Source organism: Alnus glutinosa, chromosome 9 (genome assembly GCF_958979055.1).
Source record: "Alnus glutinosa chromosome 9, dhAlnGlut1.1, whole genome shotgun sequence".
Classification (NCBI taxonomy): Eukaryota; Viridiplantae; Streptophyta; class Magnoliopsida; order Fagales; family Betulaceae; genus Alnus; species Alnus glutinosa.
The window spans coordinates 7,774,046-7,918,224 of NC_084894.1; the positions used below are offsets into that span (position 1 = coordinate 7,774,046).

Below are 144,179 nucleotides of genomic sequence, written 5' to 3' on the forward strand. Positions count from 1 at the left end.
TTGTTATTTGTTTGATTTTGTGTTGTTTTAATGTTTTCAGGTTTTAAATAAAGACACAATTAATTCCATTAATTTTGGGCTTAAAGCACACTTTGAGAAGACCTAGAAGATATGTTTAAGCTTAACCAATCATAATAGAATACCTATATGATGTGGTTAGGTTTAATCAAATCAAGTGAAGGATTAAATCGGAATTTCTCCATTAAGAGTCAAAATCGGATTGGATTCAAATTTGGATTCTGCATATGTCTCAGTGTTTGGATCATAAATTTTGCTTCAGATATGGGATTGCAATGAAATTGGTGGCGTTGGAAAGTTAATAAAATATTAAACAAATATGTCAGAAATAGCTTTTCTCTGATTCGAACGTTTACTATGCTAAAATTGCCTCGCAATAAAAGACCGCAATTCTGGCCGAATTTGGAATCCTTTTCCTACTTGGATTAAAGTTTCAATCTTCCACTTGGACAAAAAGACTCAAGAGCGATTTTTATGGAATTCTAAGGGCTTCTAGGACTTGTGTGCTCCCTATAAATAGACCCTTAAGCTTCAAGAGAAGGTGTGTTTGGTGCTTGGGCTTGTGCTTAGATTTAGACAGAAAATACTTTTTGAAGGCTTGAAGAGTTGAAGAGAAGTAATCATGGCAAGAGGCCATTGCAGCAACTTCATGAGCGGCTAAAAACCTTTGTAGGGTATTGATGTAGCCCTATCCAAGCACAATGGTTTGATTGTATTTTAATTTAGAGAATTTTAGTTTATGCATGTTGGTTGTATATAGCATGAATTTATTTATAGCATGCATAGAATGAATTTTTATAATTAAATATGATTAACCATTGATGTGCGGATAGCGGTGAAGTCAATACTCTACTCTTTTTCTCTCTCTTATATTTCAATTCTCTTTTACGTTTATTTTTATGCACTTTAGTTAATTACAAATTCAACAATCTTTTCATTAGTTATTTTTAATCTTCATAAACTTGATAGCAATACCCATGTAGTCCTTGAGGTTCGACACCATCTCTATAGCCTTATCCTACAAGGATTCGTCCTATTGCGAGTGGTTATTTATTATTGATATATTTTGGTAAACAAAAGACCACATCAGTATGTCAATGCAAGATATCTACATTATATGTGGTTATTTAAAAGAGATAGATTGTTGCATTTGAAATAGGAAATAAAGTGCCAACAAACAACATGCTTAGAGATATCTCCATTACAAAACATAGAGTATATATGGTTAATTAGGTAGGTTTATATGCATATAAATATTCAATTTTAACACGTGGCAATTACAGTAACGAGATAAAACTACAAGTTACTATAATTGTAACATGATATATATACCCGTTACTATATATTGAGTAACGTGAACAATATCATGTTGCTATATCATATATTAACTAACGGGTTAATTTGCATGTTACTCTGGAGTAACCCGTAAATTTACCACGTTAGTATGTAGTAACATGTATATATTTACGTTACTGTCCAGTAACCCATAAAATGTTCACGTTTCAAAGGAGTTACGAAATAAATTTTACACATTACTATAGATTTCAGTAACGCATCAAATAATTATCATGTTACTTTAATCACTTACGAGTGAAATTCTACAGGTTAGTATTCCCATGTTTTTTTTTGTAGTGAGACTTGTAATGTTTGGACTCTTTCTCTATAAATAAAGTCTTGTATACAATCAAATAAATCAAGGAAAGATGTAGCCAATAAAAGACTGACGTGTGGATATATGTAGGTCATAGGCCGAACTACTTTAATTCTATCTCTCTTTCTTGTTCTCATCTCTTTCCTAAATTATATGTTCTTACATAAGATTAATTAGTAAGGGAGGGAGTTGGAAGGAGAGGCAGGTTTGTTTGGGTTCCTAAAGTGGGTATTGTAGCAATATTGGAAGAGGAGTCGTTTGCCATATATATATATATAGTATGGATTAAGGAAACGGTTTGTACTCCCTTGAGTTCTGTCGTGAGAACTGTCGTTGTTTATCTATGAGGTAACATCATCACCCAATCATCTACTGCATCAAAGGATTAGGAAGAGAAGCCTACAACTTCTCTGTCCCCCCTTTTTTGAATCTCTTGCCTCTTTTGAGTTATCTATCCTGCTATAGCTTTTTCTAGCAAAATTTATGTTTTTTTAGTACTTCTTTTTCTCAAAACAACTAATATAGGTTTGCTCCATCTTTCTCCACCGTGTTTTTGGTGATTTTTGGTTTGGTTGCTGGTTTGGTCTCTTCGGATCTAGATCTACGATCTTCCGTCAACTATTTCCAGACACGCGCCTCTTCAGTGGGATCACAGGCTTCTTCCGTGTCCGCCGATGGCCGCCATGACCTTAGCTGACATCCACGTACTGACGCGTGGCATGCACATGCTAGGGAGTTTGTCTCCTTTTCGGCACGTGATGGCCACATTTTTCCTTCCATCCCTTCCCCGGCCTGGTTTTAGGTGGTTTACGATGATTTCTTGTGATTTTTGCTGGAGGGAGGCTTCCCTTTGGTGGCGCGTGGTTTCCACGCGTCAGTGGCTCCCATTTCCCTCCACCATCCGGTTTTCTGTTGTTTTATTATCTGCTATTTTTTTATTTTTTTTATTTTTTATGTTATATGGGTTTTTGTTTCTCTTTATGGGAATCTACTGTATTTGAATTTGTGTTGGTTACTCTCTTTACTGCAATCCTATTTCTGGACTTTAATAGCATTGTTACTGTTCTAACCATCTTTTGGTGGTTGTTGCAGGTCTCAAGTGGAGGTGCAGTTGGGCTTGTCCTGATCTGTTTTCCTTTCACTTTTTTAACCGCCTTGAGCGGCCCCTTAAAAGGACCGGGTCATTTATTTATCACATTTTCTACTTTTTGTTCATATCTCTACACTGTTTTAGTTTGGTTTGTGTCTAATGTTGGGAAGCCCACCCTTTTTTTATTAATTGGATTAACCACTTTCTCTTCCGTTCGGATCAGAAGTGGGATGGATCCTCCCTTGTAACCCTTTCCCTTATTCAATTAGAAAAAAGAAAAAAGATATATATCTAATTGTTCTAACTATTAACCAAGAGTCAGAGTTTTCGGAGCAGAAGCCTAGTCTGACGAGATTGAGATGCAGAATGTTCCCAATGGTGCACACATTTCTCTCTCTCTCTCTCTCTCTCTCTCTCTCTCTCTCTCTCTCTCTCTCTCTCTCTCTCTCTCTCTCTCTCTCCGTTGCTTGGCCTCTCCAAGCGTTTCACTGCTACGGGAGTGGAGGAATCCAGGAACTCTCCCTGAAACACCGTCCCAAACCCACTGTGCCCGATCTTTTCTGAGAAACCCCGAGTCGCTAAATGGAGCTCTTTATAAGAAAAAACCTTGAGATTCAAGACTGGAAAACCACCAGCTTCGTCTATCGCAAACACTGAAGCTCCCGCACAGGCCGTATACGTGGCACATGCTCTCCAGTTGTGACCAGAACCTGTTCCTAGCTCTTAGTCTATGGCGACCACATGGACTGCTGCAATTGGCCCATGTAGGCCATCTTGAACCAGGACAGCGGTGGGGCCGACCTGGTGTCCAAAGGCATCAAGGTGAGCCCAAACGACGCCGTCGGAGTTAACGGGTCCTCAAACTGCCAAAAGTGATAAATGTACGATACGGTCATCTGCGGTACGTTAGAGAATGCCTTGCCGGTCCACTTCCCAGAGCTTTTTTTAGCAACTTCCATGATCTTAGAGTGCTCTGTTTTGGTTGGTTGAAGATTATGATCTTCAAATGATGCATACAATTTCATGATGCCTTATCTTTCCTATACATGCTGTGTTGGATTCGGATTTTTTTAAGAGTTTGAACGACACGGTCGGCCCTTTATCAATTTCATCAACTCTGTGGCTCTTTATAGTAAGGCCGCCAATCTATTGCACGCACAAGCCTACGAGCCATGAGATAGCCACTATAAAAAGTGCTTTAATTGAAGAAACATCCGTCTCAATGTTTCATGGCCATTTCCTTTCTCTCATATGAGATATCCTACAACTTTAGACCCAAATTCTTCCAAAAGGGAGTCAATTTTTTTTTTAAATTTTTTTTTAAGTACAGTGAAAAGAGAGAACAACAAACAAGCTTAAGAACGAAAATAAACTAACTATTAGCCAGAAAGCTAACAACTAGTTAACCTAAAAGGAGGTGGATCCCACTTACAATGGGAATAGAGGAGGGAAAAGGGGGAACAGTGGGAGTGCAGCAAAAAAAAAATCTAGCTGCGACCCAATGTGCTGCTGAGTGGGTACAGAAGTTTGCACTTATATTGACTTTTCTAACACTCCAAGAGAAAGAGGCTAAAAAAGAGTCAATGATATCTAATATAACGGATGAGATGCGCCAATCAAGCATCGAATTGATCCCAATCATTTAGGCCCCAAGACGTGCGATTATAACTCTCTCACTAGAGATAATTGTTTGTGTTTGGGTATTCGGTTCAGGCCGTGTTGAAAGAGTTAGACTCTTAATCCTAACTCTATAATTTTGTATTGAGTTCGTGTTAGATTTGCAGGTCGTATAAAAAATTGTCAGTCCTAAATGTTATTCGTCGGGTTCAAGTTGTGCCGAGGCATAGGTATTAATTTATATAGGTCAACTTTAATCCAACTCATTTTATTAAATAGATCAGACCCCTCAATCCTAACCCACTAATTTCGTGTTGAGTTCGTATCAAATTTGCAGATCGTGTAAAAAATTGTTTATTAGAAGAAATGATTAATAATCATGTCATGCCATAATCAGATATTGGGAATAGGGAATTCTGGATATATAATTTTAGATCACATAAAGTCTGCATTAATTTGCTTTAGTATATGAAGAAGAAACTTCTCAACCATTGAGCTTAATTCTATTAAATTAAGAAGTCTTTCACTTGGCAAGGGACTGGCTAGCGAGCTCATTGATGAAATCATCATTGTGGTTTATTTTCGAATGCAAGAAGTATCATTAATTAGCATATAACAAAAATTGGTCAAGATTTATTTGTATTCGAGTAGCTATTTTAGCAAAAAAACAATAAAAAAAAGGCTCGCTGATAAAGTGCGTAACAAATTTTGTTGAGCATTGTACACTCAACAAACCAATAAAAAAAATTATATGTTGCCGATCTAGGAAAAAGCGCATCTGCGCCATTACCCTAAAATGATTAGTCAATTTGGAGTTTTCATATAGTTCATTATAAAGTTCAGTTTTATCTAATAACTAGACAATGTGGATTTAACACTCATAATTATCTTTAGGGGTAATTACCTTTTCCCCCCATGAACTATCGGCCTGTGTCATTTTGCTCCCACGAACTACCACTTCGACCAAAATAGAGCATCAAACTACCATTTTTACACACTTTGCCTCCTTTTATCAGTCTAATTCATGCAAAGACTTAAATGCCCTAACTCAATTTCAAAAATGACCTAAATACCCTCATCTTAAAAAAAAACAAAAAACAAAAACTGAAGGAAAATGGGTGGCTCCGGCCACCTCTGGGGTGGCTCGTGGCCCACCCGGCCACCTCAGGGGTGGCGGCAGCCACCCCTTTTCCTTCAGGTTTTTGTTTTTTTTTTTTAATATATTAATTTTAATATTTTTTATTAATTACTATAGAGGGTATTTTGGTCTTTAAATCAAAATTAACGGTAAAAAATGGCATATTCCATCCAAATTAACGGAATTCTTGGCGGAATGGGCCAAAGTGTGTAAAAATGGTAGTTTGATGCTCTCTTTTGGTCGAAGTGGTAGTTCATGGGCGGAAAAGGTAATTACTCCTTATCTTTATAAACCATCTACTCTATGTAGACTATTCATCTTTCTAATATGAGACTAGAATGGTGCACCTGCATTGGAGGAGTTCTCCATTTACAAAAAGTAAAAATGTTTCTTTATATGAACTATAGGTATAAGAATGAAGGCATCTTCAATTCTCAGGAATAGTAGTGGAGAAAATGGAGTTATGCTGGAAAGCCCATTTGAATGACTTTATCAAGGTCAATTGGGATGCAGCTGTGGATAAAACAAGGAAGAAGATGGGTATTGGAGTTTTTATCAGAGATTGCAAGGGTGATGTATGGGCAACTTTGGCTTAGTCTAAGGACCATATAATTGCACATGATGTTGCGGAAGCCTTGGCGGCTTTAAGGGCAGTAAAATTTAGTCACGAGTCGAGATATTCTCATATTACTTTGGAAGGTGATGTTCACAAAATAGTGGAGGCTTTGGACAAATGTGGTAGTAATTGGAGCATCTATGGCTATATTATTGAAGAAACACAGAGTGTAATGAACAATTTGCAGAATTGGAAGGTTCACCATGTTCGGCGCAATCTAAATGGTACGGCTCACCGACTTGCAAGGGAAGCTTTATCTTTGAGGGAGGATCATTGTTCTCTTTAGAAAATTCTATTTTGTATCATTGATATTATTGATGTTGAGTGATGTACTTAAGTTGCTTATTTGTAAAATGAGCTTAATTCTACAAAAATAAAAAATAAAAAATGAAAAAGGAAAAATGAAGGCATCTCTTATCATTAGAAAACGACAACTACTTAAATTTCCAACGTAATAAATCAGTGCACTCATGTCCTTAGATTATGACAAGTGGATCCCAAATCTTGTTTTTTGTTTTGGGCTATGATACCAAATCTTGTTGGGTCCGCATAGTGTTTAACCTTATTTAGGTTAATTGGCTTATTGGAACTGCCGCTAAAGGCGCATGCCGTGCGCACGTGCGCACGAGCCCACAGTCCAAGTAAGTGACGTGGCCGGTGGCCCCACGATCCCATTATGATCTTATACATCCAGAAGTATTTATGTTATTGTACGTCCCTCAAAACTCCAATAGATAATTATACATGTGTCCTAAAACAAAATGTTCATCTTTAGTACTTCTATACATTTTGGCACCACCAAAATTTTTCCTTTTCTTTTTATTGGAATCGATGCATTTTATAAATAAAAAAATTAATTAATTACATGGGTTTTTTTCAAGAAAATGCTGCTCATCGCTTGGGTATAATGCTTGCTTAGCAAGTCGGTAAGCCGCCCTATTTAAATTAGATTAACATATCAACTTATTACCTTTGTAGACTATTCAATGTTCTTCGAGTGTTCTTAATAAAATGTTCATATTTATTCCAATTGTGGATGGCTTTTCTTTTGGGTAAATTAGAGATGCTGGAAACAAATTGGGACCAGCTTGGTGAGTAGTTAGCATATCAATTCAGTGGCAAGTTTTGTTGGAATTAAATTCGGACGTGACCCTGATGATGAATCAATTATCATTAACAGCGACGCTCTGAAGCTGATTAATAATGAACTTTTAAATCAGTTTTAATTCCGTGTATTATTGCTGTTAATTATTTTGAATAAACTTTTAAGAATTGCATTTATATTTTATAGTCATCCGAAGAGGATTAGCAACTACCCATCAAGTTAAAACAGTGACCCTCCGGTTGAGGTCTTGCTTAATTAAGTAAAAAAGTCACACTTGGCCCGTTCCCGTCTATCATTTTTTAATATATATATATATATATATATAAATAAAAAATAAATAAAAAATAAAAAACAAAAAAGAAGTAAAGACTTGTCATTTGCAACTATTTTTTTAATCTTAAATATATGGGATAGAAAACATGAAGCTAGATATGAAAAACTTAAAATTATATGCAAAAATAAATAAATTTAAACCTAAAATTGATTACATATTATTTATAATCGACTATGTGGTTGCAAGAAAGATTACATTTACATCTCAAAAAATAGGAGGAATGATTTTAAAATATAAATATTTTATATTTAATATAAAAATCCATTGAATTGTTAAATTAAAACTAACAATATCACATTAGACTTTTCGCCTTAAATCTTGATTTATATTGTTTCTGAACTCAAACTCAAACTCTTATCGAAAATAAATCTTTGTTTATTTATTGGAGTCATCCTTTTTCCAACCTGGAATTAAAAAGAAAAAAGAAAAAGAAAAAGAAGAGAGAGATAAACAGCCTAAACCTAGCCTTGTTGGTTAAAGTGACAGCAGTATGATGGCCAAAACTGTCTGCACTCAATTGTCTTGAATCTACCCTCTGCTTTCGGTCCAAATGGAGCAGTGGTGGGTACTGAAGAGATACATGGAATATGGTACCATTCGCTCATTTCATCCACGAGGGGATGCTGATTTTGTCGGTAAGGTAATCGGCGTAGGATGAGAAAGAGAAATTATATAAATATATTTACATTTTTTATTTTTAAATTTATTATTAAATTTATAAAATTTATATTTGAATTCTACAAATTTAAAAGTAGATTTGAATCTCACTAATTTAATAGTAAATATGAAATATGATTGCATGAATATGCGTAAAAAAATGTATCGAAAATGTATGTATATTATTTGTCGGGTGAAAATTTTGGATGAGAAAAGTTTCATCCCAATATCCCCCAGCTACGTACTTAGTAAAATTATTATGTTTGTGAAAGTGGCACAAATCATATATGATTATCATTCTTATCAGATGATTGAGATGAGGTCTATAAATTGCAGCTAAATCAGTTGAATTAAGATTTGAACAGGCACTTCAAATCCAACAAAAAAAAAAATCAATATGGGTAACCTTTTTTTTGGTGAATTAATGTAATCAACTTTGGTATAAAATTTAGTGTGAAGATCGATAGCTGTAAAAACATGTAGTATAAATATGTTTTAGAGTTTTGGCAAGCGTTTGGGTTGATTAGTGTTATTCTAGAAGGCCGCTTGACTAGAAATTTTTGTGATGATTTTAGATGCTTGAGTCGAAGCAAATTAATTAGGATGGCAAATTGATTTTGGCTAATATTGTTCAAGCGAATTATTGTTAAAGTATTAATTAATTAATTAAATTTATTATTATTTTTTTTTATCATTTTAAGCTTTTGGGATATAGTTGTTGCATGAAAACACTATTATCGGATGATTTATTACTTAGAAAAAAAAAAAAAAAAAAAAAAACCAAAAAAACCAAAAAAATTGTTTTAGTATCATACTAAAGAATAGATTAAGGATTCCTACAAATGGCTTTAGTCACTATTCCCCTTTCTCATAAAGGAATAAAACTTACTTATATGTTCATGATTAAAGTTCGTTTGAATTTATGATTTCAAAAAGTGTTATTTTAAAATATGCGATTTGAAAAACATAATTTTTAAAAACGCAGTTAAACGTTTGGCAAAATCGCGATTTAACCTTTAAAATTGTGTGTTTTAAAAAAAGCACGCACTTACTAGCGATTTGGTTTACAATCGTACTTTTTGTCTACCAAATTACTATGTCAAATGCACCATAAATAATGATTTTATTCTCTAGCCTTCACTTAAGGGAAGAAGATGAGTGTGTTCAATAACTTAGGAGGGGGTTTTTGTGTTTTAATTAAAAAAGTGTTTTGAAGCAATATAAAAGTGAAAATTGTCTTAAATTTTGGATAACTTCACAAAGGGTATCAAACTATCGGCCATTTTGAGGAAAATGTACTAAACTATCAAACGTCTCAGTTAATGGTATTCCGTTAGGATTTGCTGTTAAATCCTGCCAAAATTTTTAAAATATCCCCTATTTTTTTTTTTAGGAAAAAAAATGTTAGAATTTAGATGTTGGTAAGAATTTAACGGAATTTGAAAAAACATCCATACCTGAATATTTGAAAATTTTGATAATTTTTTTTACAACAATAAACACGAGTATTTTAAGAATTTTGGCAGGATTTAACAGCAAATCCTAACGGTCTTAACGAAGTAATCTTAAGTGAGACGTTTAGAAACTTAGATACACTAGCTTGAGACATTTGATAATTCAGTTCCCTTTTTTTTAAACAGCCGATAGTTCGATACCCTTTTATAAAATTATCCTTTTCAAAAAAAAATTGTTAGCGTTTTGCTTTACTTGTTAATATTTTGACTTTTTTAATAAAACTAAAGAGAGAGAGAGAGATCTTTTGGTGTATGTAGTAGAAAAGTAAGTATTTTATTTATAGACATGTCAATATCAAAAAGACAAAAACTTCTGAAGGAATTGTCCAAACAGACCGTATGAATACTTTCAAAATAGTAGTCAACAAAATTCAAACAGAAGCCTTATCTGAAAACGTACGTGCATCGATCATAAGGTGTAGAACTAAGCTGTCCTGTCTTAAACTATTACAAAGAGATACATATAACCCTACAACATTCTATAATAATCCCACGTCGGAAGAGCAGGAGGCCATAATTAAAGATTCCTTAAAGATAAGTAGCGAAATGGCATCGATGATTACGGTCCAATAATATATGTTGGAGCACATGGGAATTGAAGGACATGGAGAAAAATCCAGCAGTATAAGCATTGTTGCATTCTGGATTTCAGAGGAGAAAAAAGGAAAAAACTTTCTGTCATGTCATTATATGATAATGCTGATTTAAATAAGGCCAACAGAAAGCTTGAAGTAGAAGAAAAGAATTGCATCAAGGACCCCATTCATGTGCAAAAGCTAAGGCTAAGACAATGGAGCAAAGAAGTTGGCTGAATAGTGGGGTTTATAGCCCCATGGGCTTTGTACCTTTCAAAATATTGTTCTGCAGATACTGTCCGGGAAAGGAGTGGCTTTACTCTTTGGTTGATTGATTGCTTGCTGCCAACAAGAGCGGTGAAATGGGTCATGGGGGTGTGACAGTACTAGACAGATAGATGGGACTGTGGAAGTTGACACATAAATAATGTGGCACTTGATGTGTATATAAACTGGACTTTTGTGCCAAACCTTTGTTCAGGGGTGGGTGCAGCAGCTAGCAGAGGCCATGGGGGACTTCAAGCATTTGGTGATTGTAAAGTTCAAGGAAGATGTCGCGGTGGAGGAGATTTTGAAAGGGATGGAGAAGTTGGTTTCTGATATCGATGCTGTCAAGTCCTTTGAATGGTAAACCCTTCATTACCTTTTTATTTTTATTTTTTTAACAATTGCAAGGAAATTGGATAATGGGAGAAACGGGACTTAGAGCTGAATATGAGAGAATGATTTATAAGCCAGATTTACAAAGGTATCCCGTTCAAGTAATTAATGAATGATAGAAGATTCTTGATGCTTATAAACTCATAAATCTCCTGCTTTTTATAAAACAAGCATTTTTTTTTTCTTTTAACCAAGAGAATCATAGCATTTTCAGCATACCCTTTATATAAATTATATGCCTTATAATAACTACACTTTACCCCTCTCACTGGAAGCTGCAATATACTTGTCAGACAGACTCAAAAAATAGAAAAAAAAAAAAAAAAAATTGTTCTACAAGCCTATTTTTAAACATTCATAATCCCTCTCCCCTTTCCTCCCTTTCCCTTATTTTCACATCTTCCAAAAAAACATTAACTTCAAAACATTCTTAACCTTTTTTATTTTTTATATCATATTAATAATTTTTTTTATTATTATTTAAATAAAAAAACTTACTATAACACAAAAAATTTTCACTTTTTCATTTAAATTCTTTTTACTTTATATTACACTAACTACTTTTTACTTTTATTCAACAAAAAAATTTCTCCCACAAAGGAGGGGAGGGAAATTATTAAATGGGCCTCTATTTGATTTTCTGTTCATGTTATATACAGTGATGTCACTGATGTGATTACAATCACAAGAAAATGTCATATATGGTGTGTCTTCTGAACAGGGGGCAGGACATCGAAAGCCAAGAGATTCTTAGACAAGGCTTCACTCATGCGTTCTTGATGACATTTCACAAGAAGGAAGACTTCACTGCATTTCTGGGTCATCCTAATCATGTCGAATTCTCTGCAACATTTTCAGCAGCTATTGAGAAAATTGTGCTTCTTGATTTCCCAGCTGTTCTTGCCAAGGGACCAGCATGATCTAGAAAAACTGAAAAACCTTTAAAACAATTAAAAAAAAAAAAAAGAAGGCCCCCCAATTAAGTATCTGTGTCTTATTATTGTGTGCATGATCTATGTGTGTTTGCTACTACTCTTTGTGGAAATTTATTTACAAGAGATGATGAACTTGAAAAAGCTTGTACTGTGGATTTATGTTACAGTTGTTTTACATTTCCATAAGCAGACAGCTGGCCTGATTGGTGGGATTTGCTAATCTTGATTTGGGGAACTCAAAAAGAGATAAACTTACTTTTTGACTTTTTTGCTTCACCTTGTGGAATGTTACCGTTAATTGAAGAACAGCTGCTTAGTCAAATCGAGGTCCCATGATAACTATTTTGTCTGCCACAATAGTTTTTCTCCAGACTGGAGGAAAGGAAAAGGAAAAGATTGACAATTTTAAGATAAGAAAGGGGAGGAAAGCACGAGAACAAAAACAAAAAAAATTATCGCTGGATTTCTATGATTGAGAGGAAATATATATAATGGGTGCAATTTTTATTTATAAATTTTGAGAATATCTTGGGTTACGATCCCTGTGTTTTCCATGAATTAAATCTAATTTTAATCATGTGTATATAAAATTTTTGGTACTCTTCTTTTGCAAACTGGTTTTCAATGATGAGTTTTACCCAAGATTATCAATCATTTGCAATTAAAAGCAAACACCATTTCATGGGTTCGAGTTACGGAAGAGACGACCTATGAGTTAGATTAAAATACTGATAGATGAGTGGAGTCATCAAAAGATAAATGATTTACCAACCATCAGGCCAGTGTCAATAAAATGGGTCGCCGTAAACATCGATTGTAAAAGCGTGATTATATGTTACGATCTTTAAGTCCCACATGAGTGAAGTCTATTATTAACTATCTATATGAGCTATTGAGCACCCTTATCTTGTAAGCCGATTTTTAAAGATGCGTTGTATCTAAAATTTGTATCATCTAGATTGGGGGGGGGGGGGAGTGAGACCACTAATTTGAATCAATTAAAGACCAAAGTGAGAATCCAAATAAAAGGTAAGAAAAAGAAGTTTTCAGGGTAAAGGGGAATATCAAAAGAAAACACATTTTGTCTTTCTGAACATGCTTGGTTTTCCACCTTTATCTATACCATTTCATCCGGGCTGTATTCTTCACCAATTGAAAGATCAATCATGCAGACTAGCAAGATCATCCATCTTCTAAAACCTCTCCTTTTCATGCTCAATTTATTCTTCACTACTTCTTCTTCTATAGCTCAAGATGGTCGTCCGACAAGCTTTTGCGGCAAAATCCGAATCCAAGCACCCTTTTTGAATCCAAGTTCAAATGAGTCATCATCTCTATTACACCGCATGATCCAATGCAAATCCCAGAAGCTTTACTTTAGAACCTCTCTTGGTCTTTTTCCTGTCTCTTCCATCAATTACGCCAGAAAGTTCCTAACAATCTCTCACCGTCGATCCTGTTCTTCTTCACTCCACTATGTCTCTCCTCTGCTTCTCTCAGCTGGTTTTCCTTCTCCTCCACTGCCCAACTCACTTCTTCTCTTCAACTGCTCAAACAAAAGGCATCCCATATCACCCTTTGTCGGAAACTGCTCTCTCTTCCATGCATGTGGAGCTTTTTCTTCTGAAGTTCAAGAACAGCAAGAACAACCGAAAGTTTCTCCTTCATGCTTACTTGTTGATGATCTTGAAAGGGTCGGCGTGGGTTTTGATCCAAAACATTTAAATTGCTCACATTACAGCCACATACACAGATCTTTGGCTGATGATCATCACAGCTATGAAGGGTATGAGCTGGGGACAAGGATTTCCTTTGACGTGCCTGATCACGTGCCAAATCCCTGTGATGAGTGTGAGAAGCCCAACGGAAATTGCGGAGTTGGATTGAGGTGCATGTGCCACCCAAAAGAGTGTAGTAAGCATCCTGTTCTCTTACAAGTTACAAGTTTTTTTTTTTTTTGGTTTTTTCAACCGGAGTATCTGGGGCTTAGCCCGATTAGATCTATGAGACATCGTGCTAAGCGTCCTCCCCTTCTACACGAGTCGGGTAAAGCTCGGGCTTCTGTCAGTGAGCGTGACCCCAAAAATTGTCTGCATTTAAGGGTGGTTGAACTTTAGATTTAATGCTTTACGAGGCATTAAGAACAAGTGACTTACCACATGAACTATCTCCTTTAACATTCAGTTTTTAGCTATATAAATTTAAAGAGAGATTCTGACAAATGTTAAATTTAACTTTTGATTGAGAGATTGTTAAATGATAGTTTTTATGTGTTTTGTTAAAAATTTAGAGAAAAACCAAATTTAAATACACATTGTGAGTGCTCTTTTGCTTCCCTTAATATTATTTTAATATAAAAATATTTTTTTCCTAGCATCTCTTTTCTCTAGCATTTATTTGAAAAAATATTTAAATAGTATAGGAAAATTACAAGAGAACCTATTTTAAAATTTATTTGAATAGAGAAGAAAAAGAAGTTTTGGTTAAAAAAAAAAAAAAAAATCTAAGGAAGCAGCTAAGGTAAAAGTTTCATTTGGTCTTTGCTATAATTTCTGTAGTATGTGATATTAATTGATCGAAATGGTGATTTTGCAGAAAATAAGGTCATTTCTGTGGGCGGATCCATGGACCCCTTTGGTAATGTCCTCTCTTTGCTTCCTTTGGTCCTTGTGATAGTTTCCCTCATTGATATATAAGGGGAAGTAATTAAGAAAAATATATGAAATGCAAAAGCCTATTATATATATCTTTTCCTCTTTTCTTTTCTAATGGTTATCAAGTGACAGTTTCAAGTTAACCATAGTTAATATATAGGGTGCTTCCCCTAGAATACTATCATTTCTATCACAGATCTATTCTAATCAAATAACTGTTTCCCCTAAGTTGAATTCATATCTGCATATACAACCAGAACTTAACAAACGACATTTAGTATTTTTTACAGAACTCGCGAACTTGACACAAATTCCAACATGAAATTAGGAGATTATGGTTAACTTATAGATTCATATACCAATGCCTCAATACAACTCAAATCTGACACGTGAACACGAATTGCAACTGTTAAGTATAAGGTGAAAATGTTTTCTGCTCGTGTTTTCACGCTGGCATTTTGCTAATTTCAGTCACTCCTTAAACAAAGAATCTTTGGTGCATTAACTGCCAAGAAGGTAAATAAGAACACAAGTAGCACAGACCAAATGCTAAGCAGAACTATTCCACGAGCCACTTCAGAACTGATTGTCCTTGAAGAACAGGAAAAACTACTTCAAGTATCCAATGCATTTATCTTGAAAGTTGTGCCTTAACATCTTGACTATAAATGTCATCTTAAGTATATATGGGCGAGTGTAAAAATGATTGAATCCCACGTTAGAAAAATATAAAAAGTGTGAGCGGTTAATATAGCATATATAGTTGGGTCCAAATTGATGGACTTAAACTTTTCAATTGTGTGGGGTCTCAATAAAAGACTCTCCAAAATATCTAGCTCTCTAACATACCAAGAAGCACAACAGCAAAGCCCATCCATCTATCCTCTTAAACCAACAGCATCCTTTGCATAACCTGCCATATGTCATGAGTTGGAGGAGCGTTAGAATATAAATTAAATGATTAAATTCATTCTCGAACGCCAAAAAATAAAAGGCACGCCCATATTTTGAGGTCCGACGAAATGAACAGCTTCACCGTGCTTATCATTTTGTAGTCCATTATCCATACATAAAACCATACCTATGTAAAAAGGGAACTCTGTTTTTGGTTTCAACAGCATACCAAAACAGAGCAATATATTTCGTATATATAGGATTACAATTGATTGAGTGCTTTTACAGTAGTGTATACACACAAGATGAGGTCTTACTCTATTCAAGCTTTGCAAACTGATAAGAAGACAATTCAAATAATCAAGCTGTACATACTGATAAGAAAATAATTCAAATCAACGAACAAATTCGAAAATAAAAGCAGTGTGCAGTCGGACTAGATCAGACAGGCTAGAACTCAATATTTAGGTGGCTAAACTGTTGACAACAGATAAAAAATCTTCATCTCTTCTTATCTGATCTTCATTCAAATTGATTCAAATAGTCCACCCTGTTCAAGTTTGCCATCGTGTTCCTCTTGTTGTCCAAACTAGCTGATATCATGAGTTTGTCACAATTCTCTTTGTTATTAACCTTCTGATGGACGAAGTGAAAATCAATCTCAATATACTTGGTACGGGCATGAAACTCCGGGTTTGAGGCTAAGGCAATAGCCAATAGCACTAACATTGTCAAACCATAATGTGGGTTGAGAATGTAAGGGAATACACAGCTCAACCAGTAGCAATCGAATCCAGCACAGCTCAGCAGTGGCAAGCGACATTGACTGATGCTCAGTCTGTGCTTGAGCAAGAAACAACGGTTTGTTTCTTATCTGTCCAAGAAAAAAAATACATAACCCACTTGTGGAGCATTGATCATCTGGATTCCCGGCTCAATCGGAATTACAAAAAAAGAAAGATTGGTACTCTTGCTATAATATAGCCCGCAGTCTCTCAAAGGAGTTGGAAAAATCCCAAAAGACCTCAGTCCTTCGATGCAAAAGGAAACATATAAAGATTTACGGATGGTTCGATGTTAGACGCCTACGTCTCCACTAAGAAAGAGCTCAAAAAAAGCTACATCAGCTCTTATTCTTTGATAATATTAATAGTACAAAAAATTTTTATTCATACGAGAATTGAGATAGGTGAAGATAAAGATAAATATGGTAATCAAATCATTACCATCAACCTTAATTACAATCGATCCTAAAAAGGCAGTTATCCTATAAAAAAATATATACCATATCGTATATTTTACCCGCACGGCCGCACCTACTCGTGAAACAAACAACACGAATAAATCATCACATAGCTGAAAAAAAAAAAAAAAAAAAAAAAAAACATAGAATGAGAGTTGATATACATGCAAATTATGTTAAAATAAATAAATTACATATAACCCCCTCAAATTGCCACCTCATTGTCAATGTCCCCTAAACTATCAATTGTGTCAATGTCTCCCCTCTAAACTACCAAAAAAATGCCAATGTCCCTCCTAATGACAAAAATACATTTCATAAAACTATTAATTTTTTTTTTTTAAAAAAAAAAAAACTAAAAAAATTATTAAAAAAAATCTAAAATAACAAAAAGTTATACAAAAATAAAATTAAAAATAAAAACATAATAAGAATAAAAATAAAAAACAAAAACTCGTTTTTCTTCATCTTTTTTTTTTTTGGTTAAAAAAATAGTTTTATAATTTTTTATTATTAACTTTTAATTTTTTTTTTCGTTTTTCTTTTTTTTTTTTAAAAAAAAAAAAAAAAAAAGAATTTGGTTTTATTTTTTTAATTTTTTTAGTTTTAGTTTTTTTTTTTCCAAATTTATAAAGACATTTTTGACTTATTGAAAAAATATTTATGGTCATTTTCATTTTTTTGTTGGTCTTAGGAGGGACATTAACATTTTCTAGTAGTTTGAGGAGGGACGTTGATACAATTGGTAGTTTAGAGAGACATTCACAATTGAGTGATAGTTTAGAGGAATATGTATATTTTTTTAAAAATATATCTATAAAGTATATATATAAAGAAAAAAGAAAAGTACATAATAAAAGACAAGGAGCTTGTTGTTAGCAATAATTTGTGTGGCTGCTTTATCTCTCTCTCATGACTTCGACGAAAAGAGGGAGAAACATCTGTGTTTGGGTTGCCGGGGGAGGGAGGTTCCAAGCCTCCCTCCTCCTAGATTTTGTTCCTCCCTGGGTTATTCCGGTAGAGGCTAGAGTCTCCCAACCACTAGGATTTGTGGAGTTTTGAGTCTCCCTGGACTTGTTCCAGAGGTGGTTTTAGTCCTCCTAGTCTTTTTGGACTATGGAGGGTGATTTGTTTCTTAGTTTTTTTAGGGTTTCTTTGTTTCTTGGCAGGAAAACTCTCCAGAGAGGAGCCGGAGGGGGTAGAATCCGTCGTACGTGTCGCCGGCGGAACGATTTGGGGAGTCTCAGTTTTACCATTTTCTAGTTCCAGATCTGTTCTGTTCCGCCAATCTCTAGTCGACACGCGCCTCCCAGCCTTGCTTACCGTCGTCCTCCGGTTCTGCCGCTGCTTGCTACGGCTGGAAAGCTCTCCGTTGCCCGACGCATGGTCATCACGCGCTAGGGGGTTTGTCACTCCTTGGGCCGCGTGTGATGACCACGTTTTCGCCTCTGTTGCCGTGCTTGATGGCGTTCGGCGGATTTGGGTTCGGTTGCTGCAGGGGATATGCCGGCGGCGGCGCGTGTGGTACACGCACCGTCTCCGGCGGTGCATTATTCCGACGACAGCTCTTTTTTGGGTGTCTTCTTGTTCTTGATTACAGATTGTATTTGATAGGTTGCTCTGTGTTAGATTTAGCTTGGTCTTTGCTTTTTAGCACAGATTTGTGACCGACTCCATAGTGCAAGTAGAGGTTCTTATGTCAACGCAGAGGCACATTTCTGTTGACTAGGTTTATTTGTAGCAACTATCGGTATAATCTGATATTTGGGGTAACTGTAATGGGACATTTGTATCGTTATGAGTCCCTTATTGGTCTGAGTTTGTTTCTGTCTGTATCTTTGTTACCCTTTGGGTGTATTAATGAAATGATTATATTTTTCCTTCAAAAAAAATTAAAAAAAGACAAGAGGTCAAATTACGAATTTACCATGATACTTTCCGTTGAAGCAAGACATTGGCATTGGATTCTATTACTGTAGAGTCTATGGCAGACAAAAGGACTATTTTTTTTCTCCAATTTTGGTTGGATTGGTGGGGACTGGGGGTGTTGTGATATTTAAGCCGGTGGAGAATTGCAACCGCTTGCGCCGGTTTTTGGACATCTTTTGCTATGGGCCAAGCCTTGTCAATGTTGTCTCAGGCTGGCCCTTTTTAATGTCCCTCTCTCTCTCTCTCTCTCTCTCAAAACTTTTTTTTTTTTTTTTTTTTTTTGAAGTCCTCTCTTAAAACTCTTTAAGAGACCTAATTCAACAATTAAAATAATATCCATCTAATATATGATATCTTTACGAGGACGTAATCTTACTCTTCGCACTTATTTATCACGTTTATTTTATTTCAACTCGCCTGATGTATTTGAAATGATTTTTTATGTCGGTCATTAAAAAGAAAAAAAAAAAAAAAAAAAAAAAAAACTTAAAATATAGGGTTAGGGTGCTATTCTATGATCATGAGAGATATATATATATATATATATTTTCTTTTTGAAAATACAATTTTAACCCCCCATGTAGTTGTTAAAATTCTAGAACATTGAATTTTTCTGTAGTTTGTTACACAATTTTTCTGGGATGGTTATATTTAAGTGTCAAAGTCAACTTGTTATGTACTATAAAATCGAATTTTTCTTTCTTTTATGAAAACATAAAACTATATATATATATATTACGAATGAGTAAATGATAGAAAGGGTGATATTTTTGAATAATCATTTATTTTATTGAATAAAATTCAATCACCTAGAGCCATAACACTCCTTAAAAATAATACCACAGATATAATTTAGAGTTTCTTCAATCCAAATCCTATTTATGACACACAAAATAGCTTTTTTGGCTATGGTGTGAGCGGCTGTATTCGCATTTTGCTTGACATGGTCAATACTTTAAGATCTCAACTGGCTCAAACCAACTTTAATTCTACCAACGAGATGTCCAAACTTTACTCTAATTGTTGTCTAGTGCTTTAACCGTGTTGACAATCTATAGAGTGTCTTCCTCGAATATAATATCAATAAAGCCCATTTCCTTTCACAAATCCACACCATAAAAAGCTGCCAAAATTTCAGCAACAACATGGTAGACTATAACATTCTTTGTAGTACTGCATGCAGCTAGAACGACACCCTCATGATCATGAACAACAATTCCAATTCCAATTCGCCCATTCTTTTGATCCATAGCTGTATCCCAATTAACTTTATATATACCTACGAGAAGGGTCAGCCATAAAAGGAAAGAACCTGTAGAGATATAATTGATGGCAACGAAATAATTTGCGATCGTCTCCAGAATTCATCAAGAGACAAACTTGCTTCTTGGAATACTTGTTGAGGGTGAATGAACGCTTCTCCATACACCACTTCCTTTCAACGAAACCATATTTTCTAAGACAACCACCCTGAGCTCTATTTTTAGCAAGTCCCAACGTTCCATGAGGTACTTAAAAAGTTGGATAAAGTTGTGCCCCCCTTCCATTGAAGCTTTTTGGGTCCGTATCCCCATATATCTTGAGCCGAAGAGTTCCAAAGAACTGAATAGAATGCTCTTCATTTCAAGTGAAATGGAGAGGAACTGGTCTCTTGTTTTACAAGGGGCAACACAACCCCTTGTAAAATAAGAGACCGGTTCATCTCCACTTCAAATTCCTCTCCATTTAACTTGAAATGGAGAGGATCCGTTTTCCCCAAAAACATGCTGGACAGCTTCATTTCTCTTGTGCAGATTACCTAACCACGATGACTAAAATGTGCTTAATTTCTACTCTTTTTGGTTCCTCCCTAATTTGACCTTTTTTTGGTTTTCCTTTGCCGTACGTGCAGCTTAATTAATAAATTAAATTGTAATCATTTATAGTGACCGTTACCAGCCCCAACGTGGTGACACACGATTAAATGATTTTTTTTTTCTTTTTTCGTCAAAATTCATTTAGATGAAGAAAAAAGAAGAAGAAGGGAGTGGGGTGGGAAGGGGGAAATTACATTTTATCGTCTCCAATTACCATCGATTTTGTAATAACTTCATTTTCAAATTAGAAAACAAATATGATCTGCTCTCTTCTCTTCTCTTTTTCTACTTCCCGCTCTAATCACCACCCTCTCATTCTGCTATTTTCTTTTCTTTTTTGTTGTTTTTTTTCTTTTGTTTGTAAGTGTTCTACGACCAGATCACCAATTTTAGCATTTATGTTATACATCCGTCTATCTACTTTCGTGTTGTGCTGTTCATTTCCTCCCTGGCCACTGCTGCTGTTTGCTGGTTGTGTTTTTACTTTGAATAAGAGTTTTCTTCTATTTAAATCTTTCCTCATGGCCGATCTATGAGATGAAGATTAGTCAGATGTGAGGGGTTATTTCTCACGGTCTGGATAGTTCGATGTGAGAGGTTATCTTCACGACTGATTTAAATAAATTTTTAAGATATTTGGCTACCATTGTCTTAAATCTAGGCTGCTCTTTAACTATTTTTGTATATGGGTTAGCGGAAAATGCAAGTTATAGATAACACTTTATTGTAAGAATTTTATTTGTATTTATGACTATATAACATCATAGCATGTGATAATGATTTTGCAAAACTTTATGCTCGTGATCTTTAATCAATGAAATACAAAATAATATTCACTGCAGCTTTCTCTTTTTTTGGGTTAATTTTCTAACTAAAAATACAATATAATATTCATTATCGATCTCTCTCTACACCCCCGATCTCAACCAATTATTGATGTATCACAATCTAAGACTAGTTAATGACAAAACTAAGTGATAAGGTTTGGAAATCCAAGATGCCACAAGAAGGGTTGAGAAAGAAAGCAACACTAATTTTTGTTTGTTTTTGTCAAACCAATCCAGCTTATTAATTCCTACAATGGTTGGTGAACTTCCACCTGTACGTGAAGAAATTCAAGTTGAAATATCATGAGCTTAGTATATTAGAAAGGACAAGAGGCTGCAAGAAGATTTGAAATAGCTGCTGCTTACGATCAATTTTGGTGGCCAATTGCAGCGGTCAGAGTCACGGCTAGTAATATTTTTATCTATTTATTTTCTATTTCTTCAATTCGAATAGTTAGCGGGAATGATCGACATTTCTATTAATTTGGATACCTTATTTATTATGTCTTTTAATTCTGTCTTTACTTTTTGTTAAGGCTTTAGTTTTGTAATTCCGATTTCAAGTGTCTAAAAAAAAAATTTAAAAAAAAATAATGATAAAAAAAAACTTTGGTGGCCAATTAGATAAATCTTGAAGAAATGGTATTTTGATAGGTAAAGGAGCACAGTTGACAAGATTGATTAGCGGACTACCCTTTCCTTCATTGCCTAATTGCTTTCAAAGTAATAAAGCACACACAATTTCACATTAAACGGCAGGCTTTAAGGTTTTACCTTTAGCCTTGCTCCCAAAAATTAGGCAAGTTCCCAATATATGGATTCGGATCTCCAATAATTTTATGTTGAGATCTCCAAAAATTAGGCAATTTCAACCATTTCAAAAAAAAATTACCAATTTTCTGATAGGATTGCAAGCAAATTTAGGTAAAATATATGAGAAAGAAAGTTCTTATGAGATTCATCTTAGGGTGTACATACATATGGATATTAACCGTTCGCATCCGCTATATATTATCCGTACATACGGATGCGGATAGCGGTTTTAGTAGATGCACTTAATAATAGCATCCGTATGCCCTTCATATATATATGTATATTTCACCAAAATGATGTCTTTTTGGATTAAATATATATTATGTTTATATTAGTTTGGTTAGATGTGTTTTTTTCTCGTGTAACACTTGGACAAAAAGGTAAAAGTAATATGAAATTAATATATTTTTAAAAAATTAGGACTTAAAAGAAAATTAAAACAAGTCCAAAAACTTAAAAATTGGATTAAATTATTTCTAAAATTGTTTAAATAGGCCTTAATAAATACCCTAAAAAAGCCTAAAAGACTAAATAGACTTATTATCCAATATGTGGATAATGGATAATAATTATACTTATACGAATAGTAAAAATAGGATACCGAAACGGATACGAATATGGATATGTAAAAGTAATATTCATATTTTGTAATTACGGATATTACAAATAATACTATTCACATATGTATCTTCATGTAAACCTTTATATCAATGCTTTAAAAATTCTCTCACGTTTAAAGCTGGGATCGCATTCAATATTTAATAGCAAAGTCATTATCCACCCTAAAGAAACAAATAAAGAAGAGAAGTTTTGAAAGCTAGGGTCTTAGGGTAGTTATAGTGGCCCTAGCAACACTCATAGTGGGGGCCCTGACTTCAAAGATCTAGGCCGTGATGTACAATCTGGAATCCCGAATACCATCAATTGACCATAATGCTCATAATAAATCATTGAAAACTTAAGCTCTAAAATCAAAATAGTCAAAACATGAACAACAGTAATGGTACTGAACCCAACATGATCATATTGCATGTCTTTAGTAGAGATTTTGTGCCAGAAGTATTAATCTTTTATCACAAAATGTGTACTAAAATGATGTGAAGTTTATTTATTGGTACCCATAACATCTTTGATGAATAAGCTTCAAATCATCTTGACACTCGTAAAAAATTGAGAAAAAATTTTGTATTGTAGTGAATTATTTTATTTAAATAATAATAAAAATTATTGATGTGATATAAAAAAATAAAAAAAAGTTTTATTTTCTTGAAGTTAATTGATTTTAGAAAAAGTAAAAATAAATGAAGATAATGGTATTTATGTTACCAAACACCCCACATTTTCGATCACTCTTACCCCCATAAATGCCATAAAAGACAAGACTGTCCATAAAACTGTTCCGCTCATGATGTTGCCTACTGCAATTATAGTTGTCTCACCACCTGATGGTTAGTTATGAGTGCTTTCAGGTCCATAAAACTGCAAATTTTTGAAGCAATGAGTTTGTTCCACTTTTATTATCCACACTATGATCTTCTTCTTTTTTTAAGTATCTACACTATAATGTTAGTTAGTGTATATTCAGATTTTTGGCAGGCATGCCTACTAATTAAATGATTCCAAAATAAACTTTATTTACATGCATTTTAAAGTTTGAATGGTCATATACACCTTTATATGTAGGGATATACATGCAAATGCAAATGTACAGTTAGATTTAGGGCAATATCCGCATTCTCATAATACGATTATCACTTTTAGGTGGTATCTGCATCATGTGAGTATTAACTACTATCCGTGTGATTATTGAATGCGGTTATTAACCGTTATCTGCATATTAGGTAATAGACATTTGAGCTTATTTTAGTATTTTGAACATTCTTTGGGCTTCTATTAGAACCTATTTTAAACGATTTTAAAAATAGTTTAGGCTTGTTTTTTTCTTTTCTTTTTTTTTAAGCCTTGGTGTTTTAGACGAAATTCATATTGTCACGAGATGAAGACGACAATGGCTCAATGAGAGTGTGGCATCATGGCGTGAGTGTGAGTAAGTGAGAACTGAGATTAAAAAAAAAAAAACTAGACATAACCCTATATCAAATTCAAAACAAAATCTTTGAATTTGTGGTTTTTTTTAATCGGGTTTGCATCTGCATATATGGATATCGGTTAGTTGCGATTAATGCCCGCAAGCATGTACTGCCCAATACACAAACTTTAAATACTCACGATGAAATGAATACTATCTATTTAATTTAAAATCGAGAGAAAAAGAAATGTAGCGGATCATTATTGGTCTATGAGGGACTAGGACATTAATCTCACTTTTTTCAGCAACATCCATATGTATCCGACCATTAGTCCCACCATATCACTTTTTTCAGCAACAATGTTGAAATATTTCGGACTTATTAGCCATGATCTTCTAGACCTTTTTGAGTTATTATCATAGCATGAAGACAAAATCTAAAGGAGCAAGAGTATTTGGGTGGAGTGGAGGTCACCATCCATGGCAAGGTGTGTTGGGGCGATTACAAGCACACTCATTGCATTTTGCTTGCAGGTTGGTCCTGGTTTTAAGACAAAGGGGACCATGGACGTGGAGGGAGCGAGGTCTATGTGTATTCAAGTGTCGAAGCATCTTTAGATGAACTATAACTGAGAATTTGAGAGGAGCTAGCCCTCACACCAACTTTTTATCCGCTTCGGAAGTGTTGCATTACCTTCCCCATGGACAAAGATTCAGTCCAACATGTGAGAGAGAGTATGGGCGGGTCTCGCTTGCTCCGTGCTAAGAGACACGTGGTTATTAGGTCACATCATGTCTAATAAAAAGAAGATAATACTATTTAGACCATCTTGCAAGTCAAGTTACATTACATGCATTGTAATTACATCCCGGTCCCATATCGAGAAGAGATCAGTAGCCCACATAGAGTATAACGACTCAGGAAAAAGTAGTAGTCAAATTTGCGTTATCACCCCAAAAAGACTAGTTAATTTGAAGCTTTCCCTATAATCACTTATAAAGTCCAATTTTACCTTGTAACTAGGTACTACAGGACTTAACACTCATCTATCTCTTATAAATCACCCATTCTATGTAAGTTATTTATCTATTCCCAATATGGGACTGGGGTATTACATAGAGTGTGTGGATGGTTTATAAAGATAGTTATGAATGCTAAGTCCCACATTGCCTAGTTACTAAGTGAAACCGGACTTTATAAGAGATTTTATGAAATTTCCAAATTAACTAATCCCTTTGAGTTGATAAAGCAAATATGGCTAGCATTTTTCTCTGAGTTGTTACAAATTATATTAAAGCCACCTAGTAGCGTTAAGCTATTTGGTATTAGAGCACTGCAACGAGGACATCAAGGATTTAAGGAAGGAAGTTTGTAACACTAATGTCCCACATTGGGAAGATAATCGAGAAGTAGCACACATAAAGTATGTGATTTATAAAGATAGTCATGAGTGTTAAGTCTCACATTGACATTATTGACATGGTAGAACTAGGATTTTAATGTGGAGGGACGAATGGGAGTAAAAAATTTATATTAAAATAATTATATGGGTAAGAAACCCCTATTCAATTAGGAGAGAGAGAGAGAGAGAGAGAGAGAGAGAGAGAGAGAGAGAGAGAATTATAGGGGTATATATATTTTTTTAATAAAAAAATCTGGGGAACATTTTAATTAAGGCTTGAGGGGAATGAAACCCCCTAAGCCTCTTAGTAGTAGTTCTACCCCTGAACCCGGATTTTAAAAATTGTTAAAGTTAGCAAGAGCAAAAAAATAAAATAAAATAAAAAGAAGAAAAGAAAGCGAAAGAAGTAAAGAACTCTTATGTGAAAGGGCCGTTTGCACGACCACTCTTTTGTTGTAGGAGAAGGTCTAGAAATTTGTCTTCTTCTTCTTCTTTTTTTATTGAACATGACTTGACCTGATGGCCACGTGTCACTCAATGCTGTTTAAATTCAACTGAGGAGAAGAAAATGAGTAATTTGATAACGGTGTGAACCTTAAAGAGCAATTTGATAACTTTGAAACCTTAGCAAGCAATTTGATAAAAAGTAAACCGGACCTCTAGAACATTTTTTCCCAAATATATAGAGACCTTACTTTTTCTTCGTATGCTTTCAAATGAGATATAATGACTTTGAAGTATTGCTCCCGTAAAAGTATATATTTTTGTGTTGTGTGCTTGTTACATTAACCTCTATCCGTTTATTTATTTATTTTGTTGCTGGGTTGGCTAAGATTAATCTAGCACACTACTTATAATACTTTATTATTACAAGACAGAAAGTGGGAAAAAAAAATGTCATGTAACGTATAGTATGACTAAAGTACTGCCCTTGAATGTTGATAAACATATATTTAATTAGGTGAAATACAAGTATTTGTTTTCCTTGAAATTAACTCAATTTAGTTACTAAACAAGTATATTTAAGTGCCATATTAGCAAGTGTCAATAATATAGACAAGATATGTGAGAAGTGATCTTTTATAATTGACATTTGAAAGTCAAAATTTTCACGTTTAATAGGGATTGAGATGTTCAAAGATCAAAGCCTAATGCAACTCAAGCTCGGCTTCCCTAGCAAAACTGCATAAGTATGAAACTTAAGGTTGAGTGGCTAAAGAAAATAAGTGCAAAAATTTTACATCTCAAATAAATTACTAATTATTTTAAAAGTTTAAGCAGAAATTGACGAGTGAATTTAATCATTGAGTAATGCTATATACTACACCCATATCCCACCACGGTGATTTTTTTTTTTTTAAAATAAAAATAAAGAACTGGTGGACACTACCACATCAACTAGTAGAATGAGAGTGTAGTATGTATCTCTACCACTTTATTTTACGTGTGAAACAAGCTTTCTCTTAGTAAATGATAAATGATAAAAAAAAAAAAATAATAAAAAAATAAAATAAAAAAGAGGATAATTTCACGTAAGAGCATCGAAGTATTGACTGTTTTGATTAAGGGTACTGAACTTGCAAACATCTCAAACTAAGGTATCCAATTTTTCAAATATCTCAATTATAGGTATTTCGTTAGGATTTGTTGTTAAATCCTGCCAAAATTTTCAAAATACCCATCTTTTTTGTTTTAGGAGAAAAAAAAAAAATTGCTTTATTTTAAGTGTGGAACAAGCTTTCCCTTAATAAATGAGTCGATTTGAAAAATATGCAACTGAAATGAGATAAATTGCATAAACATATTGCTTTAATACATATTAAATCACCCATTAAAAAAAAATAAAATAAAAAAAATTGATAAGGAGGTGAAATCAATCATATGTCGAATATTTTTGAAGCCAAAAAAATTGGGTAACCTTACCAGACACGACACTCTTCAGGGCAGGCTAAAAGCAGCAACAATGAAATCCTATATAAATTGTCTTGTCTTGAGTCAAAAATGTACCGATCATTGTCAAACACTCGAGAGATTCTCAATTTTATTTTTCCTCTTAAGGCTAAAAGCAACCTTCTCCCATAGCTACACATCTTTGAAAATCACTATTTGGCCTTTCACCAAATCTCCTTTGATATCTTTCAGAATCCCAAAAGTTCGTTTACCCATCTTCTTTTTACCTTTTTCATTATTTGAACAACATAGATAATTAATAATTAATAAATAAATAATAAATATAATCACCCCAATAAACATAGAAGCTTTTCTTACGGCCCAAGGTCCAAGCAGAGAGAAACAGAGAGAGAGAGAGAGAGAGAGATCAAAACAAGTCGCTCTATCTAAAATTCAAGAACTCCCAAGTTAATTTTTTCTTGTTTGATATAAAAGAAAAAGAGTGAGTGTCTATTAATTCCTTTCAAGCAGAAAAGAAAAAGAATATTGAAACGTAAAAATGGAAGAACACGAATGAAGAAGAAGGAAGAAACAAGAACAAGAACAAAAGAACTATTGGTTCTTACAGGCGTAGATCAACAAAGAGAATTCGACTCTCTCTTGGTCTTTTTGCACCAACTTCTCCTCCAACCAAAGCCTGCTATCCAACCCACTTCTAGTCCGGAACATGAACACCGCATATCCAGATGCAGGATTGAAGAACCAATCATGAACGTCCCACATCAGATCAACCAACAAATTGTCAACGAAAATCGTCTGGTTCCCTCTGAAGTTCCACTGCAGCCTCTTCACGCGAATCACCGTCTTCTTGTCGATGCACACCGATAAAACCGGCGATCTCAACCCTTCGGCTTCTCCTGTACACCTGATCAAAATGTCGTGCGCAATGCCGGCGTCGCAGAACTGAGCCTTGGTTGAATAAAGGGTGTTGCCTGAACAATGCTCCCGCCGCGAAATCAGAGAGACGGTTGCGGCAGAAGTCGTAGTTTTGAATTTCTTGGCGACAGTTTCTTCAGCCATGTCGCCTAAAATTAGGCCTATTTCTGAATCAACCATGACAAGCAGATGGAATCCCTCGACAGGTTCAGGTCCCGCGTCGTACTTGGCATTGGAGAGATCCCAGAAAACTTCGATGCTTGAACTGCCGGATTCCATCAACTTGCTTCCCTTCTTCTTCCTGAACAAGCGCGAATTCGTGTTGAGCCTGAAGGCTGCCGTCGACGGGTCGTCGCCGAAGTTTATGCTAAGGCCTTGAGCAGAATGGTTCTTGCACCAGGTAACTGTGATCAAGATTTTCTTCTGGGTGGAGAGGGTGACTCTGTAAACACAGGCGACTGAATTTCGGACGGAAGGGGCAAGGCTTGGATTGACACAAGCTGTGTTTGCATAGCTAGAACATGAAGGATTAGACACACTCACTGCGCTTTCGCTGAAACAAGAAACCATCCTGTCTCTCATTGTAAAGAAATGTGCGAAAAAGACAGAGACACACAGATCTGGAGCTGGAGGTTTAATTTGGAGAAATGAGTCTTTCTTTCTCAGAAAAAACAAAAAAGAAATGAACTGTCTTTGGGTTGTTTTTAGTTTTTCTTTCTCTAAAGAGGAAACCCAGAGATGGATATAAAATAGGTGGAAATGGAAGGGAAGGAAATCCAGGTTCCTGACAGACCCATATGTTATAAGTACGATTCCTTCAAAGTTTTTGAGGAGAGAGAGAGAGAGAGAGAGAGAGCTGAGACTTGAGAGCAGAAATTTTCTTTCTTTGTTTAATCAGCAGTGCCAGTTCATAGGGGAAATTAAAAAATGAAAAGAAACTGAAACGAGAAAAGGCATAAAGGGAAGGAAGTTAGAGACTTGGGGTCTGGTTTGTGATTGTGATTGTGATTGTGATGAGTCATGATTTATGTTCATAAAGGCTTTGTGGTTAGTAATTAGGCATAAAGATGTAATTAATGGGGGAAAAAAGGTTATGAATAAGTTTTTAATTGTGGTCTTAGATGTTCATTAAGTCTTCGAAACTGTGCAACCTTAAAAAATATCCCGGGGCAGGACTTTTCCGCGTCGTTTCACCACTACCCCGCATTTCTGACAGTTGACACCAACGATAAAAATATGCTCTGCCCTGCCCTGCCCTGCCTAGCTAGTACCTTGAGTTGGAAATAGGAATTACCCTACTTTCTTACTCTTTACGTTATTGGAAATAGAACAGAAAAGATTGCTAATTTGCTATGGGGAGTGGCCAGTGGGAGGGTGATAAACATGACTTTTTCCTTTTCTTTTCTTTTTTTTCCTTTTTTTTTTTTTTTTTTTTTTTTTTTTTTTTTTTTTTTTGGGTGGGGTTAAATGGCTTTGAAGGCCTAATATCAAAGGGTTGTCTCCCTTTTAAAAATATCATAGGCCTTTGTTTTGAGCTTAAAAATGGAGAGGGTCTTTTCGTCTATATCACGTCAAACAAATAAACAATTGACCCGTGTTTCATATATTTTATTAATATTATTTAAAAATTTTAATATATATATTCTTTGGTGGCTTCCCATATGGCCAACTACCTTAATAGGTTGGGGTTGGCCTGTGAACCACCTGATACTCTTAACCCCATAGGGATGGCCGGCAAGCTACCCCCAATCTTAGCAGTTGATTTTTTTTTAAGAAAAAAATCTGTTTTTTTTTTTGAAATATTTGATTTGTGGGGAAAATATTGAGGTGACATTAGCGGATGACGCAATTTTGAATAGAAAACCAATGGAACGAATAATTTTAAACTCGTGAAAGACTTCTGCAATTAAAATTGAAAGAAATAAAATAAAATCGAAATATTATCCATTTTAGCGTGATAAAGAATTTATCTAAAAAATACCACTTTTTTTTTTTAATCAAGGAGATAGGGGCAATGAGATGATTTGATGGTGAATGTTGGTCCCACGACTTAAATTTTTGTCCATAGAGCCCACAATTTGTACTCTCCAAACATAGTAACGACTTATGGGGAACATGTTTTATACGATTTTAAAAGTTTAAATCTATTAAAATTTGGAATAAAAGATACATAAATAGAAGCATATGTGGGTACATTATAGATTTGAATAAAAATTCAAAATACTTATTAAAAAAAAAAAAAGAATAACAATTAAAAAAAAAAAAGGTATATAATTTAAACTATTTTTTTAAAAAAAAAAAAAAAAAATCAATTTAATAGTTTGTTTATATTACCCTCATATAATTTCTTAATTAAGACGTTTTAAAACATCAACTAATGTAATATTGAAACAAATAATTAAATTTATTTTTCTCAATTTTTATTGTACATTCAAGAAAAGTAATATATAAAAGTACACACTATTTTATTTATCTTATTAATATTATTTAATACGTGTCAAAATTTAGAATCTATATATATACACACAAGTGTACATATATGTTGTGTTAGAATGCATATATTTGTTTTAGTTTAGATATATATTTGTTATTATGATCTAATCATCCAAATCATAGAAAAACTTTAATAACTCAGAAAAATTAATAATACAAATAAAATACTAATTACTGGTCTTTGATTAAAATAGTAAAACATGAAATTAAAAATATTAATTTTGATAATTGTGTTGTTAATTATGATGATAATTTTTTTAAAATAAATAACTATAGTGCCAATAAAAATAGTAATCCAAACAGATTAGAGTATTCTTATACAAATATAATACAAAAATATAAATATGTATTCTCTAGATTATTTGAATTTTGTAAGATAAATGAGAGCTTTTTTGAAAAATATACACAGTGGCAGAACCACGACGGTTTTGGTTCACCGAGAGCAAAATTAGAAAATAAATTTAAACAAAAATTATTTAAAAATTAATCAATGTAAAAATTTAATTACATACTTAAAATTTTTCAAGAAAGACGGGCTCAATTTGCAATGCCATTAGGTATTTTTTTTTTTCCTTTAACAAAAAAGTAAAAGCATTAACAAACAACTAAAAGCACAAAACATTAATAAAATACTCAAAACTGCTTTTACTTTTATGTCATATCACAACCAAAAAGTAAAAAGTGCATTCTAAAAAACATTATCAAACGAATATATATATATATATATATATATATATATATATATATATATATATATATATTTGCTTTTAATTCTATCCATAAGGCATGTTTCCAACTAGTGTTCAATAAAATAATAATATTAATAATAATAATAAGCCTTATTACTAAAATTCAAACTTCTAAACGAGCTACATAGAGATAACGGACTCAATGAAAATCAACCATAGAGACCCAGAGAAAGTGAAGAAGCAACACAATCCCAGAGATGATTGAGGTGCAGTCAAGCCTGACTGGCTAAGAGATTGTCGATTCGTCGAATAGCCTTTTAGTAAGTGAGTGATGGTGCGCAATTAGGATAATCAGGTCAAGTCGCCGCCTACTGGATCCGCCTCTACCTATATATGATAGAAATATTATAACGTAAAAAAAAAATGCTAAAAACCATATTTTTATCCCATAACAATTGTGTCATAACCAACTCTTTAAATAGTCATTTAAAAATAAAGTAAAAATTCAAGAGTAAATTAAGACTGCCACGTTAATATTATACATTTTTTAGATAAAAATATGATTTTTCGGATGACTCAATCCATTTAATATCGAACTAAGGATTCTTTTATATAAACAATCCATTTAATATCGAATTAAGGATTCTTTTATATAAACAATTCATTTAATATCGAATTAAGTATTCTTTTATGTAGTTAATAGGGCAAAGAAATTGTCATCTCTTTGATATTTGATGGGATAGAATATAGGATGACAGTCAAAGTGGAGCAATCTGAGATGGGGTACCTTGGATATATGTGATGGGGGATCATTTTAAAAAAAATATATATATAAAAAATGATGATGATAGGGGAGCAGTGTGATTATCATGATGGTGAGTGTTGGCCCACAACATAAATTTGGGGTGTAGACCCACCAACTCCAACTCCAACTCTCCAGCTCCACAACACACGTATGATTAAAAGCAAAAGGCAGATGTGAGCTGCTGGCTTTCCCTAATTTCTCCTTTTAATCCCCTCTTTTTCTGCTCTCAATACAAATAAAATGAAATTATTAAAAAGAATATATATATAACAACAAAGAAGCTAGCCTGCGTGACTATTTTAATTACTACTGCTCGACTTGTGACAACATCCTTTGATTCAAAAATCATGTGGTTGCAGTTGGGGAAGAAGGAAACATTAAAATCAATCTCTTCCCAAGTTTTGGGTCAAACCCTCCTCCCGGCCACCACCACTTAGCTTAGCCCCTCGTCCTCTCTCTATGAGAAATTCTGATTCTGTCCCTCCCAGACGGTCTTCTCAGAGGGCTTGCATGTTCCCCTTTGTGGTCATAAAGTATTCTTTTTCACAGAGTTGCTAGAAGAACTACTCGATAGGAATGTGAGATTATGATCATGATTGAGCAATAATCTCCATAAAAATGTGAGATTTTTTGGATCTTAATTGGTGATGGTTTAAAGGGTACAACTTTATTCTTCATTTGGTCGTTGAGAAGACAGATTGGAATCCAAACTTTTCCCCAACTTTTCCTTTATGAAAATATTAGTAAAGATAGATAAAGAAGCCATGTATATGTGCTCAAAAAGTGGCCCGCCAACCTAAACACAGCAGACGTGCGAGCAACAATGGCAGAAAAAAAAGGGAAAGAAAAAGAAAAAAACCTTCTCTTTTCGTCATAAATAATACCAAGAAATTCCCACCAACCAAACGGGTCCAAACACATACTAACAAAACTCACCATTAAATCTAATGGAATTGCTTCATATGCCCCAGCCGGCCAGTAGACTTTCTGAAACTTCAAGGAAATGATTGGCTGGAGAAGCCCACTTGGCCAATGGCCAGCTCATGAATCTCGTTTGGAGTACGTATTTACACTGTCTATACATTTATGCCAGTAAACTTTACTATTTCTTTTTTCTTTTTTCTCTCTAAATAAGAATGAAACATAGGATAATGGCATGTTTTCAGGACCCATCAAATGCCTGGTAGCCTTATTGATAAGAAAATATTCTTATACTTGTTACGAAGGCAACATTAAATCATGCATGTTACAAATTTACAAGTGGGGGATGTTACAAGAAGAAGAAGAAGAAGAAGAAGATAGAAGCTGCAAGCATTTCATAAAAAGGATAGAAAATGCCTATTTTTTTTAGAGAGAAAGAGAGAGAGTGAGTCCAACAAATAGATTTGGTTGTCATCTCAGTGAGTTCCATAAACAAACATAATTAGTTTTTTGCAGATCATCAAGGACTTCAAGAAATATGTGTATATATATATATATATTTGGAATTCATCAATTAGTGAGTTTAACTTTAACACATGTTAAACGATTTTCTGGGATCAAGACAGGGCACATGGTTTTTTGGGAGTAGGATTCATCTAGATGGACAGCATAGATGGGTAGATCAGAGAGTTTAATTATGATCTAGTTATAAGTCACTCTCACAAACATAGCTTTCAACTCAAACTTAGCATTCCATATATAAATATATAGTTGTTTGGAAAGCTAAACAATTTTCCAATATCAGCGAAGGATCAATTAATACATATAATAGGGTTTCTGCTCTCAGCTATTGAGCTTCAGTTACAAACATCGTCTTCTACAGTCATCAAGGGACATAAAAACTAGAGGCACATAGATTGTTTGAGAGAAGACTTTCAAGAATTTTAAGCCAATCTAAGCAGGTCATTTCGTGGTTGCTGATTTTCCATAGAGCCAAACGCAGTTGCGTCGAAACAAACGGAGCCTAAGAGTCCAATCTCCTTGTAAACAATTCGCTAACCAATCATGACAAGAAATTTACCCTAAAATCGATAATTATAGTGTGAAATTAATAGGAAGCAGCATTAACTACTTATCCTTTCAGTTGAGTGTCTTCTTCACACACCCATAAGCCTGTTGATGAACACACATTTTGAACCATTTCTCAAATCTAAAATGACATCTCATCAACCAATAGCATGTGCTATTTTAGTCTTCCAAGCTAATCTCTATATAATAATAATCCAGTGTCCCACACCCCACCATTAATTAATGAATCCGCCAAGTCAATGATATTATACAATAAACATGCAGCAACTGAAGATCAGTCCGATCGGTTTGTTGCTTCTTGGAAATTATCAACAGCTCATTTCCTTGTTAACAGAAAATCTCAGATTAGTTGATGAAAATGACACAATCAATTCCACAATTCTTTCTTATGTCATCCAGATCCTGGGGATATAAACATAAATATATATATATATATATATATATATATCTCCTGTCGGTGAATGTATACATTAACATTCTACGCACACGCGGGGCTACACAAATTATGTTTTACTGCATTTAACGGTGCGCATGATGTCATGTCATTTAAAAATTTTAAACGACGTGACGACGTATTCACTAAATGACAACATATTCGCAATTAAATCAATAAAATGGTTTTTCCTCTCCATTTTAAGGATCCTGATACCTACACAAACATTTTCTCTTAAAATAACCATTGGCAAACATTAATATATATATATATATATATATATGCTTTCAGTTCATTCATCATTCCACATGTAGGCAGCATGGGGAATTTTTCTGTGAAGGTCAAAACGTTCTGTAGTCACAGACGAATTAAATATTTTTTAAATTTCCATTTGAAATTATAGAAATTGAAAATGCATGATTAGGAATGGTTGAGAGACTAAACAAAGGATCGAGATAATGGGTCACTTTCCATCAGAATTGATCATACGTAGTTTATGGCCCACAAGCAAATACAACACTCGACAGTGTGCCTCTCAATCAAAAACTTGAAAATACAGAAAATGAAGAAGAAACATTCGATGCTGATTTGGATTTTATAAAAATAATAATATTTTTTGTCAGAAGTGGGAGAATCTGCTTTCGTTTTCCTTCACAAGATTTGCTTCTTCTTTGTAGTAATTCAACAAATTAAACCCAAGCAAATTGTTGTCTGTTTCTCTTTGCTGCCTGCAAAAGTAAACTTAAAGCAATTTTAGCAGATTTACACGGGATTGATTCCACGTGCCACATGCTGCTCGGGTCAAAGCATAAGCAGCTAATGAAGCTTTGTAATCCAATGAATTCGTTGCATTTTCATGGAAGCTTTGGCATAGGCTTCTGGAAGTAACATTTCTTAATTGTACAGAAAGGGCATGTTAAGCACCCAATCGCCCGCCCTCTTCTCCTTTTTAATTTCCTTTTTCTTTTCTTTTATGCTTCTTTTCGTTTAACTGGTGAAGGATCAGCCAAAGATGACTCTGTGCGTACAAGTCTACAGAAAAGCAGTGTCTCATCACAACCCAGCAAGTCGTATATATTGAACAAATTAAATGGGAGTCTCAGGCCACCGACAACGAAACGAATTAAGAGTCGTTCTGAAGCTATTCAGAGACACGGCCAAAACAGAGTATATCTCTCGTTTCATATTATCAATACTTAGGTTACCGACCGGTACACGAAAGGGCTATTTCATTAGAAAAAATAAATAGTTTTTATTAAGAATAATCATTATCTCATTTATCATGAAAATGACTATTTCAATGATATTTCATTCTAAATTCTTCTATTTTTTATTTTTTTTAAAAAAAAAAATCCCATGACTATTCCATTAAAAAAAATAATAACTTTTATTAGAAATATAAGAAAGTGAACTAAAATAGCACCGGTGTTAAAGTATATAATAAGAATCTAAAATTTGGAATATTTTGAAAGAAATAATTATTCATCAATTTAATGAATAGTCATTTCCCTCATAGGCAATGAGAATGGCTATTCTAAGGCTATTTCATTCCATATTATTTTATTTTCAATCAAAGCTATTCATTTTCTTAATGAAATAATCATCTTGCGTACCAAACGTAACCTTCCTTCTTAAAAGCAATAATAGATGCTTCTCATATTTCACTATCGTGAGCATCAACCACCCGATTTAACCTGGCATCCGATGGATATATAATACAGATTATCAAGGCCTCGGATAATTAATTAGATCTTACAAAGAAAGAACATCAAAGCCAAAATGCTTGGTACAGCTAAATTAAAACTTTTCTAGTACATTAGTAAATACTGTGCAGAAACTGTAAACCACCCCCACACACACCTTTCTTTCTTTTTCCCCCCCTCACTTTTGGCATGGAGAATTGGGTAATGAGATTGTAATTCAACAGAAAACCGAGTTATTTTTGTGATAAAATCAAACCTAAGTCCTTACACCTTAAACCTTCACGACTAAAATGCACAATATACCTGCTTTTTATGCTGCTACTACAGCAAAGTATCCAAAATCAAACATCAAGCAACCAAATCAAGCAATACCAAGAAAAATGATGTAACAAGCAGGTCCCCTTTACAGACAGACAGATCTCTCATTTGTTTAATTTTCTCTCAGATGATTCTATGGCAAGTATAGGACACATTGGTTCAAAAACACAAAACTAATCCAATGAATAAATCTTCGAATAATCACTACCATTAGAACTGTGTAAATCTGCACAACACCACCCATTGACAGGACAACTAAAATAATCTGGTAAGTAATTAACAATCTCTCACCCTAATACACCATAGCTATTCACAATTTCTGATGCTCAAGGTTTTCAAATCCTTATATATACATAAGTTACACAATCACCTATTGGGTTTTGAACTTGCAATCCCACACTTCACCCCAATTCTTTCAACGTACGGATGTGCCAACTAGAGCTGCAGGGTTAGCAACAGCTTAACTTCAACACATCTACATGGCCACAGAATTGCTTGTCCCAGCCACCAACTGACAACCTAAAATGTTCCCAAAGATTGTAATATTCTGTCCAATTTTCAGAATTTTTTCAAAGTTACTGCCAGGTTATTCATCAAGATCAAGCAAATAATGTTAAGTAGTCTGAATTATCCAATGTTCATTTCTGTTTCTAGACAAACTTCTCTTAAATGAATGGCAAGAGTTTTGTAAGTGTATGATAGAAAATATCCTCCCCTCAACTCTGGTATGCAATCTGGATCTAACGGCAACCAATTTTATCCCTACAAAGTGCATATTAGTGTTTTCTACATAAAACAATTCCAAAATTAGCTTCTAGAAACCAAAAGATGACTTTTTATTAATTTCCTTGCTGAAACTACACTGGAAAGAGATACATCATTTTTTTAATGGTTTGCTTAACTCAATCATTGCCAGCATAACCATTGTGCCTTGTTGTTACTGCTTCTACATCCAAATACTTTCGCAAATGATTCATGAGGCAATAACTGAAAAAAACAGGAAAACATAGATTGACTCAACAAAGTTAAATCAAATTTATCATATAGCAAAGTAGGAGAATTTCAGGAAATAGCCTAAGGCTTGCAACTTAGTAAGAGAAAGTCAAAAATCATGTTCAGCAATTAAGCCTGCAAGACCTGAACTCCAACTTCTTCCAAAAAGTACTAATCAGCCAATGACACAGAACAAACTCTTGATCTTGCCATCCACTCGGTACTAGATAGGACTCAGATAGTTCGCAAATCTACCTGTCATCAACAAAGGGCAGAAAACAAATGTTACAAATTTGCTTTTCAGAGTAACAACAATAACTTTTCAACAAACCTGAAAATATAAATATTTCAACAGAGAAAACAATTTTAATGCTACACATTCCTTTTTTCCATTTCAAGGGAGAGGGGGAATGAGGAAAAAATGAAAACCTCGGCTATGTTTGTTAACCTTCTCAAAAACACTTCTATGTTTTCAAAACCAAAAACGCACTTTTCTCAAAATGTTGAACAAACGATTCAGTTTCAAAACACAAAATACTTTTAAAAAAACAAAATACAAAACACTTTTCAAAAAATAAAACACAGCATACTTTTTAAATAACTTCTCACACCTTCTTATAGGAATATTTTGAAAATCATGCGCTTATTTTTTGAAGTGGGAAGGTTGATCTATTACTTCCAAAAAAATAAAAATAAAAATAGAGAGGGGTGGCCGCACTGACACACTTTTTTTACTTTTTATTATTAAGAAAGTCAGCTTCCACACCTGAAAAAATAAACTAGTGTTGCATGTGTAGTGTTTGTTTCTATGAAAGCACAAAACACTTTTCTAACAGCTTACCAAACAATTTTCTTAAATGGACCTCATAGGTTTCAAATGTAGACTACCGAAAATACTTTCAACTTTCTGTTGTATCAAAAACTTTTTCAAAACAAAAAACAGTTTTCAAAATGTTTAACAAACATAGCTCATTTCACTGAAAGCTTATACCCCGTTAAATTCCTGGGTTTCACCCTTTTCATCTTTGCTCCAGTTCAGACAATGTTTCACAGAAAGAATTCAGGCTCAATTTTTTTATGCCCCCTTAAATAAAGTCATTTAACTTCGTTTGTTTGTTTTTTTTTTTTTTTTTTTTTTTGGGCCTAAAAGACTACCACCCTTGTAACAATTTAGTAACTATTTGTTCAGACATGTTCTTTTATCATAGATTGTTCTAAAGATCACTGATACATGGTGTCATGCTGCATTCACTTTTCTGCTATCTGATTATAAAGTAACTATTTGTTCTGATATGTTCTTTTATCATAGATTGTTCTAAAGATCATTGATCCATGGTGTCATGTTGCATTAACTTTGTGCTATCTGATTATCAAGGCCTTTATTGATCATTTTTCGTACTTCACCAGCTTTCCATGACCCAATGGCTGTAGGCTCTTTTAAGTGTACAAGGAGAAGAGAAAAAGAAAATTGCACTGGCATCCTTCTTAACTCTTAAGATTTCAGTTCACATTTTAACATTATTCATTATTGTAATTGTCCTCTCACCGGCTGTGCCTATTCTCTAGTATGTCATTGTGCATCAATCTAGCTTCTACTAAGACCTAATTGTACGCTACAATACCCACCATCAAAATAGTTTTCAGCATTCTACCCACCGAAAGAAGTTGCAGAGCAGTCACAGATCTCAAAATGAAACAATTTGAGGACCGTGCGACAGAGTTTCGTACAATTTGCCAGAGGAAAAGCTCCAGCCGTCCGGCTTCCTCTGGACTCTACCAGTAATTGCAATATATGTATTAGAGAGAGAGAGAGAGGGAGATTGAGTTACCTATGGTGGAGGTACTGACTTCGCTGGGGAGCTTGGAAACAAGGCAAGCGGAAGCGATTGCGGCGTGGACGGGATGAAGAGAGCACAGTTCTCGTCGGACCAACCTTTTTAATCAAAATTCAAAACCGAAATAGATATAAGCATCGGATCACACACACACAGAGTTAACGTTCTAAGAAATGTGAATTGTTAACAAAGAAGAAGAAGAAAGTGTGGTACCTTAGAAGAGGAGGAGGGGAAATTGGAGACCGACGAAGCACGAAACTGGACGGACGCAATGGTACTGAGAATCTTCTGGTGGATGGAAAAGAAGAAGAATTCTTTGATGCTCTACACAAAGCAGGCATTAGTCTGGATCTTCCGGCCACCGAAGCTGCCATTTTTTCTTTCTTTCTTGCTCAGCCTCGCGTCGAATCGAACCCTAAAACCTCTGCAAAACCCACCACCAGATAGATTGCCCGCTGAAATGAAATGGTCTAACCGGAATCGACTGGGCTGACCGCGTTAATATTTAGGCCCATCTTATCGTCTGGGAATTGGGATGAATTCAATTGGGTCTTAGCTTTCTCGTAGGCTTCGTTTTAGATAGTTCAGACAAAACTCTGAACCCACCCCAAGAAAAATTAATAAATAAGGTACAACTTCGTTTATAATTTTTAATCTTTTATAAATTTTGAAATAAGGTATTTATTTTTAAAAAGTGTTAATTTAAAGTATTTTTTTTTCAATTTCAACCCTTCACTAAAAATTTTCATTAAATCTTGTCCAAATTTATAAAATACCCATCCTTTTTAAAAAAAGAAAAATTTGAAATGATTTAGGTACTGGTCAGAATTTAATGGGATCTACAAAAATATTCATTCCCGAATCTTTAAAAATAATTTATAATTTTTTTTAAAATAAAAAACAGATATTTTAATAATTTTGATAGAATTTAACGAAAAATTCTAATAGAGTGTTGAAATTGAAAAAAAAAATTTTGAAAAATAGATATCGTAAATTAACAATTTTTAAAGTTTGAGTACCTTATTTCAAATGTGATGAAAGATCAGGAGTTATGCCTGAAGTTTTCCCAAAAAAATAAAATAAAGTAATTTTTTAAAAAAATACTATACTTAGGGTCTGTTTGCGCTTGCGATTTTAAAAAGTGCAATTTAAAATAACGATTTTAAAATATGCGATTTGAAAAGAGAAATGCTTGGTTGTACACTCTCATCCCACTCCTATCCCACCCTTGTGTATTTGGACCAATAATGTGAGAGATAGTAGAGAGAGTATAGTGGGACCCTATTATTTTAACAACATTATTGGTCCATGTAGACAAAGGTGGGATAGGAGTGGGATAAGAGTGTACAACCAAGCATTTCTCTTTCAAAAAAAATCTTAACTACAATTTGAAAAAGTAGATTTTCTGCGTTTTTAAATCGCAATTTTTAAAAACGCAGTTCTCAAACGATTTATATTCTGCAATTTGAATTAAAATCGCACTTATTGTCTATAAAATCGCAATCTCAAATGCACTCTTGCAATGTCAACCTATCGCAGTACTTTCAGGTATCCTTCTATTAACATTTTCTATTAAGTTAGACGAAAATCATCTCACGTTGGTTGAGACTCAACCGACTCCATGGCCAGAGACCCACGATCTGGCCATGGGTCTTCACCAACTTGGCTGTGGCCTGTGGGTGTTCATGGCCAAGGAATGTTTTTTTCACCAAAAAATTAAAATATTAAAAAAATTAATAAAAAAAAAAAATCACACATTTGATAAATGTATAATGGACACTTTTCGGCACTTTTCGTCCAAATTAACAGAAAAATGCTGATAGAGAGGGGTAAAATGAAAGTGTGTTAGTTTGAAGATCTCAGATTATCACTCTTCAAATGCTAATAAATAGGGTAACTTGAAAGTTTTGCACAGTTTAAAGGAGTCGATTGTCACTTTCTAAAGTCTTAATGAGTAATTAATTAGAAAAAAAAAAAAAAAAAAAAGGTCAAGGAAAAAGAGTTCGTCTTTTGACTGGTCGTTTGGCCTTTGAAGCTTCAAAGAAGCTATGTTAAATTAAGAATGGAACTGACGTATCATTTCCTCTGATTTACATCACACAATCACAACCAACTTGATACTCCTATATTTGGGAATGGAAATATAACTTTTTCGAAGTTAATTTAACAAGTATATATACATATATACATTTACAGTTAAAAGTTTTCATCATCCACAATCGATCTCGTGATGGGTATTGACCATCTCCCCAAATGGGCAGTGTAATTTATGCACCGGATAACACCCCGTCCAGTAGGTCCATCAGGGAAGTCAAGGACACTGATGCTCCCTGCATCAAGATGAAATGATCCCATCCAATCTTTAGTCAAATTTAGGCAGTGTCCCATCAAGGCTATGTGAATTGCAGGGTGGCCGACTACGACAACTATTTTTTCCGGCTCGGCGTCATCGGATAGTCCACTCAATAGTGACTTCCAAGCCTTCTCAGACTGATGCCATATTGTTGATGTGATTCTATCATCATATTCATTTAACCAACCAGACTTAAGACCTGAAACCTCAGTTACATCCTGAGAATAACATACACAGAAGCATAGATGTGTTCATATATTGCATATGCATGTTAAAAACTGCAGTCCATTTCATAAAAGTTCATGCCATTAGTCACTTACTCATTTTTCATCTAAAAACTAGCATGAATATATATAAACAATGTAGTTTAGTCATAGTTTCCTAACATGATTTTTCATATTGTCTTAGTTTCCAATCTTCCACAACCAAACAAGAACTAGAGAACTTCAAGGTTAAGATCTCTTACTCTATTCGATTGCTGAAGGATGCTCTCAACATCAAGGTACTCAATCTGCTTCATCTCCACATATCGTGGCACACAGTCAGCACCCAAGCAATCTGCAGCTTCTTGTACCTACAATCAATAAGGCTACCTGGAGTAAAATCAGAAATGCCATCTTTCAAATACAATTTAATGAGAGAAAGAGAGCATTTTGCAACATCCTGACTCAATAGCATAAAGAATGAACTTACTCTGGAGATAGCCATGGCTGTCTCAGTACAAGCTTTCTTAGGACTGCTAATTAGAGAACTCACTTTCAAATCAAGGAGTAGCTCTGCAGTTTTCTGGGACTGTCATTTGCCACGGAAGAAAATCAAATAATGATTTTTTAACCTGTTGTACACATGGTATAGACGTTATACCTGTATAATCCCGAGCATGTTCATTGGTAGATCCCCAGAATTAGAGACACTAGCCTGTTGAACATCGAAAGCAATAATAATGTCTATTAATGAAATTCATAAAAGAAGATACAAAACCAAATGGATGCAGACTTATGTTGGAAACTGTCAGACAATTCAAGAATATCTAGTAGATGTTAGTAAAAGTCAATATCTCTAGTATATGTTGGTTAAAGTCATACTCTCAATTCAAACGCAAACTTCTAAACACCCCATGCTGCCCCGCCCCACTCCTCAAAGATTATTTAAAAACAAAAAAACAAATAAATAAAGATTTTTTTAAAAGTTATTAAATATCTGTGGGATTACCATGACAGCATTTTCTTGGGACATGTTACCTTGATTGTGATTGCAAACAAAGATTGGGAGACTTATTATTGTTAGTCAGATACAGCTAGCATATATTTGATTCAGCACATATATTTAGGCTTAATTATAGCTGTAGACATTCTGAAATGATAGTTGCCTTATTTGGTTTCCTAGAATCATGTAATTGCTGATATTCAACATTGTAATGATTGATTTATTTTCTATATAAGACAAGCAGTCTCACAAAGAGAGGCATTTTTTTTTTGATAAGTAAGAATTCATTAAAGAGCGCACAGGGGCGCAACCCTAGAGTCATTCAATCCAATTGACTGGTATCAGAGCCAAATTAGGGTTGTTCTAAGTCTTTTTTTTTCGGTCTTTTTCTGTGGGTAGCGGAAGAGGGTTGCTCTAGGGTTTTCGGGGTAGCAACAGTTTCTTTTGGTGGTGTTGACAATTCTGGTGGGTTCTAAACTGCTATTCGGCAGTTTCCTATAACTTGGGCTTGTAGAGTTGTAGGTGATCGGTGGTGCTGTCAGTGATTTCTGGTTCAGAGGTTATGTTCAGAGTTTGGCGTGATTCTGGTTCGGAGGTTATGTTCAGAGTTTGGTGTGATTCTGGTGCTGTCGGCGGCCGACTCTGGTGCGGTGAGCGTGGAGGTTTTGTGCTGAGTCTGGTTCGGAGGTTCTGTTCCGAATCTAGCCGAGTCTGATTCTATGCAATATTTTTATTTTCTGATTCAATTTTGTTTGGTTTCATCATGTCTTCTATTGATTCTTTTGGGGTGCGTTTTATTGGAAAAAATTACTTTGCTTGAGAATTCCAGTTTCGCTTATTTGTTACGGGGAAAGAACTATGGGGTCAGATTGATGGTAGTGATCCAGCTCCTATGAAGCCTAAGGAGTTGGCCAAGTGGAAGGTCAAGGATTCACATGGATTTTAGGGTCTGTTGATCCTCTTATTGTGCTCAATTTAAGGGCCTAATAAGACTGCGAAGTTTGTGGGAGTACTTGCTGAAGGTTTATCACCAAGATAATACCGCATGTTGATTTCAATAGGAATTTATTGTACTCAAGGCAATCTCTCCATTCAAGAGTATTTTTCTGGTTTTCAGAATTTATGGGGAGAATTTTCTAATGTGGTTTATGCGAAGGTACATGCTACATCTATTTCAGTTGTTCAGGATGTTCATAAACAGAGCAAAAGAGATCAATTTCTGATGAAATTACGCCCTGAATTTGAGGTTACTCACTCAAATTTAATGAATTGGGATCCTTCACCATCTTTGGATGTTTGTTTTGGAGAATTACTTCGCGAAGAGCATCGTCTTCTCACACAGGTTGCATTCCAGCAGGATGCCAACCCGAATCCCGTTGCCTATGTAGCCTACGGGAGTGGGAAGGGTAGGGATATGCGCAAGGTCCAATGTTTCAGCTGCAAGGAGTATGGTCATATTGCTGCTAACTGTGCAAAGAAAGTTTGCAACTACAATAAGAAACAAGGTCACTTTGTCAAAGAATGTCCCACTCGCCTCCAAATCGTCACGCTACCGCTTATCAGGCTACAGTGAACACTTCTTCTGCTCCAAGGTGTCCTCAGCTTCTTCGTCTGTAGCGGGATCCTCTAGCATTACCCCTAAGATGGTCCAACAGATGATTATGTGAGCATTTTCCGCCTTAAGGATTCAAGGTAATACTTCGCATAAGTCTTGGCTTATTGATTCTGTTGTATCCAATCATATGACCAAATCATCAAATACTTTGTACAATGTTCGTCCATATCATGTTTCATCCCAAATTCAAGTAGATAACGGGAGTCATTTAGCTATTAATGAAATAGGAGATATCAATCATTCATTCAAAGATGTTTATGTATCTCCTGGACTGTCTAATAATCTTATTTCAATTGGCTAGTTAATTGAGAAAAGTTGTGATGTCCATTTTTCTCGTGATGGTTGTCTTGTGCAGGATCAGGTGTCGGGAAAGATATTCGCAAAGGGGTCTAAAGTTGGCAGACTCTTTCTACTACAATTTTCTATTCATAGTAGTTTATCTTTGGCTTGTATGACAGTTAATACTCTGAGTGAAGTATGGCACAAACGTTTGGGCCATCCAAACTCTGTTATTCTGTCTCGTATGTTAAATTCTAGTTTGTTGGGCAATAAAGAACATGTTTCTAAACACTTGTCATTTGATTGTTCTGTATGCAAACTTGGTAGAGTAAGACTCTTTCGTTTCCTTCTCATGGTAGTCGTGCTGCAAAATGCTTTGATATTATGCATAGTGATGTGTGGGTCATTTCTCCTGTAATTTTTCATGCTCGATATAAATATTTTGTGACATTCATAGATGATTTCAGTCAATATACTTGGGTCTATTTTCTTCGGGCCAAATCTGAGGTCCTATTTGTTTTTCAAACCTTTGTCGCATATATTGGGAACCAATTTTCTATAAGTATTAAGATGTTGAGGTATGATTCTGGTGGAGAATACATGTCCCACGAGTTTCATGATTTCTTACATTCTAATGGAATTGTCTCTCAGCGTTCTTGTCCTTATACTCAGCAAAATGGGGTGGCAGAACGAAAAAACCGCCATCTCTTGGATGTTGTTCGCACCTTATTGCTTGAATCATCTGTTCCTTCTAAATTCTGAGTTGAAGCATTATCTACTGCAATTTACTTGATTAATAGACTGCCCTCTCAGGTCTTGAATTTTGATTCTCCTTATTATTGTTTGTACCATCAGCATCCTAGCTATCTTAATCTACATGCTTTTTGGATGTGTTTGCTTTGTTCATTTTACTTCCTCATGAACGTCACAAACTCTCTGCTTAGTCTGTTAAATGTGCCTTTATGGGTTATAGTATTTCCCACAAAGGTTATGGTTGCTATGATTCTTGTGCTGACAAATTTCGTATATCTCGTGATGTTGTTTCTTTGAGAATCAATGTTTGTTTTCTACATATGTTGAGTCGTTGCCTGAGATTAGTATTCTACCTTGTTTTGATGAATTGTCACCTCTTCCTGACCGGTTCAAATCCAGACTTGTGTATACTCAACGTCGACCAACTTTGCCCCTTCTCGAGACTGACCCTTCATCTAAAACTGTTCCGACCAGTTCTCCCATGGCTCCTGAGCCTCCTCAATGATCTACCTGGGTATCACGTCCACCTGATCGATATGGTGGTTACCACACTTCTTTTAACACTACTTTGTCGTCTATTTCCATTCTTACATGCTTTTCAAATGCTATTAAACATGAATGTTGGGGAAAAGCGATGGATGAGGAACTTCAAGCTCTCCAGAACAATCATACATGGGATGTGATTTCTCACCCCTCTACTTAAAGCCATTGGTTGTAAATGGGTTTTCTCGGTTAAGCTCCGCTTTGATGGGACTCTGAACAAATATAATAGCACTCACAGTGGATAATGTAAAATTCACTTTTGGCTAGAATAGATAATGAAAGTGCAAAAAATGTCCTCCATTGGCTTATCTATTCAAAAGCTAGAACAGATTTAGCCTCCAATGTAGAGTTGCACTGTTCACAGATCTATAATTATTTTATTGTTTTTTCTTTCACCTTTCAACTTATTAATAAAAAAGAATAAAGAAATAATATAGAGTTAATAATAGATAATCGGATGGATAGTGCCTTTTAAAATCCTTTAGATAAACTAGATAAAGTGGGTTTTGGTTAGTTATTTTAGATTGAGAAATAGACAAGACATTGGGAGTTGTCTAAGGCACATTTAGTTGCACTTGGGAACAGGCAAGAATATGGGATGGACTATGAGGAGACATTTGCTCCGGTGATGACTACAGTGCGTACAATTCTTTCTATTGCCGCCAACCAAGGCTGACCCTTTCGTCAGATGCATGTCAAAAATACTTTTCTTCATGGTGATCTCAAATAGGATATTTACATGACTCCTTCGGGATTGTTTTCTTCTCCGTCCTCCTCTGTGTGTAAGTTAAAGCAGTCTCTCTATGGCTTAAACCACGCTCCCCAAGCGTGGTTTGAAAAATTCAGGTCTACTTTGCTTCGCCTCTTCTTTGTTCAAAGCCAATATAACTCCTCTTTGTTTCTGTGCAAGACTCCGATTGGTCTCGTTCTTTTACTTGTATATGTGGATGATGTTGTCATTGTCAATGGACAACACATGCTGTCCATAATTGCTCTTTCCTTTGTCAGCTGTCCACAATCATGCACAGCAACACATGCTGTCCATAAAGTCAATGGACAACACATGCTGTCTCCATAATCATGCTGTCTCCATAATCATGTTGTCCATAATTGTTTATTATTTCATATTTTGTATAGTTGGTAGATAGAAGGCGTGAATGATGGGGGGGGACTTTATTTTTTGATGTATAGCATTCATGTAAAGTCTATATATATTAAACAGAACTCAAAGGCTAAGAACAGCCATTCACATGATATTTTGTCAATATTTTGTCATGGTATCAGAGCCCAATTACTAAATTTTTTTTGCTTCCTGATTTTTTTTTTTTCGGCTCTCGGCTTCTCGGTGTTTCTCGGTGGTTCTCGGTGATTCTCGGTGATTCTCGGTGGTTCTCGGCTTCTCGGTGGTTTCCTGGTGATTCTCGGTAGTTTCTTGGTTTCTCGGTGACTTCTTGGTTTCTCGGTGGTTCTCGGCCTCGATCTCTCGAAATCGTTTTCAACAGTGTGGGTTGTCCCTCTCAGTGGAGTTCTCGGCAGAATTTTTCATCTCGGCAGAGTCTCTGTTTCTCCTCTATGGATTCAGCTCCTGTGTGTGTTAAGTTTACCGGCCTCAACTATGCTACCTGGGCATTTCAGTTTGAGCTCTTTCTCAAGGGCAAGGCGCTTTGGGGTCATATTGATGGCACGGATGTTGAGTCATCGTCAACTTCTGAAAAATCTAAGGCTGACGGGTCTTCCCCGTCCTGGGCTGTACTTGATGCCCGTATCATGTCCTGGCTTCTTGGTTCAGTGGAGCCTCATATTGTTACTCACTTGCGGCCTCATCACACTGCTCAAGCTATGTGGGCTTATTTGAAGCAGGTTTATCATCAAGTTAATGATGCTCGTCGTTTTCAGTTGGAACATGAAATTGCCATGTTTCAGCATCATAGCCTTTCCATCCGAGATTATTACTCGGGGTTTTTGACTCTTTGGCACGAATATGCGGCCTTGGTTACTGCGAACGTTCCTGCTGCCGCGCTTTCTGCTATTCAAACTCTTCACGCCTCTACACAGCGTGATCAGTTTCTTATGAAACTTCGCCCTGAATATGAACCTGTTCGGTCCTCTTTACTGAATCGTTCTCCGGTTCCCTCTCTTGATGCTTGTTTTGGCGAATTACTTCGTGAAGAACAACGTCTTAGTACTCAAGTTCTTTTGGAGCAATCTCATGGCAGTTCTGGGGCTGCCACTGTGGCCTTCTCTGCCCAAGGCCGTGGACCATCTATGCATTCTCGATCGGTGCAGTGTTATTGCTGCAAGGGGTCTGGGCATGTTGCTGCTAATTGTCCTAAGAAATTCTGCTCTTATTGCAAGAAGAAGGGTCACATTATCAAGGAATGTCGCATTCGTCCCTCAAATCGTCCAGCCCAAGCATTTTGGACTTCAGTTCCTGCCATCCCTACTGCTGCTCCTGCCGCTCCTCCTGCACCAGATTTTTGCACTCCAGAAATGGTCCAACAGATTCTGATCTCAGCCTTATCTGCAATGGGGTTTCAAGGTAAACCTTCCCCTAAACTATGGTATGTGGACTCGGCCGCTTCTAACCACATGACTCCTACTCACACCGCTTTGCGCCATGTTGGGCCCTATGCTGGTAACTCTGTTATTCTGAGTATTGGGATGGCCCAAACGACGATGACACACCATACTAAGATCGGAAACATTATTACAAGCGAAAGACTTAATAGAAGAAACTGGAGACGAAACTGGAACAGGTAAAATTAGTGGAAACAAGCGCCCCACTTTAGGTCCCTTCGCGATCTGCTCCCCCGTTACCTGGTCCTGCACAACACAACCATCACTAGAAAATTTAACATCACAATTGTTTTCAACTAATTGGCCAACCGAAATAAGATTTGTGGAAAGCTGAGGAGCAAGAAACACATCAGTGAGCGTAGAAGAGGCATCTCTGACAGCAGCTATTGGCAGAGAACTGCCATTGGCAGTCTGAATAATAGAGTTACCAGCATAGGGCCCAACATGGCGCAAAGCGGTGTGAGTAGGAGTCATGTGGTTAGAAGCGGCCGAGTCCACATACCATAGTTTAGGGGAAGGTTTACCTTGAAACCCCATTGCAGATAAGGCTGAGATCAGAATCTGTTGGACCATTTCTGGAGTGCAAAAATCTGGTGCAGGAGGAGCGGCAGGAGCAGCAGTAGGGATGGCAGGAACTGAAGTCCAAAATGCTTGGGCTGGACGATTTGAGGGACGAATGCGACATTCCTTGATAATGTGACCCTTCTTCTTGCAATAAGAGCAGAATTTCTTAGGACAATTAGCAGCAACATGCCCAGACCCCTTGCAGCAATAACACTGCACCGATCGAGAATGCATAGATGGTCCACGGCCTTGGGCAGAGAAGGCCACAGTGGCAGCCCCAGAACTGCCATGAGATTGCTCCAAAAGAACTTGAGTACTAAGACGTTGTTCTTCACGAAGTAATTCGCCAAAACAAGCATCAAGAGAGGGAACCGGAGAACGATTCAGTAAAGAGGACCGAACAGGTTCATATTCAGGGCGAAGTTTCATAAGAAACTGATCACGCTGTGTAGAGGCGTGAAGAGTTTGAATAGCAGAAAGCGCGGCAGCAGGAACGTTCGCAGTAACCAAGGCCGCATATTCGTGCCAAAGAGTCAAAAACCCCGAGTAATAATCTCGGATGGAAAGGCTATGATGCTGAAACATGGCAATTTCATGTTCCAACTGAAAACGACGAGCATCATTAACTTGATGATAAACCTGCTTCAAATAAGCCCACATAGCTTGAGCAGTGTGATGAGGCCGCAAGTGAGTAACAATATGAGGCTCCACTGAACCAAGAAGCCAGGACATGATACGGGCATCAAGTACAGCCCAGGACGGGGAAGACCCGTCGGCCTTAGATTTTTCAGAAGTTGACGATGACTCAACATCCGTGCCATCAATATGACCCCAAAGCGCCTTGCCCTTGAGAAAGAGCTCAAACTGAAATGCCCAGGTAGCATAGTTGAGGCCGGTAAACTTAACACACACAGGAGCTGAATCCATAGAGGAGAAACAGAGACTCTGCCGAGATGAAAAATTCTGCCGAGAACTCCACTGAGAGGGACAACCCACACTGTTGAAAACGATTTCGAGAGACCGAGGCCGAGAACCACCGAGACACCAAGAAGCCACCGAGAAACCAAGAAGTCACCGAGAAACCAAGAAACTACCGAGAATCACCAGGAAACCACCGAGAAGCCGAGAACCACCGAGAATCACCGAGAATCACCGAGAACCACTTAGAATCACCGAGAATCACCGAGAACCACCGAGAAACCACCGAGAAGCCGAGAGCCGAAAAAAAAAAAAAAAAATCAGGAAGCAAAAAAAATTTAATAATTGGGCTCTGATACCATGACAAAATATTGACAAAATATCATGTGAATGGCTGTTCTTAGCCTTTGAGTTCTGTTTAATATATATAGACTTTACATGAATGCTATACATCGAAAAATAAAGTCCTCCCCCATCATTCACGCCTTCTATCTACCAACTATACAAAATATGAAATAATAAACAATTATGGACAACATGATTATGGAGACAGCATGATTATGGAGACAGCATGTGTTGTCCATTGACTTTATGGACAGCATGTGTTGCTGTGCATGATTGTGGACAGCTGTGCTGTCCATTGACAAAGGAAAGAGCAATTATGGACAGCATGTGTTGTCCATTACATGGTATCAGAGCTAATAGGCTAACGCCAATTATTAGATTCTGGGTTAAGTCATTTTCTTCCTTTATATTTTTTTTTTTTTGTAATTTATTTACTTTTCTTTAGTTCTTTTATTTTTATTTTTCTTTTGTTTTGGTTCAGATTGTTTTACAATCATGAAACCCTCATTTTCTTTTATTTTTCTGTAATTTCTTTTATTTATTTCTTTTTTTGGATTTTTTTTTAGTACTGTATTGCCCATGTCTCTTTGAGTCATGGCTTCTTTCTCTCTCTTGCTGTCCTCTTATCTTTTCTCTCATTAAAAAAAAAAAAAAAAAAAAAAAAAAAATACAGAAGCCAGTCTCTGGTCTTTTCTTTTCTCTCTTCTGTGTCTTCTCTCTTTTCCTTGTTTTCTAAGCTGCCAGATCTCTTTTCCTTGTTTTCTATTCTTCTTTCCTCCTTTGTTACCTTCTTTCTTCATTATCTCATCTGCAGCAGCTACCGTCCTCATTCTCCTCCCCTGTGTTTCACGTCCTGCTGATGACCCAACCAGAAAAGTCCCTCCAAACTCTTCATCTCTTCTCTGTAAAGCAGTAAAAGCTGTAGTACTAAAACCCTCTCTCATTCTTCTCCTTCTCTCAAAATCTTAGGATTATCACACATCTTCTCCCTTTAGAAAAAAAAAAAAAAAAATCAAAATCAAAAGAGGCCAAGTTGCCCATATTATTCTTGCCCATAGTTGGCTCATTCTCTTTTGGCCCATAGTTGGCCCCATCTCTCTTTTCTTTTGGCATTTGAGGTACTCTTTAAAACCCATGCCTTATTTAGCCCATTGGTGGCTCACTTCTTTTTGGCCCATAGTTGGCCCCATCTTTCTTCTCCTTTCACTCTGTTGGCCCTTTGTTGGCCCATTATTTGTATTTGGCCTTTGCGGTATTGTTTCAAACCCAGGCTCATTTCAGCCCATTGTTGGCTTTCATAGTTGGCCCATAGTTGGCCTATTATTTGTAATTTGGCTTTCATGCTTGATGATATTGTGATCACTGGTTCCGATTCTATTTTACTTGACCAGCTCAAAACTCATCTCTCGGGGTCCTTTCATATGAAAGATCTTGGTTCTCTCACATATTTTCTTGGTCTTGAGGTGCATCGTGGTCTCTCCGGCATTTCTCTTAATCAACATAAGTATGCTAGTGACTTGGTGGCAACAGCTGGTCTTCAAGAGGCTCCTTCCGTCGATACTCCCATGGAATTAAATGTCAAGCTTCGCAAAGAGGAGGGTGACTTACTTGCTGATCCCAGCCTGTACCGGCAGTTGGTGGGAAGCCTTGTTTATCTCACCATTACTAGACCGGATATTTCCTTTGCTGTTCAGCAAGTCAGCCAGTTTCTTCAGGCTCCTCGTCATCTACATTTGACTGCTGTCCGAAGAATTATACGCTATGTTCGCGGTACTTCTACCCGTGGTTTATTCTTTCCAGCCGGCAATTCTCCTCGTCTTGCCGCTTATAGTGATGCTGATTGGGCTGGTTGTGCGGATACTCGTCGCTCTATCACTGGTTGGTGTGTGTTCTTAGGTGATGCCTTGATCTCCTGGAAAAGTAAGAAGCAAGACAGGGTCTCTAAGTCATCTACGGAATCTGAGTACCGCGCTATGTCTCTTGCTTGCTCAGAAATTATTTGGCTTCGTGGTTTGCTTGCTGAATTAGGTTTTATTGAAACTGACCCTACTCCACTACATGCCGATAATACCAGTGCTATTCAGATCACGGACAATCCTGTCTATCATGAGCGCACCAAGCATATTGAAGTGGACTGTCACTCTATCCAGGAAGCCTTTGAAGCTAAGATTATCACTCTTCCACATATTTCCACTGATCTCCAAATTGCGGATATTTTCACCAAGGCGCTCACTCGTCATCGACATGGCTTTCTAAGTGGCAAATTGATGCTTGTTGATCACCCTGCATCAATTTGAGGGGGGCTGTCAATGGACAACACATGCTGTCCATAATTGCTCTTTCCTTTGTCAATGGACAGCACAGCTGTCCACAATCATGCACAGCAACACATGCTGTCCATAAAGTCAATGGACAACACATGCTGTCTCCATAATCATGTTGTCCATAATTGTTTATTATTTCATATTTTGTATGGTTGGTAGATAGAAGGCGTGAATGATGGGGGGGGACTTTATTTTTCGATGTATGGCATTCATGTAAAGTCTATATATATTAAACAGAACTCAAAGGCTAAGAACAGCCATTCACATGATATTTTGTCAATATTTTGTCAGTCATTACTGGCACTAACTCCAACTTGATTGCCTCACCCTTAAGCAGAATCTTCAGGCTTTTTTTCATATGAAAGATATGTTCTTATGTATTTTTTGGGTTTGGAAGTGCACACAGATTCTTTAGGTATATTCTTGAATCAACACAAATATACCCAGGATTTGATTAGCCTGGCTGGTCTTCAGGATTCGCCTTCGGTGGATACTCCTATGGAGGTCAATGTGAAATATCGAAGTGAGGAGGGTGACCTACTTCCTGATCCCACTGTGTTCCGACAATTGGAAGGGAGCTTGAACTATTTAACTATATTACTCGGCCTGATATTGCCTTTAATCTCTTGGGAAAGTAAGAAACAAGCTCGCGTTTCTAAATCCTCTACTGCATCCGAATACCGGGCAATATCTGCTGCTTGTTCTGTGATTGTCTGGCTTCACGGGCTTCTGGCTGAGCTTAGTTTTTTTCAATCTGATTCTACTCCTCTTCATGCTGATAATACTAGTGTCATTCAAATAGTTGCATCCTGTTTACCATGAGCGTACCAAGCATATTGAAGTAGACTGTCATTCTATTCGAGAAGCCGTGGACACTCATGTTATCTCTCTTCCTCATGTTTCTTGTGGGCAAATTGATGCTTCTTGATTGACCAGCATCAATTTGATGGGGGGTCTTAGACAGATACAGCTAGCATATATTTGATTCAGCACATATATTTATTTAGCCTTAATTATAGTTGTAGATATTCGATAATTATAGTTGCCTTATTTGGTTTCCTATAATCATGTAATTGCTGATATTCAATATTGTAATGATTGATTTATATATAAGACGAGCACTTTCACAAAGAGAGACATTGACAATTATATTTGTTGGTAGGCAAAACATGCAAAAAAGAAGAAAAAAACAATATTCTTCAATTCATTTAAATCCGAAGAAATTAATGAAGTTGAATATTGTCTTTAACAAAACTGAGACTTCAACGTCTACTATGTAATCATGACAACTCTCATATTTTTTCTTAATACAATCATAATCACTTTTTTTCTTTTTCTTTTTCTTTTTTCTATTTTTTCCTTCTTTTTGTTAGGATTTTAGTGTTGGTTAATTTGGTGTCCAAAATGTTAGCAAAATTGACAATTGGATATGTGCTGGCCTAGTCTATTAAGGCAGCCTACCAACATGCAAAAAAGAAGAAAAAAATAATATTCTTCAATTCATTTAAATCCGATGAAATTAACGAAGTTGAATATTGTCTTTAACAAAACTAAGACTTCAACGTCTAGTATGTAATCATGACAACTCTCATATTTTTTCTTAATACAATCACAGTCACTTTTTTCCTTCCTTTTTTTTTTTTCTATTTTTTTCTTCTTTTTGTTAAGATTTTACTGTTGGCTAATTCGGTGTCCAAAATGTTAGCAGAATTGACAATTGGATATGTGTTGGCCTAGTCTATTAAGGCAACATATATTCTACCTTATTTAGTCTAGCTATATATAGAAGAATATATTGTATATAGGCATGTAATTGATAGGTGTTTACTTTTACCTTGCATAGTCCGATGTAATGGCTAATTTTCAGCCTTGTAATTAGCCCGACAGTTTCTATATAAAGTGAGAAACTCTCACAAGGAGAGACATTTAGAACAAAATCCTTTTTGACATGTCATACAATTTTATCCTTTTTTATTATATTTTTGTCGCAATTCTAGTTTGGGTTTGTGGCTGTCGGATTTTTTTTTTTTTTATTTGTCTCAATTCTAGTGTTGTTGGGCTGTCTCAATTTTGGTTTGGGTGTGTGATTGTCGGCATTTTTCTAGTGTTGTTGGGCTGTCGCAATTCTGGTCCAGTGCTGTTGTGATTTCTCTACTCTATCATTTTTTTTTTTTTTTTTGCGGTTATTGTGTGAGGAGAAAATTTTGTTGTTCGCTCTAATGGCAAGAACTATGCTAGTTGGGAATTCCAGTTCAGGATGTTTGTGAAAGGGAATGAGTTATGGGGTCATTTGGATGGGTCTTCTACGGCTCTAACTTAGTTCATGGGAAGCCAGGGATGCCAAAATTGCTTCCTGGCTACTCAGCTCTGTTGAACCTCATATGGTCAACAATCTTCGCGGTTTCACTATTGTTAAGACTATGTGGGATTACCTTCAGCAAAATTATTATCCAGATAATTCTGCTCGAAAGTTTCAAATGGAGTTAGACATCGGAAACTATCGTCAGGTTCTCTTAATTTAAAGAGTGCTTATTCTAGGTTGGTGCATTCTTAGGTTCCCAAAGAAGCTTTAGCAGCACTACAAGCGGTTCTCTCTGAGAGCCAGCAGGATCAATTCTTGATGAAGCTCCAACCCGGGTTTAAAAGTGCACGAGCTGGGTTAATCAATCGCACACATGTCACATCTTTGGAGGTTTACTTGAGTGAACTCCTGCGTGAAGAACAACGTCTCGCCTCACAACTTGGCCTTGCTCAAGACGCTGGTGGTTTTGAGATGGTTAATGTGGCATACGACAATCCAGATCTCCACCACAGTATTATAGTTGCAAGAAAATTAGCCACATTGCAAAACATTGCAGCAAGAAATTCTGCAATTATTGCAAGGAGGAGGGTCATATCATTAAGGATTGTTATGTATGCCCTCAAAATCGATCTGCTCTTGCCTTTCATACTGCTATTCAGTCCACCTTTATGCCTACATCTTCTGCTCAACCCGCTGTTCCGGGTTCTTCCAACATTACTCCCAAGCAGGTTCAATAAATGATTATTTCCGCCCTTTCTGCTCTTGGTCTCCAAAGTAAGAAAAATCTCCTTACTTCTCCTTGGTTAATTGACTCTACGGCTTCCAATCACATGACTGGCAGTCTAGCAGCTTTACATGATGTTCGTAAGTATGATAGTGAGCAGCACATTCAAATCGCCGATGGCAGTACTCTTCCTATTATTGCAGTTGGAAATCTGGGGTCTTCCTTTACTAATGTTTTCGTGTCTCCTGATTTATTTGCCAATCTCATTTCTGTTGGACAATTAGTAGAAAAAAATTGTTCTCTTCATTTTGATCGTTCTAGTTGTTGTGTGCTTCAAGCGTCAGGACAGGAGATAGCGAAGGGGCTTAAAGTGCGATGTATTTTTCCTCTTCAATCGTTTTCCGTTTCTCATTCAATTTCTGTTGGTTGTTCTGCTATTGCTAATAATAATAGCATCCATTTTTTGCATAAGAATTAGGTCATCCCAACTCTGTAATTTTGACACATCTTATGAAAACATAGTTATTTGAGTAATACAAATGCGTTCTCTTCCTTCTCTTTTGATTGTGCCCCCTTGTAAACTTGAAAAAAACAAATTTTTACCTTTTCCTTTGCAAGGCAGTCGTGCTTCTACGTGTTTTAAGATTATTCATTCTCATGTTTGGGGTATGAGTCATGTTCTTTCTCATGCTCAATACAGGTATTTTGTGACATTTATTGACTATTACAGTCGTTTCACTTGGGTCTATTTTCTTCATTCTAAAGCTGATGTGTTTTCAACCTTCCAAACTTTTGTTGCCTATGTAGAAACCCAATTTTCTACCTGATCTTACGCTCAGATTCTGGGGGAGAATACATGTCTCATGCTTTTTAATCTTTTCTCCAACAAAAGGGTATTCTCTCTCAACATTCATGTCCTTACACAATGACGTCACCGAGCGTAAGAATAGACATCTTTTAGATGTTGTTCGTACCTTGATGCTTGAATGTTCTGTCCCTCCTAGATATTCGATTATCTTATCTATGACTGTATATTCGATTAATCGTCTGCCTTCTCCTACCTTGCATCTTGATTCTCCATATTCTCATTTGTTTGGTGTTCCTCCTTATTATAATTCTCTGTATGTTTTTGGTTGTGTTTGTTTTGTTCAATTACCTCACATTAAACATCACAAGCTTGCTGCTTAATCTGTTCAGTGTGTTTTTCTTAGCTATAGAAACTCTCATAAAGAGTTTGTGTGTTATGGTGGGGATGCTAACAAGCTTCGTATTTCTCGCAATGTGATCTTTTTTGAAAATCAATATTTCTTTATGTCTCGTACTAATCCTCTTCCTTCCTCTAAACCGCCATCTGATCCTGTCTTGCATGAGCCCCACCAGTCTACAAGGGTTTCCTGGCCCCTGGATTGATATGATTTTTATTCTTCCGCTCTTCAGGCTACTCTTGATACTAATTCTGTGACCAAGTCTTATTCTCAAACTTGTTGGCACCAAGCGATGCAAGATGAACTTCAGGCTCTATCGAATATATAGTCGTAAGACATAAAGCTTGTCTGGTGGCACTCGGGAATCGGCAGGAGTATGGGTTTGATTATGAGGAAACATTTACGCTCTTGTGGCCAAATGACTATTGTCCGCACTGTTATGGCTATTGCTGTTTCGAAAGGATGGTCGCTTCGCTAGATGAATGTGAAGAATGCGTTTTTACATGGTGATCTGAAGGAAGAAATATTTATGTTTCCTCCTCCTAGCTTGTTTCCTTCCTCTTCTGTTGAGGTTTGTCGCTTGAAGCGGTCTCTGTATGGTTTGAAGCAGGCACCGCAAGTATGGTTTGAGAAGTTTTGTACTACTCTACTAGATTTCACTTTTACTCAGAGTCAGTATGACTCCTCTCTCTTCTTTTGCAAGACTGCCCTTGGGGATTGGGATCGTTATACTTCTTGTGAATGTCGATGATATTGTGATTACCGGATATGATCTCCAGTTAATTGAGCTTCGTTTCATATGAAAGATCTTGGTCCACTACAGTATTTTCTTGGACTTGAGGTTCAACATTGTCCGAATGGCACGCTCTTACATCAACATAAGTATACTCAAGAACTTCTTTCTTTAGCCGTCCTTCAAGACGGTAATTCGGTTCTTAAACCTTTGGAGATCAATTTGAAGTTGCATCAGGCGGGTGGTGATTCCTTATCTGATCACCAATTGGTGGGCAGTTTGAATTATCTGACCATTACTCAACCTTATATCTCGGTTGTTGTTCATCAGGTTAGTCAGTTTATGCAGGCTCCGTGCCAGACACATTTGGCCGTTGTCCGTAGTCTTCATCGATATCTCAAAGGGACATCTAGTAGCGACTTGTTTTTTCCTTCAGGGAATTTTTTACAGTTGTAAGGATGCCGACTGGGCTGGTTGTGCGGATACTCATCGTTCTGTTACGAGTTGGTGTATGTTCCTTGGCGATGCCCTCATTTCTTGGAAGAGTAAGAAAGAGGCTCATGTCTCGAAGTCATCCACCGAGTCTGAGTATCGGGCTATGTCATCTGCCTTTTCTAAATGGCTTTGAGGGTTGCTAGGCGAACTTAGTGTTCCGCAGATTACTCCTACTCCTCTTCATGCTAATAATACAAGTGCTATTCAGATTGCTACCAATCCCTTTTTCATGAGCGCACCAAACATATTGAAGTGGATTGTCATTCCATTCATGAAGCCTTTGCTCGCCATGAGATTATTCTTCCACACATTTCCATTGAACATCAAACCACTGAAATCTTCACCAAGGCTCTCTCTCGTCCTCGCCATCAGTTCCTGATTGCCAAATTGATGCTTCTCGATCGCCTAGCATCAATTCAATGGGGGATGTTAGCAGAATTGATAGTTGGATATGTGTTGGCCTAGTCTATTAAGGCAACATATATTCTACCTTGTTTAGTCTAGCTATATATAGAAGAGTATATTGTATATAGTCCTGTTATTGATAGGCGTTTATTCTTACCTTGCATAGTCCGATGTAATGGCTGATTTTCAGCCTTGTAATTAGTCCGACAGTTTCTATATAAAGTGAGGAACTCTCACAAGGAGAAACATTCAGAACAAAACCCTTTTTGACACCAAACACTTTGGTGTAATTTGTTTTTAAATTAGACAAAAGTGTACCAAGGATTTTTCATATGGTTCAAATTTGTGTTCTCAATTCGAACTAAGAATTTACCAGTTCAAACTAAACAGTGTGAGGAGCAATTTCAAGTTAGGTAGAACATGTCGTTTCAAGCTCCATTCTAAGTCAGTTCGAACTGACAATGTTTCAAGGACTCTGAAGCTTTTTCTCAGAGATTACCATTCCAAGTTTTGTTCTAAGTGTCATTCCAAGACAGTTCAAACTAGCCATGTTGAAGTGACTTTGAAGATTAAGTAGAATGCTTTGTCTTAAGTACCGTCCCAAGTTAGAGTTCACACAAAGTTGTTGTTCAAAGTTCCGTTACAAGACAGTTCGAACTACCAAGGTTTGAAAACCTTCCAGAATTTGTTGTTCTATTTGGTGTTTCAAGTTAGTTCGAACTGAGCACGTTTTAGAGAATTTAAGTCTGGCAAAATGCAGGGTTCCAAGTTAGTTTAAACTAAATACTTACAAAATGTGTCAGTCAAATTCAAAGTGTCGTCCCAAGTCAGTTCAAATGCACCGCCAAAGAAATCCTTGTTCAATTCGAACAATAAAGTGCACAATTTGAAGGCCGCCTTATATTCTGCATAAAATAAGAATTACGATTTTCTACTTGGAGACCAAGTTTTCTCAAGTCTATATAAGGGTGTCTCATGCACGTCCATGACAAAAATGATTTTGTTCTGAATCCCCCTCCTTGTGAAAGTATAGAAACTGTCGATCCAATTACAAAGCTGAAAATCAACCATTTTTTTTTTATAGGTAATAAACAGAATATCATTAAAAAGCGAAAAAGGCGCCCCTAAGCATAAAGGAAGTATACAAAAAGGACACAAAAAAAAAGAAGAAAAAAAGAAAAAGAAAAAGAAAATTACATCAAACCCCCAACTTCTTGCCCCTGTCCCGACTAGAACCCATTCCCCTAGCATCGAAATTGATAGAACATTCTAGATTCTTGACCTCTCTTTTCCCCTTTTTCCTTTTTATCTCCTTATCCTTCTTAGGAGGGGATTTAAAGTCACAGCGCTCATCCTCGATCAAAGCCAAAAAATCTAAAAATCCCTTCTGATCAGATCCCACGAACGAAACCCCGAACGTGCGAAAACACGACTTGCTATCTTCCACAACCCTAGGGTAAACAACAACACTATCCTTTGAATCAACCTCTTTAGAAGAATCCCCCACCTCAACGATCCCAGACGGCAAACCAGGAATCAGGGGGCACCCAGCAACACTTCCTTTTGGATCAACCCCCTTTGAAGAATCCCCCATCTCAATGACCCTAGACGACAAACCAGTTAACTGGGGGTGCCCAAACACAAAGGGGACCGGCCTTGGCCAATGAGGAAACAAAACCCACTGACCACAGGGAAAGGAAACCGAAACCCCAGGAAGACCCAAAAGATTAACCCCACCAAAACTCCTTCCCAAGGCAGGGACATCCGCAAGCATCCCTTCCTGCCGACTGAGAGACGATGATCGGTACAAAGAATTACCAGAAGGCGCACTAAGAGCAACGTCGACGTGGTCATGCCCAGCACCGACAGACGAGTACCCAATCTCCCCAAACTGAAAGACCTCAACGCCCGACCTCACCCTAGCTGACGGAAGAACCCCTGCCTGCCGAAGGATGAGCCCTGATACGGAAGAACTTGAAACTAAAGAAGGCCGCACCCCAGAAGGAAGAACACTCAGAAACACCGGCGGACGCAACACCAGCGCCGGAAGGTAAGAATAAACATCTATCAATTATAGGCCTATATACAATATACTCTTCTATACATAGCTAGACTAAATAAGATAGAATATATGTTGCCTTAATAGACTAGGTCAGCACATATCCAGGTGTCAATTCTAACATCCCCCTACAAATTGATGTTTGGCGATCGAGAAGCATCAATTTGTCAATCAGGAACTGATGGCGAGGACGAGAGAGAGCCTTGGTGAAGACATCAACGGTTTGGTGTTCAATTTAAATGTGTGGAAGAGTAATCTCCTGGCGTGCAAAGACTTCACAAATGGAATGACAATCCACTTCAATATGTTTGGTGCGCTCATGAAAAAGGAGATTGGCAGCAATCTAAATAGCACTTGTATTATCAACATGAAGAGGAAGGAGTAGGAGTAAGCTACAGAACACTAAGTTCGCCTAACAACCCGCGAAGCCATATAATTTCAGAACAGGCAAACGACATAGCCCGATATTCAAACTCGATGGATGACGATGACTTCCAGACACGAGCTTGCTTCTTACTCTTCCAAGAAATGAGGGCATCGCCAAGAAACATACACCAACCCGTAACAGAATGACGAGATCTGCACAACCAGCCCGATCGGCGTCACTAATACCCTCCAACTGTAAAGAATTCCTTGAAGGAAAAAACAAGCCGCTACCAGATGTCCCTTTGAAATATCGAAGAAGACAACGGACAACAGCCAAATGTGTCTGGCTGACCTGCTGAATAACAAACAAGATATCAGGTCGAGTAATGATCAAATAATTCAAACTACCTACCAGCGACCGATACATCGAAGGATCAAATAAGGAATCACCACCCGCCTAATGCAGCTTCAAATTGACCTCCATAGGTGTAAGAACCAAATTACCGTCTTGAAGGCCAACTAAAGAAAGAAGTTATTGGGGATACTTATGCTGATGTAAGAGTGTGTCATTCGGACAATGTTGAACCTCAAGTCCAAGAAAATACTGTAGTGGACCAAGATCTTTCACAATATCATCGACATACACAAGAAGTATAACAATCCCAAGGGCAGTTTTGCGAAAGAAGAGAGACAAGTCATACTGACTATGAGTAAAAGTGAAATCCAGAAAGGTAGTATGAAACTTCTCAAACCATGCCCGCAGTGCCTGCTTCAAACCACACAAAGACCGCTTCAAACGACAAACCTGAACAAAAGAGGAAGGAAACGAGCTAGAAGGAGGAGACAAATATTTTTACCTTCAAATCACCATGTAAAAACGCATTCGTATTACTCAAATAACCATGTTTCATAAGATGTGTCAAAATTACAGAGTTGAGATTACCCAATTTCTTATGCCAAAAATGGCTATTATTATTAACAATAGCAGAACAACCAACAGAAATTGAATGAGGAATGGAAAATGACTGAAGAGGAAAAAGACATCCTACTTTAGGCCCCTTCACTATCTCCTGTCCCGACTCTTGATCCAACACACGACAACCAAAACGATCAAAATGAAGAGTATTTTCTTCTACTAATTGTCCAACAGAAATGAGATTGGCAGATAAATCAGGAGACACGGAAATATTAGTAAACGAAGACCCCATATTTCTAACCGCAGTAATAGGAAGAATACTGCCATCAGCAATCTGAATATGCTGCTCACCGTCATACTTACAAACATCATGTAAAGCTGTCAGATTGCCAGCAATGTGATTGGAAGCCGCAGAGTCAATTAACCAAGGAGAAGTAATGAGATGTTTCTTACCTTGGAGACCAAGAGCAGAAAGGGCGGAAATAATCATCTGTTGAACCTGCTCAGGAGTAATGTTGGAAGAACCTGGAACAACGGGCTAAGCAGAAGAGGTAGGCACAAAAGCGGACTAAACAGTAGTATGAAAAGCAGGAGCAGATCAATTTTGAGGGCGTTCACGACAATCCTTAATGATATGACCCTCCTTGCAATAATTGAAGAATTTCTTGCTACAATGTTTTGCAATGTGCCCAATTTCCTTGCAACTATAACATTGTGGCAGAGATCTAGATCGTCCTCGACCTTGAGCAACGTAGGCCACATTAATCATCTCACAACCACCAGAGTCTTGAGCAAGGCCAAGCTGAAAAGCGAGACGCTGTTCTTCACGCAAGAGTTCACCCAAGGAAACCTCCAAAGATGAGTCAGGTGTGCGATTGATTAACCCAGCTCGTGTACTTTCAAACTCGAGTCGGAGCTTCATCAAGAATTGATCCCGTTGGCTCTCAAAGATAACCGCTTGTAGTGCTGCTAAAGCTTATTTGGGAACCTGAGAATGCACCAACCCAAAATAATCACTCCATAATTTAAGAAAACCAGAATAAAATTGCTCACTAGAGATGTTCCTCTGGCGATAGTTTCCGATATCTAACTCCAATTGAAACTTTCGGACAGAATTATCTTGATAATAAATTCACCGAAGGTAATCCCACATTGCCTTAACAGTAGTGAACCCACGAAGATTGTTGACCATATGAAGTTCAACAGAGCTAAGTAGCGAGAAAGCAATTTTGGCATCCATGCCTTCCCATGAGCTAAGTTCCTTGGGATCAGTTGTTGCTGTAGAAGACTCATCTAAATGACCCCATAACTCCCTCCCTTTCACAAACATCCTAAATTGGAATTCCCAACTGGCGTAGTTCTTGCCATTAAAGCGAACAATAGAATTTTCTCCAGACATAATAACCACCAAAAACAGAGTAGATAAAATCACAACACCCAAGCTAGAATTGCGACAGAAAATATAATGAGAAAGTATAAAACCTGATTCACTGGAAACGCTTCAAGACTACACAGGACCTGCCGACAACCACCAAGAATTCTTCACAACCAAAAACACTGCAACCGATAGACACTAAGAAACCAAGGATTCAGCCAAGCCGATAGAAAACCACGAAAATAATTTGGGGCTTTGATAGCATGTCAAAAATGATTTTGTTCTAAATCCCTCTCCTTGTGAGAGTTGCTCACTTTATATAGAAACTGTCGGGCTAATTACAAGGCTAAAAATCAACCATTACATCAGACTATGAAAGGTAAGAATAAACACCTATCAATTATATGCCTACATACTCTTCTATATAGCTAGACTAAATAAAGTAGAATATATTCTGCCTTAATAGACTAGGCCAAAACATATCCAGCTGTCAATTCTAAAAGTCCATAGACACAATTCTATGGTATTTTACTTGTGCTAAGAGAAATCTCTTTGTTCTTAAAGCCTTCATGTGTTGCCTCTCTTGGAGTAAGTTTTGTTAAACCACACAACCATGTAAACTTCACAAAGAGCCTTCAACCTATTGTAGTTCCAGTAAAGGAGATCAAATAGAAGAATTGTCTGGAGGTTCTATGTGAACTACTGCAGTAGTGGGCAAGTGGGTCGCTTGTCTAGTACAAAAGATTGTCAACTACAAAGATTTTTTAAGTGTAAACTTCTTGTAATTTCTCATTCTTCTACAGTTGATTGAATTCCTGGGTTTGGCACCCAAAGTGGTTTTACTTTGGAAGAGTTTTTCAAAAGGTTTTCACTTTGTCACCAAAATACTTGATTTGATTTTGTGTTGATTGATATTTTGTGGTTTGTCTTTATTTTACTGCTGCTGAATTATGCTATTTTAAAATAAACAATAAGAACGTGATTAGTTGTATGACCACTCCTTGGCTATAGGGCAAAAATCTTTTCTTCTTACACCTCAAAAAATTGCGATCTGTTTAACTTGAGACTTTCAGATCTTTTCACCAATTACCAAATATAACCAAGAGTGTGGGCTCTCAACTTGCTCCTCACAATACTTTTTCGTATTCTTGATAATACTTCAAGAATATTAAGTTCTTGGTAAATACTAAAGAACTAGAGTGAAAATTGGTAATGTGTGAGAGCTACAGAGCTATCTATTTATAAGTATAGCATACTGAGAAAAAAAAGCAGTTTCAACCCATGTGGGACTAAGAGAAGCAATTCTAATCTATGTGGGACTAGGAGTAGTAGTTCCAATCCATGAGGGACTAGAAGTAGAGTCCTAACACCACTAGGACTAGGGGACGTGTGGCTAGGGGGAAAACTGTACCCTAGCCGCACCCCACATCAAATCACGGCTTGGACTGGGTTTTTAATCCCAGCTCATGTGCCTACTCCTCTGCATTGGGCTTTGGTTTTATCCTCTAGCCCATTCTCTTCCTTATGCATCTCTATGCATTAATTCTCTCTAGCCCAAATAGGAGCATGTACTTGGTTAATTTACATTAGCTTGGATAGAGACCTAAAAAGAAAAATAAAACTAGCTTAATAGGCCTGTGACCCAGTTTTCTGTATAACTATCACCAAGGCTCCTATTTGATTACATTTAATTTCACTAAAAACATGTAATTGGCTAATTGCACTCTAATATTTATTTTTTTATTACTACAATTAATTCCTTAGACATTCTTCATATTGACATTTGATTCCTCCATGAAATCTTCCGTAGCAGAATTAAAGCCTATAACTCTATTACTTTAATTCTCTACCTCTTTATCCTTGAGTAAACTAATTTTATTTATTATTCTCATACTTGTGAAAACATTTTCACCATGTACATTAGTATTTTAGAATCCCTTACCAAAATGCCCAAGCCAGGGGCTTTAATCTATCTCAAGGAAAAAATTTTAATCCTTTGAATAAAGGACTTAGATTCCTTCTTAAGAAAATGTGTTCTCACAATGTTACATGTGATCACCCAATCCACTAAGAATTTTGACCACAATAAAGGTCTCACTCCTAAATGCATTAAAGCAACCTCCATTTGACATTTGAATTCCCAATCTTCTCAGGATTTAGAATCAATATAATAAGAAGTCTCAGGAGTTAGTTATTTTATTGACAGTATTTTTAAGGAAAAACAACTCTCATGGTCCATTCAATGCCTTACACTTACACATCAACCCGAAGTCTCCAACTTCGCTTGATTAAGATAAATCACCATGATTGATGTGTAACAGTCTTCGCAAATAGAATGCCCAATTCCATTGCCGATTGCAAACAAGAAAAGATTTAAGACTACAAAGTTTATTGGCCTAAGACCTTGTGTGATAACCATGTTACTCGCACTATAGACCATATTCAATGTAATCCAAGGATCATTCACATACACAATATAAATAACATTATTCATTGCAAACTAGATATCTTCATAAAACATTGGGATATTTAAGGCATAATCCCCAACAGATGCCCCCATCGGCAGTTCACCGTGTAGGGAGTCGAGCCGCTAGCACGACCATGAAAATTCCAGGTGTCATCGCCTAAAGGATGGGCTTGTAGAAGAAAAAGAACTCATTGACCATCAAAGGGAGGCTGCCAAACTTCAACGGCATAAAATGGAACACGAGACCAAAATCTGACAATTGTTCGACGCTAGTTGCTGGGGGCAAAGTTGACCCTCGACAAGATGGCCTGGATGGGGGGTGGGGAAAGGCAGTCGAAGACCTGCCTTGAACATCTCCGCATTCACACAAACCTCGTCGACGCCCAATGGTACTGTGGGACCCACTTCCTTACTAGGCAACCGTAGGACGACAGAGTGTCGGAGTAGTCGTCGGTACGTCGCTAAGTCGTGCTCCTTCACCTTGGAACACCAAGTAGATGCCATAGCTATGCTGTAGGGAGCCATTACAATAGAGCGAGAAAACAGGAAAGAGATTTCCAGCGAGCGGGGAAGAAAGGAAAAATGAGAAAGCAAAGGGGAAATATGAGAGAAGTGAGAAGAGGGGTCCTTATACAGGATCCAAAAGCCTTGAGGAGGGAGAATCCAAAAATTTGAATTTCGAACTCCCTGAAAACCGAGGAGGCCCCTTGCCTACCAACACCATGTGGCACCCAACCAACCTCTCAGGCATAAATGTCACATCGCTGGGCGTGGCAACAATGTCCCATCATTGTTTTGGGAACATGGAACAACACGCGGCCCATTATTGCAAAAAACATATCATCCTCTTAGAAGACTACCCAAAACCAGATGTTCTCATTAAATAGCCACCATTTGAAGTTGCATCGATTATTAGGATACACTTAATGACCCACAAACTCATGCCTTGGGATCCGTAACGGGTGAACCAATGGTTGTTGTCCCTCAATCCCTTTAAGAACCTTGAGTTCGCCTAGCAGCATCGCACGAATGCGGTCACTACTCAACCTCAACATCGGCAAGTACCAAACCGCCACGCTCCACTCAACAGGACTAATCTAATCGTGGGGGCAAACCAGGCAAGCACAAGGTACTTCTTCCACAAGCTACGTAGCAAGTTTCGTTTCGCTAAATAAAATTCCCCACTTGGTTAATGTAATGTCCAAGACATTAATAAGTGTTAAAAATGTTAATTAGACTAATTAAGTAATAAATGAGGGAGAAAAACACTTAGCTTAGGATGGATTTTCTGTGAATCGTGTTCGGATGGGCCAAAACTGGTGTCCGGACAAACTTGGCAAAAAGTACCGGTTTCTTTACATGTCCGAACGGGCTAAATTCGTGTCCGGACGGGACTTCCGGTAAGTCCCGACCCTCACGCATGTCGAGACAAGACAAGGATGTGTCCGGACGAGCCTTACTGTAAATCTCGGGCTGCAAATCATCAGACGTGTGTCCGAATAGGGCACTTATGTGTCCGGACAAACGTGTATTGAAATTTGCCGAGAGAGTTGAAAAGCTCATTTCTCTCCGGTTTTCTCTCCGATTTTCTCTCTCTCAAGCCTCTAATCTCAAATCCGACTCCAGAAACATGATCCTTGAAGCAAGCTCTACGTTTACACAGTTCAATTTGAGTAAATCCAAAAACCCATGTCCTTCTAGGTTTTGGATTGATTCTTGAGGTAAAACCCCAAAACCCTAGCTTTTGTCTTAGAAGTTTAAATTGTGATTTTTTGTGTCTAACCCTAAGTACACCTTATGGGTTAGCAATGTTGATTGATGGGTTGTCAAATTCAACCCTAGAAATTCTATAGGTTTTCCATGGGTATAGCCCTTGAGCAATTCAAGAGCTAGTTGTAGGTTTAGAGTTAAAAATGTTATATGTGAGAATTAATGGGTCATCGCAATGTATTGTACAATGATACATTGTGCAGCTTACATGGAGGATTCCTTCGTAGCCAATTACTAAGCAACCAAACTGAGTATTTTACTCATTATGTTTTATGCCAAAGAAATGTTTTATAGATGTTTCATGATGATTGAGTTGTGAAATGGAATATGATTATGATATGTTGATTTAATGATATGAATATGAAATGCTGCTTTAAGATATGATGATGAAATGATGATTGAAATGTGGAAATGAAATGAGATGAGTTGAATATGTGATATGATGCGCATGAACATGGAAAGAGAATGTAAAATGTAAGACCACTAGGTATAAAGCCCCAGGGCATCAGAAACAGAAACGAGAATGTGTAAGACCACTGGTATAAAGCCGCAAGGCATCAGAATTAGAAACCAAGAGGAAATGGAAGACCACTGGGTATAAAGCCCTAGGGCATCAGAAACAGAAACAAAAGTGAATGACGAGCACCAAGAAATGAAAGACCATTGGCTGCGTCCCCTTTGGCATCAAAGAGATAATGATGATGATGCGTAATGAGATGAAATGGCATGATGAGAATAGAATGTATAGCATAAGGGTGATGTGAATGAGATGAAAACGCATGATTAGAATGTATAGCATAGTGATGATGTGAATGAGATGAAAATAGATGTTAAGCATGAAAAGTATATAATGATGTGTAATGAGATGAAAATGGATGTTAAGCATGGAAAGTAAATGATGACGTGTAATGAGATGAAAATGGGTGTTGAACATGCAAAGTGAAACGATGATGTGTAATGTGATGAAAATGAAGTTGAGTATGTATAGTGTATTGATGATGTGTAACATGTTGTATGATTCAGTTGATGATACTAGTTGGAATGTTTAGAAATGTTTACGTGCTTGTAAATTATTATGAAAACCAGTGTGTACTATACTCCTGAGTTGGTTGACTCATACTTTCACCCATGCGTACGTAGCTAACACTACAACTATGTAGATGCTAATGTTTTTGCTACAAATAACGTAGACGTCGATGAAAACCCTGTGGCACACTACTTGGGATACTACGACTAAAACCTATCGATGGGGTCGCAAGTTTATTGGACTTGGATAGTCCATGTTTTTGTAGAGATTATGGTATATGGCTTGTGTCGAATATGACACGTAATTTTGTATAGCCATTTTTGTTATGTATAATATTTGACCAAGCTTTAAGCAGATAGACAATTAAATGGCTCTATTGTTGTAAGTAACATTTGATAGTTTTATAAGATTTAATTCCGCTGCATAGATGTTATACTCTGATATATCAGGTACATATTATGGGATATATACTATGTGTTGGCTTAGTGACTAATCGTCATGCCACTGTGCGATTCTATTTTGTATTAAAAAATATATATAAATAAATAAAGAAAGAGGTTGTCACAGTTAGAAAAGCTAACCAAACAAAGATTTGGCCGCCAGGGGGGGGGGGGGGGCAACTACTAGTTTCAAGTACTACTCGACCATGGGGGGCCCATTGAGGCGTTTTACCCTTGAGCCTATGATGGGCCCGCCGGACAAGCCAAGGATCACATCATTCACCTAGGGCAGAGATTTGACAGACAACCTCCCCCTCCCTCCTCCGAGGAGCTACCGACCATCTAACCCTCAGAAGTCAATGGCTTCCTTAGGGATCTGGTGAGCCGATGGTCCCCATGCCGACGGCTAATCACCAGGAGGACATACACCCTTGAGTAGCCAGTGGGTGTTCAGCCTCGCTAACCGAAGGGGACCTATCTGAGGGCCCTTTGACCGAGGGTTCCTTAACCGAGGGATTACATAACTGACAGAGTACATATATAGAGATTCGACCAAATAAGGACACTATTCCCTTTGACTATCTTTTCTACCCTGGATCTAGAATCCTAGGAGGGAAAGATCAACCCTATAAGGGGATCGGCGAGGAGAACCTAGAAGGAAAGATCTTCGCAATGACCCACTGTCTTCCATATTGGATCTTTGACCTCTGATTCCTTCCAGATCTGGCTTACTTACCTTATTTATGGTAGTTCAATAAACGAAGATGAAAACCCTAAGTCCAAGGTACGCTAACCATTCACCATTCTCTCTTTTAGGCTTCTACCCTTCACAAAGTTTTCCTACTAACTTAGGCATTGGAATGTCCCCCTGCCGGTATCCTCTAGCGAGTCACCCGTGTCTTTCTGTTTGTCTTTGTAGATGCACTTGACTGGATTCGGGTGGTGCAATCAACTATATCAATACTTAACAAATAAAATATGCATTCTATTATCTTGGGCGTTACAATACACGTCTATTTCTAAGCTATTCTAATCATGTCTATGTCTCATGCATTATTTATTTTGTGCTATTCTTGGTAGAAAATTGTTTCCTTATCAATGGAGACTTGCATTTCTCAATGTATTATGACAGCTAGTCAAATGCTTCCTTAGTAATTTCCTCATACATTTTTCTTTGTTTTTTGCTGAGCAATCTTTACACTATACTTCTTCCCATCAAATTTCTCATGACATTATCATGCCCTGTCCAGTCTTAAATCTAAAACACTTCACATAAAAGTGGAATTTGTAGTTGCTTAATATATATTGAATGTCTCATTGATACATGATGAGTAACAACAGTGCAAGGAAGATAAACAGACCAGCATACGGTACAAAATAGTGCATTATTAAACTGTACAAATGAGCTTATATTTCCAGACCCATAAACCATTATTCAAATATCTTGGGCGAAATAAACTACAACTCTATTATTAGACCAAAACTTTCTCATATTGCAAACAGAGATAAAAGCAACATATAGCTAATTAATATTTTATGAAAATTCAACTACCAGTAACATCTAATCAAGCATATAAATCAAAGAAGAGTAAGACAGGAGAAATCAGATGAATGTGAAAAAAACTAACTGAACACTTTGAGGCAATTCCTTCTTACTTCTGTACTACTTTGTGTAGCTCCATGACAGACGAGTATGATCCGCTCACTTGTTTTCCTGCCTCCAGAACTTTTAGCAGCAATGGGTGAATTTGGGGTCTGCATTAATAGTTCAATACCATTTAAAGGACAGCAAAACCTGTTACACAACCTATATAACATTGAGATTGTGGCACCACATAAACAACTTGAATTAAAAACAAAAAAACAAAAAATAGATTTCATTTGCAAGTGGCAAAGTAATCTTCAGAAATTCATATATCCAGCAAATATTAAAACCCCAATAATGATGTACAGAATATAAAAAGCTTTGAGATAAAAATTTCCTGTCCCAGAAAAGAGTAGTGCCTAAAACTTTATCATACAGGTTCAAGTCATTTGAAAAAGATCATTTCTCACATAAATAACTATAAATAATTTCTTCAACTTTGATACTTCTATTGAAGAATAACATACATGACCATGAACTTCGGCAGCTCATATCTAAACAAGTCTCCATGATATAAAATTTATAAGTCAACAAAAACTGTTGCACTTTCCTAAAAATATAACCTAATGTTTCTCAAGATGGAATTACTAAATGCATGTGAGTCTTCAAAGCGAGCAATAAGAGAATCTAATTGAGTCTACTCTCTCTAGGCCATGTTTCCATGCAACACGAGTTAAATCAGTATCTAGCAGCAGAATCCTTAAAATTTAAAAAGCGAAAATGGAATAAAATCACTTGGATTGTGGAAAACCTAAGACAAATGAGTTTCAACAGATAAAAATACTAGTACCACCTCTTCAAGTTCATATAATATGTCACAAAACCCAAATTACAACTAAAATTACCAAAAATAGTAATTTGTTCTGGGGTTTTTGCAATGTCAAATCTAAATACATTTGATTATTAACTTTTTTATACAAGCACAATCCCAGAGAAACCTCAAATAAATGGCTTATACCTGCCCACTTACCTCTTTATAGAATATTTTATTTGTGTCACTTACCAGATTATACATGTATGAATAAGCAAAAGATACTATTACAAGGGCTCAAGACTACACGTCGATAAATATGCTGAACAGAATTAAAAAATTCAAAACTGCACAAAGCTTATGTCCTCATCCAAGCACACGGATTATCAAACTATATTATTTTGGTTGAAGCAGCATCTGGGTGGTATGAATTATGATAGTTGTTTCAGTTATAGCTGCATCTGAGTAATATTTCTCTGACTAAGTTTTGCATAAGGAAAAGCAGTATTTCAAATGAACTGGATTAACTTTTGTGAGTACTTGGTTTTCCAAATGATAAACAAGCAAGGGAGAAAGAGAGAGAGAGAGAGAGCTCCTTGAAGTGATAATCATAGAGTTCTGAACAAATAAGCCTTCCAATGGAACAAGTTCAATTTATGCCCTGAAAATGGCATCCATTCAACTATATTGGCTCAAAAACAAAATGCAGATTTTGGGTCTTTACACGCTTCACTGGCTCGGGCCCAGAAGCATTACCTAAATTTTACTGACACTATCTTCAACATTATAGTGCGAACAAATAATAATATATATATATATATATATATATATATATATATATATATACACGCGCACATATATATATAGTTGCCCATTAATTTCTATCAAAAGAGATGTCATATACCTGATTTAAACGATTTAGACAAATTAATGGTGACCCACCCTCAGGTCGAGGGGTAAAATCCAGCACGCTAACACCACAATTGCTCTGAAGTAAAATCCTAAAATACTCTGTTCCCAAACCTGATTTTGGAAAAAGAGAGAAACTACATTCAAAATCACACCTTGCACATGTAGACATCAAGTTACAGAAGAGGAAGGAAATAGTACCAATGGCTGTTGCAACGAGAGCCTGATTAACAGCATTGTGTGCAACCACAAGAACAGACTTGCTTTCATGGGCTAGGATTTTATCCCAACAGCTTCTAGCACGCGCCCACAACTCTCTCACTGGATAATGACCATCTATGTTGAAATTGGCAGCATCTAATTGCCATTGTCGAAAAGCTGCACCAAACTTTGCTTTCCCCTCATGCTTCAAGAGGCCCTACATTCCACCAATAAACTCAGCAACCATAATGCAGTATCCAATTCACCCAATTTTCAAATCACATTCAACCAAAACTAAAATAATAAAAGAGGGAAGGAATATTGTAAAAACAAACTAACTTGGAATGAGTACAAGTCGATTTCTCTCAAATCAGAATCAGTAATTATATCGTCCTCGCGAGCCCCCCATATGATCTCAGCCGTTCTTTTCGATCGTATCAAGGGGCTGAAACAAAAAGCCCACCTTAGCCAAGTAATTTTCACAAACTACAAACTAAGGGATCGAGTTATTCAATTACTTAATATCCCCAAAATTCAAACTACGAAGAGTGAAATAAGAATATCAGTACTATTTTTAAAAAAAAACTACGTTTACCCCTCAGTTTACCACGTAATTTATAATATGCCTTCAATTTTTCAATTTGCTAAGTAGCAACACGACCCAAAATAATAAAACTATCATGATGAAAAATTTTATTTTTAAGAAAAAAAAAAATAGAAAATCACTTCCGTCTATTTTAAATTTTTTCTTTTTATTTTTCTAAACTTTTTGTCTTTATTTATTTATGCAGAATATTTTTATTATTTTGGGCGAAAAGGTTGCAACCAGATTAGTAAGGTATATTAATAAGATTGAAAATTGGAAACATTGTAAACATTGTAAATTGAATGGCAGATGGTAGATTAAGGGATAAGCGGAGTTTCCCCAAAAAGGCATTCAATTAAATTACTTTTGGGTAGTATTTAAGTGTCATTATTAAATGCTTTATTGCAGGTTTGAGCAAGAAAAAATGGTAGCGAAATATGTTTTGAGAAGCAACAAAAGTGAACCTGGAGAAGCAGGCATCGAAGGCGTCGTCGATGAGCATCTGGCGCGATGTATCGGCCTGAGCCTCACCTTTACTGGTGAGGACCGAGAAGTCGGAGCTGCCTTGGATTCGACCCTCCTCGTTCCACGTGCTCTGGCCATGCCTCACCAGGACCACTCTCTTCGCGACCTTTATCGGGGGAAACGGAGCCGAAGCGTAAAGCTCCGAGCCTACCTCTCTCTCTCGGACAGTGGAGGAGGATCGGATTGTGAAGCTAGGGCCCGGTCTGGTAGTGGAAGGGAAGAAGCTAGGGTTTCTGTTGGGGAGGAGAAGACGGTTGTGGAGGACGAGAGGGTGGGCGATCGAAATCATTTGGAAGTATCTTTGGTTTGAACTTTTAAGTGTCTGTGGAAGTTCATGAGCGTTAACAATTTTGAATGGTTACCGTTGTTTCTAATCGTATAGGAGGAAGGAGACGGTGAGGAAATGACACGTGCTAAGAATCAAGAGGTTACCGTTGTTTCTAATCGTATGAATTTTTTTAAGTTTTAAATTTTAAATTTTAAATGTTTTGGGTGTTTTGGATGCTTGAAATTTGTGTGGTTACCGTTGTTTTGGATGCTTGAAATTTGTACCGACTACCGAGTTTAAATTTTGTGAAGAAAAAAAAAGGTATTTTTTTAAAAAAAAAAAAAAAAATTATATAACTGAATCGTAAATTTGCATATAAATTTGTTTTAAAAACAAAAATAAATTCGCTTCAAAGCTTCTCTCCTCTTAGCCTCCTTTGCGCCTTGTTTGTTAATTTCAGTTTTTAAAATTAAAAAAAATAAATCATTAACAACAATTTTTCATTTGTTACATATGTTTCATTTGATACTCTAAGATTGCCGACAATTAGCTTCCCGATGGTTCATGGACGAAAGATTATTCATCGTATTTATTTAATTAAATGGATCAAATCCTTTAACCTTAATCTACTAAATTCATGTTAAATTTGCATCAAATTATATGTAATGTCAAAATCTATCGACCCTAATTGCACCCCAAGTTAAATGTTATAATTGTTGTATGAAATTGTATAAATCTAATCAGATTTAGTACAATCAATTACATTACAGCATATAAAAGGGGAAAAGGGAAAAAGCACTATCCCCTCTCCTCTTCCCTCCGCCGAAATAAGAATAAGAGTCTTGTTTGCCAAGCACTAGAACGGAACATAATAGTGCTGACTACTGTTTATGTACTTTTTCTTTTTTCTTTTTTTCACTTTTTCATATTTTTTAATACCAGTCAACATCAAAACATTTTTACTTTTTATATCACATCAATGATTTTTTATTACTAATCAAATAAAAAAAATTCACTACAATACAAAAAAATTCCACTTTTCTATATAAATTCTTTTTACTTATATCACATCATCACTTTTTACTAATTTTAAAATTAACAATCCACTACTCTATTCTGTACATGTCTTTACCAAACAAACAGAAGGAAATTTGATTAGCATACAAAAAATACACTGCAAAAAGCAGTCTGTCGGATTTATCTACAGACCTACTGGGCTTCTATGAAGACTGTAACATAACATGAGCTTGGGAAAAGCTCAATCTCAGCAGGAGCTTTTACATTTGGAATGGAGTGACCTTTTAGTAAATTGGTTAGCCATTTTAACCTAAATATGAAAATGGCCATTGAAAATACTTTTACATTATGATCCACAACTTGAAGGAGAGAGAAGAACAACCGGCCCAACCTAGGCCAAACTATACGCTTGTATAGATGATAAATATCGTTTTCTACAACAGAATTGTCTCTTGCACAACAGTCACAACTGTTGTGCAAGAGACAATAGACACGTAGTCGGTCCCACATGAGATTCATGTGGTGGAATCCACCATGCGGGACCTATCTATTTCTCTTAAATCTTACACAATAGTTGTACAAGAATCATGTCTCGAATAGATAAAGTTTTTATTGAGATAATATATTTTTGAAAAATGCTTTATTTTTCATTTATTTTAAAAAAAAAAATAGTTCCCAAATGGTGTGTCATCATCTTATAATGATGTGCCATCATCCTATAAAATAGTGACACATTTTCTAAAATAGTAAACTTCATCTATAATTGTTTGTTTGGGAATGAACTTTTGAGAAAAATATTTGGTAAGTGTACCACCTCTTTTTTTTTTCCTTCTTTTTTTTTTTTAATCTTAGGCTCTGTAATCCTTCTTTGGACTTTTAAGAGAGAATGAGCCTTTATTTCAATTGGGCCTTATGCTTTGGGCCTAGCCTTAAAAAAATAAAAATAAAAATTCAGAGTTTCACATGATCCATATATATATATTACCAAAATTCATAATTGTTGTAATAATTTTAGATATTAGGGTTAAATATATTTTAGCCTTCCAAACTACCACCCTTTCTCCGGATGGCCCCAAAACTACCAATGCTTAGATTCTGGCCCTCCAAACTACCACTTTCTGATTTTTTAGCCCCATCCGTCCATTTATGCCGTCAATTTTAAACAGAAACTCAAAAATATCCCTCATACACTTTGAAATTCCCACGGTTAAGGGAGGGGTATTTTCGGATTTTTGTCCAATTTCTGTTAGAATTAACGGCATAAATAGACGGATGGGGCCAAAAAATCAGAAAGTGGTAATTTGGGGGGCTAGAATCTAAGCATTGGTAGTTTGGGGGGCCATCCGGAGAAAAGATGGTAGTTTGGGGATTAAAATATATTTAACCCTAGATATTATGTATAAATGGCAGAAATCAGTGGGCAGCGTAATAGATAGGGCAGTGTCGTTTTACACCAACGTTTCAGACACGTCGCTTTCGTCGTCAAACGGCTAGTTGGTGTTTTGGTAAACGTACAAAACTTGAAGCCAAAGTTAACGGTTGCTTTCCCAAATGCGGGGGGGGTATCTGCGTTGGTATGCACAACTCAATCCAGCTTGCAAAACCTCCTTCCTTTGAACTTCGTTTCATCAATTTTGCTTGATTTGTGGAGACGCGGGGTGATCCCATCACACGGAACTACCGGGTTTTCTTTTTCTAAGAGCCCTTGCCTTTTGTTTTATTTCATTATATCTTTTTCAATTGTCTCCTTTTCAGATTTTGCTAACTCTAGAGATAGAGATAAACAAGTTAAATTTGTGAAAAATAAACTTAATGAGCACACCTTAAACTATTATTTCTTTATTGGCACTAAGACCATTAAAGTGTAAAAAGTGACACGTAACTTCTTCTAACTATCAATCGTTTACAAGTTACACATTTGATTAGCATTTAGTGATAAAATGAACAAAGAATGTAGGGTTAAATATCATTTTTGTCCCATGTGATTTAAAGACTTAATTTTTTTTTTTTCCATGGTACTTCCTTCAAAAAAATTACGAAAGTCTACGTCAACACCACCCCCCTTTTTTATTTTTAAATTTTTAAAAGTTATAATTTTTAGAAGTTTTTAATTTTTAATTAGGCATAGGGACACGTGTCATTTTTTTAAGGCTAGCAACGTGGACTCCGCTCAGTTTTTAGACGGAAAATAGACAGAAATACTATATCTGTCTTTAGACATAAACAATGTACCATCTGTGAAACGAAATGAAGTATGATGCAACGAAATAAAGTCTTTAAATCACATGGGATCAAGTGTATTTAACCCAAAAATGTAACACACGACGCATGAGTGACTTTTTTTTTTTATTTGAACTACCCAAATTATCCCTAAAGATTATTGAAAGTTTTTTTTTTTGCATCGCCCTTTAAATGCTGAAGGGGTGATTGAACCACCCTTTAAATGGTCTAGATGGGTGGTTGAACCACTCATTTTATCAACTTCCAAAGGGTTGTGAGGACGGTTTGACCATCTCTAAATTGGTCAAGGATAGTAGTCGAACCACTCCCACAGATATGAGAATGGCTGCTATAGAGGTAGCTCGGTTATCCCTCAAGGCCTCAATTAATTAAGGGGGTGCATGATTAAATCACATTTTCATAGTTGATGAGTACTTTGACCAACCCAAAGGGAACCCATTTTATTAGCTTAGCTTATAACCAATTTATGAGGGAGTTGGAGAAACTATACAGTGGTGGAGGAGACAGTAGCATATGGGGCAGTGAAGTAGAGAACAACCAAGATCATATATATTTTAAGTTCATATCCAGATCTGGAATTTCTGGTTGATCAAAATGGCTTTTACAAATGAAGAGAGCTATATGTATTGTGTTGAATGGGATTTGCTACTCGAAATTAAAAGGAGTGACGACGAGTGCAACCCACACGCGATGGAAGATGGTTGAGCGGCGATCAACGGTAGAAGAAACGGCATGCATCGGTGCGTGGGAGATAGAAGTTGTGAGTTTTTATTATATCTAACCTCTAATAGCTCAAACAAAAACAAAAAATTAGAAAAACTAACGAAGAAAAGAAAAGAAAAAAGTAGCAAATAAAACATGAAGGTTGTAGACTTGTAGTGGGGGAGAGGAGAGGAGAGGAGAGGAGAGGAGAGAAGAGCATGACTGAAATATGAGAAAGGGGAATTTCTTGCAGAGAGAGAGAGAGAGAGACGTACGTTACGTGGGGTATATTTGTTGAATTGCATGCTCTAATTATTCGGGCAGCGCCTCAAACAGTGACTTTACTGTTAACCTCTTTACTGTTTCATCATATTACGTAGCAGAAAGGCAATTGATGCAAAACTTTCTTTAATAATTAACTTCAATAAAGTAGAGGGGAGTTAGCTTTCTGTCTTTTCAACTATATATACCTTTGACATTAAACCCACATCACCGTGTTAGATTGGTGTTAGGACTAGGCAATACTATAATTTTATTATTTTATTTTATTTTTATAAATTATGTAATAATTCTGCCTAAAATACTTGTTATCAACAACTAAATAGTTAAATTTACTCATCAATTTTTACTGTTTTAAATTTTTTCATCTAAACTGTAATATGAATTTTTATAAAAGAATTATCGAATTATCTTAAAATTTGTAGTACTCTAAACATTTTTCATGGATGCTATTCATTTCATACTGAAATTTATAACAATTAATTGTTCAAATTACAATGTGGACAGCCTATATAAAATAGCATCTACAAGACTCGTCTACTCAAATAAATGTTAGGTTGTTTGACTATCTATTAGGGACGGAGCCAGAAGTTCTTATGGGCAGGGGCCGGTGGTAAAATAAAATTATTGGTAGGGGCTAATAGGCTAAATTTTTAATTTTTTAGCTTATAATTTTTTTTTTTGAATTTTTTTTTTTTTTAACCTAAGAATTTTTTTTTTCAAGGAAATTGGGGGGGGCCATGGGCCCTGCCAGCCCCCCCTCCCTCCGTCTCTGCTATCTATCCAAACAAATAAATAAATCTCCTATATGTTATTAGCGCCGGACGCAAGGGAGTTTTCTCAAAATAAATGAAGAAAAAATAAATTACATTTATTTAGAATCTCGCAAAAATAACGGTAATAAGAGTTGGACCAAAGTCTTATTGGTCTTGGTAGAATATCACCACAAAAAGAAGAAGAGAAATAACATTTCATAAATCATAATTTATCACCATAAAAATACAAAGAACATTTAAATAGACACTGAAAATAAACCATAACTTTAATTTGAAAGACTTTGGGCCAAACCCACTATGCCAATCATCTCACATTAGTTACGTACCTATTTGGACAGCTAATAATCGTGAATCTCAGTCCATTAAACTCATGTGTGTGTGTCAACAGACTAATTATGGTTTATTGACATGCATGGGATGTGTTGGACTTATAACGTATTACATGTTTTAATTCGTGATTTTATTGGTTGTGATGGAAGAGTACCATAATACCTGTTCATATCAAATCAGACTTTATATTTTTCACCGAAATACTTGTTGCGGCTCATGTCACCCCTATAGGGCCATAGCTCGTGGCCCCATCTAGTCACCCTAGTTGTTTTATTTTATCTTATTTTCATGTGCTGTATAGCATATGTTTTGCTATCACTGTCTTTTTTATTATTATTATTAATTTAATAAACATTCATGGATTAAATTATCTTCTCCTGAGGTAAAAAAAAAATAGTACTATTTAGTATATTATTATATAACTGAAATAATGTGGTAGTAAAAATAATTAATTTTTTAAAATAAATATTGATCTAATGATTGATTTTTACTGTCAAATTATTAAATTATATGACAATCATATATTAATTTACTAAATACTATTACTCAATTTAAAATCCCCCTCGTCTGTTAATGTGTTTTGAGGTTTTTTTTTTTTTATTATTGTTGTTGTTGTTGGTTTTTGATTTGAAAAATATTTTGACATGACATAAATATAAAAATAGTTTTCATAATTTTTAAAAATATTTTCTGTTTGAATCTTTTGCTAATATTTTTAATTAGAAAAAATAAAAGACAGAAAGTAAAAAATTTAAGAAATAAAAGCATTAATGTCATTTTCAGGGACATCCAAGAAAACAGCATTTAACGGTCATTATTTATCGTCAATTTGGCTGGACTGGACACGTAAAAATGTTGACCGTTGCAACTTGTAAAAAGTTGCTATAATTTGATAATGAACTGAAAAAAACTTTTTTCTTTTATTTGTTGAATTTTCTCTGCAACGAATATTTTGTTCATTGTACCTGCCTATCCAACGGTAAGAAAGACCATAGCTATAAAATAACATAAAATAACATAAAACCAACTTTCTTCATCTTGTTTTGAATGTAAGGCATGAGCCAATGGTCCATTTTTTACTGTGCCAAAGTATGACTGTACTACAAGGTACCTTTTGCAACTAATAGACACCTTAAAAATAATAATAAAAAAAAGTTATACATCCAAACGAGCCCTAAAAATTATTAATTATTCACAAAATATTATGGGAATTTCATTATAACTCCTCAGGTTTTTCTGCACGATTCAAGTTTTTAAAATTTCATTTTAATTTCTTAGGATTTTTTTTTTTTTTTTTTTTTTTGTATTTTTTGCTTTACTCTTTCCATCCAAAATTAACTAAGCGACTTAAAAGCAATTTTGCCATGTTATATGCCACGTGTTAAATAATTAATATTTTATTATATTAAAAAAACCAAAAACTGAAAGAAAACAACAGATGGGGTGGTGCTTGGCAGGGAGGTTGACGGGTTGACGGGGACTCCACATTTTATTTTTTGGGGTGTTATTTTAAAATGTAGTAAGAAAAATTGATTTTTATCCACGCCATGTGGCAAAACTATTACGGGACATTTAACGGAAATGAGAAATGATAGGGGTACCAAATTCTTTTACCAAAAGATGGGTACCAAATGATGTGGAGTTTATTCATGGGTACTTGTAGCATTTCTTTTTATTAATTTTTTTGATCATCTCCAATGAATAAGTTCCACATCATTTGGTACTCATCTTTTGGTAAAAGAATTTGGTACACCTAGCATCCCTCAACGGAAATAATGCCAACAAATCAGCTTTGGACAAAGGAATGAAATGAAAAATCTGAAAAACTTAATAAAAGAGTTATTATAAAAACTCAAGGAATAAATTAATTAAAAATGTGCAGAAGCTCAAAAAGTTGTGAAGTAAGAAGTAGACCGGCTAAAAACAGGTCAAGGCATTAATTTTATTTTTGAGTTTATTTGTTATTTTCCTCTCTTATGTTTCTATCTGTTATGGTGTTTGGGTTCTTATAACTTAATATACTTTTCAAATCATATTTAATGGTGACCCTAATTTTATAGCATTTGTGTCTCAAGTTAAAGGGTTCGCATTTTCAGAAATATTGTCCTCGCGTAATTTCGTTCTTAAGTTTATTTTTAGGTTGTCCAACTTTTATTGTGTTTTTTTTTTTTTAATTTTTTTTTTGGTTGTAATCTGTCTTCTCATGTATTAAAAAAGAAAAAAAAAAAAACTGGTCAAGACCGGCTAAAACATATTTCATCAAAGGTCAAGTATTTATTGTCTTTATAATATTGAGAATAATTTTTTTTTTTTTTTTTTAATTTTTGACAAAATCCAACCAAATTCTGGTTAGATTTTTTTTTTTTTTTTTAAATAGTTATACAGAGAAACATATGCAGCAACATAAAATATTAAAATCATAAATCAGCCACATTTTTCCAATTATTTTGGAAAAGCCAGAAAGACATTAATTTTAAAAACAAAAATAGAAAGTAAACTAAATAAATAAATAAATAAATAAGACGCGGTTTTAGCACCTCCACCACTAACTTGTAGTCTACCTTTTGGCTTTTACTCTCACTCTCTCTCTCTCTCTGCACTAACTCTCACACCCCAACTCTCTCTCTAGCTCTAGGTTGTGGAAAATCTTGGAGCTTCATTCGTTGGACTTTGTGCACTAACTCGAAGCTCTAACCGGAGAGATCAGATCTGCGTAACTGCGTTCGCATTGTTGTTGAGCTATGCGATAGATACCACTGGTTTTCGTTGTCAAAATGTCGAACTCCGACCCGAAAACCCGCGAACGTCCAGGTCCGTGGCCGCCGGTGCCGGAGTCATCTGCAATGCCGCCTTCTTCGTGGGCCAAGCGGACCGGGTTCCGGCCAAAGTTCTCCGGCGAGACCAATGCCAGCGATTCCGGCCAGGTTGTAGCTCCTTCGCCTCAACCGCCGCAGCCAAAGGCCAGAGAGCCCGACACGGCGCAGCCGGATCTCGAAGCGGGTCGGCCTCGGGCCGTGAACGGTGAGCGGGAGAGCGAGAAGGTTGTTCCGACCCCGCCGCAGACGGATAAGGATCGGACGGTGAAGAAACGGAGGGACTCGGATGGGCCGCCGAAGAGCTCGGGCCAGAACGGTCAGGCCCAGGGCGGGCCCACGGACCAGGCGTCGCGGAGGCCGGTGAGGAGCGAGGAAGTGGTTGATGTGTTGCCACAGAGTGTGGATGATGATGATTTTGTGGGTAGGCACGCGCATATGAAGTATGAGCTCAGAGATAGCCCTGGTCTTGGTGAGTCTCCTACTTGTTTGTTTACTGGTCTCAGGTCTGCTTTACTATATTTGATATTCATAGATAAAATGTGTTATTTTTTTTTGAATTTATTTTTTACTATTTATTATTATTATTTTTTTTTTGGGGGGGTGGGTGGGTGTGGTTTCTCCTCGCTTATTGTCGTAATTCGATATTTTGAGAGAAAATAAGTGATTTTTATATAGTTTATGGATAATTATGAAACGAATTATCTTTTTATTGGTTTATTGGTGGTAGTTACAAGTTGTTGAAGTAGAAAACAAAGGTGATTATTTTTTTTCGAGTGCATGGATATGTTGTATTGGCTTATTTTTGTTTCTACAAATTTTCAGTTCCCATTGGTCTATATGGGTTCCAGCATTATATTTCGATTTTGGGTTCGTTGATTCTCATTCCGCTGGTAATTGTTCCTGCAATGGGTGGAACTTATGTGAGTAGCTACAACTTCTACAACTTCTATAATATTTATTTGTTTAGTAAGAAAAGTAAAGATTTTTGTGGGTTGCTTGGTCTGATTGGATTTAGTGGGTTTTAGGAGGATACTTCAAATGTGGTATCAACGGTGCTCTTTGTGTCGGGAGTAACCACACTTCTGCATACGTCTTTTGGGTCAAGGTTGCCCTTGATACAGGGTCCATCGTTTGTTTTCCTGGCTCCTGTGTTGGCAATAATCAATTCCCCAGAGTTTCAAGGAGTCAATGGAAATGTAAGCTCCTCTTATCATGCTTTGGTGTAGTTAAATATAGAAGTTCATCACTGTCCTTTTATGTTCGTCACCATTTAGTCCCATTATATTATCTAGCTATATACACACACACACATACACATATACAATACATGTATATTTATGCATGTATACATTATCAAATTGGTGGATAGATAGAATGAATTCATAAACTCATCTAGTTGAATCACAACAAAGGATATAGAATAATTTACTGATGGCTACAGCATAGGCCTACCTGTATTCTGCTATGTCACAGATGTTTGCTCAGCTTGTTTCTTAATGTCTGGATACCTCTACTTAAATGTTTAAATCATACTGTTTTCAGAGCCTGATGGTGCAAATTGGATGTTTCTAGATCTGTTGGCATTTGTCAAGAGGGTTCAATGACTGAACAAGGACAAAGAGAAATTATTTTTATATCTCAATCAATTACAAAGCTGTCCTCAATAACAAGAAGAAAACAGTAGCCATTTTAGAGAATCTCCGTCTCTTTCTCTCTCAGTGAATCAATCATGTTCACCAACTATTTAAGATTTAATAGTCCACACTACATGGTAAAATGCTTTAAGTGTTTGCACAAAAAATAAGCTGAAAAGTGTTATTAACTAATGGAATCATCATCAAACTTTTCCTAACTTCTTTGTTTAGCATTTATTTAGATGGTATAAGCTAATCAGTAATGCTCAAGTTGTTACAAATGCTATGTGACTATCTCTAGTTAACAATCAAATAAATGTGCCTCAAAAGTATTTAGTAACTCATCACCTGTGATCTATAAACATGCAATTATATGGACATGCTTAGTTGTAGTACATTTAGCAGCCTAACTACCAAAAAACATCTTTACCATTCCATTTATTTTGCAATTCAATTTCTTTTTTCAAATTTTTTTCTACATGCTGGTTCCTTTATTTTCGCTAAAATGATCTTAAATTAGAGCAAGCACTTTTACTCTGTTGAATTTTTGAAAGACTTGAGAGAATCATTTAACATGCAGAAATTTAAGCATATTATGAAGGAGCTACAGGGGGCTATAATCATAGGTTCAGCTTTTCAAGCAATACTTGGATATAGTGGACTTATGTCTGTATTATTGAGGTATGATTCCAGCATCTTTATAGCTCTTGACCTTTGATAATTCATTGTTAGCAAATGCTTGCCATTCCATTTACTAAGCAAGAATCAGTAACTGTTGGAAGCTTGAAGTGGGATTAGGATACGTTGCTTTAATTGTATTGATGAACTAATTGCTTAAAGCTGTGAGTCGTTTGTTGGTAACTGTTTCTGATATTTTGGTATATTCATTTAACCAATTATGTTGATCACACATGAGCTTATTACTTATAAAAAAAAAAAATATGTTGATCACACGTGAGCTTAAAATATGAGGGATAGTTTCCATTGGGATCTAAGATTATAGTTTTACCCATTCACTCTTGGTCTAATGGCCATAAACGTCCTTTTGTGAGTTGTGTGACGAATGTTGAATTGGATATCAAGTTTATCTGAAAAGGTTGCAAAATGGGTGCTTCTCTAGATTGCAAACACTCATCATAGCAAGCCATTTTTCAATTGAGGAATACTTTTGACTTGGTTTTGTGGGTCGTTGACCCATGTCTGTACCATTCATGTCACAGGATTTGAGTGTGATACTTCCAATGTAACATAGTGTAGTCTTTGAGTAACTTGATTGCTTTGTTAAGATTAGGGTTTATCAAAAGAGAGGAAAAGTTATCTCTCTACCTCTCATGGTTCAATTATATAAATTGAAGTTTTGGCATGATCAGTGGTGTGGGGATGTGGCCTTAAAGGAGGCTTTTCCAGATTTATTTGGTATTGCTTGTGCAGAGGATACCTTTGTTGCGGCTCACTTGGAGTTTCATGGTGGTTCCAACCAGTAGATGTAAGCTTTGCTAAAACGGCTAATGATTGGGAGGTGGATGTATTTGCCTCATTTTTCTGGATGTTGTACTCAGTTAGAGTGAAACGAGGAAGTGAAGATAAATTGGGGTGGGTCTCCTCCAAAAAGGGGTTGTTTAAGGTTAAATCCTTCTATTGCTTATTGGTTTATGGTGAAAGATGTCACTTCCCTTGGAAAAGTGTGTGGCGGACTCAGGCTTTTTTGTAAGTAGCCTTTTTTGCATGGTCAGCATCTCTAGGTAAGATCCTTACTATGGATAACCTTAGAAAGCGGCACGTCATTGTGGTGGGCATATATTGCATGTGTAAGAGGAATGGGGAGTTTCGTTGTCCATCTTTTTTTTCACTGTGATTTGGCTTATGCCATTTTGATTGCCTTTTTCAGTTGTTTTGGACTGCCTTGGGCTATGCCTAGACGTGTAGTCAATCTGTATACTTGGTGGACTTCTTGCAATCCGTGGAGTGCTGCTGTGTGGAAGATGGTGCCTACGTTCTTTTTATGGTGTTTATTGAGGGAAAGGAATGCCAAAAGTTTTGAGGACCGGGAGAGGACTTTGGAGGAGATTAAATCTTTATTCTTCAAAACTTTGTATCTGTAGACAATTGCTTATGTGTCTCCTTTGGCAATTAGTTATAGTGATTTCCTTATTCTTTTTCTCCTTCTAGCTAGGTGTTTCATTTTGTATACTTTCTATGTACTTAGGGGCCCCTTACGCTTTTATTGATATTGTCGATTACTTATCAAAAAGATGGTTCAATTATATAAATTGTTAAAATCATACAATAGACTAGTGCTCCCATTAGGTTATACTTTGTTATCATAATGCCATCCATCTCATATTCTCACAATCCCTTTTCAAACTCGAGCATATATATATAATATAAGTCCAACTTGGAACAAATAAATTCTTATTGACTACAATCTGAAGACTTTGTGAACATGTGTGCAAGTTGATCTTCAGACTTCATAACTGTCAATGTCTTATCCTGAATGAAGTGACAATCAATTTTAATGTACTTGGTCTACTCATGAAATATAAGATTTGAGGCGATATGAATAGCGGCTTCATTATCACAAGATGTTGTTACCATGTTAACTCACTAACGGTATGATTAATTTCCCTATAGTTGGCTTTTGCGCTAGATTGTGCTACTACCGTCTGTGTCTTACTCTCCCATGTAGCGAAATTACTTTCCAAAAATGAATAATACACAGAAGTAGTTTTCTATATGAAGGAGAGCCTGCCCAATCAACATAAGTGAAGCCTTCTATTCTAAGATGCCCATTCAACCTATAAATTGGTTCAAGACTAGGGGTTCACTTAATGGATGATACGAGTAACAACATCTTAATGTGGAATTCTAGGAGCTTCTAAGGACATACTCACGACATTGATTGCATATGAGATATCTGGAAAAAGAAAAAAAAAAAGGAGATATCTGGTCTAGTAATAGGTAAGATAATTCAGCTTTCGAACTAGTCAATGATTTCTACCAGGGCCTTCAAATAATTCCTCATCCTTCACAAATTTGTGATTCTGGTCCATGGGAACATATTGAGTTGGGATATCAGTTTTCCCAACAAACTAAAGTACCCTTTTTAGACCGAGCGACTTTAATACCAAGAAAGTATCAAAGTTTGCTTAAGTCTTTGATTTGAAACATGTGCTGCAAAACCTTTTCTACTTGGATGTAACAATATCATGCTTTTGGTAATTGTTTTAACTTGTATAGAGCCCTCTTAACTTGTTGATACTATCTTGATACTCCCCTTGAGCTCTACCTGGATGTAACAATATCATGCTTTTGGCAATTGTTTCAAGTTGTATAGAGCCTTCTTAACTTGTTGATAAAATCTTGATACTCCCCTTGAGCAATAAATCTAGGTAGTTGCTCCATGTAGACTTCCTCCAGGAAGTCACCATGAAGGAAAACATTTTAACATCCAACTACAACAAAGGCCGGCCAGGATTAGCGGCAAGAGCAATACACCCAGATAGAAGAGATCTTGGCCGCCAGTGAAAGTGTCTCATTATAATCAATTCTATAGGATCGTGTGTATTGTTTAGCAACCAACCGTGCCTTCAAAAGCTCAACAAAACCATCCAAATTAACTTTAACAGTGTACACCCATTTGCACCCAATTGATTGCTTACTAAAAAACACCCAGAAACCTTTAAGAGCTTCAGCCCATGAAAATCCTTGAAACCAACACCCCTTAATTTTTACTTATCAAAAAAAATTATGGTGGAGAGCATCAATTTCCATTTCCATACCTTTCTTCCAATATAGATTAGATAGTGCATCCTTTACCATCTCATGATTAGAGATAGAAGTGAACTGAGAGTTAAACTGGAAGGAAAATGTTTGAGGTACTAAAACTTTTATTACAAGCCCCTTACAAACTAACATGGTGATCCACGTGACAGTTACCACGTTAGTCCTAGATTCACCACACAGCCCTAACCCTTTTTTCCCACATCCCCATATTCAACCACGTTAGCTCAATGCTCACAGACCCACAACCAGGCCATGGGTCTCAATGGTTAGAGACCCATAGAGTGGCACCTATGGCTAGGCCATGGGTCTCTATGGAAGGCAGTGGCAGTGAAATGATTGGCATCATTAGTACTGGTGCCACGTCAAGGGCTTGTAGGAAAAGCTATAATACCCCTAGCAGCGCTCAAACTGAAAAAGGAAGAAGATAAAGAATGGGAAGATACAAAGTAATTTATAAGATGTTTAGTGTCACAAGAGCATGTATGTTTTTGGAGAGCAATAGACAGATTTTGATGCAACGGTTGATATTGGATCCACAAATGGTAAGGAAGATGGTGGTGGCATAGGAGCCGGTGGCTGCAGATGAGTAAAGTAAACCTGTAATGGGGTTGCAAGAGTTGATCGCAAGGTATATGGAAGAGAAGATGGAGAATGGTTGGTGATGATGGTAAAGTTCTGATACCATGTTAAGATTAGAGTTTATCAAAAGGGGGGAAAGTTACCTCTCTTCCCCTCACAATTCAATTATATAGATCGTAAAACTGATACAGTAGACTAGTATACTCTATAGGGTGTGTTTTTTTTTTTTTTTCAAGTAAAGCATATTCATTAAAAGTGTAAGGGGCGTAACCTAAGTACACATGAAGTTATAAGAGAAAAACACCCAACAAGATAAAAACGAGGAAAGAGAGCAAAATCTACAAAGATAGAGATATTGAGGAGGGCGTTAATAGAGAATCACTCCAAGTTTGATTTTAAGGAAACACAGCTGTAGCTTAGAACTCATCTTCTCACAAACTTCGAAACTTCGAGTATTCCCTTTTCCTTTCTTTCCAAATGCACCACATTAAACAAGGCTCTATAGGGTATGCTTTGTTACCATATTGTCATCTATCTCACATTCTCCATGCTTAAATGGATAAAGTCTATGTAGTTTAAGAAGGGTGTTGGTGAATTGTGAAATAAACTATAACATATGTATTTCTTGTGTATTAAAGGGGATTAAGTCTTCCTGTTGTTAAGAAGAGTGTAGGCGAGAGTGTTATAAATGACTGACTTAAAATTTGCATGCTGAATTGAAAACCCATTCAATATGGATAAGTTACACTAGAAACCTGCGAGCTGATTGAGTAAACCAAGGCTTTGACTTCTTGAGTTTGTGGATTGGGCTTCCCGTTGGTTTGTTGGCTTGGTTAACTTGTGGGCAAAAAAATGCTGTTGCTTTATTTGATCCATTGTGGCTTTATTAAGTGGATTCTTTTTGGTTTGATTTAGTGTGTGATTAGGCCAACTTAGGGTGCAAACTATTAGCATTGGGTGACTTGGGTGATGTCGGGTTATGTGGATTAGGTGACCCCCACCTTTTATTGTTTGTATGGTGAGTCATTAGGTTTGAAACTTATGGGATTAGGGCTAGGGATTTTAGAAGAAGGGGCTTATGGTTTGTAGATTGAATTAGACTGTGGAAGGATTGAGTGTAAAGACAAACAGTGCTAAAACTTGAAGAACGCTGATTGCTGAAATTTTATGGGGTCAGCTAGTTGACATAATTTAGGTTTGAAATGATGGACTATTTGTTGGCTAAAAATGTGGGAGAACTTAGGTTTTCTAGGTTTTAAAGTGTAAAGAGAAGGGCTATGACTTGGGTTTGAAAAGGAGAAGAACAAGGTGAAATTTGCGGCAGTCAGTGCTGTATGAACAGTATAGTGAAAAGTAGCACAGAAAGGGAGAATAAAGACAAGAAGAGAGAAAATCCCACAAGGCAATATGTGCATTCATGAATCAAAATTAAATCTAATTTCCTCTGGGTACAATATAATTTTGTTTAGTGTATAGAATAAGCTCTTTAACATAAACTGGATAACTAGAGATAAATATCTGTTGGCTTTTGGTGGATGCCACATACCACAAAACTGGCCTTATTCTTCCTTGTCTTTACCAAGTTTATGTTAAAAATTGTGTTTTTTAAAATCGCACTTATTGAAACCGCAATCCCAAATGCACCCTAAATGTAAAAACGAACAATTCTAACTAACCATTGCATAGGAAAAAAGGCAAAGAAAGGCTTTGAACCATATGCAGGTTTTCTTGTCATTTTTTACTTCATCATTCGAGTCCATAAAACCTTTAGGATACATGAGAAGTTCTGGTTTCGCAAAAGTGAGCCTTTGGCATCAATTGGTTAGCTAACCTGTGTGATGTCTGCAGTCAGCCTTTAAAGTGAGTTAGTTTGACCTGTTAAAGGGCTGGTGGAAATATAAAATCCTTCATATAACTTGAGAACTTATTTTGATTAGCTTTTACTGATAGGATCCCAAAACATCCCCATAATATTTTGCCCTAATATTCTCCTAATATTTTCCATAATTATAATGATTGCATAATATTTTAGGCATTATTCTATAATAATTATTTTCCTAGAATAAGCTACAATAATCTCTATAAAAATGATATAGATGCCGTATGGCAATTCAATCAGTTAAAAACATCACTTGCCTTGTGCAACAATTGGAGGTTGATTCCCTTGAAGTATTAATTGGAGGTCGGATCACATCCAAGCGGTCGATTTGTCCATTTTTTATTTTATTTTCTAATTTTCAAGCGATAGAAACCCTTGGGTTCCTATCATTTACTAAACCCTTTTTAATGGATTTAGGATCCACATTCATTGATAACTCCATGAGTGCACTGAAGAAACGTTGGACTCCCATGAACTGGCTGTTGGCGAAGGGAAACTAACCCTCTAATAGTCCGCTTTACTTTTAAATTGTGGATACTTGTTACTGAAATTGTGTTTAGATCTCGTTATGTTAGGATGCCTGCTCACAATAGTTCTCACTCTTCTAATTTTCTAGAATTTCTTACTCATCAAAAAAAAAAAAAAATACTCATCAAATTTTTTTCTAGAATTTCTAGATTTCTGTTCTTTTTCTTTTTCCTAATTGGGTCTCTCTTGCATACTTCCTGTATACTTGGGTTGCGCCCCTATGCCCTTTTAATAAGACTAATTTACTTATATATATAAAACTTACTACAGAAATTGTGACTCATGTTTATGGTCGAATTTAATAGAATTAAAGTAATTTGCTGTAGGTAGTCTAGAGACCACTTGTTAGCTTGGCTTGCATATTTTATTCTAAAATGACTTTTGCGGAGGAGTAATTGCTTAGAGATATTGTTTGATCTTTCTTCTTGTCCATTAAAGGTTTCTCATTCTAATGTCGATCTTAATATTGGGATGGCACACCCTAATTTGAAGATCTTATTGTGCTTTTATTCCCAATCTTTTCTTGGAAAGGTCATGGTTTATCTAAGGCTCTGTCTGCCTTGCAGATAATAAATTTTTGGTGAACATATTTTTAGTGGACAACATTTGAAAGAAAATGATTCGTTTTCTTATATATTTTTTGGAGAAATGCTTGGTTGTACACTCTCATCCCACTAATATCCCACCCTTGTGTACTTGGACTAATAATGTGAGAGATAGTAGAGAGAGTATAGTGGGACCCTATTTTTTTAACAATATTATTGGTCCACGTAGACAAGGGTGGGATAGGAGTGGGATGAGAGTGTACAACCAAGCATTTCTCTATTTTTTGTTGATAGGTAAGAGATGATTCGTTTTCTTATATATTTCATTAGTAACTGTTACGTACCTATACTAGGCGAAACAAAACCCTAGTGGCGGCCGAGACATATATGGAATGTAAGGGAGGAAATCGTGTACTTGGGGAGCACGATTTTGGGTTAGGAAGTTCCTAGAAATAAGGGGTTGTTATCCCCCAATAGCAGCCTAAGAATAAGGGATTATATTTCCCAATTAGCAGCAGATTTGCAGCAGATTTATAGGAGAGCAAATAAGGGAATTATACTTTCCCTAGAATAGGTTATTTCTGTATTCTTTCTATGTTTGTTTACACCCTATTAATAATGGGTGTTGAGGAGAAATAAAGCATGCCGAAATTTACCAACAAATGACTTCTAAAGTTGTAGGAGGTAGGGGTACCTCAAATACCCCATATCCATTCAGCACCTTCACCATAGGTAAACCCAGGAAGACCGATCCTGCGGCTTTGCCCCTCACCAAACACATCACTCACTCACAAACACAATCCCAAACGCAGGCCCGTAACAGTAACTTTGACATTCAAAGGTGATCTTTGGCCACAGGGGCCACCCAGCTGGCTGAGGGTTACCAAAAGCCAATAAGGTGTAACACTCTTGTTATCACCTAAGGAAATACTTGAATGAAATGGAGAAAATGGAAAAGATGTAGAAATGAAGAAGAAGAGATGAAGAAGGTGAATGAACTTTTATTGAAAGAGCCGATTCGAGATGGCTAGTCTCCACAACCTTGGCATTCGAGGTGCCAAGAGCCTCCAAAGTTCCAAAGAACCAATTACATTCAGCATCCCAAACCCATCCCTTTCCCTCCTATTTATACAATACAAGAAGCAACTATCATAACTACTAACTAATTCTCAGCTGCCTTCTAACAGACCAGATATCTTCACACTCCAGCTCCAGCTTCTCCCAATTGATGTGTTACATAAGGGCTGGCAATTGCCTGGGGGTCTCTGGCGAACAGCTAGGGTAATTGGTGGTTAGAAGAGGGAGATTATTTCTGCCTCTTTGAGAGTTTCTCTTGCGGGTTGACCTGGAAGCTATATGTTTGTTGCTCACTAAATAACGAAGGACAAAGGGCTCTGATAATGAAACTGATATAGGACAAAAATGTTTGAGAGAAATTAGGGTTGTTTGGGTTGGGGTTCTGTGGTGGAAACATCTGGAATTATTGGAGAACTTAATATTCGTAATGGGATAAGGAAGCAGATTTGGTTTGAAGACAAAATAGGGAACGTACTGTGCTTTGAACAGTAATCAGACTATAGTGTTTTTATTTTTTTATTTTTGTATTTAAGAAGTTATCTGATGGATGGGTAGTTTGGGGTTTTGAGGTCTGGATTTTTAGGGAAAGACGAGAACATAATTCATTTATAGATTTACTGGAATTGGATTAAAATAATTGAAATTAAGAAGAAAATTATAATAAGAAGAAGATTGTTCTAGCAATCACACCTAGTTTCAGGTTTTCTTGGCATCACAGTTTAGAGAAGGTTTGCGTCACACAAACCTTTTTCAATAAGTATATTTGCTGCAAAGTTTTCATAAAACTAGTTTTTCTCCCCCTTCAAAGGAAAGGGTTATACTAGTATTTATAGAAAATTAAAACCTAACACTAATAAGACTTGGACTAGTAAGTCCAAACTAGATAACTAATAGATCCACAAATAAAATACTAAAAATATAATAAAACCCAAATTAGCCCTAATGGACCAAAAGTATAACTCATGTCCAAAATATGAAATTATAGAAATACCTTTACTTATAAAATTAAATAAAATTGGCTTCTCGCTGTTTGCATCACTAAATATCTATATCAAGCTAAACGCGGGAAAATGTCAATAACTATTTTCTGAATTTTCCATAGCTTTACTGCTGTAAAGTTTTTGAGGAACATAAATTTTCAGTTGAATCTGTTTGAGTCATTACTGTGCTTGTAGCATTTATATGATATTAGACTAAAGCATATAGCATGAGTGCTGGTTTTACAAATGCAGTGTCTTTCTTTGTTGAGTGCAAAACATAATGTTCTAAATTGTTGCATTAAGTGTCAGGCCTTTTGTACTATACACCTAATAACTAAACCTCAGTTCATTTGCCTTTTTTCTTTTCAGGTTGATCAATCCAGTTGTTGTGTCCCCAACTATTGCTGCTGTTGGACTTTCTTTTTTTAGCTATGGTTTCCCACTAGTTGGTACCTGTCTTGAGATTGGATCAGTGCAGATATTACTAGTTATTATTTTTTCTCTTGTAAGTATGGTGAAGCTACTGTAGATATGTATTCAATTATAGGAGTTTTATGTCTTTTGTAATATCATCTTAGTTTAATTCGTCTCTGCTATAAATGTTATGATGTCTGACTTTTCTTTGTAATTGGTTTGTGTGCCAGAAATATCTAATTTGTTGTTTTCCTACTTTCTGCAGTATCTTCGAAAGATATCTGTTTTTGGTCATCGTGTATTTCTAATATATGCGGTAAGTTGGAATTACATGTTTATATTTCTATTCGTCCTCTTTCCGATTGTTATAGCAAAGTGTTTGCTTAGGAAAAAAAAGAAAAAGAAAGAAAAAAAAGAAGTGTATGTTTGAAAGAATGTTGTGCATGTCGCTTCTAATGTAATGTGATTATCCTTACTTGATTCTCAGGTTCCACTGGGCCTGGCAATCACATGGGCAGCTGCTTTCCTTCTAACTGAAGCTGGAGTCTATAATTACAAAGGTTGTGATGTAAATGTACCTGCCTCAAACATAATATCTGATAACTGCAGAAAGCATGTCTCAAGGATGAAGCATTGCCGAGTTGATACTTCTCACGCATTAAAATCTTCCCCATGGTTCAGATTTCCTTATCCATTACAATGGGGTACTCCTGTCTTCCACTGGAAAATGGCTCTTGTTATGTGTGTGGTGTCTATTATCTCATCAGTGGATTCGGTTAGTTTCCTGTCAACTTTCATGATTGACACTTCTCTTGGAGATTTACAATTTCCTTTTAAATTTTCTGTCAGTTCACAGTTAAAACATCTTGTGGGGATTCATAATTTATATAATATGCTAAGAAGTAATTATAAATGTGAGAGATCCTAAACTTTCTATATAGTAAGAGATGTCTACTTTTCTATATAGATAAGGTGTATAGCAAAGGATTTTGCTTTGGTATTGGGCTCTGACCTTCTTGGGGGGGGAACTGAACTCTGTCTGATTGCATCGATGGAATGTTTGAACTTGACAATTGACAACTGCTGTATTATAAATCCAATTGGAAGCTAGGAAAACAATTGACAGAACTTCTGAAAAACTATATAGGGAGAACTTCATTTATAACTCCTGATTTTTCATTACTTTTGCAATTAGGTACTCAAACTTTAGAAAGTGTCAATTTAGGGTATCCATCTTTAATTTTTTTTTCAATTTCAACCATCTGTTAGAATTTTTTGTTAAATCTTGTCAAAATAGCCAAAATACCCGTATTTTCTTTTTCCCTAGAAAAGTAGGGGTATTTTGAGAATTTTGATAGGATTTAATGGAAAATTCTAACGGAGGGTTGAAATTGAAAAAAATTTAAATATTGACATTTTTTAAAGTTTGAGTACCTAATTGCAAAAGTGATGAAAGATCAAGGGTTATAAGTGAATTCTTTCAACTATATATTTGTAAGGAAAGCCTTGTGTGAATACACAATTTTGTCCTTAAAAATCTCATTAACACCGACTTTGGGACTTCCCTAGTAGGGACACCATCTTTCTTGACTTATTTTGAATTTTAAACTTAGTTAATCAATGGACAGTGAAACTAATGTTATTACAGAATCAGTCATTATTTTGCAATGTTTTTGAGTCGGCTCTACATGTTCTGCAGAATCCTTGGAAATTTTTAGGCTGGTCGAACAGATTTTTATGTGGTTTTACTGTTATAAAATCACCTTGAACATCCCATTGATGTCTGAATAAGTCAAACATATCATATTTAGTTCCGCAAGAATGATGAACGAATGTATTATTTCAAGATTTATTTTTTATTAATTGTTACATTTTGTTGTATAAATCTGCTCATATGATGTTCCGCGCAGACTTATATGGCTAGTCTGATTCTGATTTTGCTTTGTTTTTTAACTTCTTAGATCGGGTCATACCATGCATCTTCATTGTTGGTGGCATCAAGACCTCCCACCCCAGGTGTTGTTAGCCGAGGGATTGGTCTGGAAGGTCTTTCCAGTGTCTTGGCTGGTCTTTGGGGTACAGGAACAGGGTCCACCTCTCTAACTGAAAATGTACACACCATTGCTGTGACCAAAATGGGAAGCCGCAGAGCGGTTGTATTTGGTGCATGCTTTCTGATAGCCTTATCCCTTGTAGGTGAGTATTTGTTTTCTGTTTCCAAATTTTATTGACAAGAACGTAGCAACTAAATACAAAATCTTTTGCCATTGTTCGTCTAGTATGTGATAGATATGTTCACCATAGCATATCAACTGTAAGCTGTATATGCACAGGTTGGTAACTACAATGATACTTTTGTTTCTTTGGGTGCATTGTTAGAAAACCTAACGGAATTCTACTGGTCTCTTGGATGAATCCTTTGCCACCCATTTGGGTATCCTCTGAACATTTCTCCTGCAATTTTTCAGTCACCAATTGCATATGCCATATTTCTTTGGCCCGCTTTTGTCTTTCCAATGATATTGCAGTTTGTGTTCTTGCTGCTGTAATCAAATCGCAACTTGAGTTTGTCTAAATGAATAACTGGGTACTGACATGTCTTGTCTAGCTGTAGCATAATATGCGCATATTGGTTAGGTCTAGATTGAGACGTTCAGAATGGGCCTAAGGCAGGTTTGCTTTGTAACCTCTGTCTGGTGATTCTTTGTGCTAATGCTGCTTATGTGTCTTTAAGTTGAATGAAAAGTGATTATAGGAAACTGAAAATTTTAAGTTCCGACTACAACTCAACCCAGATTGCCATGGGTTAATTGATCAAGTAATTTTGGTTAATTAGCTTTTTGAGCTGATGAAACAAACGAGGTTAAAGTGCCACGTAAACTTTGAATACCACAAAGTCAATGATTTGGTAAGGTCACACACACTGCCAAATGTTGTGCAAGAGATGTCTTGCCAAATTAGCATGTTGGATTCTAACGTTGGCTATATATATACCAAATTGGTATACTTTTATCATCATGCTTGCAAATCATTCATTAAGCAGTCAAACGTTTTTTTATTTAGTTTTCCGAAGAAAAGGAGATGAGGTTGGGGGTTTGTCGGGATTTAAATTTGCAGGTCACTTAACTTTGAGACTCTGACACTCAAACAACGCGTACATACAGGTGATGTGTAGGGACATCACTTTTTGGTCTTACTATTACGAAATTCTTATTAATTGAAGTTTAAAACAAGCTGCAGCATAAAGCTCATTGTTTCTTGTGTTATTCTCTTATTCTGTATGTACCTAAAAACGTTTTTGCCTTGCACAGGTAAAGTTGGAGGATTTATAGCGTCAATTCCTGAAGTCATGGTGGCTGCTTTATTGTGCTTCATGTGGGCAATGCTTACGGCATTAGGCTTGTCAAATCTACGTTATAGTGAGGCTGGAAGCTCTCGGAATATTATCATAGTCGGATTAGCTTTGTTTTTCTCTCTTTCAATACCAGCTTACTTTCAGCAATATGGCATCTCTCCAAATACCAACTTCTCCGTCCCAAGTTATTTTCAGCCTTACATTGTGGCATCTCATGGGCCTTTCCGCAGCAAATATGGAGGGGTATGCTTCTCTACAATCTTTCTGTAATAAGAAAGTGCTTCTTATTTAGTCAATCTCATCTATTCTTTTAGCCTGCTGAAAAGATAATTCCAATTGAATGATAGCAAAAAACTTAATAATGCATATACCCACTGCCCCTAATCCACCCACATTATTATTATACACGTCTGTTAGAATATCTTAGAATATTTAGAATATATTTTCTAATTAGAGTGGGTTATGCCACAAATGATGCTGGAGTTGTTGACTAGTTGGGGCGCGTCGTTTGGGTATGACCTAGCTAAGGAAGTTTGGCAGTTAGTTCCGTTGTCTTTAATCATAGCTTAAATGTTAATGAAGCGTTTGCTTAACACATTATATATTTAGATAGCGTCTCATCATAGCTTGAATGTTTTTACTTATGCAGACTTTTTAAATTCATTTTCTGTTCGTTCTTAGTAGGGGCACTCTTGTATACTTCCTATGTATTAGGGTTGCGCCTCTCTGCGCTTTATTAATGAATATTATATTTTCCCTATGTTAAAATATTTTAATATTCCCCTTTATTCTATTTCCTTCTTAGGGTTTATTTCCTACCTTATTTAGTCTTGGGTTTTTTGCTCACTAATTGTCTCTCTATAAATAGTTTAATGCAGTGAATATACAAGATGTAGCCCATAAGTCTCTCTCTCTCCACTTTCGCTCTCTTTTATTTCTCTTTCATATTATTTTATTTTATATTTTATATATATTTCTACACTGCCTTCTCCTACCTCTTTACCCCAACAAACCCGAAGTGGCAAGGTGGAAATTAATCTCTTTTACTTGGGAAGCTGTCTGATCTAATTGGACCAACTAATCATTGGTTCTTATCAATTTAACTGCTTGGCAATCTTTCTGGAGGCAGTCATGAGTATTTTATCTGGTGCTGTTACCTTTAATCTTTTGCAAATTTATATGGCTAAATAGATGTGAAGAGCTAGCTGCACAATAGCATTATGCAATTGATGGTTCCAATAACGTATGCTCTGGTTTTGTCTTTTGCATATATCAACCCTAGCAAAAAACTGGAAAAATAGTGGACCCACCCACCCTATATCTCCTACTATTACAGATGAATCTCACAAATGCAAACTTTTTACTTTGTTTGCTGGCATAACAGGTATTGCTAACATCTATATAACATGTTAATATCGTTTCTGTGCAGGTGAACTATGTCCTGAACACATTACTGTCATTACACATGGTGGTTGCGTTCCTTGTTGCAGTTATTCTGGACAATACTGTGCCGGGTAGTCGGCAAGAACGCGGGGTGTATGTTTGGTCTGAAACCGACGCTGCAAGGAGGGAACCTGCTGTCACGAAGGACTATGAGTTACCCTTCAGAGTTGGTCGGGTTTTTAGATGGGTGAAATGGGTTGGACTATGAGGGGCAGGCAAGCTTTTTTGGTCGGAGGTAGTTGGTCACTGTCATGCAGAGTTCATTATCAGGGAATGGTTATACTGCTTTGTGATTCTAAAACTAAGTCCCTTGGGCTCGTGTGGTATAAAGTATCATTCTGAAATCTGATTTTCCTGCACGGTGAGACTTATTGGGACTTTAGGTCTTATAGAGATATTTTTGTACATTTCAGGATCCAGAGCGATCAGTTTGTGTTGTAATTTTAGCTCATAAACAATGTATCTAGTTTTGAGTCATTGAGAATATCCACTTTTGACTTTCTTTTTTCTTTTTCTATTTTTTTTTTTTTTTTTTTTTTTTTTTTTTTTTTTTTTTTGCGCAAATTGGAGCAAACTTTGAGAATCCACCCCTTTCATGTATATGATGGATTTGTTTTTTTTTTTTTTTTGAAAGTGACCATGGAGCAAGGATGTATTTTCATCTACAGTATGCTTATGTGATTTTTTATTTTCATTTAAAAGCTGAGGGTTATGAAGTGAAGGCTACTGATCAATCTTCTTCTTTTCCTTTGATTCTCTCAATTATGAAAAAAAACATGAACTCTCAAGTGGTGTACCCAGTTACTGAGGGCCCGGCTGGCCATCAAAGGCTAATGGGAAGGCACATGACCTTTGGCCTGGTATGTGATGTGCCTGGACCAAGGCTGGGCTCACGGACTATTATTGCATTCAAATTTATATACAAGTCAAAAAGGGTTGCGTATGGGTCAACTCAACACGATCTGCTTATTTAATGAGTTATGTGAGTTGGGTCAACCCAACACAATCTGTTTATTAAATAGGTTATGTAGGTTGTGTCTGGTTACTGTTTATTTAAAATGAGTTGTGTCAAGGTTAGAGGGATTTTATCCATTTAACTAGGTGGGTCATGTTCGGGTTGACCCATATTAGGTTGACCTACGAGTCAACTCAACCTGAACTCGACATGCTAACATGAATTGTCAGCTATACTTGAAGCCTAACCATTTCAACTTTCCCAAAACATGAACCTCATCTTGTAGGAAAACTACAAGATGATGCTCACATGTCCTAGCATCACTCCGCCACAGCCACGCGACGCTGCCCTAAGGCAGGAAGAGGAGGATAATGTATCGAAACCATGTGGAGGAAGCCTGACCACTATTGCCCCAACAAAGCTCCAAACTCAAACAACCAAAACACCAAACAAAGTGTAGTCGAGTAGATGTACGTATAAATGATATGCATGTGAAATTCTAAGAACTATGAAAGTTCTAAACGGTAAGCACTCCTCTATAGTCGAAAACATACTTCAAGGGACCAACCATATTGACATCTACAATGGGTATAAGGATCTTGTGGATCACATTGAGACGTATAAGGCCCGACCCAAATGCTTTTACAAGGGACCCCCCGATGAAATCATGCGTTGGGTCTTCCCAATCATGTTGAAAGGACTGGTGAGAAGGTGGTTTGGTAACATCCAACGGAGTACATTGTGTCACGTTATCTAAATTTTTTTAATGATGTAACAGCATATACACCATTAAATTTGTAAAATCTAATTTGAACCACGAAATAGATTCTCACAATTTCACTTGAAAAAGAAAGGATCTTGATCCCTGAGTTTGAACTTTGATTTTACAGTTTATCTTCTATTTCAATTAAATATTCCATGTGTTGAGACTCACTTGTTAAGGTAGAGTTTGAGCTCATATATAAGAGGAAGTATTAGAATATCCATTATATAATTAAATTCATCATTTCCTATAAGGTTACGCTTTTGACAAAATTTTTTATTTAACATCCATTTGCAGCCAATTATCATGATTCAATTTTTAAAAATAAGAAGCAAAAAAATACTATGTAGGGGAAAAATACATTTAACCTCCCCAAAGTACTACCGCTTTTGCATTTTAATCTTCGAAATTTAAAAAGTGACGAGCAACCCCCCATAAACTAACAAACTGTGACAAGTTAGTATATTTGTTATCTTTTTTCTTTTTTATAGACAAAACAGAGACTTTTCATTACCTAAATTTTTTAAAAAAAAAACACTTCGAAAAAACTAAAAATACAAAAAAGAAAAAAGAAAAAGGGTTAAATACAAAATAAAAAAGAAATTTAAAAAGGTCTTTTTTTTTATTTTTTATTTAGTTTTTTTGCCACTTTATCTCGGGGGCATTTTGAGGAGTTTAGTTGATATAAAGTCACGAGCGACTATTTTAAACGTTGGAGTTTGTTAGTTTGTAGGGTCAATAATATTTTTTAATCTTTGAAGGACAAAATGTAGAAGTTGAGATATTTTGGGAGATTTTTTCCCCCTTTTAAAATACTCTGGTTTAGCACCTTGCAAAGTGTTGAGAGCCAAATGATTCTCTCAAAGAAGGCCCTTTTTTGTCGGTTCACATGCATGTGTTTATATATATATATATATATATATATATATATATATATATATATAGCTCTAGATCTCACTAGAAGCATAATTATTAATTAAATCCACTCTAATACCCAATTAACCTAATATATGCTGGCCAAAATCCCATCAAACCTATCTTTACACGCACGATAAACATGTTTTTGGTCTCTCTCTCTTTCTCTCTCTCTCTCTCTAGTCTTAATTACAACCTTCTTCAGATGAGTCTAAACTTCTTTAAAAAATTGAATTCAGAAAAAAAAAAAAAAAAAAAAAAGGTTACAATTAGGGAGGATCCCAAAAACCCGAAAAAGGTGCCGATACAAACAAACGGTAAAAAATATGACAAACGAGTATCTTAGTCTTCTTAATAAGACAACATAAAACGGTTACAGAAGTAAAATAAACACAAATAAGGCGAACCCCTCTCTCTCTCTCTCTCTCAAGATTGAAAGGTGCTGGCGTTAGCTGTTAGGTGAGTATAGTAGTACCCCCTTGAGAGCACATTGTTGACTAGATATTGTATGATTTGGTCCTGCATATATGCGATCGAGTCATTCTCAACTAACTTGGTTAATTTCAATTAAAAAAACGCCTCCAATCTCCATGAATTACTCTATTTTTTTTATTTTTTTTATTTTTAATCGTAATTTTGTCTTTCACTATTTGTTTATTGTAAGGTGGTCAACTAACCCCCAGCATGCCACACATGCTGCTGCCGCTCCAACTGCAACTGCTGCCTCCTGCTGCTTCACTTAACAATCAAACTTTATAGTCACACCCCACAACTTCATGTGTCATGTGTGTATATATATATACAGCATTTATGGGATTTCAATTCTCTATTACTTTTAGTTAATCAATGTGCTGATTAATTAAGTTTTTTTTTTTATTTTTTAATTTCACAATTAAGTACTATCAACATGATTTTTTTTTGGAGGATTGCGTACAGAATCACATAGGCTAACGTACCATTTTGTTGCCATGATGCCCAAAACGAGAGATTTAGTTGCATACATTAATTAATTATGTCAATCTGATTCCCACAGATCATGTGTTTATAATTAATAGGAGTTTTTTAAAGATAAAGCCTTAATTATTATATATATATATATATATAATCTATGATAGGATTTATGGTATATATGTAAGAAATTGACCTTTAGGTCGATTTAACCTTTCCATATGGTAGCGCATCTACCTGGCCTTACTTCACATGGGGTATGGTAAGGGTACAAAGAATTTTTAATACTATAACAACTTAACAACCAACCACCATTCAATGAAGGTCTTGGAGCTTCTTTCTTTTTCTTTTTTTCCTATGGAGTCATTAGTTTTTCCTTTTTTTTTTGTTTTTTGTTTTCTAATGATCATCAAGACAGACACACAATAGAGAGAGAGAGAGAGAGAGAGAGAGAGAGAGAGAGAGAGAGAGAGAGAGAGAGCTCTTAGAATTAGAAATGGATTAAAGATCATGTTTTTGGAGTTTTTTTGGTTGAGTAATGTTTTAATGGGTCTCACTTATTTCAGTTTAATAGACTTTAACAGTTTTTTTTTTTTTTTTTTTTTTTATTAATTGAATAAGAGAAAGGATTACAAGGGAATAGACTTTGATGATAAGTTGTCTTATTGTTGGATGTAAGTCTATTTAAAGATTAGAATTATTGGGTTGACTTCCGTGTATTATTTCTCTTTAAAGATTGTTTGAGTCTTCGTAGAAATAAGTTTATTTTCAACTTTTTGGTTTGAAGAAAGTTTAAGTTCCCTCTGAGAACTTACTCGATCTAAATTATTATGTTACGGACTTGATATTCAAGTTCGCGAGAGAGAGAGAGAGAGAGAGAGAGAGAGAGAGCATTTATTTGATTGTCTATAGATCTACAAATAATTAGGACGGTTATTCAGGCTCTAGATTTCATCTTTTTCATGTACCAGTTAAAGCCACGTCAAAGGGTGTGAAATGAAAGTTAATTTGTGCAGCATTACAAGTGGAAATATCCATGCTGTATTTCTAATTCAGCTCTCAAAATGATATTATTTTTACTCGTTTTTTTTTTTTTTTTTGGTTTTTCTAAGCTAACGAAGAAGTCGAAAGAAGGGCGGAGCCGGAGGTAAGTACAGATTTTAATATATTGAGGCAGTCCATTTAATTAGCTAAAATATATTTATGCTGTAAAAATATTGGCTTTTCGATCGATTAAAGAGAGGGTTTGGCAATTAAGAGAAGTGAATTTATAAATAGATGAAATACCTATATATTAAAATGAGAAAAAAAGAAGTGTTGCTGACTGCCTAATTAAAATATTTGAACAAAATAATACATACATAAATACATATATATTTGCTAAGTTGCTGGAATCATCTCAATTCTTATTGCTTAATCATGACAGCAATGATGATGCATGGAAGCGGGCGGAGGTAGTGGAGGGGCACATTTTTTTAAAAGAAAATTAATCAATTAATTAATTTTTTTTTTTAAAGGCCAAACCTGCTTCTATTAAGACTCTTGACCCTATGATATTGAGCCCAAACAGCTTAGCCCCCTAAAAAATTGAGATGTCCTCAAATTGGAACAGGTCTCCAACTAATTCAACTTAGCCCAAAAGTTAAGATTAAAACTCGAAAATGACACGTTTCATAGAACTTTTTACCCTTTTTTTTTTTTTTTTTGAAGGGAAAGTGTAAAGATTTCATTAATAACACCCCAAGGGTAATGAAAGTACAAATTGCAAATAACGGGGACTTAACATAATACAAATGCCCCATAACAGTTACCCAAATCACAGATTATATCAACAGCTGCTACTAATAAGCCTAGCCAACAGAAATGTGCTTCTACGTTGAGATATGAACCTCTACTTGCAATATGGAGTCGGTCACAAAACTGTGCTTAAAAGCAATGACCAGACTAAATCAAACCCAAAGCAAGCTGTTAAATACAATCTGTCCAAAGCAAAAAAACACCCAAAGCAGGATCTGCCGTCGGAGGAAAAACCACCGGAGACGGCGTGTGCAATACACGCGCCGCCACCGGACAACCCTTGCAACCGCCTAAAGCAAGAAAAACCCCTGGGCACCACCCTGCACGGCAAAGATACGGAACATGGTCATCACGCGCGGCCCAAGGTATGAAGAACACCCTGGCGCGTGGAAGCCACGCGCCGGACACCGCTGAGCTACCTAGCCGTAGAAGGCAGCATCTGAACCAGAGGACGTCGATGAGCACAGCAAAGGGGCGCGTGTCGACTGGGGGCTGTGAAACAGCGCAGATCTGGCCTTCAAAGGATGAAAAAACTGTAAACCAACCAAGATTTCGCCAGCCACCGAAGCGACGGAATCTCCTCCTCCGACGCCTCTCTAAGATGTTTTCCTGCTAACCAAATGAAACAATTAAAAAAACTAAAAGACTACCCAAACCTCCATAGTCCAAACGGACTAGGAGGACTAAAATCCAACACCGGACAAGTCTGGGGGACACAAAACTCCAAACAGCCCTAGTGGCTGGGAGACTAGCTCAAAAACCTCTCTAGCCCAAAAAGGCTAAGAGAAGAACCAAACAAAACCGGGAGGAGGGAGGCAAGAGCCTCCCTCCCCCGCAAGCAGCTTGAAACGGAGGGAAGGTCAGAAGAGAGAAGAGAGAGAGATTTTTTTTAATAGCTACCATTGTATCTAATAATATCTCGTCGGCTTCATTTTTTTTTTTTCTTCGGGTGCTCGTACACTGAAAGCTCTCTTTCACAGCTTTGCTCTTCGTCGATCTGTTGTCATTTGAGGCAGGTATTTTTTTTTTTTTAATTATCTTTTGCACTAATGAACTGTCACACATTTTTAACATGGTACCACGAACTGACACTCTTGATACTCGGCCGTAATGAACTACCATTTACTTATCAAAATCAACATTTTATTAGTCAACCTTGTTATAAAAAACTTGAAATAATGCAAATTCGCTAAGTTTATAAAACAAAATTTACATAAAATAGCCTTAAAATTAAACATATTAGTTTAAAAAAAACTGTTCCAACAGGGAAAAAAAAAAAGAGTATCAAAACCAAAAATTAAAAAACTATATTAAAAATTAAAACTTAAGAATTAAAGAAAAACTAAATAAAAAAAAAAACAAAACTTACGCTTTATTTATTTATTTTTTTTAAAAAATACCACACTTGGGTGTGGTCAAACCACCCCCAAGCCCAAAAGAGGTACTTGGGGGGCTTGTTTGACCACTTTAAACCACTCAGAGGTCGTCCAGTTACCACCTTGGCACCACCCAACACCTAGGGGTGGTTCACCAACCTCAAGTCTATTATTATTATTGTTTTTTTTAAAAAAAAAAAAAAAAGATTGAATTCAACGTTTTTTTTTTTTTTTTTTTTTTTTTAAATTTTGGTTTTTCTAAGTGTTTAATGTTTATGTTTTTTTATTTGAGGTTATTTACATTATTTAACAAGATTTAACGTTGAAAAAATAAATATTCCGTCTGATTTAATGAGATATCAAATCCCTTGACACCGGCGTAGATTGTAGTGCGTAGGCTTGCACGGGTGCTATACATTTTATTCTCAAAAATGAAAATATCTCTGGACCCATGGAGACTTGGAGTTGGAGTTTTAAACTTTGTTTTTTTTTTTTTTTTTGGAGTTTTAGCCGTGATTTATGACTCAGTGATGGATCAACCGACTTCTAGTTTCTAAACAACAATTAAGGAAGTAATCAAGTAAACATCCCTTGTCTGCGCGCTTGTCATATATAGTAGCCGCGACATCATCCAAATTCCTAATTAATATAAATGGCGGCCAAGATGATTTATTTAATTGTAAACGTAAGACTCGTTCTTTGATTAATCATAAGCCCTAAGACTTAAGACTTTAGACTTTGGTTTGCAAAAGTATCCTTATTTGTCATAAATGTATTTATTTAATTATTAATTATAAGCTCATCATTTTATAATATTATAATATTTTAAAAAGCAAAAGGACTACCAACCCACCCACAAAACTCTTTCTACCAGATGAATCCATTATAATTAAGCTCATTTTGTACATGTTAAGTTACCGATATATCAATTATCACATATATTATGAAGTATAATAAATAAACTTTTTGTGATGCACATATGGTGTTATAATTTCTATTTTAAATTTTGTTTACCATACTTTTATATATATTATAATTAAAAAAAGAAAAGAAAAGAAAAATGATAACTTCACTAAAGGGTATCGAATTATACGACATTTTGAGATAAAGGTACTGAATTAGAAAATTTCTCAAATTGGGGTATTCAAGTTTTCAAACGTCTCACTTAAGGGTATTCCGTTAGGATTTGCTGTTAAATCTTGCAAAAATTCTCAAAATACCCATGTGTTTTTTTTTTTTTTTTTTTTTTTAAAAAAAAAAAACCAAAGATTTAAGCATGTGTATTTTTATAAATTTCATTAAATTTTGACCAACACCTAGATCCCAGAATTTTTTTTTTTCTAAAAATAAAAAGGGTATTTTGGGTACTCCGCTAGGATTTAACAGCAAATCATAACGGAGTACTCTTAAGTGAAACGTTTAGAAACTTGATACCCTAATTTGAGACGTTTGTTAGTTCAATACCCTTATCTTAAAACGGCGTATAATTCAATATCTTTTTGTGAAGTTATCTCTAAAAAAAAATTATATTATAATCATTACATTTTATCATTGTAGTTCCACTCTTATTAAGACAAATTTCTGGTACCGCCATATATATATATATATATATATATATATATATATGTCTTTGTGTGTTATTATTTAATTTGTTAACTTTATGTCTCTTTTTTATTTTTCTCTTCCGGCCTTTTATTATATATTTTTATATATTCGTGTAGGATAAAAATGCATGGTACGTGTGAATATATATAAAATGTGGAATGCTATATCTAATATCCATGATCTTTATTCCGTATAGGAACAAAAAGCTTAATTAGTTAATAATTAATTAGTGACTGAAAAATGTCGTGCAAGTAATGGACAAACGCTATCGCTTTAACGAAAATCAACTGTGAGACCAAATTTTCTTCCTTCCTTAAACGACCTACGAAATGGTGCACGTGTATTGCAAGGGTTGTTTGGAAAATCTGTGAGAAAACTTCAACATGTAAAACGTGTGGGGAAGCCGGAAGGTATATATATATATATATAGTTTTTGTAGGCTGTAGCTAGCTGCAGGCCAGTAGAGTATATTTCTACGTAACTAATGAACCAAGGATTTGATCAAATGGTTGTTGGCCACAAAATATCTCACCTACTCCCTCTGCTCCCTGTCGTATGATTTAATTTAATCCAGGTTAAAAAAAGAAGTTCAACTTAGATTTATCAAATTATAATTTTATTGCAATTAATTCATTTTTCTATCCTTCATCTAAAAATATCAATTTTCTTAAAAAAATAAAATAAAAAAATTCATGCAAATTATTTCCATACTAATCAAACCTTATTCTATGAATCTTAATTTTTTTTTTTAATAAAAAAATATGAGTATTTATGGAAGAAAGACAGAAAAGTGACTTAATTGCAACAAAATAATAATTTAATATAATTAAGTATTACACTTATCAGTGAAGCTTTATTTAAAAAAAAAAAACAAAAAAGACTGCTAATTCAATGATTAACTGTATTTAACCCTATTTTTAGCATTAGAGACATTGGAAAGTTTAAAGTCAAGTCAATGTTGTAATGCAAGTTTGACAGACACAGAAAGTACGTAAGATTTGAATAATAATAATAATATCAAAGGGCGCCACGAGCGTGCGCTTTGCGGCTTTCCTGTTCGGTCCAATTTGCTCGTCGTTCGTTGTAATTATCGCGTAGGTTCATAGTACATAGTACGGGTCAATTTTTTGCTGCGGAGAGGAAATTATAATGGATTATTTAAAATTTTGGTTCACGTGTGGTTTTTATCACTTTATAAAAATTAAAAATTAAAAAAAAAAAAAAATCATGAAGTTTTTAAAAAAGTGATAAATTTAGTCATAGTTCTTTTTCACCTTTATTAAAATAATTATTCTGTCTATTTATTGTCTGCAAATTAAAAATAATCGAATTTTTGTTACGCGTACAAAAAGCTACGTAGAACCTATAAAATTAACATTAACCCATATTCATTTTTACCACATTAGCACATCACTTAAAAGAATAAAAGAAAAAAGAAAAAGAAAGGAATATTATTGACTGTGGGAAAAATCACCTTTGTAAGAGGTGGCAGAGACGAAACGAGGGGACTTTGGTTTGAAGTTTTTTTTTTTTTTTTGGCCATTGCCCCTTATTCTAACAGTCCCTGTAGGCATCCGTATTAAAATCAATATATTTTTAAAATATTAGGGCTTAAAAAAAAAAGAAAAAAAAAAAGAAGAAGAGATCAAATCACTAAAAAAAATATCCTAAATTATTTTCAAAATCATTAAAAATATGCTCTAATAAAGACCACCTCAAGAAAGCCCAAAACACTAAAATAAGCTATTACCTAATATGCGGATAGCAGATAATAACTACAATAACTGCGCATATGCGGTTAGTAAAAACAGGATATGAATATCTAAAAATGATATTCACAATTTGCGGATGCGGCTGTAGATATTACAAATAACCGCATCTGTATCCGTATGTACACCCCTACCTTAATAACGTAAGCGCCAAGCCCAAACGGTTAGCGGTGCAACGTGCTAGCGATTAAGATTTAAGCAAGTGAAATTAGACTTCTTAAATTTGCTTACTTTTGTGCCTTTTCTTGCGTTTTATTTATGCCATCTCTCCTGACTTTTATATAGTTATCTTCCTCTTCCCGAAAGCTTTAGGGAGGGTTGGGTGTATAGGATTGTACAAGCAGACGATTGTTAACTGCTAATTGCAAAACCGCTTTGGTGGGCGGTTGGCAAAAATTACAATCCGCCTAGAACGGTGCGATGATTAACAGTTTTAAGGTATGCGGAGATGGTTAATAATAGTTAAACGCTTACCTTTATATTCAATATTTGGACATCGTGATATAGTCGCTATTCACCGAAGCACGTATGTATTTTAATTCACATCTAACTAATCTGCTACAGGTGAAAAAAGGGGCAATAGTAACTAAATTTAGATAATATATATTAACATTTTACCTAGTCTGTTGAAGTTGCTCTGTCTTTTCATTCGCTTCCTACACATTTTTCATTTTCAACTTTCAACATTTCTTTGTTTTTTTTTGGGGGGGGGGATTTGTTTTTATTTGTAAGTGGCAAATAAAGCAAGCCAGTTTCTTGGTCCATGATTGTTGATAGAAACATCAATATTGGAGAACCTTTGGGAAAGCAAAATCATGGAAACTTGAGAAAAAAATAAATGCATACAAGCTCTCAAATTAAACATAAATGAATCAATGATCACTTCTTTGGCATATATAATAACTAGGGCAAGTCTTTCTATTTTGTGCCAAACATCATACCTTTTAGATTTGTGGAATCAAGTGCCAACACGTTTCCCTTTAAATTTTATATGTTTCTTATAAGGTTCAAACCTGTTGACTATATATCAAGCAAAGTGTTTTTTTTTTCTTCTCCTTTAATAATTATAAGGGCATGGAAATTAAATGATGGCAAAAGTGTTGATAAATTCACCTTGCTAGAAGAACGTAACAACATAAATGATGGAATTAAATCCAATGTGCACAGTTAAATATAACAATTTATTAATTTTGTGTTGTATTTTTTTTTTTGGGTGGATTGGCATAATCATTTTATTTTAACCATAAAATAAATCATATTTGTTTCAAGTGAAATAGATAAAATTTTATTTCAAGCTTAATAACCCCACAAGATATTATGCAATAAGTCCTTAATTATAAGCAACAGAACTACGTACATACAAATCAAGAGATGCCATAATGAATAAAACAGTATTAATTAGTGGTTACATTAATTTTATATGCAATGTAAAGTACATCATTAAATGTCCATTAACTTAGAACTTAATGGTGCCTCTCCAAGATCTATGGTATGATGCATGGAGCCCCTCTCCAGAAAGTAATTAATACCAACACCATGGAAGAAGCCCCCACATGTAAGTCGTTATTAATTTTATGTTTTGGTCTTTCCCCATGTGCCCATCAACGATGTGGTCCTAAAAACAGACCCCCCATGATTGGGGCTCTTCTCCCCTTCATGTACATCGATCACGTTTGAGAATGAAAACAGGTTATGTTTGGAAGTACTCACGAGAATGATTCTTGACATCTATGGCCAGGAGGGGGTTCCCCAATCAATCGGCAGTATGTAACGGCCGGCAAATAAACTGCCTAGAGTAACATCATGGGCGCGCGGAGGGAAACGGGTGGAGAGTGGACAAATGATCCTCTCACCTACCCAAATACACATATAAACTGTCTTGCCCACCCTTTGACAAATATTGCCCTACGTGACTTGATTGCCAACATCATATACTTTTTCATACAAAAGTAAAAGAAAACTTGCCTGCCTACCGATGTTGAAGTGAGTTTTTATGTAAAAATAAAAGAAAACTTGCTTAGCTTATTTTATGTGAGAGTATAAAAGGCACATTAAATTGTCAAAAGTAAATTGGTGTTAAATTACCATTTTATCTCATAAACTTAAGTCAAAAGAAAATGTAAATTTAATCATTTAATCATTATTTTACATTTTTATTTATGTTTGGGCTCAAACTCCATTTTAATAGGTAATGCCCAACATGTGAAATATTTAATTGAAATATGGGTGAATCACCGAGACAAGATTTGAAGTTAAGACTCTTGGTTTTGATACTATATTAAATTACAACTTATTCCCAAAACTTAAGCTGATAAAAACAGGTAAATTTAATCAATACTTTAACAATTATTTTGATAACATAATTGAAAAAAAAATTTCTCTCTCTCTCTCTCTCTAAGAAAACAGAGCGTCTCTCTCTAAGAAAGTCTTCTTTGTTGTTGGTTTTTCTCGCCGGAGGGAGGCTTCATGCCTCTCTCCCGGCTTCTGTTGTCTTCCTCTTAGCCTTGTTGGGCTAAGGGGTTTTTGTTTCCTCCCTGGCTTTCCAGTGGAGGCTAGAAGTCCCCAACCGTTTAGGGTTGTGTGGTGTTTTTGTCCCCACGGTTTAGATCCGGTGGTGGTTGCACCTCTTCTAGGTCCTTTTGGACTTTGAAGGTTTGGCTTTGTTTGTTTTTCGGTATTGTTGACAGGAAACGCTTAGGGAGCTGTTGAAGGAGGAGTGGAGCTCTTCTAGTGTCGTCGGTGGCAGTGGGGCCGCTCCTTAACGTTTTAAGCATGTCGCGGGGCCAGATTTGTTTATTTTGCTGCCCTCGAATCGGCACGCAACCCTCATCTTCAGTCGCCGGGGTTTTCTGGTCTTGCTGCTGGTTTTGTCGGCCGGAAAGATGGTTTGTGTGCGGCGCGTAGCTCTCACGTGCCAGGTTTCTTTGGCGTATTGAGTCGCGCGTGAGAGCTGCTCTTCGTTTCCTTTTGCCATGGCTCAGTGGTTTTCGGTGACTTTTGGTGGTTGATGTTTGGTCGGGTGTTTGGGAGGCGGTCTTCCTCTGGATGCAGCTTCATTTTGGGCGTTTTCTTGTGTTTGTTTAATCTGAGCTTGGCTCAGTGTTGGATTCACACCTTAATGGTGTTGATGGTGATCTGTAATTGTTGTTGAATGTTTAATGAAAGGCTAACTTTCCTTCAAAAAAAAAAAAAAAAAAAACCAATTATTTTGATGCTTAGCCTGTCTCTATTAAACAAAAAAAAAGAAAAAAAAAAGGGTACTTTGACCGCTACAACCCCATCTAGTCTTATACAACTACAATTTTTTTTTTTTTTTTTTTTTCTCAGCACACAATATTTTTTCAGTTATCCATCTATTGTCTCTTACCAAATATTAATTTTTACTCTCAATTTTGTAATTTCATAAAATCTCCAATAACAAAGAAGTTGCTTTACTGCAAATAGTTGTTCTCTTTCTTAGAAACTTCACAATACGCAATCAATAAAATTATTCATATCCACTGTATTATAATTTTAATATCTTTTTTATCTTCTGAAAAATGTAAAATTAAATCTCGAGCATTAAAGCCAAATCCAGTGAGAAAAGTACGGTTTACAAATTTTTGTCACTTTGTAGGTATAGAAATGGAAATTTATTATGATTTATGTTATTTATAAGGCAATAGTCTAAATAGACCCTCAACAATATTATATATGAAAAAGAAAAAGAGAGAGAGCCAGGGGGTAGGTGTGAGATTGACCGAACCACCTCCGCACACGTAGCATCTTCCCAATGCTTTCCCCTACTCGATCCACCCGTCATAGTATATAATCCCCACAAACCCACATTATTTTCTCAGCTTGACGTTTCTCAATTACAGAGAACAACAAGCTACATAAATATATTCCACCTTCCACGTATCTAAACCCAATTCCCCCTCTTCTTTTTCCAATTTTTTCTTTTCAATTTATTCCGGTGAAGTCCAATCCCTCGGAAACAATATGCAGGCCATTGCTCCGTCGGCGCCTAATAGTCTCAAGTCCTTAACGGGGACGATTCGTCCCACTCTATCCCGACGCGGTCCCAGCCGACTTGTCGTCCAAAGCGTTTACCGATCCGACTCCGTGAACTTCCCCAACGGCGTCGGATTGAGCCGATCCGACTGGCAGAGCTCTTGCGCTATCCTCTCCAGCAAGGTCGTATCCCAGGAGCAACCTACCGAGAAGCCCGGAGCCGCCGGGGGAGGAGGGGCGACCGGTGGTGCCGACCATGTCGCTGCCGTCAACGGCCACAAGGCCAGCATCGACCTTGATCTGGTTCCGATCAACACCGACAGCAACAACAAGCCGCCGTCGCAGCTGGCGCACAGGGCGCTCACCATAACGGACCTGTCCCCGGCCCCGATGCACGGGTCGGAGCTTCGCGTTGCTTACCAAGGCGTGCCCGGCGCTTACTCCGAAGCCGCCGCCGGCAAGGCCTATCCGAACTGCGAAGCGATTCCGTGCGACCAGTTCGAAGTTGCTTTCCAAGCCGTAGAGCTCTGGATAGCCGATCGAGCTGTGCTGCCGGTCGAGAACTCACTCGGCGGCTCGATCCATCGGAATTACGATCTCCTACTCAGGCATCGCCTGCACATCGTCGGCGAGGTCCAGCTTCCCGTCCATCACTGCCTCCTCGCCCTCCCGGGAGTCCGAAAGGAGTATTTGACCCGTGTCATCTCGCATCCGCAGGCCCTGGCACAGTGCGAGCTGACTCTTACCAAACTCGGCCTCAACGTGGCGCGCGAGGCAGTCGACGACACAGCCGGAGCCGCCGAGTTTGTTGCGGCCAACAACCTGCGCGACACTGCGGCAATTGCGAGCGCACGTGCTGCCGATTTGTACGGCATGAATATCCTCGCCGACGGGATACAGGATGACTCGAGCAACGTGACACGATTCGTGATGCTTGCCCGAGAGCCGATCATCCCTCGCACGGACCGGCCGTTCAAGACGAGCATTGTGTTCGCGCACGACAAGGGGACGTCCGTGCTGTTCAAGGTGCTCTCGGCGTTTGCTTTCAGGAACATCAGCCTGACAAAGATCGAGTCAAGGCCTCACAGAAACCGTCCGATCAGGCTGGTAGACGACGCGAACGTGGGCACGGCCAAGCACTTCGAGTACATGTTCTACGTTGATTTCGAAGCGTCGATGGCGGAGGTTCGGGCCCAGAATGCGCTGGCGGAGGTGCAGGAGTTCACGTCGTTCTTGAGGGTACTGGGCAGTTATCCCATGGACATGACGCCTTGGTGCCCCTCCGGAGGAGATTAGCAACGCTGGCAGGCATCGCCCTCTTTCACCAAACAACAAAAATGAATATAATATTTTATTTAATGTCAGTAAAAAGATGTGTTACTCTTACAAAAATCCCGTTAAATTGTTTTGGACAACCAAAGGGATTTCATTTTATTTTTTCTTTTTTGTATTCTCTGAGTGATTAATGGGCGGACTAGCAAAAGCAGGAATTGTTGGTGGCTCCATGTATGTATGTATGCATGTAGATGATGTGATGATGATGATGGTGCGTCACGAAATTTGTGGTGGTTACGTGTTCAATTGTCATCCACCTAATCACTTCTTTGTAAGGAAATTTTTTTCAAAAAATGAGATGTTGTTAAATTTGTCATTTCTTTGAAACATCGGTAGTCTAAGTCAATTTGGGGCTATTTCTTCTTTGAAGCGCTCTCACCTACCATTACGATGTTTTTAAATTATTTCTCACAACTCAAAAGAATTTAAGCAAACAATTATAAAAGATTATTTATAAAATTTATTTGACCAGATAAATAATTGAACAATTCTATTTTTATTTGGTTAATAAATTCAATAATCTATCTGAATTTTTTTAAAAACATATCCTTCTCCGTTTTTAATAGTTGGTGGCTATCATGAGACTGGGTCGGTGAAAGTGATGGTTTTTTTTTTTTTTTTTTTTTTTTTTTTTTTTTTTTTTTTTTTTGTTTAAAAGTGAACCATCAATTGAATTTAGTAAATTTAGAGTTCCCCAGTCGTGCGTCCGATAACTATCCATTGGGTGATTGAGGATCAACCCCCCAATGGAAAGTAAAAAAGATCTCACCAATTGACGTAAACTTTCTGGCTAATCTCGATTAATCCCGTGTGCTGCTCAGTAATTTTCTTAAAGTTACCGTCGGCCGGTTGTCTCTATTGAATCAAATTAATGGTCATTGTTGCTTGTGCTCTCTGGCAACTTGTCTCTTTTGGTTGTTGTTTTCTGCCTGAGATTGGATTAGCTTCTTTTACCTAGTGGATTAAACAAGATTAGATTAGATCTTGGAATCTTGGTTCTTTTTATTTTATGTTCACAAACTTTTACCAATTGGAAAATTTCCAATTCTCATTTTATTTCTCCCAAAAACATCAAATCAAAAACATTCTAATTTTTTTACACTTTTTACATCATATCAATAATTTTTTATTACTATTCAAATAAAAAAATTTACTACAAAACAAAATTTTTTCACTTTTCTATAAAACATTCTCAAATTTTATATCACATCAATCACTTTTTACTACTATTCAAATAAATATTCCAATTCACAATCCATTACCAAACAATGATTCATTTCCGCACTAGGGTTTTTTTTTTTTTTTTAGATTCTTTAACTTTTCAAAATTATTATTGAATCTACACCAGCCTTACATATCTAATGATAAAAATTAAAAAAAAAAAAAAATTTATATTGTGATTGTGCATTAACTTTCTGTCAGTATTTTTTTTTTTTTAATAAGAGAAATTATTTTTTTACAATTTTGTTTTTTAAATCTAATCATTAAATTTGTAAAATCGAAAAAAAAAAAAAAAAATGCCCTCACTTGATAATTTTCCAATATTTTTGACGTTGACGTACAATTGCTATATATTTTTTCCTCTTAAAATTCAACCTTTTTTGGTATGCAAATATGATTATGAAGAAGACAATCTTAGCCCGTACAGCAACTAGGGCAATCCCGGAAAATGAAAGTTTAGGTGGGGAAACCTTGCCTTGACGGTGGCGAACAAACAGATGAGTGGCTATGATTGCACCTGCCTTTCTTTTTCCCCTGCAAAATTAAGAATAACATTTCATTTTTTGCTTATTTGAACTTTTTTTTTTTTTAAAAAAAAAAAAAAAATTTGGTAAACTCTTTTTTTGCTTCTCCTATCAAATTTTTGCTACTTAAGCCATTTTGACATGATAAAGTCTTTCTTTTGAATCGAATTGGCATGCGTTTTTAGAACATGTCAGTTCAATAGATTAAATTAGAGAAAATTTATTTAACCCAATTTAAGAATTAGGGTTCTACTACACTTTTTCTACTATCTCTTATATTATTGATCCACCTAGACAATGGTGAGATAAGAGTAGACGAGAGTGTACAACTAAGCATTTTTCTATGCTAGAAACCACATTTTTTATTCTACAACTTTTATACTTTGCTGACGTAGTACTGTCAATCAGCACTATGATCAATCAATGTTTAAAAAAATAATAAGGTGGATAGCAATACTACATTAGCAAAATGAGAAAATAGTGAGATAAAATTACGATTTCTTTGCTATATAGCCAACTCATAAAAGTTAATCAGAATGTTTTTATCTACCTATCTAACCTCCATTGGAATTTTGATGCCCTAAACTAAATAGTCTCAACAACTTACAGATATGTGGCAAACAAACTGAGTGGGGTAACCTTAGTCAAGGACTTTATTAATATGCATGACATAGCAATGACTTTATGAGGCTGTCCTCAAACTTATTCCAACAACAAAGTACATTTGTGGAGAAAAGGTTGTGCCGATCCGAGTAGGGGCGGTGATTTGTGTTTGTATGTCGATGCATGGATATAAGACTATTTTGATTAATCATAACCTGACCCATTTAATTAAACGAGGCAAACCCCTTAATCTTAATCCTTTAATTTTGTATTCGATTCATGTTGGGTTTGCGGGTAATGTCAAAAAATGCATGTTATTATGTCTCGTGTTAGGTTCGGGTCGTATTGACGCATATGTATAAAACTATATAAGTCAACTATAATCCGACCAATTGAATTAAATGGGTCAGACTCCTCAACCCTCACAACCTAATTTTATGTTAAGCTTATGTCGAATTTGTAGATCGTGTAAAAAATTACCAGCCCTAACAAGGAGGCCAGTGTGTGATATTAGTCCCAAACTTAATTTGTGTGTTTTTTGGGTTGATTGTTAAGAGCAGGGCCTTTTTGTATACTTTATAATTGCATTTTCAACGTTTACATTATCTTATCTCCCAATAACATCAGGTGCCTCTCTTATCGATGGAGAATCAAATGGGACATTGTTGTCTCCAAATGGGTACATTATTTAATAATGTTGCTACAATCAAATGCATTATCCAAGTGGGCCAATATATATAGGCTCTGCCGCATGCTTAGTCCTTTAAAGTATATTTAATTTCACCAAATCTTGGCTTAGGTTATATTAAAGGGATAGAGCTCCGATTAGAGAGCTTTAAGGATGACTGAATTTGCATATTTAGCTTTGGGGAATCCTATATATCATGTATTTTTTGCTGATGTTGTAGACTCGCAGTTCCAATCAACTCTAATTTATTTTATTTTATTTTTTAAAAAAATATGATTAATTTAAGGGTTGGTTGGAATGATCAAATTATAAGATAGTTGTCGAATAAATGTTAGTTTGGCTATTCAAGATCCTAAAATTGGACATAAATGGAACTATATCTTGCTCAGCAAAATGCTGAAATATTTGGTGAGTTGCTACAATGCATGCCTAATTTGGTGAACACAATTCACTCACCAATTGTTAAAAAATAAAAAAAAAATTACAAAAAAAAAAAAACTTTAACATTTTCTCTCATCTCATAGAAAGAATAAAGAAATTTTTGAAAATGACTATTTAAATGAAATAGTGAATAGCTAAAATAAAAGGCCAAATATAGATGCTTTAAAAAAGTGATTAGCTATAATAAAGACAAATGATTTTTTTTTTTTTTTTTAAAAAAAAAGTAAAATAAAAAATAAATTTACTGATCCGAATGTGTATACACTTGGAAAGCTATAATTCTCACCAACCAAAGTGAAGCCAAATTTAATTTCAAACTTGATTGCTACAATAAACAAAGTCAAACTACTTATTTGTTTATTTTTTGGCCACATAAAGGAGACCAAGTCAAGATTGAGACCGAGACTGGGTTCTTTGTATTAATTCGCCTAGCTGGCTAGTTTCTCACTTTTACACCAACCAACTAAAAAAAAGGTTGAAAACCAAAAACAAAAAATAAATAAATATATTCTTTCATATCTCTAATCTACTCTTCTATCATTTTCCCCACCACCAAACTTTTTTTTTTTGGTAAGACAATATAAAACAAAAACAATATATATTTTTTTATTTTTATATATGAACAGATAAAAATTTCTTATAAACTGATTTGTAATAATTATTCCGCTCGATGACTCTCAATTCAAACCCAAAGCCATGAACAATTTTTTCTTCAATTATAGTGAGCCAAAAAAAAAATGAAAATGTTTCTGATTGCAGAGCACAAACAGTTCCTTATGGAGAAAGTGTTTTTGGCGTCATTATGATAATATAATAGTATTTTTAACCAAAGAAAAACTTATTTATAAACAATTTACAAAGCAAAAGGGGGCCGAAAGAGGGTTTGGTGAGGACCGGGGAAGATGACGAAATGGTGTGGTAGGTGAAGATGTGCGCTTCTTCGTTTTGAGTGGTTGAAAGCTACCACACTTCCCGATGACGCCCTCTCTACCTCTCGCTTACGTGCGTCGGCGGCCGGTCGCTCAACGTCAACAACGATCAAGTTCATGGAAAAATTAAACTCAATAATATCACGCCGTTTGAACCTTTTTTTTTTTTTTGCACGCACGTTTATTTTTTTCGCAATTTATTTTTTCGCTGGCACTGGAAGTTGACAGCAGTCATCGTTGCTTATTTTTCACAGGTGAGAAACACCGACAAAAAAAAAAAAAAAAAAAAATTTACGTCGAATAAGGCAAAGGTTATTGTAAGGAAAAAAAAAATGAGTAATGATTCACTACAACCTAAATATACAACTTTTTACCACCTTGTCTATGTGGCAAGGTGGTCCCCCACCTTAATTTATTTTTAAAAAATAAAAAAACTCAAAAAGTAGTGGGGATCACCTTACCACATAGGTAAGGTGGTGAAATTGAATTATTATTCTTTTTTAAAATAAATTAATTTGTTATGCCAAATGACTTGATATTTTTGCTCATTCAAAGTTATTGATAAAAACTTTCTTAGTTTTATCAACATCAAACAAAATTTGTAGGGTTACCTCATATCTTTTCCTTTTTGGTATTGTTATTTTTCTCTGAGTCCGTTTGGATTTGCGATTATAAATATTAGATTTTAAAAATAATAATTTTAAAATGTGCAATTTGAAAAAGTGGTTTTTAAAAACGTAATTAAGAATCGTAGTTTGGCCTTTAAAATCGCTGGTTATCTTTTTAAAATTATGCGTTTTCAAAAAAGGACTACGTTGCCTACGATTTGAAAAATCAGTTTTCTGTATTTTCAAATCGAAATTTTTTAAAAACGTAATTTTCCAACGATTTATTTTTTACGATTTGGTTTAAAATCACGCCTTTTGTCTACGAAATCACATCTCAAAAGCACTTTTATTCTCTCTCTGTTGATCCAATATGATGTGTGTTTTTATTCATGTATTAGCGTCTAATTTAAATTCAAAAACAAACTCGAGAATCAACGTTACAAAACTCAAGTGATAATCATAGAGGGATGATGAATAATTATTTTCACTGGTTACTTTGTTCTTTGAACGCTGCACAGTATTTTGGTTGTTTCAGGGATGTTGTTGGGTTGCCAATCCATCTTTTGCTTGTTTGTTTTGTAGTTTTTCCTTTTCCTCCTTTATTTTTTTATTTTTATTTTTATATTTTTAAAAAATTAAAAATAAAAATTTACGCAACAAAAGTGAAGACACCATTATTATGTTCTTAATTAGACTAGGGATGTAAGAACTAATACTAATTTAAAGAGAAATAAATGAAATAGAGTAAACACATATTTTAAATAGTTGAGTAAGGGATGGAGCCAGCTCTTAAACTTTAGGAGGACCAATTGAAAAAAAAAAAATTGGAAGGCCAAAACTAAAAAAGTAAAAAAAAAAATTAGGTGTAAATTTTTTTTTATTATTATTTTATTTTTGGAAAAAGCTTGGGGCTTAAGGGGGTGGGGGCATTGACCAACCCCCAAGGCTCTACTTAGCTATGCCCTATATGGTTAGGCCTATGATCTATATTCACACATCAAAGCTTTTTGTTGACTATATCTTTTTTTTTTTTTTTTTAAAAAAAAAAATTTATTTGATTGTATACAAATTTATTTATAGAGAAAGAGTTTGAACGTTACAAGTCTTTTATACAATTACATTAAATAAGCGCGCGCACACACACCTTGCAAATAGTCAACAGTTAGATGGCTAGGCCATTACGATAATTGTCTAAGCCTCCATGAAAGATGGCATTAAAAGGTTTTTAATAAGTAAGGTCCCCATATAAATAACCTTAAAAGTCCCTCTAAAAAACACACACACACATCTTGCAAATAGTCAACAGTTAGATGGCCAGGCCATTACGATAATTGTCTAAGCCTCCATGAAAGTTGGCATTAAAAGGTTTTTAATAAGTAAGGTCCCCATATAAATAACCTTAAAAGTCCCGCTAAAAAATAAAGACCTCTAATAAAAGATAGTACTTTTAAATTAATAATGATAAAAAAAAAATAAATTTTTTTTTTTATTACATCAAACCATAACATACCTAAATGCTTTTAGTTATTTTGATTTCATACTTAAAGAGAGATCCAAAGGAAAGAAAAAGAAAAAAAGCTTAACTATCAAAGTCTAATTAAGGAAACAAATATGCAATTAAATGAAGATTAATGTTTGTTTGGGTTTGTGATTTTAAAAAGTACGATTTGAAAATGTGATTTTTAAAAAACGCAGTTAAGCGTTAGGTAAAATTACAGTTTAGCTTTAAAATTGTACATTTTCAAAAAACCAGTACGATTTAAAAATAACAATTTTAAAATGTACGATTTGAAAATGTGATTTTTTAAAAACGCAGTTAAGCGTTAGGTAAAATTACAGTTTAGCTTTAAAATTGTGCATTTTCAAAAAAGCGTCACATTGTTTGTGATTTGAAAAGACAAGTTTTATGCTTTTGTAAAACGCAATTCTAAACGGTTATTTTTTGCGATTTGATTTAAAATCGCATTTTTTATCTATGAAATCCCAATGCCATACGTACCCTAAGATTGACATTTGGCATGGTGGGTAACTAAGTGAAAAAACATTTAGTTATATTACGTGGTATATTTTTGAGACCATAAGCGATTATAAATAGAAGTATATACTATTTTCAAAAGGGACATGTTACAAATTCATCTTCTACCTAACTTCATACAATCAAATTTCAAATACACCATTAAATTTGTGGGACTCAATGTAAATTTGAAAATTAGTTTTATGAAAATTAGTTGTATGAAGATAGGTAGGAAATTAATTTATATAATTTCTCTTTCCAAAATTATGCTCGCTTGTCGTTGGAGTTCGTTGGAATTGCCCACCAGGCGAAGGAGCTTGCCGGAACACTGTTGCCGGAAACTATTAATGGCTGCCAGAATTGACCGCCAGCCGCCACCAATGGAGTGTGGTGGGAGTCGCTAACCATTTTTACTGCCATAACTTGTTTTCTTTATGAAACAAACACCAATGAAAATTTATTTGTTGAACATATGTTAATTTTAACAAAAATCATTTTACGTTGAATCAAACGAAATCTAAGATCTTATTGATGTTAGTTTTGCCAATAACTTTGGTTACCTTCCACTTTGAGAAGGCCATCAAGGAAAGATTGATATCTCTAACTATTGGAGATATAGATCATTGGTTGATTGATGACAAAGTTCACAACAATAGAATCTCCTTCCAAAATGAGAGCTTGAGACAAGTTGGAAGCCAAAAGAGCTCCCGTATGCTTCACTCACATTAAATTCTAAAGGAGAAAGCTTTACTATACGTGTTTTATAGCAATTTTCATAAATAGAGTCGCTTGAATTTTATTTATTTATTTATTTTTAATTTTATTGAGAAAAATATATTTAGATCTCACAATTATTTACAATGTCAACGTGCCAATTTTAGTTGAAAATAACACAACAACATTATATAATAATTGTAATTTATAGCATTAGTCTTTATATATACATGATCATCGGAGATTTAACTAAGAAAAACTTTTGGGATTAGAATTAATAGGGTATTCTATCAGCCTCTATCACTTTATATGGGAAAATTTTCATGAATTGAACTATTTAAATTGAAAAATAATAGTTGAAATTATTTTAAAAAAATCTATTGGGTAGAATACCTAGGAATTTTAGAAAATCTTTGATTCAAATTTGTGATATTTTCATAAATAGGATATACAGTATATATACTCACCCTGGTTTGGAATGGTGTGATATGAGTCTATATTTATTATTTGGGATAATTGCACCGTTGGTCCCTGTGGTATACCATAATTATTTTTCACTCCCTATGGTTTAAAAAGTTCATGGGAGGTCCTTCTGATATGCAATAATTACAAATCGATTCCTGGCGTCAAATTCTGTTAAAATTTTTAACAGATTCCGTCAAATGCCACGTCAGCGCCACGTGTCGTCATCTTATTGGTGACACGTGGTGCTGACATGTCTAATTTTAATAAAATAATATAAATTTATTAAAAAATAAATAAAAAATACTTATTTTTTTTTTAAAAAAAAAAAGAAAAAAAAAAAGAAAAAAACAAAAATGGGGAAAGGGGGTGGCCTGTTTTGGGGGTGGCCAGGCCACCCCCAGCCCATAGGGGTGGCCGCGCGCCACCCCCAGAGGCCGCCTGGGGTGGCGCGCGGCCACCCCTGGGCCTTGGGGGTGGCCGCGCGCCACCCCCTGCAGCCACTGGGGGTGGCGCGCGGCCACCCCCAAGGGGTGGCTGGGTCACCCCTTCAGCTTTTTTTTTTTTGTTTTTTTTTTTGAATTTTTTTTGAATTTTTTTTATAAAAAAATAAGTATTTTTATTTATTTTTTAATAAATTTATATTTTTTTATTACGGTAGACACGTGTCGCCATCTTATTGGCAACACGTGGCGCTGACGTGGCATTTGACGGAATCTGTTAAAAATTTTAACAGAATTTGACGCCAGGGATCAATTTGTAATTATTGCATATCACGAGGACCTCCCATGAACTTTTTAAACCATAGGGAGTGAAAAATAATTATGGTATATCACATGGACTAACGGTGCAATTATCCCTTATTATTTACTGAAACCTTCAATAATTGTTTAATTAAAAAAAGAAAAAAGAAAAAGTCAGACTTACGGTTGGTGCACCATCTCCCTGTCAATTCAACGTAGACTCATTTCACTTCACGTTCAACTCTCTCATCCGTCCTTTCACTTTCATGTGCACGCCCACAGTAAGTTCACTTAACTCCATTCCAGACTATTTGCCCGTTTCAAAATATATATATATATATATATATATATATATATATATATATATATATATTTAACTGAATCATCATATGATGCTTGTCTTTAGAATAATAAAATTACAAGTTTTTAGAATTACTCTCTCTAATTTAAACAAACCACGTAAAAAATATATATCTTTTTAATAAGTGAAGGATATGTTAATTTAATACTTGAGTTTAATCATGCAAAAAAAAAAAAAAACTTGAGGTTTTTTTAAAAAATTGACTTTTAGTCGTTTTATTTAAAAAAATTGACTTTTAGTCGTTTTTTTTAAAAGAATAAATAAATTTAAAAATAACAGGAAAAGATATTATATACTTCTTATTAAAATAAAATTTTAAAAATTTAAAAACCTTTTATCTTTAAAAAAAATTAATAAAAAATTAACCTTTTTATTGTCATTTTTGTTTTTTTTTAAAAGTAAAAATAGTTAAACATCTTAAATTTAATTTTTTTTAATAAACTTAATTAAATTAAAAAAATTAAAAAATTAAAGTCCACGAATAATTTTTTTTTTTTTAAAATAAAAATAAAAAGGCTCGTTTGACAACTTCTTTAAGGTAACTTTTTGTTTTTTAGCAAAAAAATAAAAATACTAACAAACAACTAAAAACACGAAACACTCATATAATATTGAAAACTATATTCATTTATCTCACATTATTAAAAAAAAAAAACCCTCAAAAATTACTTATCAAAACCAACCCCCGTTGAAATATTTAATTCATTCATTCATGGCGTCTTGCCCTCAAAGGCTCAAAGCGTTCACCAACTCTTGAAGGATGATAGTGACGTAAGCTTGTCGTTCTGTTGCCATTTTTTTTTTGTTTTCCTGGGCAGCTTCCTCCCATTTTCTACAAGACTGACATCATTTTTTTGCAAAAAGATCAATCGTTTCTCACGCGAGTCTGCTTAATTTCCTGTTTCCTTCTTTCTTTCTTTTTTTTTTTTTTTTTTTTTAATTTTTAATTTTTTAGTTTATTTTTAATAGAAAACCTGAGAAGAAATTCTTTCAGAATGTTGTTCTCAAAGGACAAGTTCAATTCCTTGGTATAGTTCAGATTGGTTTTTATAAGTCCCCGAGTCTTTAAAAGGCCACTTTATTTGGTCAACTTGATATATATATATAGAAGCTGCTTTGCGCCTTTGCTTCTTTAAAAGGTCACTTTATTTAAGCGCATATATATATAATTCTTATAAATCCTAATTTAATTTTCTTCCACGAAAAATCTAACCTTTTTTTAATTTTACTTTATGGCCTTGTTTGAAAACCCCCTTCTCCCACTCTCAATTTTTTTCTCCTTTTTTCTCCTTCTCTCGGGCCACTCAACAGTCCTTGCCAGAAAAAATCTAGACAATTTTTGCCCACTCAAAGAAAAGTTGGATACACAAGTAAAGGGGCAAAAAATGTCCAAATTTTTTATGGCAAGGTCTGTTGAGTGGACCCGGGAGAGGGAGAAAAAAGGAGGAAAAAATTGAAGGAGGGGAAAGGGGATTTTCAAACAAGGGCTATATCATATCGCATCAATAACTATCCCCTTTACCAAACAACCTCGTTATATGTCGGCAGGAAGCGGCTAAGAAAGAAAAAAAATAAAATGGCAAGAAAATGACACTTAAGCTTACGTCACTATGATCCTCCAAGAGTTGGTGAACGCTTTGAGGTCAAGACGCCATTAATTCTTTTGAGAAATAATTTAAAAGGGTTTTTTTTTTTTAAAATAATGTGTGATAAATGTGAATATAGTTGTGAATATTCTGGGCGTTTTGTATTTTGAATTGTTTGTTAATATTTTTAATCATGAAGTTAAATTACATGTCGTTGCAATAAAATTTTATTGAAATTAATGTAGCTTGATTATAAGAAGCCCAATGAAAGGCTTATATGGGTATAATTTGAAAGTATAAAAAGAGAAAAGAGAATCATATATTATGACAAATCTTCTTTTTTCTTTGAATTGTTTCACTATTATCACTCCAATTTTTTTTTTTAATATGCTTAATTTAAGACGAATTAATATGCAAATTTGAGTGAAAGTTCATGATTTCCACCCCCAAGTAAAAAAAATTTATCAAAAAAATTTAAAATTGAAAAGAACAAAAACAGATTGAAAGTGGTGGCCGATCACCCTACTCACAACTATCTCACAAAACTGATATGACAGTTTTATTTAGGGGTGTACAAGTGGAGCAATTATTAACCGTTAATAATCGCCAACAACCGCTAATTGGATCATCGGAAAACCGAAAAATCGAAAATAATCGCAATTGAATAATTGGATAACCGAGTACCCCGGTTATAGGGTTTTAAAAAACTGGTTAATAATCGGGCAACCAATAACCGGTTTATATATATATATATGAATGAATCATCTTAAGTTTTTTAAATATGAAGGTTTAGTATTTTTTGAATTGTCATCATCATTTAATTACAATACAATTGTCATTATATTATATAATATCTGTTTATTTTATTTTATTTGCAATCATATTATGTAATTTATGTACTTGATTGTGAGCTCGTTAAAATGAATAAATGATGAATGGTAAATAAAATTATGTGCGTCCAGTTATATTTACTATTTAGAATTGAATATTGAATGGTTAGATATTAGATTAAAAAAAAAAGAAACTAAAAAAATCGACAATGGATGAAAACCGGTTACTCCGGTTAATAACCGGATAATTGGCTGTTGGTAATAACCGCAACCGGTCTAGATCATTTGCGGTTGTGGTTATTTAAATAAGAATAACCAAGTACCCAGATTGCAGTTATTTCCTCATAACCGCAACCAGAACCGGTTGTACACCCTTAGTTTTAATCAACCGTTATTTTTTTTTAGCAATAACTGATCTAATAATTAATTGAAGCTGAATTTAATAACTTGAAAACCATGGAGTACAATTTAAGAGTGACTTGGCTGGGCCCGATCAATGAGGTGAGAACTAAGCTGGGTCAGTCCAGGTTCCGAAGGCAACCTAAAAGGCTCGGGCCTGGCCAAAATTAGGCGCTCACGGATCATCAGACTTGGCCCAAGACTTATAGACCCAAATATATAAATCTAGTCGAAGCTTGGACCAAAGAAACAGGAGGAAGAAAGGAAGAAAGAAATTTAGGTAAGCGGAAAAATTCAAAATTAAGCAACAAAAAATAACTGAGACGACTCAAGTCTTTATGATCCTAAATCTGTAACACTTTATCCTTCTATGGAAACAAGATTAGTGTCCAAGTGGGCTCAATAAGGTTATAATTGAGCCCAACCAACACTTAAAAAGTTCCAGATTGATTTCAAAAAAAGAAAAAAAAAGGTTCAAGATTAGTTTGATCAAGTATATTTCAATCATGACCCGAGCTTGATTAGTATGAGTTTATTATCAAATAAACAATATGTTCAATTTTATTTCATTTATTTCTCTAGCAAACTTGAGTGTTTTCATTAGTTATTTGAATAGTTTATTTCCTCTTCATGCAAGTCTATGCTCACATTTAGCGTTTAGTATAGACCCCTTCGAGTTGAAAATAGGTTCATATATATTTTATGATCAAGATTTAAAGTCGGTGCATCTAATAATGTATATGATATAATATTTAAATATTTTAAAAGACATGTCCTCCCAAATATATATATATATATATATATATATATATATATATATATATATATATATATATATATATATATAACAAAAAATCTATAAGATGGATTTTGAGTTTACAAATAATTCTTATACTTTCGTGTTCAGATTGTTTGATTCTGTTGGTTATGTTTGATCTTTCCTATATATATATATATATATTTATTTGATTTTTACTATTCATTTTAAGTTATAAGATGTTTGCTTTTGTTTATTATAGCAAAATTTTGTGTTTTATGGAAGGTCATGCGAGAATCAAATATATCCAGAAGAACAGTAGGATATTATAATATCAAAGGGATTTTTATTTTTTTTTTTATTTATTTTTTTTTTTTTATATTTTTATTTTAATATTTAGTTGAATTGGTTTCTGATGAAATTAGTGCTTATTGAATGGATTGTTTAAAATGCGATTGGTTTCAACAACTAATATAGAGGAAGCATTTTTTGCTATGAAATATTGTTAAAATAAGACTTCACAATAAGATAGAGGATTACTTTCGTGTGAATCACTTGGTCATTTACATTGAGAAAGAAATCACTAAAAATTTTAGCATATAAATTGTTACGGATCTAATAGAGGTATTTTAGATAATTATTATCATTAGAAGTGGTTAGATAATTATTAATATATTATCATTAGAATTGGTTTATTCTAGTTAGTATTTTACTTTTATTATGCATTGTAAATATCCATTTAAAGACACCATAAGTTAATTAATGAAATTTAAGCAAAAATTATTAATATTAAATTTTTAAGTTGATTTAGGAGGTATTAGAATTCCTCGAACTACCCTTATTTATTCGTTATGTGTTTGAGTAATTAGGCGTCACATAACAATTGGTATGGGTTTGAGATTCAGGGGTGTGGAAATCTGGGGTTGTCTAATGCGGCATAGGTGTAAGAATCGTGGCAGTGCTGGTGAGATCATCAAAGGTGCGACTAGGGTGGTGCGATTGAGATGCTGAGTGTAATGGGGTCTGTGGAACGAATGAGTCAGAATAACGGTTCTGTGGTGTCAAGTACATCAAGGATATATGGTGGAGACGTGGTTGTCTGACGACGCAGGCCGCACGACACTATGTAATTATCTCTAATATTTAAATTTTAGTTGTAATCCTAATGTTATCAATAAAAATAACTTATTACCTCAAAGATATTTTAATCTTAAAATACCTCTACTAGATCCGTAACATGTAAATATGAGAGTTGTATATTAATTTTAGATGATACAACACCCACCGGTTTTGTGTTGGGAACCCATATCCATTTTCTTGCTTATGAAAAGAGTTTTTTTTTTTTTTTTTTTTTTTTTTTTTTTTTTTTCTTGTTCTTTCTCTTTATTATTATTATTTTTTTAAAATCTGAAATTGATTTACATGTTTGAGTAAAGCAAGAACTTGATGAGTCGTGTCTTTTCTTGGTGGAAGGGCATATGAATAGAGTAAGGGAAGCAATTTATGAGTGGTTTATTTTCTTGGTGGAAGGGCATATGATAGAGTAAAGGAAGCAATTTATGAGTGGCGTATTTTCTTGGTGGAAAGGAATTATCCACATATATCTTATTCTTATCTTGATTATGACGATTGCAGGAAGTCATAACTGTCTAGACCAATCTTCATTATGCAAGAAATTCCACAAAAGCAAAAGAAGGAAGAAAGAAACAATTCTGTGAGTTATCCTATCACTTATTACTTCATATGAATTTTATAAGTAATTTTTTATAATTACTGGTCCAAATTCTCTTAAATTTAAATAAATAATTACATAAATATAATTTCTGACCAAAGAAAAACGAAAAGCATTAAAAAAAAAAAAAAAAAAAAACACCAGTGTTGAGAGTGGGATTTGAACCCACGCCCTTTCGGACCAGAACCTTAATCTGGCGCCTTAGACCAACTCGGCCATCTCAACATTTGATTGTTATGGTCAATAGACTATTATTTCAACGTTTAATCCTGTCCCAATAAATGACACTGACTGATTTAACAAAAAAACACTTGTAGGGTCTACTCATCTGCTATGTCGTTCATGGCCCAAAAAAAGGCCAAAAAAAAATGCATGATTTTTTTGCCAATGCCTGTCTTGAAATTAGTGAAATCATTGTGGACTTGTTTGGTAAAGGAGAAAGAAATTGGTAATGAGAGTTAGAAGTGATAGATATGATATAAAGTAAAAAGAATTTGTATAGAAAAGTAAAAAAATTTTGTTTTGTAGTGAATTTTTTTTATTTAAATAAAAAAAAAATTATTGATGTAATATGAAGTTATAATATTTTAAAGTTGATTATTTTTGGGATAAGTAAAGAGTTTAGGGGAAGAAAAAATTTTATTGCCCTCGCCAAACAAACCCATTACGTTTTTATAATAGCTGGAAGAGCTATTAGTTTATCAGCTTCGGCATGCCTGGTTTGCTTAACAAGATCGGATCAAATATCTACACTTTTTTTTTTGGATCGATAACATGTAAACTTGTTTTTACTCTATAAATGGTGATTTAAAAATAAGCAAATTTCATTTAATTTGATCTTACCAACTAACCAATAACTTTGTATGATGTGATGACACAATGCAATATCTACCAGACTTCCACCCAAACTGTCTGAGAGGGATTAGATTAAAAAAAAAATATTTATTTAAATTGTTAATAATTTAGACAAATAATATGAAATATTTCATATAAAACTCACATGCAGTAAATATCCTTAAATAAATAGTCAGTACGTTAAAAATTTATTTGAATATATAAGTCTAATATAAAGTCTCGATCTCACATAATCTCACATAATCTGTATAAATTGCTAAGAGGGACTACTTTTCTGCCAAATAAATAGCTAAAAAAAAAAAAACTAAAATCTAATAAAAATGAAAAGCTAGAAGGTAGGTAGGTATGGCTTATGAGGTGAAGAAGACTTATTAACACCTACAAGCACTAACTCTCATGCTAGAGATGCTGGTTTCCGTGAGGTGACAACACAAGTGTCTTTAGACTTCTAGCATGCATGGTGACTAAAGAGTAAAAGAGCCTCCATGATTGGTTTGATTAGACGTGCATGGATGAGAGGGAGAAATATTTTCTTTTCTTTTTTGTCCCTCTTTTTGTGGCTGAGATAAAGAGGGAGAGCATAGGAAATAGTAGTACATGGCCAATATTTATCTAAAAATTAAAATTAGATTTTTGACCAGTTAATTTGTTTTTGATTATCAATAATAATTTTTTCTGTCATGTTATTAAGTGAGCATTTTAAAATAAGTACTTAACCCCATACATATTGCATTTCTTATCGAAAGATTGATAATTTGAAGAGCAAAAGTTTTAGGGGTGTTGCAGTTTTATTCGTTGAATCTTTGAAAGTTTTTAAATAAAGTTTTTACTGTTTGGTTGAAACTGCGTAAATCCATCGATTTGGATTGATGGTAATTGTTTTATCGAGAATAGATATGATGGCGACACGTGAGGCGTGTGGACGTATTGTCTATGGCCCATGGGGAGGTTGTTGGTGTCGAGCTTTCACAAATCGATAAATTTGTACCTTAAAAACCTAATTTTGGTTTTACATTTCCAAAATCAATTTCGAAGAAGGTTGGGAAACGTTGACAGTGGTGGCGGGTGGTGACAACAACAAAATGTTCATGCAGCATGTGAAATGGCAGATTTGATCGATTAGGCCACATAAAATTGGCTCTAATACCATGTAGAATTATAAAAGAAAATATATAAATTAAGTAAAAGAGAGGAAGCAAAAATAGAGAAAAATAGACCAATAAAGGGCTACATCTTTGCTATATTGAATTGTATTACAAAGAATAATATTTAAATAGGAATTAAGAAGTAGTGAATAAGAAAATCAAGACTAAATAAGGAAAAGAATTAACAATAGACCTACAAAAAAAATTAAATAAATCATGATATAGAAAATATTCTAAGTGCATCTCCATCAATGTTATTTATTTCAGCCAACCAAAAAGCACTATTTTCTACTCTCTTGGAGATGCTTTAACATAGGAAATCCCATTTGATGCAAAACTCTTGAATGGCATGACCATCGAGGTACCCGTGTATTTGGCTCCACACTCCTCCCGTTTTCTTCACTTTTTTTTAACAAAAAATTCAAATATAATTTCATCTTTATGTTTCATCTATCAACTTTTATTATTATTTAAACAAAAAATATACGATAAAACTCTTTACCAAACGAACAATTTGAGGACACATTTCATCGCTAGCAGCGAGCACACCATATATACGGTTGCTTTTCTTCTTCCTTTGTTTTCTTTTTGGGGGATACCAAACCTTTATTACATTTTCAAGCCATACAAATTATACAATAAATATGTTTTGATATTTCTCGTGTCCATGAAATGGAGGAAGAAAGGATGGCGTGACTTTAGCTGGAGGGTACTCACAAAGTGGAATGCAAAAGAAAGACCAAGAAAAGCAAGAAAGTGGGCACTTTAGATTTGTCCTCCATATGCAAAATCTTTGGTGGAGTTGTCATTTGCATTGGATTTTGGGGGCATATTCCCTTTTGTATTTTCTTAGGTGATTCTGACAAAGCTCTAAAGCAAAGCCTGTGGGAGAAGTTTTAATTTGCATCATCTCTTCAATCAAAAAAAGAACTCCCCCACTCAGCTTCCACGCCATCTACACTTTTCCTGGGGGGGATGTTTCCCATGTTCGCATGTGTAACCTCTACATGCAATGGAGAAGGAAAAATTATAGATTTTAAAATTACGTGAATTTAAGTTGTTTTTATGGTATTGAATGGTTTGGAAAATATTTTTTATTATTATTAAAAATGCTGCAGATTATCAAAGCAAACAATTATTTTTTTTTTTTTTTCATTTTTAAAGAGATGTTTATTCAAAAAAAGAAAAGACAATTTTTGACGAAAAGCTTCTTTTATGAGTACAAGAACTTGATGAAAATATATATACTTAATTTTCATTGATAATATGTTACCTTTTTATTAGGTAGCATTTTTCATGATATTCAATACAAAAAATGGCTTGAATTCACGTAATTTGTGGAGTTATAATTTCAAAGAAATTGTAAGAGATCCTTATCTGTAATGGAATTAGACATAACTCTTTTTATGAATTTAAATTTTTAAAATGAGTAATGATTCAACATAGTTTTAGAAAAGAGATTATGAATTTGGAATCTGACTCCAACAATTTAATTCTCATTTCAATTAAAATAGTCTACATTTCTATATGGTAAAGAATTTTCCAATTTTGCTTCATATATATATAAATCAGAATAATTTCAGCATGAGATATGTAATGTACAATCGCTCGGGAATTGCACAATTTTTTTTTTTTTTTTTTTTTTTAATCTCAAAAAAAAAAAAAAAAAAATTGCTCGGGAATTGCATAATAATGTGAATGGGTGTCCTTGCACTACTTCCTGCAGTCGGCCCTACAGTATAAAAATTAAATAACGTTGACCTTTAATTCTGAATTCTCTAGATTCAATGGTAGAGCATGCGTAGATGTGGACAATCTATGTATTTGTCCATTTCCACAGAGAAAAGGGGTTCATTTACTAATCCCCTTTTTTGTTCCATTTAATTTCTTTTACCATTATTAGACAAGAAACTTATCTAACTCCTTTGTCTCAGTCCAATTTTGACCAAATCCCTGTAAATTAGTGCAGTAACTTTATTAATTACCACCCGATCAGTATCCAATGGAGAAGAAGCCACTCAGTATTGATTTTGTGAGATCAGCTGACCTTGGAAATGGGGCCTTCAGCCTTGAAAGGGTTACATTTCTTCCAAGACGTATACATGGATATATAGAGGTTTTTTTTTTTTTTTTTCAATCAACACCGACCTCTAAATAAAAGAATAATGTTATTTAATACATTGTTATATAAAAATCATTTAATTAGAGAGCAATGATCCCTGCACAACAGTTATGCACAACATGTGCACAACTGTAGACACATAGAGTGTAGACACATAACCACATGGGTCATATGTGTTTACACTCCTACACGTACATGAGTCATGTGTACAACTGTTGTGTAGGAGTCATTTATCTTCTAATAGCTTAGCCCGTGAATCTTTTAAGATATTTTTGATACCCAAGGTATTTGTTTTGTATACATGCAAACTCGAGGGACTAAATAATAATTAATACATTTTCATGAGATCATGCGTACCAAAGATAACGGGGAAAAGAAGAAGTGATAAGAAAAAGTAAAAATAATTTATCCCTTTATAGATATACTTTAACAAAAAAGGACCAGATGGATCGAGCTCAGTGGTGTTAAAGGATTTGCAGATCTGAATTTAAAATAATTAATTAATTAATTAATTTTAAATGGTGACACATAGCTTTGTTTCAACCCGAAAAATGATCATGCCTGAAATGGAAAATGCCTAAAAGAACCAGAAGTTCTCAACATGGAAGGTATATATCCATGGCTGTGAATGGCGACAAGAAGAAATTTAGGTCTCCTTGATTTGACCCCTCAAGTATATCTAATTTAATATCTTTGTCAAAATGATAAAAAAATCTTCTTATAAAATTAGCAGACAAACAAAATATATGAATAACATGTGACATGCACAATTGATATCTTGTCGTGATATATACAAACAATTATCTTGTGCCACTTCAAAAGTTCATTAGAATATGAATCCAATAGCAATGGCAGAGCTGGAGAAACATAATAGGGAGAAGAATACATGGTGCAACTACCATTTTTAAGTTCTGATTAGAAAAGAGAAAAGGAATATGGAAACTACATGCTGATGTAGTTTTTTTTTTTTTTTTTTTTAAAGAAAAATGTAAAATTAGTCCATGTAATTTTGTTTTATTTACAAAATTTAGTTCCATGTGGTAATAAAAAACTCAGTGGTCTTTGGGGCATGCCAAAAAAATAATTTCGTTAGTTTACCACATTAGTGGCAATAAAATAACGACATGCGTCATTTTTAATAAAAATATATATATAAAACTAAAAAATTAAAGGGGTGGCCAGGGTGGCGCCTAATTATTATAAAATATATGACAACATGTGTAGTTTACTTAGTGTCATATATTTATACATTTTTTTTTTATTAAGATTAGTAAGTGTTGTCATTTTATTGGCGTTGTTGTGGCATGCTAACAGAATCCGTAAATTGTTCTGACACAATTTGATTGCAATTAGGAGTAGGTAAATTTCAAGGACTAAATTTGCAATTTTCTTTTTCCTTTTATATTTTATATTTTTCACAGCACCTAATTAATCACAAAAAAGAATAGTTATGGTTCAAGCATCTATATATATCTTATGAGTTCCAAGGCTTCTCATAAGTCAAGATTATGATCATGTTAGTGAGCAAATTAAAGAAAGATTAAAAACATGTTTCCCAATCACATTTTGTCTGGGACTAGTAGACACAATTTCTCGATATCCGAATTCAAGTCTCAAGGGAATGAGACCACATAATATATACACATACATGTCTTACAGAATCCAAACTAAACAATGGCCATTTTCAAATCTACAGCAAGAACTCTCAAAGATTCAAATCCCCTAAAAGAGAAGCATAAATCTCCCACTCCAATTTTAAAATCAGCCACCCCGATCGATATATTCAAAAGAGAGGACAGATGCGCGCATCGATGAACTCTTTAATGGAGCAGCATATCCCACCATTAATGTTATAAAAAAATTATCTACCTAAACAAATCAAAGTTGCATTTATCACCCTCACCAGGATACAATGCTTACCCATAGAAAGCTTGGGAAAAGTCTCATAATCTTGCCTAGCACTAAAATAAACATCAAACATAAGATAGTCATTCAACTATAACACTCATCATTTGGAGGCATGCTTTGTATGTATTGTACGGGTGGCTTTGATGTTGGAAGCAATTTTTGGAGTGGAGGAATGCTTTTTTTTTTTTTTTTTTTTTTGATAGGAGGTATCCCCCAAGTCCTATAGCTGCAGTGTACCTCGTTCATTGAACGATTGGTCCACTGAAGTGGTAGTCGAACCTTTCGAGTGCATTTACTGCCTGCCAGGACCGGGAGGCGAAGCTCGAACTATATCCGACTAGTATAAAGAGAGCCCTTTACATAGTGTTTTAAAAATCTAGACTGGGTGAAGCGTGTATGTGAAAGCTCGAACTTTATCCGACTAGTATAAAGGGAGCCCTTTACATAGTATTTTAAAGATCTAGTCCGGGCAAAGCCCTCTCCGATTAAAAAAAATAGAAAGAAAAACGACCGTGGAAGGTAAACACGTGATGGGCAACAGCTGTTTGCATGTCCAAAAGGTTGACTAGTTCACACTGTCAACCACTATTACATTGATTTTTGGTCTTTGGATTTTTACCTGGACCACTATGGCAGACAATGACTAAAAGCTCTCTTCTCTCTCACAAACAAACACACACATATATGGAAGTGTCGTCAAGTAGTGGTGTTGTCACCGCAGCAATGGAGTGTAGTACAATAAGAGGATGGTGGGTTGGGGCCACATGTTGTTTTGTAACTGCCTTCTTTGAGACCTTCATGTGACTTGCACTGTTTGCTTTCTCTGCCTATATTTGTAGCCAACATCGCCTCTTTCCTCCAATTTACACAGGTTTCAACTGTGGACTGCTCTCTCTCTCTCTCTCTCTCTCTCTCATCAACCATGAAGAAGCAAAGCTTTTACTCTAATATTGCTCTTCTCCTCTTCCTTTTCCTCCTTATTTCCTGCTCAGAAATATCCGCCCGTTCCATACCAACCAAAAAAGGTATATAATTAACCTATAGTAGCTGCTGCCTTCATTTCTTCTTATTCTTCTTTCAGTTAACTGAAGTTTGGCCCTTTTGCAGGACAAGAGGAACTGAAGCTTGAAGAATCCATGAATGTATGCTCCCACTTCTTCTTCTTTTTCTTCTTATTCTTCTTATTTGAACCATGTCTCACAATTTTTTGTTTTTTTTTTCTTTTGGGTTTTTGAAATAATTTCCAGCAGCTGATGGGGTTGGAGGATTGTAATAAGGGAGACGAAGAATGCTTACAGAGAAGGATAATTTCAGAGGCTCACTTGGACTACATCTACACCCAGCACCATAAGCCATGATCCTCCTTAAGAATTAAAGTTCTGTGTCTTTTTATTTAGAGCCCTTTTCTCAATATTTCAGAATGTATTCTACTCGTTTTCTTGATAACCAACTACAACACTTGGAGAGTTACTAGAGTGGGCTTGAGGTTAATATTATACTTTCTTTATGATACAATGTGACTGTCAAATATATGTTCAGAGATGACTATTTTCTGTATGCATGTGTAGCTGTTTGTAATTAATCAAGAGTTTATGGTCTAAAACATCTAGCCTATGATATTCTTGGTATTGTGTTGAAATTAGTTGATTAATCTACAGGTTGCAAGTAAGAGAATTTATAAGATTCATTAAGAGATGTAAAAGCTACCAGAAGCAGTTCCACCTTCCTAAAAATTGTATGAGGAAATCCATGCAGAAACTTCCAAAACTCGGTTGGTGAATTGGGGATTAGGCATTAAAGCAATTAAATAAACAGTTGGGAAGTCAGCCACTGAGAATTTCAACAGCATTTACTTCCCTTGAATTTCAACTGCTTACTTCCCCCACTTGAGTTTCTTTTCAATAAGATTTTGGAAATATCCCACACTTATTATTCCTTAATTATCTGTTCTTTCTCTCTCTCTCTCTCTCTCTCTCTCTTTTTCTTTTTATCTTTTGTTCTGTTTTTGACATGTTTTGCAGGAAAACATCAGATTCTCTTTAAACATCATTTCTTCCATGATTATTTTTCTGCTTCTCTGTACTCTTAAGCCAACCAATGTGTTAAAAGGACAAGGGGTTATCTTATGGGTGGTCATGCATAATCTAAATATGCAAACGTCATCTCTCATAATCTAAATCATCTTTATTTATTTTTTTTATTTTTTTCCTGAGCAAGTACAACCAAAAGGGAAGGGTAGCTAAATTACTAACTGATAATGATATTTAGAAGGTTTCACAATAAAAACCACACCATAACAAGCACCAATGCTTTCTTTGGTTACTGTGAAGAAGAAAAAAAAATGCTTTAATTATTTTTACCACCATTTCCAGCCCCATAAAATTCTAAATTCTCACTGGATCATCATAACCAAACAGTGCTGTAGTGTGATAAACTGAGATGCAAGGGTACAATGAATCGATTATTCAGAGACGGTCCACTTTTGAATTAACAGTAGCTCCCCCAAGCCTGCAATCATAAGTTCTGAGTTAGTCACAGAGCCCATGAAGCCTCAAAGTTTATGGGGTTACCTATTTTTCTTTCATCAACAGTATTGAGTAAAAACCCTTATAACTAACATAGTTACTCTGGCCAAAACTCAATGGATCTGACCATTTACAATCTCAGTGGATCAGCAACTTTCACGTAGGCTCCATATTTTCAGAAGGATTCCCTTAAAAGTGAAAACATCCTCTGAGAAATAAAGAAAGAAATTCGAGGGAGAAACTATAAAGCAGCATAATGTCAACTTATTGGAGAGGGGAAATAACAATAGAGGAGCAATATTTTAGAGAAAGAAACATATATGAGATTGATTCATTATGTTTATCTTCAATATGATGATTCACACAAAGTCCATAAAAACTTTGGTCTAGGAAGGAGGTTGCCCTCTCTTTAAACTTGTAGAAACAGCAAGACAAAAACACAGAGAGTTTCTTTAAACAGTTTCCAGCTCTGTTTCGAGATAGAGAATATTAAAGAAAAGGATGGCTGAATGGCCATTTCTTTGTGGAGATTATTTCAGCTAAGATGATAGAAGGATCTGAACTTGATTGATTGACCCCTGTTAGGTTTCTAGTGTTGGTAAATTCAGTGTTAATATATGGTTTTTGTTGGGGTTGAATGGTGTAAAAGTCGGTTCAAGACATGAAAAATTCAAGACTTCGATCGCAGTTAGATCAATCAAAATAGTGTAGAAGATCTTCATACAAATTCTAGAGAAGTTCGATCACTCCCATGATCGATCAAAAATGTGCATCAAGTGCCATAAAAAATCCTGAGAGGTTCAATTGCTCCCACGATCGATGTTTGATCGATCAAAGAATGTGCATCAAGTGTCACGTTGAAAATCGAAGCACTCGATCTATGCTTCGATCGTAGCATGATCATTTGAACACATAAGATCCTGAAACCCTACAGTTTAATCGATACTTTCTCGATCGAAGTGGCCACAAACAGTTTTAATTTTTAGCCGACTTACCTATTTAAAACCCAAGTTTCACCCTACCTATATAAGCCTATTGAGCATGATTTACAGTGAGATAGGCCTAGTGCAGCCATCACAAACACTTTGGAGAGAAACCTAAACAAAGATTAATCCTCCCCTTGCTTGTCACCATTAAACTACATAAAGAAAACCTTTAGCAAAGTTTCAGTTCCACTTTCGTCACTAAAATTATTGTGTTGATTTGTTTTATTTTTATGTTTTCTTGGATTGAGGTGACTTTATCTATGGTGAGTGATTTGAATATTGATTAAATTGCTAAAGTGAACTTTCTGCTGAATTGTGATATTCATTGCTTAATAAAAGATTGGGGTTAATCGCAAATTGTCAGCTCCAATGAACCTCTTTAACTAGGGAGGAAAGGTTGAAGATCATTTTAAATTCTATCCAAAACTTGTTCCCTCTTCTTAAATGAAAAGTGATTATGAGCATTTTTTTGTGCTTCATTTTTCCTTTCACTTGAGCAAAAGGACAAAGAATGGCACTGATTTATATGCCACTGCTTGAGGAAAGATCAATGGGGGGGTCCAGTTGCAGATTTTCCTTTCAATAGTCTTGACAAGATTTTTTTTTTTTTTTTTTGAGTATCTGTTGGTATGGGTTATATTTATAACTAGAAACTGGATGTCCTCAATCTTAGACAAGAATCATTGTAGTTGGAGAGGATGTGGAGGTTGTCCCTTTCCCCCTGTTGTGTTTGAAGAGGATTCAGAGGAAAGACTTGTGAGAAAAGGAGCATACATGCTTTATCAATGAACTTATCAAATCTGCGTGACTCAGACTCCACTTTCTATTCAGCTACCCTGTTCTTTTCTCTCTCTTTCTTGCAATGATTCATGTCAAATTAGTGCCTGGCTTTTCAAGCATCAACTTGCTATTGGGTACCTAATTGGATTCAAATATCCTAGGTATTGGACGGGGTGCAATATTTTTTAGCAGCCGTCGATTTAATCTAACGTCCCAACTATCGACATGTCAGCACACATGATTTAACCAAAAAAAAAAAAAAGTCTCTTTTCACATTCTTTCGTTTTCAGGGATTCGGATCTCTAACAATTTGTTGTACGTATTGTGTTTCAGGATGTTTCTTTCTTCATTCAAAAGATTTCTTTCCCAAACACATCTTCTCCCTCTAGCCAATAAATTTCTTCTCCCTCAAAAAAATTTCAATCAAGGCCAAGTGTGGCTCTAGGATATTATAGGGGCACAAGCACAAGAGCCAAGTTCATGAAGAAGTAAGCCATTTGCCATCAGTCTGAAATTATCAAACTGCAAAGCAGAGGTTTCATAGAATACTTTGGCTTGAAGCATTCTAATCTCCGTACAAATGCTATGATTTCGTAAAGAAACAACTATCTAATCCAAAAAGTGTTAAGAATTGGTATCCAACCATACGATTCAGCCACTTTTTCTACATAAACTTTTCTCTTGAGAAGAGAGAATGAGTGGTATAGAAATATATAATAAAATATATAAAGTGTAAGAGAGAGCGGAAGAGAAAGAAATAAAACAAAAATTAGGGCCAAGTCTTGCTATATTGAATTGTATTACTATTACAATAGGTGGTATTTATAGAGAAATTAATGTGTGATAAATAAGGCAAGGTGGGCTAGATAAGGTGGGGAATCGATTATAGACTTATGCTCCGTTTGTTTCGACGTAAAATGTTTTTCGTCGTAAAATATTTTTAACGAAATCATTTTTCCCTGAAAATATTTTTTGGCGTTTGGCTTGTACCAAAAAATCACATAGAGCAAAAAACCACCGGTGACGAGATTCCGTCACTGACTGGCAGGATTCCATCCACTTTCATCAGATTTCGTCTACCGTTGCCGGATCCTAGCTATGGAGGCTAGAATCTGGTTAGGGTGACCGAAATTTGGCACAATTCAACTGGATTACGACCGTACTGGCCATATTTTGGTCTATTTAGGCAAAATTCAGTGACGGTGGCCGGATGTCGCCAGATTCTGGCATCAGCCGAATTCTGGCTTATTTTGCCAGAATCTAGGTTGCCGATTCCGATGGCAGTCGTCAAAATTCAGCCAGTACCGTTAAATTCCAGCAATTGGATACCAAATTTTGGGTACCTTTGACAGTAGATTCAAACTACCAACAAACTCTAATGTCCCGTGGTTGCGGATTTCTACAAACATGCATGCAAGTATGAATAGTTTAAATTCAGAAAACGATTTACAGTTTTAAAATCGTAAATCTTTTTTAAAAATTAAAAAGGTTTTTACAGTCAAACTGAAAATGATTTTCGTTGACTATCATTTTTGGTTGTACAAAACATCGAAAAATACAAAAAATATTATAATTTCCTTCTTCAAACTTAAGATTCCAGTTTAGAAAGAGAATGAATTGATTTATTTATATTTTGGTTGCTGAACAGGATTCGGTGCTGTAAGCAAAAAAAGAAGATTGTGAGCTCGCTTATCATAACTGTTGTAGGGGAGACCTTGACACAATGTAAAGTTTGAAGGAGACATTGATAATCTGGTGGATCGAAGTGGTAGTTTGAGGGGAGTATGTGGATTTTTTCTTATAATAAAATATGTTTGTATATATATATAAAGTGTAAGAGAGAGTGAAAGCATAAAGAGCAAAAGAAAACAAGAATTAGGGCTACATCTTGCTATATTGAATTGTATTATAATATGTTGTATTTATAAATAAATTAAGGTGTAATAAACAAGGCAAGGTGAGCTAGATTAGGCAGTGAATTGATGATAGACTTACAAAGAAACTAAATCAAGCTTAACATGAAAATATTCTAATAAGTGAAGAGTAATGATTTATCACTATCTAAAGATACTACTTTTCATCACTTTATTTTATTTTTAAAATTCAAAAGATAATGGGGAACCACCTTACTACGTAAGCAAAATGGTGAAAAATAATATCTACGGGTGGTAGTGAATCATTATCCTTAAGTGAAAGAAGTGGGTGAAGAAGAAAAATGATAAGGAGAAGAGCAAAGGTGCCAGGTGGAACATAATCTGCAATCTCCAACTCTTAAAGTCTTAATGAACTCCTACAATACTCTTTGACCCTGCACATAATCTCACCATTCACAACTTCATTAGACCTGCTTCCTTCAAAGATCAAATTCTTCTGAAACTGAAGACACAAAGCTCAATGTCTGAACATCACAATACTTTTTAGGACAACTTTTTTATGTTTTTAGCAACAAAAAAAAAAAAAAAAAAAAAAATTTATAAACAACTCAATACACAAAACACTCAAAACTAGTTGCTAAAAAAAAAAAAAAAAAATCCAAAACAATATAATACAGATTTGTGTGTTCAGCCATTGAGGAATTGAATAGTCCCATTATTTTTCATTTCTTACCAATTTATACAAGGCCCAAAAATGATAGTTATCCTTGTATCACCCTTAAGCAGTTAAGCACCATCTTTCCAAAGGCATTTCCCTAGTGGCTAGTGTCCCACACTCCCACCGGCCACCATCTTATCAAATGATAGTTATTCTACTGGGAAGCCATATGTCTTTGTCAGAACCGCACGTTTCCAATATTCCTAGATACATGTCGTAAGTTCCACTAACTTGTACACAAGTACATGCTAAGATTAAATCACGTTTCCAATACTAACTTGATCTTTCTTCTTCCCACCAGACAGCTGCAACTGGCTGCTCAAGTCCCCAGATTGTAGGAGCTCTGTTAGGGGCGTGAGAAACAGGGGATAACAGAGGCGAAACATGCACTAGGTGAGAAGTTGAAGGCGAAGTGGGTCTTGGGATCAGTACGTTTAGTGGGGAACATGCAACGTGTAGGCTGTGGCTTTGTAGGAGTATTTGATGTGAGTTTAAGAAGTAACGTCGACAGAAAGTGGTCCTCTGCTGCCAGAAAAGAGACCGATCGACTAAATTTCAATCCTCTTCGATTCTGTGTCTATGAGTCTCAACAGAAACTGAACAGCAAGATTTGATATGAGTATTATTGATGTTCAAACCAACGACGTCCCTAAACAGATTCTATAAGCATGAATGTACTTCCACAACAGTTGAAGTTCGGACAGCTTGAAAAGCAAGCCAGAGAAACAAATCAGCCATGCATCAATAGATTAAGAAAAAAAAAATTGCACTGTGGCACCGACCCAGTTGAAATGGGCTTACTCAGGGCCAGCCGCGGCGGCGGTGCAAAAGAAGGTTGAGGGAAGAAATAGAAGAAGAAAAAACAAATCAAACAGTTGAAGAGAAAACAAAAAAGATACAGTAATTAAAAGAAGAGGATGTGGAACACATCAATGTAAGGCATTCAATAATTTTGCTAACAAGACAATTCAGTAGTTTTGCTGCTTGGACGCCGCAAAGAGAAGAAAAAAACAACCGAGATAGAATCATGAAAGTGAAGATTAAGATAAGGGTCTGATTCAGCCCCTGAATTCCATCACCTAGCACCGTGCCATTTGGACAAAAACCACGCCAAGTTAAGCGACAAATTAGCGAGGAAATTAAAGGTTGGGATATTCTTTAATTAAATCATTAAAGGACATCTCCCCTCGACACAAGAGTGGAGGGAGAGCTCATGTCACACGGAACATGTCACACTAAAACGGACGTTCTCGACAGATTTACTATATAGTTCATTCTCTTGATCATTACATAATGAAAAAATGTCAAAAAGATCACAACATAAACCTTAACGATTCCTTAAACACCGAAAATGATATAGTTTTCCTCGATGCATATGAAGTAAGATATTATCTCTATATATATAGCCTCTTACATGTCACATATAAAGTATTTATTATATTTAATAAATAAATATAATATACAATATTATAGTTAAAGTAATTTAAATTTAATTATAAATTACTGTCATGGAATCGTTAAATTGATTTTGAAATAAATTTAATTATTGTTTCTTTGATGAGAGGAACAATACGGTGTTTACCATATTTGAGAGTTCCTGACATAGCCTATAAATAAACAGCCTGTGTATATCATCAGTACGGTAATACAATAAGGCATAGGTTAGAAGATCTCTTAAATAATATTTTTTTGTTCTTCAGATCTTCGTAGAAACGCTTGCACAAAGATGATTAGAGATAAGCTTAGATCATTGTCTTTTGTTTTTCGCTGCACATGTTAGTTTGGCATAATATATGTTTATATGTTCTAACATAAGAAACCAAAAGACCTTCTCTATCTATTATTTTAATGCAAAAAACTTTTCTTCTCTCTAATCTTTGTCTTTAATTGAGAATTGTGTTGAAATTTTTTTAAAAAATGTGAAGGTAGTAGAAACTTATATTTGTAATAAAATAATATTTAATTAATATAAGAAAAAATAACGAAAATTATTATATAATATATTTAAATAAAAAACCAAAAAGTAGTTTTGTCATCTAAATCTATAAAAAATCAAAGAAATCTACCATGAATCCTGTTAAGAGAAACACTTTTGGTGTTAGAGAGGCTGCCTACGTGCCGTGCCATGACATACATCTAAATACCTTATGGAGTAAGTATCTGCCACGTATAAGATGATTTGGCAGATTGTTGCCACGTCAGTAAAGCTCCAATCAGTGTTCAACAACCTTGTCAGACTCAGAGCTTAGAATAGAATATGTAAAATAAATTCCAAGAACAAAAAAAAGGAAGAAGAAAAAAGTAAAGGGGTTATTAAAGACCTTTCTTAATTAGCTTCGGGCATGCTTGGCCTCAGGTTTGTCCTTCCCATCTACTAAATCCATTTTTATTTATTTTCTCTCTCTTTCTCTCTCTCTCTCTCTCTGTGTCTTTATTGATTTTTCATGGCTATCTCATATCTGGTCCTACATCATTTCCTCGTGATCTGCGGAAGAGCCTAGTTTGCAGATA

At 35.3% G+C, this 144,179-nt stretch overlaps 8 protein-coding genes and 1 non-coding gene across 11 annotated transcripts; 5 read left to right on the forward strand and 4 right to left on the reverse strand.

Moving 5' to 3' along the window:
* Positions 1–10,544: 10,544 nt before the first annotated feature.
* LOC133878186 (stress-response A/B barrel domain-containing protein At5g22580) lies at positions 10,545–11,944 on the forward strand. The gene is made up of 2 exons (XM_062316699.1): positions 10,545–10,942; positions 11,697–11,944. The coding sequence occupies exons 1-2, from the start codon at positions 10,824–10,826 to the stop codon at positions 11,893–11,895; spliced, it is 318 nt and encodes a 105-aa protein (XP_062172683.1). The 5' UTR covers positions 10,545–10,823; the 3' UTR covers positions 11,896–11,944.
* A 1,009-nt stretch (positions 11,945–12,953) lies between these two features.
* LOC133877978 (uncharacterized) lies at positions 12,954–18,504 on the forward strand. 2 transcript variants are annotated; one of them, XM_062316448.1, is made up of 3 exons: positions 12,954–13,824; positions 14,506–14,547; positions 17,871–18,504. In XM_062316448.1, the coding sequence occupies exons 1-3, from the start codon at positions 13,077–13,079 to the stop codon at positions 18,293–18,295; spliced, it is 1,215 nt and encodes a 404-aa protein (XP_062172432.1). In that variant the 5' UTR covers positions 12,954–13,076; the 3' UTR covers positions 18,296–18,504. The 2 variants fall into 2 exon arrangements, with proteins under 2 accessions (XP_062172432.1, XP_062172433.1); XM_062316449.1 differs by lacking the exon at positions 17,871–18,504 and adding an exon at positions 15,036–15,061 and having other exon boundaries at positions 12,957–13,824.
* A 9,391-nt stretch (positions 18,505–27,895) lies between these two features.
* LOC133877912 (uncharacterized) lies at positions 27,896–29,380 on the reverse strand. The gene has a single exon (XM_062316365.1). It carries the CDS (start codon positions 28,964–28,966, stop codon positions 28,061–28,063), a length of 906 nt encoding a protein of 301 aa, XP_062172349.1. The 5' UTR covers positions 28,967–29,380; the 3' UTR covers positions 27,896–28,060.
* Positions 29,381–37,647: 8,267 nt separating this feature from the next.
* On the reverse strand, positions 37,648–40,147 carry LOC133878152 (uncharacterized). The gene is made up of 3 exons (XM_062316660.1): positions 39,877–40,147; positions 39,658–39,761; positions 37,648–38,083 (listed from the first exon to the last, which is right to left on the reverse strand). Exons 1-3 carry the CDS (start codon positions 40,035–40,037, stop codon positions 38,052–38,054), a joined length of 297 nt encoding a protein of 98 aa, XP_062172644.1. The 5' UTR covers positions 40,038–40,147; the 3' UTR covers positions 37,648–38,051.
* Positions 40,148–41,765: 1,618 nt separating this feature from the next.
* Positions 41,766–74,433, reverse strand: LOC133877246 (probable 2-carboxy-D-arabinitol-1-phosphatase). The gene is made up of 9 exons (XM_062315487.1): positions 73,981–74,433; positions 73,270–73,375; positions 72,931–73,147; positions 72,725–72,843; positions 71,081–71,179; positions 42,881–42,934; positions 42,710–42,808; positions 42,483–42,590; positions 41,766–42,234 (listed from the first exon to the last, which is right to left on the reverse strand). The coding sequence occupies exons 1-9, from the start codon at positions 74,328–74,330 to the stop codon at positions 41,860–41,862; spliced, it is 1,527 nt and encodes a 508-aa protein (XP_062171471.1). The 5' UTR covers positions 74,331–74,433; the 3' UTR covers positions 41,766–41,859.
* Positions 74,434–82,198: 7,765 nt separating this feature from the next.
* Positions 82,199–99,194, forward strand: LOC133877793 (nucleobase-ascorbate transporter 12). Its single transcript, XM_062316206.1, has 10 exons — positions 82,199–82,939; positions 83,293–83,390; positions 83,496–83,666; positions 84,685–84,785; positions 93,845–93,980; positions 94,155–94,205; positions 94,377–94,664; positions 95,851–96,085; positions 97,201–97,487; positions 98,674–99,194. The coding sequence occupies exons 1-10, from the start codon at positions 82,429–82,431 to the stop codon at positions 98,893–98,895; spliced, it is 2,100 nt and encodes a 699-aa protein (XP_062172190.1). The 5' UTR covers positions 82,199–82,428; the 3' UTR covers positions 98,896–99,194.
* Positions 99,195–112,647: 13,453 nt separating this feature from the next.
* LOC133877352 (arogenate dehydratase 3-like) lies at positions 112,648–114,459 on the forward strand. Its single transcript, XM_062315618.1, has one exon. It carries the CDS (start codon positions 112,797–112,799, stop codon positions 114,102–114,104), a length of 1,308 nt encoding a protein of 435 aa, XP_062171602.1. The 5' UTR covers positions 112,648–112,796; the 3' UTR covers positions 114,105–114,459.
* Positions 114,460–128,899: 14,440 nt separating this feature from the next.
* TRNAL-AAG (transfer RNA leucine (anticodon AAG)) lies at positions 128,900–128,980 on the reverse strand. Its single transcript has one exon. It is a non-coding gene; the product is annotated as a tRNA-Leu (tRNA).
* A 6,417-nt stretch (positions 128,981–135,397) lies between these two features.
* LOC133878244 (putative phytosulfokines 6) lies at positions 135,398–136,408 on the forward strand. 2 transcript variants are annotated; one of them, XM_062316775.1, is made up of 3 exons: positions 135,398–135,810; positions 135,893–135,927; positions 136,036–136,408. In XM_062316775.1, the coding sequence occupies exons 1-3, from the start codon at positions 135,708–135,710 to the stop codon at positions 136,141–136,143; spliced, it is 246 nt and encodes an 81-aa protein (XP_062172759.1). In that variant the 5' UTR covers positions 135,398–135,707; the 3' UTR covers positions 136,144–136,408. The 2 variants fall into 2 exon arrangements, with proteins under 2 accessions (XP_062172759.1, XP_062172758.1); XM_062316774.1 differs by having other exon boundaries at positions 135,466–135,810; positions 136,033–136,408.
* The last annotated feature ends 7,771 nt before the right edge of the window (positions 136,409–144,179 follow it).

Excerpts from the sequence above, each read along its gene's own strand:
- LOC133877793 (XM_062316206.1), top strand. The coding sequence starts at position 82,429 with ATGTCGAACTCCGACCCGAAAACCCGCGAACGTCCAGGTCCGTGGCCG. Across the intron at positions 82,940-83,292 it reads CAGAGATAGCCCTGGTCTTG|TTCCCATTGGTCTATATGGG; the intron begins GTGAGTCTCCTA and ends ACAAATTTTCAG. Across the intron at positions 94,665-95,850 it reads TTATCTCATCAGTGGATTCG|ATCGGGTCATACCATGCATC; the intron begins GTTAGTTTCCTG and ends TTAACTTCTTAG.
- LOC133877978 (XM_062316448.1), top strand. The coding sequence starts at position 13,077 with ATGCAGACTAGCAAGATCATCCATCTTCTAAAACCTCTCCTTTTCATG. Across the intron at positions 13,825-14,505 it reads GTGCCACCCAAAAGAGTGTA|AAAATAAGGTCATTTCTGTG; the intron begins GTAAGCATCCTG and ends GTGATTTTGCAG. Across the intron at positions 14,548-17,870 it reads CGGATCCATGGACCCCTTTG|GAAAACTCTCCAGAGAGGAG; the intron begins GTAATGTCCTCT and ends GTTTCTTGGCAG.
- LOC133877912 (XM_062316365.1), bottom strand. The coding sequence starts at position 28,966 with ATGAGAGACAGGATGGTTTCTTGTTTCAGCGAAAGCGCAGTGAGTGTG.
- LOC133877352 (XM_062315618.1), top strand. The coding sequence starts at position 112,797 with ATGCAGGCCATTGCTCCGTCGGCGCCTAATAGTCTCAAGTCCTTAACG.
- LOC133877246 (XM_062315487.1), bottom strand. The coding sequence starts at position 74,330 with ATGATTTCGATCGCCCACCCTCTCGTCCTCCACAACCGTCTTCTCCTC. Across the intron at positions 42,809-42,880 it reads ACATGCTCGGGATTATACAG|TCCCAGAAAACTGCAGAGCT; the intron begins GTATAACGTCTA and ends GGCAAATGACAG. Across the intron at positions 42,591-42,709 it reads CAGCCATGGCTATCTCCAGA|GTACAAGAAGCTGCAGATTG; the intron begins GTAAGTTCATTC and ends TATTGATTGTAG.
- LOC133878244 (XM_062316774.1), top strand. The coding sequence starts at position 135,708 with ATGAAGAAGCAAAGCTTTTACTCTAATATTGCTCTTCTCCTCTTCCTT. Across the intron at positions 135,811-135,892 it reads TTCCATACCAACCAAAAAAG|GACAAGAGGAACTGAAGCTT; the intron begins GTATATAATTAA and ends GCCCTTTTGCAG. Across the intron at positions 135,928-136,032 it reads AGCTTGAAGAATCCATGAAT|CAGCTGATGGGGTTGGAGGA; the intron begins GTATGCTCCCAC and ends AATAATTTCCAG.
- LOC133878152 (XM_062316660.1), bottom strand. The coding sequence starts at position 40,037 with ATGGCAGCTTCGGTGGCCGGAAGATCCAGACTAATGCCTGCTTTGTGT. Across the intron at positions 39,762-39,876 it reads TCCCCTCCTCCTCTTCTAAG|GTTGGTCCGACGAGAACTGT; the intron begins GTACCACACTTT and ends TTGATTAAAAAG. Across the intron at positions 38,084-39,657 it reads AGTCAGTACCTCCACCATAG|GTAGATTTGCGAACTATCTG; the intron begins GTAACTCAATCT and ends TGTTGATGACAG.
- LOC133878186 (XM_062316699.1), top strand. The coding sequence starts at position 10,824 with ATGGGGGACTTCAAGCATTTGGTGATTGTAAAGTTCAAGGAAGATGTC. Across the intron at positions 10,943-11,696 it reads GCTGTCAAGTCCTTTGAATG|GGGGCAGGACATCGAAAGCC; the intron begins GTAAACCCTTCA and ends TCTTCTGAACAG.